The sequence below is a fragment of the Lissotriton helveticus genome, chromosome 2_1, assembly GCF_964261635.1.
Source record: "Lissotriton helveticus chromosome 2_1, aLisHel1.1, whole genome shotgun sequence".
NCBI lineage: Eukaryota > Metazoa > Chordata > Amphibia > Caudata > Salamandridae > Lissotriton > Lissotriton helveticus.
Window position 1 is genome coordinate 978,870,263 of NC_136059.1, and position 144,179 is coordinate 979,014,441.

At 44.6% G+C, this 144,179-nt stretch overlaps 1 protein-coding gene across 1 annotated transcript; it reads right to left on the bottom strand.

Moving 5' to 3' along the window:
* Positions 1–37,250: 37,250 nt before the first annotated feature.
* DMRT3 (doublesex and mab-3 related transcription factor 3) lies at positions 37,251–102,400 on the bottom strand. The gene is made up of 2 exons (XM_078677403.1): positions 102,058–102,400; positions 37,251–38,831 (listed from the first exon to the last, which is right to left on the bottom strand). Exons 1-2 carry the CDS (start codon positions 102,398–102,400, stop codon positions 37,870–37,872), a joined length of 1,305 nt encoding a protein of 434 aa, XP_078533529.1. The 3' UTR covers positions 37,251–37,869.
* Between the last annotated feature and the right edge of the window lie 41,779 nt (positions 102,401–144,179).

A 144,179-nucleotide genomic window follows, 5' to 3' on the forward strand; every position in this document is an offset into this window, starting at 1 on the left:
ATGACTAACAATATCTAGAAGGGCTGATCTATTTTGGTCTTTTATGTTAGCTCATTGTGCTATACTTACATATCCTTCATGTAGACTGGAGGAGGTATCCAAGAAAGCATACAGACGCATTAAAAGCACACCAGCATACAGTTGCGATAGCTTCTTATATGTGTCTGAATACCAGGACCTGTATTTTACAGTTTTTTCTCACCATTTCAGAACTCAATCCCTGCAGTAATATCCCCCAAACAGTTCCGGCTTGTGGCATCTATGCTTGTTACAAATCAGAGTTGTTTCTGTCGAAAGGTGAGCTTCAGAGAAGCAGTCTGCTCCCAAGGAATGTGGTTCCCGTCATTAGCTATGCCTCTCTTTTCCTCTAATCTATCTTCCTAGATCATCTGCCACCTGCCATCTCCGCCCCCCACTCCTGTCACCTCACTCTTCTCACTCCTTTCAGTTCTGCTTGGGCTTCTAACACCTATATCCTGATTTCACATTCCACAATGTTTCTCCTTTTCACCCCTGATTCCACTGATTTTCTTTCTCTCTCCCTCTAGCAGCTCACATCCCCTCTTAACCCACAAGCTGCTCCCTGCCAAGACTTCCTACCCACACCCCACTCATCATTTCCTGAATGCACTATATCCCCTTCCACCTCCAAATAGTCAATGTACCCTCTGTCATCATCTAGCACCGACCCACTCCATTTCTTCCATTTCAGCTTTTGCTCTTTTCATCGCCCAGTCCCCGCCTCTGTTCCCATTCTTTCCCTGTCAACATCACCCACCCTTCTTTGCCCTGTCTAAAACCCCTTATTGATTCTGCCACTTCCCTAGACTTTGCTACGTTATTACTTCTACATCACCACCCATGCTCTCTCATCATTGCCTACGGAAAAATGCTTCTGGGCTATCCTCCACCCACAGAAAATACCGCTGAGCAATAAGTGTGCACCAGTGACATTGCCCCTCTCTTCTACCTTTGGATTGTAACCCTCCCAATCCAGAAGTGCACATTGAGATTCCAGAGAAAAGAAGAGACAAGCATTGGCATAGCCAATAGGTTTTGCTTTTTGGACCTTCCTTCCTCTCCGGCAGAACACAGAGGGTCTGCCTTCCCCCCTTCCACTCCGAAGCCACTGAGATCATCTGTGGCGTACCCCAGGGCTCATCCCTCAGCCCAACTCTGTTTCACATCTACATGGCACCGCTCGCCCACCTCGCCTGTTGGCACGACCTCAACATCATCTCCTACGCCAATGACACCCAGCTGATCCTCTCCCTCACCAAGGACCCCCACACCGCCAAAACCAACCTTCACGAAGGAATGAAGGCCATCGCTGAATGGATGAGGAACAGCCGACTGAAGCTGAACTCGGACAACACGGAGGTCCTCATCCTCGGATCCACCTCTTCCGCCTGGAATGACTCCTGGTGGCCGACCGCACTGTGAACCGCCCCAACACCCACCGACCATGCACACAACCTAGGGGTCATCCTCGCCTCCACCCTCTCCATGAATAAACAGGACAACGCCATCTCCTCCTCCTGCTTCAACACCCTCCGCATGCTCTACAGGATCTACAAGTGGATCCCCACTGAAACAAGAAGAACGGTCACCCAGGCCCTTGTAAGCAGCAGGTTGGACTACGGAAACGCCCTCTACGCAGGAGCCTCGGCCAAACTCCTGAGACGGCTCCAACGCATCCGGAACGCCTCTGCACGCCTGATCCTCGACATCCCTTGCCGCAGCCACATCACACCCCACCCGAGAGACCTGCACTGGCTCACGGTCAACAAGAGAATAACCTTCAAGCTCCTCACCCACGCACACAAGGCACCGGACCAAAGTACCTCAACAGACGACTCAGCTTCTACACCCCACCCGCCAGCTCTGCTCCGCCGACCTCGCCCTCGCCACAGTCCCCTGCTTCCGAAGAGCGACCTCCGGCGGCACATCGTTCTCCCACCTCGCTGCCAAGACCTGGAACACCCTCCCCATCCACCTACGGCAGACCCAAGACCTGCTGACCTTCAGAAAACTCCTCAAGACCTGGCGTTTCGAGCAGTAGAAGCATTCCCCACCCCAGCACCTTGAGACCCTCATGAGTGAGTAGAGCGCTTTACAATGATATGATTGATTGGTTGATTGATTTATTGATTGATTGATATTCTGTTAGTTTCGATGGTAAGAGGCACAAAAGGGAACATGCCTTTTCAGGTTGCCACCTATTGAGTATTTTACCAGCCTGGCCTGATTTTTATCTAAATGAAATGGCAGTGAAAAAATGTACTTTTCCATTTTTAAATATAAACAAAAGAAATGCAAGCACATGAAAAAATCACCTAAAGGAATTAGAAGATTGTCTGATTTATTCTTAAATGATTATTAAAGAAAAAATAGGGAGAAATGCCTCGTTGCTAATGAACACTGAGAATTTTACACACATTATTTTTCACCTACCAGTTCTTGGCCCTTCCAGAATAGCAGAACATAATTTGGTACTTGTTCTTATGAAATATGGCAACCTAACCTCAACATGCTGATGAATTAAGTGACAACAAGCAACAAGATCCATGCCATTTAGCATGAGTAGGCACATCTTGGCAAAGGTAAGGGTGTGTTATTTGACTCCAATATGAGCTGTAAACCCCTAATCACTGTGAAGAAAGAGGAGTTTAGGAGGACTATTGGGGTCGTATTTAGCTACGCAACAAGATTAGGGAGCAGACCACTCAAGTACTAGTGAGGATCTATCAGGTCAAGGGTATATCAAAGGTCCTGTATGTAGCTTCCAATTAACCTCAGACTGAAGAAAACGAATTCCTGAGGCACTTATTGTGTGCTCCCCAGAGCACCTCGACTTATTGTGTGCACCAGGAGCTGAGAGTTAAGTATCACTGTGATCAGATAGCCCTTATCCATTGCTTAGTTGCGTTAGGATATGGAACAAAGAGGAACTCGGGCTGAATCGTCCCATTTTTAGAGACTGTTTGTCACTTGACTATGCTTTGAAAACAACCCTGGTTTAAGCATATACGGGAATGGTTTTCCAGGCTAGGAAGGGAGGAGGTCATCTTCAATTCTGAAGAAATCGTATGGGCGCATAATAAATAGGTAAATGAGCTCTTCCTTGAAAAGAATACCCTGTAAAGGGAGGAGTCAGAATTGTTGAAACCCTCTATCAGAAAGTATGTAATGTTAACCACTACCCAAGACATAGAACCTTATTTAGTTCTTTGAAAAACAATAGGGACAGATAGATGTATGACGTTACAATGCATACTTTTACATCGCATGCCTTTACAACGCGGTATTTTCAACGAATACCATTACAACGCATAGTGCTTTTGGGTGTTGGATAGTGATTTATTTAATTTACTATTCCAACTCCAGTCCCCGTGGATAGTAGGGAAGGTGTTGGATAGTAAATTAAATATATTCCCTATCCTAGAGCGCCCCCCAGCGCAATGCGTTGTAATGGTTTGCGTTGTAAAAGTTGCGTCGTAAAGGCACTGCGTGGTAAAAGTTGCGTTGTAAAGGTTGTACACCGGGACAGACATTTGCCTGTAAAATTTAGGCTTAACATACTGCACCTGTTTTTAGCTCATCCTAGAGGTTGCTATGATTTTAAATACGTGGGTCCCTGCGGCTGAACCAATAGGTCTCCGCAGGACACGATGCATTTTATCATGTTTTGTAAATTATATAGTGTGCCCAGGAAAACTTTTATTCTCCCACTACTTAAAGAGAGAGGCTATTCACATGTTCAACCTGCCCTCCTGTCTTGACAGATGCTTACCGATTAATTTACCCTCACCAATGGCACTTGCTTTTTAAGAGCCTCAATTACCTATAGGAGCACACAGGAAGATTAATCATTTTGCAACTTCTTAAAGTATCTTCCTCTCTATAATGAACTGTTTTTACGTATGTATTTATGATTGTTTGTATGCTTTTATGGTTTTAAATGTACCCGAATAAAGATATATATTGATTGATTGATTGATCGATTGATTAAGTGATAAATGTACTTACCAAGAACCCTTTGCAGCAAATGGAAAATAATACCGTTCTAAGGGTTGGAACCTATCAGAACCGGTTCATCCCTTTCAATTCCTCTCACACTGAGCACTGGGGCCCAGCAGAGGGTACTATGGATGCTGCTTAGGATAGCTGTCAGCTATCACAATCACTGAGGTGTAGAGGTGCTCACTTTAATGGAAGTGTTCTAACTCTGGGAACTTCAGCCCTTTACTGGACTGTCTGATATATGTAATACCAGCCCTGACTAAGCGAAGAAAAGAGTGCCCACCTCCATTTCTATTTCCAAATGTCAAGATCTCTCCACTGGTTCATTGCACCCTTGCACCATTGTCTAGATTAGCGTGGTGGCCCTCCTTTGCGTCTACCCTGTGTGTACGGGCTCCCGCTCCATAAGAAAGAACCAGACCTCAAACAGAGCTCATAAGTGTGCCTGAACAGAAGCGAGAAGTATTGGGAACACCTAAATATCTGTGGAACGACCTCCATCAACAACAACAACCTGCCTAGAACCAAGGAAGCGTGAAGACCCTCAACTCGGAGCTGTAGCAGTGACCAAGAGCCTCATGAGTTGTGTTGGGTGTGGCGTTGGCCCTCCCTTCCTTAACCTTTCTGAAGCAGGGAGGTAAAGAATCTGGATTGTTGACTTGACTCTAAAGGCCAGGAAGCGGAAGATCTTTGCCAGCTTCCGACTATCCCTACTGTACAAGGGGGCGACACAGGTTCGGTTACTTTTGCGAGTTTCTGGATGAGAGTGAACTGGTTCAGGAGATCTTGTTGACTGGTTTAATGTTGTAGAACAACAAAACTTCTTCCTAAGTAAAATGCTCTTCAGAGGTCAACATAAAGAATCTATTGGTCTTTTAAGGACTTGACTGGAATCGCAGTGTGACAGGAGTGCAAATACATGTCCGATGACACCCATTTGTGGTTTGCGATCAGGAGGCAAATGCAGCTAGAGAGTTTCAAAGGCAATCATAAATAATACTGGCTAGTAAAAGAGCTAGGCCCTCAAGAAGACGACAATGTTGACAACATGACAGTCCTGAGACATTTGAGAATTAAGATCATCTCACTCTTGAAATATGTAAGAATAAATTACCTACACTTGGACAATCTTGAAATCTATTCAAAAAAGACAGGTGAGGGTGCCACTATTCAGACATCTCTTCTACGGATAATCAATAAAAACACGCCACATCAAGAAAACAAGTTGATATGCATAATGAATACTTGAGAACATCTTTATATATGTTTAAATACATCTATCAATCATGTATTCTAACCGTGTCTTTTTATCTCTGCATTCCATTCTTCCACCAGAACCTTCCTCACTCATACCCCACCCTCATCCAGTTCTTTCAAACTCGAATTCCTACCCTAGTCAGGGTTTCAGAAGGAGGGATTCAATGTGATATCATCTCGAACTGCTTCATAAACTTCTGTGTCCTTACAGACGCCCAGTGGTGTGTGGGTGCCCACTCAAGCATTTTCATATTGCACATACAGTAGCTGCCTTCAGGCTAATAATTCACTCTCACTCACACTATTAATGAGTAATCTAGAGTTTATTGGGAAAATACATGTACATACAGACAAATGTAACAAATTTACATTTGAGTCTTAATTTAAGAGAACCTCTCAGTTGTTTCATTCACAGCTTTATACCTCAAACGGAATTAGGTAGGAAGCATGACCTCTTCTGTCTCACCCCCTCCCTCTTGGGAACAACACAATCACTAGACACGTTGGAGTAATTCTGAGTCTTTTCAAACTAACTACAACCCGTCAGGAGTCACAACCTGTGAGAACAGTGAAAGACCACTGCTGTTAATGCAGCACCTACCCACCACTCTGAAAACCTTCACCCAGCCTTTGCTTGTACAGTCCACCCATTTCATGCATCATTGCTAACTGGGCGGCGCTATCAGGATGTTAATTGTCCAGCTCTGTCATGGAATCCGTTGGCAATTCCAATGCAGTGACCAGTTCGCATCTTATAAATTACGTAGCATCGGACCAGTAAATGAGGCATTTGGGTTTTTGTGCATTACAGACTAACCATTCCGCCCATGTAGTATACACTTACAAATTATACTTGCAGCCACTTTGCCAGCAATTATTCTAGATGGCAGGACATACAACATCATACAATATACACGGGATGCATATACAATCTGGATCCTATAAGAGTGTAAGGGAATCCCACGCAGTATCATCACAGGCTCTGTTGTTCTAATGGTTCCCTATTGTCAGCTGGCAGCACATGCTCCCTGTGTAACCTTCCTGGGACTTTTATCTTTCAGTTTCTAGGTTTCATTCTTGACTACGTTTTCCATGTTTCTGTTTGGTCTGTTTCCTGTGCTTCTCTGCAGACATCCCATGGTAAGCAGAGAAGCCAATCAAAGGGTGAGGCTTGCTGGTTTTCTTGTGGCAGGGTGCCTTGGATAGGAGCATCTGGTAGATAGTCATTCAGTGGATTCTATGAGCAGCTCTTTCTCCGTTAGGCGTAAGACTGGTCCTGATGGACCCTTTGTTTGATCAGAGGTGATTGATTTCACTTTACAGGATATCTACAACTGCTCTACATAGAGAGGTAACACATGTTTCTTGAATTGCATGAGTTCAGTAACAGAACTTCCAAAAACAGTGGACGTCCAGTCGACCCTACTCAATGTACGACCTCCTCATTAGCTCCACCACTGGGATTTAAATACATCAATGCTGATGGTGCCAAAATGATGGTGGATTGGCTTTCCAGTTTAAGATGCTTGGTCTGCTATCAGTTTTGAGAGCATGTTCACTGAGACAGATTGCCATGTAATCCATGGCTGTCTTTCTCAGACAGGCACACAAGTACCTTTGGCGTGCTGGTAGACAAGTCCCAGAATGTCAGCGAGCCTTATAATCTGGGCAATGACTATGAACCCCTCTTTGAGTGTCCAACATATGATGGTGGCAAGTCCCTCATTCCATCTCGACATGATGAAATTGATTTTCGGTTTTCCCCTATTGGCTCTTCCTGGGGCAGAGCCTCCATCTGAAGAGAAAAAGCCCTCAGTCATAATGTGCATTTTTCAAAAGGATAACCTTACACCACCGAGAGGTACGCGGGATCTCACTAAATTGGTGGATGGAGCATCTGCCTGCAAACTTGAAATCAATCACCTAGACAGTGAATTAGCGCTCTTCAAAATAGTAAAATCCACAAACTTATGCAGGAAGTCCTAGATACAGAAGGCACCCCTTTTGTGGAACAGCCTGATCACAGAGACATTATTGGGAAAAGAAAATGCACTGGTGGACGTAACCATTCGCTAGAGATATCAGACGAATATTCATTCGCTCCGAAATAAGACCAATTTCCCTTACCCCCAGCGCAAATTCAGGTCATTGGCTTCCTTCAGGATGACTAACATAAGTGTCAGCGTGTGGTCAAGTAAGTGCAGGCATGTTGTTTGAGGTGTTTTTGTAGCACAAACCTCGCCAAAAGACAGTGCAATCATCATTACTTTCATGGGTACACTATCTGAACACATGTGTACTCCTGGCTCCCAATATAATATTGCCTGAATCAGACAATTTGCTCAAGCTGCGGGCCTCCTTTGGGATGCAAAGCACAAGTGCTACCATGCACCAATCTCCATATGGTAAAGCTGAAGAAAGGTATCTCAGGAGAGCTCATCTTCAGATACGCTTGGGACGGAGATGCATGAACAGCCTTTTTCAGTGGAATCTACATAGGTCTGATGTCTCTCTTTCAGAGCAGAAAGTTCTGCTTTGAGTTTCACTCTCACTGACTAGTGATTTTGAAAATCACACAGTGGATACCCACAAGTCTTCTTCTGCCTCCATCGTCTTTGCCAGTCTGGTGCATTGTACGTGGATTGTGCCACTGAAACCCAAGTTTCTCGTGTAAACATCCTACTCAACCACATGTCTACTCCGTTCACCACCACGATGGCTATCTTCCTCATTCACAATGCTCACCTTACTTCAGCCCCAGACACTGTTGCTCGCCCTGACCTTCTAGTCTGCTTTTCCTCCAGTTACCATAGACAGCTCAAGTTCACTCCCCTTTGCATCATTGCATCAGGCTCTCACGTCTGTATCACCTGGATCTCGCTCACAATGGACGGTCGGGCAGTATGTAGGGGCCCAACAATGGTTGTGTGTTTGATGGTTTCAATACAACAGAGTCTACGTCTAAAGATTATTGTTAACACCAGTACTCACCTTACAGCACCAACACACTTGCAGGACAGAACTCTAGGACAGACTTGTAGGTGCATTCAAAGTAATTAAATGTTGACAGGACCAGCAGGGTATCAATCAGGAATGATGTATACCAGGGTCTCCTTGAGCCGGATATCACTGCCACAGATTCATGCCCGAAGCAGTTTGGTGATTTGTGAGTTTGTAGCTTTCTGTCTGTCACATCCCTTTCCATTCCCTTTTTGTCTCTTTCTTCCTAGTGTTGTGAATGGTTTTGTGGCTTGGATAAGAGCCGGTTAAATACGAGGGCATATAAAACAACATCTTAGGAGGCACTCCTTTAAGAGGACCCTATGATCCTTTGATAACAGAAGGCAGCAAATTCAACCTAAACCTCGGAGGATATGAGGCATGAAGATGTGTGTTTTGTACAACTTAAGAAGTGAGAGAGCACAATACAAGGCGAGAGATGCTGGAAGCCCGAGAAAAAGCTGTGCCCGTGCGAGGGGTTTACAGTTTCTGCCCACGAGGACCTATTTGGAGCATAGACTTGTCACTTAGTAGTTACAGGATAGTTTGTTTACCCTTACTATAGATTTTTTTTCACTGCCTGTGTGGACAAAGTAACACTTTTTGATGGTAACGTGGAAACGTCTCTGGCAGTAGTCAAGGAATAGATTTCAGGAGGTCTCTTTTACTATTGTGTGAAAAGTGGGAGAAGCAGTGTTCCTGTAAGTGTCACAAGGCACAGAAAACCAGGCTTATTCATATTTTATGCAAGGAAGCGTCGCAACTAATATAGCAGGATTTTTGTAAATAAAACCTGTTCGGATTAAACCTCCGTAGGTGTGAAAACATTAACACGAGTTGTGAAAATAACAGAGAAAATATTAACATTGGGTATTTGGGAAGAGAATCGAGAAACGTGCAGGAAAATGACAAATGGTTTCTGTAGGCTGCAAATTATTTCTGTATGAGAGACAGCAGAGAAATAATGTTAAAGAGTTTTTGTTTTTCATGTGCAACGTGAATGAAACGCATTGGCAAAAAGAGTTTAAAACGAGTAACATTAATTACATAGAATAATCTCTTAAAATGTCTGCGTTAATATCAGAATAATATGAAGACTAAAATGAATTTATGAAATGGAGCTCTACATGTGAGCAAAAAACGGAATCTGTTTATTTCTCCTAGAGAAACTGCACGCATTACAGAGAAGGCCTCAAACCACTGTTATGATTTAATATTGTTTTTAACGTAGGCTGCTGCAGAGAAATGTATATATCCTTCAATATGAATTTTGTGTTCTTTTCTTGTCGACGGCTATGTGGTTGGGTATCGTACAGAACTTCCTACTGTCCAGGGAAATGTTTAGTTTTATGGATAACTGCTCTAGTAAATGTTGCAACTTGTCTAAAAATGTCCTCGAGTCAAGGAAGAGGAATGTCATGGTTTCCTCTGCTGGTGGACGAAGATGCATAACAAAGAACTTTTGAAAGTGAGGTGTGACAGAAGTGGTGTGACTGAACGCCCCATGCTCCTGAACCAATGAGAACTGTGAATTGCTTGGACATCACTACTAATTTCAGGGATGGACTTTAACATTTAGGGTATCATTATTTGTGTTAGAATTCTCTCTGGGGCTCGTAGTGTGGCTTAGGGAGACGTGTGAGCTGTGAGCTGTTTGCTTAAGCGCTATTGGCTGCAGCTGGCTGAACCTGACTCTTAAACTTTGCTCCTCATACCTTTGTGAGGCTGCCCCAGCTTTCCCTTCTGGCCGGAGGGTTAGCTCTTCAGACTATTAGCATGCTGTGCTATAATGTTTACTTAGGTTCGTATAATAATCTGTTTGCATTGATTTGCTACAATGCTCTTTTGACACTCTTCCTATCCACTCACTCATGTTCATCTAAAAGAGATGTTATTATGAATTACTTTATTGTATGATGGTCTATATTTCGAAACTGTGACTTTGTATGACCATTTAATTTGCTTACAAAAGAATTAGATAAAGCTAAGTGAATAGTAAAATGGAGTCTGTCATTTACTAATGATCAAGATTATAGTGATTGGTACATATAATGTATAGTTTGTTTTAGAATATTTCCTTTGTTGTAGGTCCTCATAAGGGGGGTATAATCAGTCTTAACAGTTGTCAGTCCCTGTCAACTCTCAAAAGGTTCATCGGAGGACCAGTTATTGCTATGGGCATAATCTTAATTACATAGGTGAAATGACTAGCAGTTATTAATTTGGTTACGTGGGGTGACTTTATGATTTCCCCACGTTTCTGCTGAATCAGTTTTTGGTAGCAGAGCTAGGACGGTTAGTCAGATTGATTATACTGCCAATTGTTATATGACTGAGATTATTATTTGCTATTAATATTGTTTACGTACCTTGTTTATGTTGTGGTCAGGCCGGTTGACCTCAAAGGAATTGAGTTAGCAGGTCCGAAGTAGGCCTAAGATCCCGGAACAAGCCCAAGGGCTTGTCTTAGTGTGACATACACTAAGTACAATTGCGTTGTCTGCTGTTGATGCAGTGCTGAGCAATGGTCGTATTGTCGGTATTGTAAAGGGAACTTTGAAGTTTGTATAGTGGATATTTATTTGGGTACCTTTAGAAAGCGCTTCTGGAGAAGTCCTGTAAGTTTTCACTTGATTGAGAGTAGAAACGCACTAGTTGAGGTTTTACTAGTAGCGGAAGAATTCTTAGAGTAAATTGTATCTCTCTTTCTTTTAGTGGAGCAGACAAGCTGAATTGTTTTATTTATTCTAATCTTGTTTGTTTTAAAAGTTCTTTTCTATTGTTGCCGAAAGGGTGGGTCAGTTGCAGGAGTTATACTGATGTCATAGAGAGCTGCGCTGATATTAGTTAACTGGTGTGAATCATCATAAGAGTGGTGTGCTGCTATTGGTTGGTTGGTGTGAGTCGCGCTGGTATTGGTCAGTGTGAACGAATCAGATTTGTTAGAAGTACGGAAGGAGTTCTTGAATAGGGGTTTAGCGATGGAGACAAAATGTAGTTGTTAAAATATTTGAAAACTTTGTTTAGAATGGATTAGCCTATACCCATTAGAGAAGGAATACCTGTAGCTCCTGAGGGTACACCTGCTTCTTTTATGTCATTCGAAAAGGGTTACCACACCTGTACATGGTTGGAAAATTGGGTGAAGTATACAGAAAGAGATGGTAATTTGGCGTTCCAGAGTATGGTACTTTTAATATCAGGATTTTAGAGAATTTGAGATATCAGATGAACGAGTTGAGACCAAGTCCTAGACCTATGCCGTAAGAAGCGCTTGAGGAATGGAAACATGAGGCATACAAAAGAGATAGAGATTGGACTGAGAGTAAATATGGAGACACTGTGAGTAGGTACTCAGAGGCAAAATGGGATGCACAGATGAAGAAATGGAGAAGAGATGTAATAGCTATGGGGAAGGAATGTATCCAGTTGTTTTGGTGGAGAATCAAGAGAGAGGAAAGTGTAGGGAGAAGAAGAATATAACAGAAACAGATCCAAATGAGGTTGATGATGAGTTGTTAGATGAATTATAGTTGAACAGACTGCCACCATATGTGAAGGAACAAGAGAGACCTTCATCAAGTGATCCATCCATTGATTCAGATAGAAGTACCTCAAGAGAAGAAGTTTAGCGTAGTGAGTCAGGCGATAGGAGACTTAACAGAAATAATAAATCAGCTGAATTTGAATGCAGATGCTTTGTCAGTTCCAGTGACTATTGATCCTATAGTTCCATTATATAGTGATGGACAGAGCCTTTCACAAGTACAGGCTCTAACAGTTCCTACAGTTCTAGATAAGACTTTTATTCCCGTAGCAAATGAAAGGATTAGTAATGGTGCGAGTGAATCAGAGTCATTGATTGACATTCCAGAGAGGTCGGTGGAAACTCCAAAATGTGGTGTACAAATTGATCCAAGGAGATTGTTACAGAACACAAAAGGAGTGACACCTACTTCAGGGGGTCATTAGGGCCCTCACCGAAGGAATTGGATGAGTTGATTAGAGGAATGTTATCTAATAAAGTTGACAAGAGCATGGATGTGAGTAAATTGAAAGCGGATTTGGAAGACATGATTTTAGGTGCAATTAGCCCAGAGAGATTGAGTAGGTATCTGAAAGAAGAGTTGTTATTCTTGTGTAAGAATATTACGAAGAAAAGAGGAATCTACATGAGAAGTTTGCTGAAGTTGCACAGACATATGATGTGGATATAGAAAAGTCAAAAGCTTTACGAAAAACATTCTGAGACAAGGATCTGGAGAGTTTGAATGCTTCAGAGAAATGATTGCAAATTAAGGAGTTAATTAGCACATTGAAATAATGGGGTGAGTTGGATCGTTGGAAAGGCAGATAGGCTAAGAAGAAGGAAGAAACTGTTGTGAATACAGGGGCTTTGTCATTGTATCCGGTGACAGAATCAAATACAGAGGCGACTGAAATGATATATCCAATTAAATAAGTACCAGGAGGTGGACATGTTCATGTCCGATGGTCAAGACAGGATATATTGTCATTTACAAATGAATTTCCCAGATTGAGAGAAAAACCAGGGGAGTTGCACAAACAGGTAGAGAGGTTTGTGAAAGTCTCTAAAGTCTCATGGAAAGACTTAGACGGTTTGTTTGATATTGAAGTTCCAGCAGATTTGTGGATTGAGTGTAAAATTGCTGTAGATTGGCTGAAAGAAGAATATCCAAGAGATGCAAACACTGGAGCACCATCAGATGAAGTGATGAAAAAATATAATCAGGTTATTACTTCTCTGAAGGGGAAGATTTCACCTAAGGAGACAGACTGGGTCAAGATAGATAGAAATACTCAAGAGATGAAAGAGACAGTGCATGCATACCCTGGAAGACTTTTTCAAATGTTTCAACAGTATAGTGGCATTGAGAATATCACTGACAAAGATATTGGTCATTTTGTATATAGGTTTGTGTTTGGATTGAGACCAGAGATTAGCATGATGATTAAACAGCATTTAATTTGTTGGCAGAGTAAAACAATTGATGAGATACTGCGTTATGCGAAGTACTGTAGTGATGAAATTGAAACGAGACATAAAAAGTTGAACGAGAAATTAATGTGGGCTCAGATGAAAGCGGCTCAAAAAGGTGGTTTCGTAGATTTCCCTCAGACTCAGACAGGTTTTCAGTGAAAAGGTAAGAATGTTCAGGATGCTCAGAATACTGCTACTACTGTTACGAAAGGTGGTGGAATAGGTAGAGCAAACAAAGAGGATATGAAAAAGAAATATCCGTGTCATGCTTGCGGTAATTTGGGACATTGGAGACGCAAGTGTAGGAGTTTGTTGGCAAACACAGGTGATACAGGTGTAAATTAGATGAATCAGATGCAAAATCAGAATTCTCAAGTACAGGATGGTAGAGGACAAGGTACACAAATTCCTCAAGCTCCTATGCCACATCAGAATGGGAATGGTCAAATACAGAGATACAGTGCAAATATGGGTTTTCATACACAATGAATCAGTAAAGCCAAATGTACAAGTGGCTTCACAATATTGGTGGCAGTGCCAAGGGAGTGATTCAGATACATCTCAATGATGGAGCCTGAGGGGGAGAAGGAGTGTGTGCTTGTTGCATCCCTAGAGGTAAATCAGTGTGGTCCTTTTGTGGATGGTGAAGTAGAAGGCAGATTTCCAAATTTATGACCTGTTCCACGACCCATGTAGTATACTGTCTGGAATGCCCCTACGGCTACCACTACATAGGGAGCACAGTTAATGCGGTTAAAAAACACATATTGGAATATCAAAGGGCCATCGCAAATAAAGATGACAACTATTCGGTGGCCCGACATTTTGCCAGCCATCACAGTAGTGACAGAAATCTTTTAACTTTCTTCTGTCTAGACTGTATCCCATTTGACATCAGGGGGGGTGACAAGGAGAAAAGATTGCGACGTCTGGAGTCCAGATACATTATTGAACTTCAGACGAAGTCACCAAAGGGTTTAAACGCAGGGGAAGAGCTCATAACTCACTTGTAGTCCCAGTATCAACTGTTAGGAACAGTACTTATATATGGGTCAATACTGATTAACAACTGAGAATAAACCCATCTTAACTAAAACATATAACAATAAAACCTGTACTCATAAACATATGAAGAAAATAGGTATATAGAGAGGCCTCATTTGGATACAGAAAGTATTTACTACGAGAAGGTTCCTCACTGTAAAATCCAAAGCCAGCCCATCCAGGGCTTGATTAATGAACCTATGTAAATATGTAGATATTGAATCAGGGATATAATTGAAACAGGATTAGCACTTGGCTATCTATTTAGTTTTTAATGGATATTTAGACAGCATTATATATGGAATGAAATATATATGATCTGTATCGACATTGGTTTAACATTGATTTAACCCATACAGGGTTTAATAACAGAAACATCGAATGGAAGAGTTTGCTAAACGCTGCATATTGTTTTGCTAATCAGCAATACTATGTATATATTGAATCATATGAACATAAGCCGATTGCATTTATATCCTTATGATTTAGCCACTCTAAGATGGCGACTGAAAGGGAATCACTAGTCCTTTGTTTAATTTATGTAAATAATTGCCAATATCAACTTCCGCCTCTGAGATGCAAAGCTGACACTGACAAAGGCGAAGGCTGGAATGCGTTTGTTTATTTTTGCGCAATAAATCTACGAAAGATTTAACCTGACGTGAGTGCTGGTCCAGTCATTTATTGAATTAAACAACAACAAGTCACGTATTGGAGCAAGAGACAAGTGGCACTTTGTATCATACACCATTATCCACCATTTAAGACAGCCATTACTATCAGGGTGCATTATAATGACTCCTTTCTGTCTGCTCTCTGAATGTAAAATAATGATTATATTCATTCATGCAGATCTCTGCAGCACACAGCTTTGTGATGTGCATCCTCCAGTGAAACTGATTGCTCACAAAGAAATGTACCTACATTAATTCCAGCAACATATTGATAACATTCTTTCTATTCTGTGTCACAACTAAGGGACATATTTAAATTCATCGTAATAACATTTGTGCTATCTTTGTAACATTTGTAGGTTTTTGTTGTAAATTAGAACTCTGGCTTGCGCACAGGCGATCTCTGTAATAACAGAGTAGTCATATCAGTGCTGTGGTCCTTAATAGGTCCTTACTGAAGGCGGGAGATAATTTATTAATGCTTATTATAATGGTACAGATCTAAATGTCTAAGTTGACTATTTTGTTATCTCTTATGTATATAATATTTTGTTTTTTCTTTAATTTTTAACTCATAGAGTCGGTTTAAAAGCATTCGCCAGAACGATATCGTTTAAACTGGTTTTCGTAGCAGTTAATGTGCGTTCAGTTAGGTAATTTAACTTTTATCTGTCAGGTTTTATTAGGTAAAAACCTGAACAGGAAAGTGACTGATCTTCATTAACAGAAATTTGTTCCCTGCCGGATATATCTTAAAGCAGCTTCAAGAGGAGCTATTGACACAAATACCTACTAATCGTACTTCGTCGTTTTCATTATGCCATTTCCATGAAGGGAGTAGAGTGATGCATATGCTTTAAAAAAAAGAGATTCCTTAATAACATTGTGTTTATTGTGTTTTGTGTTCAATAAACTATCTTCTGTAAAGGTTTAGAAATGTAACTATTTCAATTCTTCATACAAATCTTCCCTAAGGGCCTAGGTATTGTTCTGGGATTATGCCACTGATTTTATATGTGATTTTCCATAGTGGTCCCCCCCCCCCCCAAGTTGTTTTACTTCCCTGGGACAACATTTAATTTTAATTTTTAATTTAAAATATTTATATAGCGCTACATTCACCATACGGTTTCTTGGCGCTTGTGGAAACTAATTTAGCAGTAGGAACAAGGAAACCAGTGAGGGGAAAAATTAAAATCAGATTACATTAGGAAAAGCCTGGGTGAACAAAAAAGTCTTAAGGTCTTTTCGGAAAAGGGAATAATGTCTGGCCAGACGTAGGTGATCGGGGAGGGAGTTCCAGAAGGATGGTGCCAAGAATGAAAAATTGGCTCCGCCCCATTTCTTACGTCTGTAGCGGGGTACATGGAGAAGAGATTGGGTGGATGAGCGGAGCTCACGGGCTGGGGTATACTCTTTTAGCAAGGAAGAAATGAAGGCAGGAGCCGTGCCCTGGCGCGCCTGGAAAACCAGGCAGCCAGTTTTAAAAAGGGATCGCTCCCTAACAGGTAGCCAATGTAATGCCTTCAGTAAGGGGGTGGAATGATGGGAACGGGAGAGACCATACACCAATCTGGCCGCCTGGTTTTGAACCAGCTGGAGCTTCCGCAAACTATACGCCAGAATGCCGTTGTATAGAGCGTTGGCGTAGTCCAGCCGGGAGATCACCAGAGCGGACATGATTAGTTTAAGTGCAGAAGGAGAAAAGAAACGAGAGACAGAGCGGATAGTTCGAAGAGCAAGAAAACAAGAAGAAACAACAGAGTTAATTTGTGAATGAAGATTACGTTGGTTATTGATTTTAATGCCCAAGGTTTTAACTGAGGGAGAAGAGGTGGGAGGGGATCCTAGAGAAGAAGGCCAGAATAAAGAGTTCCAGGGACTGGAGGGACCACCCGTAAGGACCAGTTCTGTTTTATCAGGGTTCAACTTCAGATGGTTGTGGTCCATCCAGTCCCTGATGAAAATCATAGTAGTCTGAAAGTTAGAAATAGAGTGGGAAGAAGGGGAAAGAGAAAAGATAAGCTGGAGGTCATCCGCATAATTGTAAACGGTGACCTCCAGTTGTTGAAGTGCAAAGATCAGAGGATAGATATAGAGATTGAACAAAAGAGGGGATAAAGAAGAACCCTGGGGAACACCACATGTGACCTTGAGTTGGGTGGCTGAAAAGCCCCCCAGCCGAACCGCCTGGGTGCGGTCCCTCAGGAAGGATGATAGCCAAACCAGGGCTGAGCCTCCGACCCCCGCCGCTCCGACACGGGAAAGTAAGATGGAATGGTCCACCGTGTCGAAGGCGGCGGAGAGATCGAGTAGTACCAGGGCCTGGTAGTTGTTTTGGTCCATACCCTCCCTGAGGTTGTTCAGGACCGACACCACAACGGACTCGGTGGAGTGCCTAGGTCGAAAGCCTGCCTGGCGAGACGCTAGGCCTCCATTGGCTTCTACATGGGCACTGAGGACCGATGTTACATGTCGCTCCAGCACCATGCCCAAATAGGGCAAAAGGGAGATGGGGCGATAGTTAACTGGCGCAGAAGGATCCACGCCAGGCTTCTTCAAGATGGGCACTATGGTGGCAGATTTGAGAGCTGGGATTACCACACCCTGAGCCAGCGAGCTATTGAGGAAGGAAATTGGCGGTTTGGGGCAAGTAGAATACATTTTTTGCAGGATGTGAGCGGGGCAGATGTCTGCCGGGGATCCAGACTTTACTTTTGGAAGTATTGCGAGGAACACTTCTTCGGTAAGCGGGGGAATAGAAGAAAGACAACCGTGAACAACCGGGGGGTGGGGCTCAACAAAAGTAGGGGAAGGAAGTGGGATATTGGCTTTAATGTTACTAATTTTTTCCAGAAAATAGAAATTCAAAGAATCACAGAGGGACTGGGTAGGGGGAGGCTTAAGTGTAGCCCTGTCAGAATAGGCCAAGTCATGAATGATGGAGAAAATCTCTCTAGGTTTGTTTTCCGCCACAAAAATTTTGGCTGAAAAATATGCAGTTTTGGCACCTAATATGGCCCTTTTATAGTCACTCAGTAAAGTCATGTAGTGTGTTTTTAATAGAGGGCAGTAATCCTTTCTCCATTGTCTCTCGGCCCGCCTGAGGGTCAGCTTTTTTATCTTTAAGTCATCGCCGAACCACCGATTTGACTCCTTGGATCTTCGGATTGAGATCCAACGTAATGGGGCTACCGTGTCGCAGCCTCCAGCAAGCCAAGTATCGATGGCAGCGGCTTGAGAGTAACCCTGGGCGTAGTGTGCGGAGTGGGGCTCCGCGGAGCTACGCGAAGTGGGCGCACAACTACACCCACCCGCGCACTCCGCGTAGCCCCACTCCGCGCCGCCCGCCTCCCTCCCGCCCTCCCTAAATACATAAATAAAAGTATAAAAAGCTTTTAAAAACACTTACCTTGTCTGCCGCGTCCCCGGGGCTCCCTCTCGCCGTCCCGCGATTCGCGCCACCACCGATTCGGATCCTAATGCGCATGCGCAGGCGGCCGCGCATGCGCATTCCTCATGAGAAATGCGCATGCGCGGCCGCCCGCGCATGCGCATTAGGATCCGAAATGGCGGCGCGAATCGTGGGACGGCGAGAGGGAGCCCCGGGGACGCGGCAGACAAGGTAAGTGTTTTTAAAAGCTTTTTATACTTTTATTTATGTATTTAGGGAGGGCGGGAGGGAGGCGGGTGGCGGCCAGCTACGCACCGTCTGCGGAGCGCGCGTAGTGCCGCCTGGCTACGTCCGCTACGCAAAATGCGTAGGAGACGGCACTCCGTGCACTCCGTGCACGGAGCGTAGCTGGCCGCCCACCCTTACTTGAGAGACAGAAGGTAAACCCTCTAGGTTAGGCGCAGAGTTCAAAAGGGAAGAAGACAATGCAGGGAGGTCTACCCTGTTCCAGTTCCGCGCCCAGGTGTTTTTGGCAAGCGGAATTTTTGCTGCCGGCTTAAGGCAAAGGGAGAAGGAGATCAAAGCATGATCTGACCAGGGGCATGGGGACACGGACATGGATGAGACCGAGATATTAAGAGACCAGACCTGGTCTAGTACATGACCGTGAATGTGTGTAGGGATCTGCGAGTGAGGGACAAAGTTCAGGGATGCAAGTGAATCAGAAAATTGCTTAGAAGCAGAACATTCATGAGGGTCTAAGGGCCAATAATTAAAATCCCCTAATACTAGAACTGAGGCATGATTAATCGCTAAAGTGGCCAATAAGTCCTGAAATGCTGGTAAAAACAAGTGGGATGGCTGGGGAGGGCGATACATTAATAAGCAGGTAAGCGGGGGAGAAAAAGCAAGAGAGCGTGCCACAAGGTGCTCAGTGGGAGTAATGGGAGTGGAGGAAAGGAGTTGAAAATTGTGCTCCGTCCGAGCTATAAAGGCCACACCACCCCCTGCCTTACCCCCTGACCGATCAGCACGGAGGGCCACATAAGATGAGGGAAGAGCGGCCAAAAGGGAAGGCAGGGAGGACTCACAGAACCATGTTTCTGTTAAAAGTAACATGTCAGGCTGGTGGGTATCGAGCAGCACAAATAACTCCTGGTGATGCTTTACAGCCGACCTGGTGTTAAGTAAAATAACAGACAGGGCGGGGGGAAGGGATGAGGAACCTGGGTCGGGAGCAGTGGACAATGGAGAAGTTATGTGGGAAGGGATGGTGTGATAAGGGATAGAATTAAGGCCGAGAGCAGAAATGTGCCGAAAAATAGGCACAGGCAGAGGCCAGTCACCCTGAATAGAGCGTAGTACCTCAGATGAATAAAAAAGGGCATTAGGATGCGCCCCGGGCCCCAGTCGGCCGCGGACGGGCGCAGACGGGCTTGACTTAGGCGCCACTTCGGCGCGCCTTCGTCGCGCCCGCTGCGCTCGTCCGCTGCGCTTCCTCATTGGGTACGTTTAAGTAGGGGCGGAGCGCGGTGGGTGTGGCGCCGAGCTGGGTCGCCTGACGAGCCCAAAGGAAGATGGCGCCCACACTCCACCGAGCCCTGACAAGGTAAAGTTAAAAGTTGCACTCCTGTTGACTGGGAGATATTTTAAAAACAATGATGCAGTCCAGCGCCACAGCTCTCGTTCAGCAGGGCGTAGCGATCAAATTCCACCAACACAGTCTCGTTCCTGACTGCAGGCGCGAACCCTCTGCCACCGGGGTCGCCTGCTTCCAATAGCGAGTGAAGGGGGAAGCCACTCCTAAGTAGGGGCGGAGCGCGGTGGGTGTGGCGCCGAGCTGGGTCGCCTGACGAGCCCAAAGGAAGATGGCGCCCACACTCCACCGAGCCCTGACAAGGTAAAGTTAAAAGTTGCACTCCTGTTGACTGGGAGATATTTTAAAAACAATGATGCAGTCCAGCGCCACAGCTCTCGTTCAGCAGGGCGTAGCGATCAAATTCCACCAACACAGTCTCGTTCCTGACTGCAGGCGCGAACCCTCTGCCACCGGGGTCGCCTGCTTCCAATCAAGACATTTGGACATTGACCAGACCTTGAACCTATCCCCTAACCTGCTTACACATCAGGACTTGGAACCTGCGGAACTTACCCCATACTGTAGAGACCAAGCGATTTGGCTGATGCCCGGTGGAGCTACCATATAGCTAAAGAGGATATGGGTTGTGAACTCCCTCCCCCACCATCACCTACCCAGCCGGACCTTGGGCAGATTTTCCCCTTGTCTCTATGTCCTATCTTCCTCCTAACCCTTTACCCTATTCCCTTACCCTTCCTTGTGCCATTCACCCTGTCCCCTATGTTTGTAAAATGCTTAAAATATTCTTGATACTTATGTAACTTTTAACTGATGTAAATTGCAACATTATTGTTCCTCATGTGAAGCGCTCTGTTTCCTTCGGGTCTAGCTAGCGCTATATAATAACTCATTAATTAAATATGTTCCCATTTAGTACTCTTCCCCTCTTTGTCTACTTCCCTAGCTCCTATCCCCTCTCCCCTGAATGTCTCACCTTGCTTGCTAGTCTGCCTAGCCCCCTGTCCTTTGTGCCCTTTGACTAAGCACTCCTTCTCCCCTTGTTGGGGAAAGATCCAATATTTATACTCTGGAGTCTCAGCAAACCCGCTGAGACAGTCCACTGCGCCAAGGGAACCACTAACAGCTGAGGTATGGTATGGCACCCCTTGCCAAAGCTCTCCCTCTCCCCTTTTTGGGGAAGGATCTAGTATGTAGGCCTTGGAGTCTCAGAGACCCCTCTGAGAGAGTCCACTGCATAAAGGGAGCCTCCCGCAACAGAGATAGAGAAGTGATACCACTTCCCCTTGGATCACAGCTGACTGGACTTTGGACGTTGCTTTGACTCGTCTACCGGTTTGTGTCCCCGTCGCCCTTCCCCTCCTCTTTCCATGCTGTGTCCTTCACCCTCCCCTTCTCTTTCCCGCCTTCATTACCTGTCTACTTCCCCAGCTGCTACCCCCTCCCCTGAATCTTTCCCTTTGCCTGCTTTTCCCTTTACGTATTTGTGCTTATTGTTTTATCTCGACCTAACAAGTAACTATGTTGCCATGCTCTAATAATTGTGTAACCTTTGTAACAATGTAACCTGTAACTATGATCTGATGCTCATGTAAAGCGCTCTGATACCTCAGGATCTAGCCAGCGCTATATAAAACCTTTAAAAATAAAACAATTCTGTCGTTGGGGACACACATATTTCTCGTTGATGAGCATTCCACTTGCCCCACTTTCTATCCCATTTTTTGGGGCACCCCCTTGCTTTAAACACCTCTTTTTCCGCAATCATACACTTTTCATATTCCCTGACCCACATCCGGAGAGAATACCGATCTGCCACTCCCCACTTCCTTGCTATCTCCCTCTTGATCAATGTGTAGCCTAGTGTCATAAACTGTTGCTCTATTTCTGTGAGGTCTGTCGGCTCCCATATATTAGTGAGACCAAGCCGAGGTGTAAGGGTGTGTTGTTTCCCCAATGCCTCTAGGATGTGCTCCGTGGCTCCCTCCCATATGGGTCGCACCCTTGGGCAGTCCCATAGCATGTGGTAGAAAGAAGCGTTTTGCTGGCACCCCCGAAGACAATGTGCACTTGTCCTCGAGCCTATCTTCGCAAGGGTTATACCAGTTAAGTAAGCTCTATGTAAGATTTTTAATAGAATTAGTCTGTACCGAAGTGTTATGGCTGCCTAACGAGGGTACATCAAGGCAGCCTGCCAGTCATCTTCATCAATTGGTCCAATGTCCAGCTGCCATCTCTCCCTAATTTTGTGAAAGGTATCTGTTAGATTATAACATAGTTTTTTATACGTAAGGGAAATGGCCTTGGTGAGCAATGGTCCGTCAAGAAGCCTGTCTTCTAGCGGGGATCAATCTGGGATGTCCGTCATGTCCAGGATAGCTATGCTGAGGGTATGTCTAATTTGTAGGTATCTAAACACCTCCCCTTGGGCCAGATCGTACGTCTTCTGTAGGTCGTCAAATTTGAGGAGAGCACCCTTTTTAACCAAGTCCCCTATCATCGAGATTCCTATTACGTCCCATTTGTCGAACCCGGAATACCTGCCAAAAATCCCTAATCTCTGGGTATACCACTGGGGCGTGGCCTTAGTGAGGGTCTGAGCCCAACCCAGGCGGGAGTTCGTCAGGTGCCATATCGTCACTGTGTGAGCTGTGGGGCCAACATAGCGACCCATTCGCACCTTAGAATACAGTGCCTCCAAGTACCCCACCCTCCCCATCTGATATCTGTCCAGCATGTATGCTGGGTCCAACGGGGATCTGTAGATCCAGTGGTTTACCATCACCAACTGTGATGCCCAGTGATACAGACGGAGATCTGGAAGGGCAATGCTGCCATCATACCACCCTTTAGTTAACTTTTTCATGGCTATTCGAGGGGCTCCACCATCCCATAGCAATGTTCAAATTTCACTCTTCACCCAGGAAGAATAGGCGTCCGGAACCCTCTGGGGGCAGTTTTGAATAATATACAGAAATCTAGGAAGGGCCAGCATCTTAAAGAGTGCCGCTCTCCCGATCAGGGACAGAGGCAGGGAACGCCAGTGTTTAACATCGCCCGCAATCTAGTCAGAGGGGGCCGCGAGATTATGGTCGTAGAAAATATGGGGGTCTGGAGTTACAAAGCTGGTGCAATATATTGATGATCTGCTTGTTGCATCAAAGACGAGAGAGGCTTGTGTGACAGATACTATTGCTCTACAGAATCATTTGGCAGTAGGTGGGCATAGGGTGTCACCAGTGAAAATAAAATGTTGCCATAAAAAGAAGTTCTTTATTTGGGTCATAACATTGAAAAAGGAGTCAGGAAAGTGTCACAGGATCGAATAAATAATATCTTGCAAATTAAACCTCCCGAGACGCAGAAAGAAATTTGCGATGATTTTGGGTATGGTCGGTTACTTTAGATGGTGGATCAATGGGTCTTCTGATAGCCAAACCATTACAAAGATTGACTCACAAAGTTGTGTCAGATCCAATTCATTCAATTGAATGTGGAGGATATGAAGGCATTAGTTGAGTTGTGGAACAGCTTTTGTCGAGCATCAGCATTGGGAATGCCAGATTTCAAGAAGGACATTGTGTTGTTCTGTTGTGAGAGAGACGGTTGTGCACTTTCAGTTCAACGCAAATGCATGGAACAGCACGTCGTCCAGTGGCATATTTTTCTGCCATTCTTAATTCTGTAGCTGCAGCATTACCAGGTTGTTAGAAAGCAGTTGCTGCTACTTGTGTGAGCTTGGAACAAAGTGAAGCAATTGTGATGGGACATCCATTGAGGGTGTATGTACCTCATTCTGTTAAGATTTTGTTAACACGAACTTGAACACAGCATCTTACGAGTAGTAGTTGACAAATTATGAAGAAGTGATTTTGGGAGCTGAAAATGTGATTGTAACAAGATGCACAAATTTAAATGTAGCTACGTTGTTGCCCAATCCAAATTGTGAAGTGGTGATGGATGTAGTGGATCATGATTGTATAGATGTGACTGAGTTGTGTACAAAACAAAGACCTGACATACAAGATACTCCATTACCGGAATCTGGTTGTGTGATGTTTGTGGATGGATCTTGCTTGAGAGATGAAAAGGGTACTTTGCGAGCTTCCTATGCAGTTTGTAGTGTGGCTACTGTCATTGAAGCTTCATGCTTAAAGGAGTAAAATATGCACAAATTTCAAAACTAGTGGCATTGCCAAAACCGTGTTGCTTTGGGAAGAGTTTGAGGATAACCATATCTATTGATAGTCAATATGGTTTTAGAGTGGTCCATGATTTTGGACAATTGTGGTCCCATCGTGGATTCTAGGCCTCATCCGGTTCACCAATTAGAAATGGAGAATATGTAAAAGACTTGTTGTTGGCACTACAATTGCCCAAAGAAATTGGTGTTGTGAAATGTTCCGCACACAAATCTGGCAGTGATTATATCACTGCTGGAAATATGGTATGCTGATGAAGTTGCGCATTATTGTGCGCTAAATTCAATTTCGATCAACAAAAAGATACTGAAATCTGATTTAAAAAAGTGTGCAATCTGATGTCTTATCTGTTGAAACTTGGAAAGAAATTAGGCAGTTGCAGGAAGAAGCAAGTGTTGAAAAAAAGGAAAACTGGCTCAAGGCAGGATATTCACACAGGGAAGAAGATGAAGTGTGGATCTACAACGATGGAAGACCAATAATGCCAGAATGCTTGTTGTCCCAAATGGCGAGGTTATATCATGGTCCTACACACATAGGTAGAGATGCTATGATTAGGTTGTTTAAACATTCATGGTTTAACCCTAAATTTAGAGTCATTGCAAAACATCTTTGCCAGAGGTGTGTGACTTGTCAGCAGCAAAATTCAGGGAGAAAGACAGTTGTTAGTTGGGGCGAATTGGAAAAGCAGCTGGTCCATTTACACGATTGCAAGCTGATTTCATAGAACTACCACCATGTAATAGACTAAAATATGTACTTGGGATTGTCTGTCTGCTTTCTCGTTGGGTGGAAGATTATCCAACAAGATGCAATGCTAGCTTAACTATTGCTAAATTGTTACAGAGAGATCATCCCAAGATTTGGATTTTCAGTCTCTTTAGAGCAGAGGTCTTCAATCTGTGGGGCGCGACCCCCAGGGGGGTCGTGGAGTCCCGGGAAGGGGGTCGCAGAATCTGTCCGAGCGTGGCTTGCCTTAACCCACAAGTTCACCGAGGGGTGAAAAACATCAAAGCCTCATTAACACGTCGAAGGTCTTTCAAAGACCTGTGAAGTACTTTGGTGCGGTTGTGTGTGTCCCCGGGAAGCTGTCTCAGCCCGGGCTGACACACAGGAGGCTTGGGGAGGGGGAGGGAGGCCGAAACCCTTTGAGTTCGATATATACAATACATTTTAAATTTAGGATTCCTGAAATGAAAAGCTGAATGTTCTGTTTTTGTACAGCGTTAAAATGAGGGGAATACATTTGAGAGTTTACAGAAATCAAGGAAGGAGACGCGTTGAACTCTTTGAGTATACAAATGTATTCCCCTCATTTTCACGCTGTAATTTTAAATGCATTATATATATCGAGTGTATGTTGATCCTTGTAATTTTTCATAAAAAAGGAAATTAATTACTTTTGAAAACACGTTTACCTATATACATTATGTTCATTGATGTTTAAAGAAACTTTTCAAGTTTAGTGGTTTGAATGAGATTTCTATGGTATTTTTAGATTAGTTTCAATTACCAGTGGTGCTAGAAGATTATAATTAATGTCTGATGTAAGGTGTAGTTTGTAATACATTGATTCCACACCAAGCCAAGTTATTTCACAACAGCGTGCAACTGCAAGCACCTTTTCTTTTGATGCACCTCTCACTGGGCTACAAAAAAATTCAGTGCCTTAAACAGGAAAGAGCAGCAGTTTGCTCAATAGACGAATGAACATTATTGTCGTCGTTATAATCCGGTTTTCTCAATTCTGGATTACAATTAAATATAAAGGCAATCTTATCTATAAAATATAGAATGTATTTGTTTCTGTCATAGTTGTGAAAATAAATGCAGCCCAATAACAGGTTATTTAGAACAACTGTACTAATAAATGCGTATTCACAAGTATATTACTAGAGTGCAGAGGTCAAAATTAAGTTTATGGTAAAACCTTCATGATAAAAGCATTTCATACCCCGTCACAGATTGCTTGTAACATTTACTTTGCACAGGGAAACATCTCTCCTATAGTCAATACATCTCTTCAGTTTTCTTTTACCTACTTTAGAAATGTACCCCTTGCATCCTGGTTTTGGTAAGATAAGCAGGGCTTTAAGTGGGCCAGTTCTCACGGGATCTGCGGACCGGCAGTTTTTTAAAGGGGGCCACGAAACGGGCCTCTATCGGGCTCTGTTTTGTGCCCTGGCACAGGCGGTTAGTTTTTTCCCAGACTGCAGTGACAGCAGGCACATGATGTGCTCTGCTCACACTGCTCACTTCTCACTAGTGCATCGATGTGCGCTGCTCACACTGTTCACTTCTCACTATTGGAGAAGTTACGGCATGACGTCATGCCAGGTGAGCACATCGATGTGCGCTGCTCACACTACTCACTTCTCACTATTGGAGAAGTTATGGCATGACGTCATGCCAGGTGAGCACATCGTGTACGCTGCTCACACTGTTCACTTCTCACTATTGAAGAAGTTACGACATGACGTCATGCCAGGTAAGTACATCGATGTGCGCTGCTCACACTACTCACTTCTCACTAGTGGAGAAGTTACGGCATGACGTCATAACAGGTGAGCGTTGTAGGGGAAGGGAAATCCTTTAAAGAGAGTAATGTTCTCTCTGGATTTCCCTTCTCTTTTCGAGACTCAGGAGCAGCAACATTGTTGTGGTGTTAACAGGGCTTTAAGTGGAAGCTTTTTCAATATTAAATACAAAAAGCCAGAGTTGCTGCTTATTTATCTTATGCAACTAACAACCATTGACAAAGCCAATAGTCCTAACTTGTTGTAGGTATGATGTTACTTGTTGTATTATATATCTGGATGCAATGACAGAAACAGCAAAATACATGTTGGGTGGCACACTATGTTAAGCACAGATTTTTAGCTTGTGTTTTTAAGCCACGCCCTTAATTACATTGGCCACACCCCTTTGAGAGACCCCCCCCTTCAGTTTTTTCATCCCACTTAAAGCCCTGGAAAGTTTTGTTAAAACCAGCACACATGATTAAAATACCATTGCATAAAACGTGTAAGCAGATTCTCTGTCTCTCGCTCTTCCCCCATTGAACGCAATGAAGTGTGTAATTACTATTCTAACCCCACACGTTTTGATAGTAGGGTAGGTTACTTCTACTTTTGGTGGAGGAGGTTGATAAACCATTTGCTATAGTTTGTAACTTGCATTACCATAAGACAGAGGTCTTCAATCTGTGGGGCGCGACCCCCAGCGGGGTCGTGGAGTCCTTGGAAGGGGGTCGCAGATTCCCCAGCTTCACTTGTCCCTGAAAAAAGACAGACCTCCGACCCTGGGAAGGCTAATTTAGATCATTATCAGCTGCTTTGCCTGCCTGAATGAAAAAGGCAAATGTGCCTTATCAGGTGATATGCAAGTGTTAAGGATGCTTGGGAGCAGTCTGGCTCTTTGTGATGACAAAGATTTGTTCGGCTCAGTGACGGTCATCCAGTGACATCGGTGAGACCAGAGCTGAGGTGCAAAATGAAGACGGTGCTCTTTGCTGTGCTGACAGATCATGGTGCAGGTGATAGTGCCAGTTGTGGGGAGCTGGTGTTGGTTGGTCCAGACTGTGGTGTGGGATGGGACGGTGTGTCGAAGACTTGCGCGCAGTGTCCCCAAAGCCAGGGTTGCAGTGTGAGATGCAACAGTGTCCTCTGCGGTGTCTTCAGGACACGGAGCCAGCGACAGAGCCAACCTCAGAGTCGGTGGCAGAGTCGGTTGCTTTCACCCCTCTGTGGCAACTGAATCCACGGTTCCAGAGGTAGGTGAAGTCTTTGCAGTCCCTATGACTTCAGAGCAGGAGGCAAGCTCTACTTCAAGCCCTTGGAGATACTCAGCAACAAGTAAAGAAAGTTTAGTCCAGTCCTTTCACTGCCCAAGGCAGAAGCAGCAACTGCAGGCCAACCCAAGAAAGCAACAACACAGCAAAGGGGCAGTACTCCTCTTGGCAGTTCTTCCAGCTCTTCTTCTTGGCAGGTTCCTTGATTCCAGCGAGTTCTAAAGTTCTGGGGTATGGGCCCCAATATTTATACTCCGTTTCTCTTTGTGCTTTTGAGCAAATAATGTCTGTGCCAAACCCAAATCAGTTCCATCCTCTCTGGCCCAGCTTCCTGGCAGGAGGTGGTGACAGTATTGTCCAAGGCAGACCAGGCCCATTCAGGTGCCAGGAAATATCCTCATGCTACTATAAATACAGCCCAGTTCTATTTAGCACAGCCCTGACTCATCCAGGAAAGGCTGGACACACCGTCACCCCCCAGTGGCTGTCTGATGAAAATGCATATCCCCAACCCCTGTCACTCCAAAGCCAGACAGTCAATCCAGAAACCCAGCAGAGAGACACAGGATGGCTAAGCAACAAAATACCTACTTTCTAAAAGTGGTATTTCCAAACACAGAACATAAAAATCATCTTTACTAAAAGATTCATTTTTATATTCTGAGTTCAGGCATACTAAACACATTTCTCTATCTTGTCCCAATGGGAAGATATGCTTGTAAGATGTTATAAGTAAACTCCCATTCTATCCTATGGGACAAATAGTCTTTCCATAGTGAAACATGAAACACACTGTAATTCACTGCCAGGACATGTCACACACACCAGTTCATGCCCTACCTTTAATATACATCGCACCCTGCCCACAGGGGTACCTTGGGCCTACCTTAGGGGTGACTTACATGTAAGAAAAGTGAAGAATAGGGCCTGGCAAGTGGGTGCACTTGCCAGATCAACATGGCAGTTACAAACTGCATGCACACACTGCAGTAGCAGGTCTGGAAACCCTTTACAGGGCTCCTTTAATGAATGGCACAATCAGTGCTACAGGCCCAACAGCAGCATTTGATTTACAGGCCCTGGCACCCTCAGTGCACTTTACTAGGGACTTACTAGTAAGTCAAACATGCCAATCATGGAAACACCATTCCTTAATACAATTTACAATAGGAGCACTTTCACTTTAACACTGAACAGCAGTGAGTAAGAGCACAGAGACACTAAACCATAAGAAAAAGAGTCAAAACTTGGACGTCAGAAAGGAAAAAAACAGGGGAAACATGCTAAAAGATGCCGGGTTTAACAGGCACATTTATGGTTGTCGATAGTTGTTGATGAGGAGTACCAGTTTCTAGAAACTTTTGTCAGAAGGGGGTCCTTACGCCTAAAAAGGTTTAACAAGGGGGTCCCAGCATCAAAAAGTTTGAAGACCTCTGCTTTAGAGGGACTCATTTTAATAATGAAATAATTCGAATGATTTGCGCTGCATTGCAAATTTAACAAAAATTACACTGTGCCTATCGACCAGAAGCATCAGGCATGGTTGAGCAATCGAATGGCACAATTAAGTCTTGCAAAAGTGTGTGGGTCCACTACACTGAAATGGCCAAATGCATTGCCATTAGTCCTGATGAGTCTGAGAAGTATTCCTGATAGAAAAACTGGATTGTCTCCACGTGAAATAGTCATGGGCAGAGCTATGAGACAGCCAATAGTTCCAGCAAATCAACTCATGAATATTACTGATGATTTAGTGCTCTATTTTTGCAAAGGATTAGCTGATGTGGTGCGTTCTGTGTTTCATCAGGTTGGAGAAGTTCCAACCACAACACAGCAAGAATAGGCACACGACTTGAGCTAAGGAGAGTGGGTTCTTGTCAAGGAGCACTTGAGAAAGTTGTGTTTGAAACCTCATTGGCATGGGCCAAATCAAGTGATACTGGCGACGACGATAGCAGTGTAGTGTGGTGACTTGCCGAACTGGATTCATGTCAGTCACAATCGAAGAGAGAAAAGAAACTGACCAAAGAGAACCTCAACAGACTGAGAATCAAGTTAAGTGGGCACCAGCTACTGGGTCTCGTGAGACTGTCAAAGTCGATACAGTGAAGAAATTGATTCCAGAACAAAATGGTGAAGAAAAAAAAAGGAATCAACTAAAAGAAATATTGAATTAGATGAAACTGAAATCGTTGAAAAGAAAAGAGCAAGAAAAGGAGATAAATTACCAAAAGGAGTCAAAAGACTGAAATATACCTTGAATAAGAGTGTTCCAAATACAATAATCGAAATATTAGAACAAAGTGATCCAGAAGAAGATACAGTTCAGAGAACGAAAAGATCAAGAGTTTCGAACAGAAAATATTTGCCACCTGAATGGACGTATTTGGTTGCTGAAACAGTTGATCCAACAGAAGATTGTGGAGAAGTTGAAGAGATTGCTTTGAACCACCCTAAAATGAACTGTGTTGAAATTGGGGTGCAGAAGGTTGAATTGTTCCGAAAATACAAATAACTGGAATAAAGCCTGAGGACATTTGAAAGAAAAAAAGAGGGTAGTGGATTAAGGGCTTGGAAAGTTCTGAGAAGACTTGTTGTGAACACCTGAAGCTTAAAAGTGCTTGGTCACACATACTTTTCCAAAAATTTGTTTGATTATTTTTTTAGTTTTTTTTCCATGTATTAGTTTTATTTTAGTTTAGGGTTTTTGATTATGGATTTTTGAAAATGGCTAGGGTTCAGGAGACAGTTAATCAGAATCAGGGATCAACTAGGCACAAGTGTATTAATACTTGCGTTATATGCGTCTTATTAATAATGTTTGTTTGCTTAATACCAATAGTTGTTCTGCAAGATTTTATGTATCATACCAAGAGTAATACTACTAATAATTTTGTGGATATTCAGAGTAATGTGGGAGGTGACCTTAAGGAAGACCCACTGACTAACATTAAGACATTAACTGGGAATGACTTACATCAAGATAACTCTATTAATGATTTTCGTTGAATGTCTTTACTAAACTTCTATATGAGTATGTCAATACTATGGATGCGAGAGATTGTTATGTGTGCATGCAATTACCGTCTTCTGTGTCAGAAGGGGTGACCGATCACCACCTTGCTTTAACATATGGTATTTCATGTAGTGTACTAACAAGTTTGTTCTATAAAAATGGGTAATTACAGTATTGCTATTCGAACTTAGATTTAGTTTTTTCTAAACTTGCTATTAGAAAGAATATGAATATGGTTAGTAGTGCAAGGAATGCTGAATACTTTGGAGACTTTTTCCATACTACTAAGATTATAGATACCACATATGCCCCATAGAAATTACCTAACTTGTAGTTTACGAAGTGAGGAAATTGAATTCATTAATGATGTAGAAGCTAGAAGAGAAAATTGTAAGCGAAAAGCTGCCCAGAAAAAGAGTCACAATCCTCCTTGGGCTCATAGAAAGGGGGATCACAAGAAAGGTGGGGCATATGCTGAAATGACTCAGGGTTGGCATCATAGGGGAAAGCTTTGCTTACTAAGACAGAAAACACAATATAATAACTATTTCATTGGTTCTAGTGAATGTGATCATACTTTTCTGGTAACAGGTGGTTGGGGATTAAGAGGTGGTATGGTTCCTGTTTTCCCTGGAATTTATTATGTGTGTGGTAAGAATGCCTACTATAGGTTACCAGCATAGGTCTATCATGTAGACAAGAGTCATGGAAGCAATGAAAAGGGTAATAACGGACTAATACGTTGTAAAAGGGAATTAGTGCTGCGGAAATTGTGGGAGATATTTTTGGAGCATTGATATCTTCAGTTGGGGTAATTTTAAATTCACACAAAATTAGAAAACTTTCCACAGGGTTTGATCAATTATCAACATATACTGCTGGTGGGTTTAGGATGATTGATACGGAAATGGTGGCTATGAGGTCAATGGTTTTACAAAATAGACTTGCTCTTGATGTATTATTGGCTAAAGAGGGCGGAGTCTGTCGCATGTTGAAAATTCAACAATGCTCTACATATATCCCTGACAAAAGTAAGAATCTAGAGGGATATATTTCTAATATTACACATTTACGGGAAGATTTAACTGAACTGAAGGTTGACGGTGCTTGGGAGAAACTTGATATGGGTTTTTCCTCTGCAGGAGATTGTTTTTTAACATTTGGTAATAGCTTGTTAGGGAGAATACTAACACCTATTATTGCTACTGTTACTGGAATACTAATGCTTTTTCTGAAATATAAATGCTGCAAGTGTAAGGGTAAAACAGTAGAGACAAAACGTGGAGCCAAGAAGAGAAAAAGAGATAAAATATAGAAATGGAGGACAGAAAAAGAAACTATAATGAGGTAATGAAAATATAGATGGGGTACAGTTGAAACAGATCAGGACGACTATGCTGTAGTCGACTCAGATTGTAATCAGATTTTTGGATTTATGATGGCTTAAGTAGCCATCAAAGGGGGGATTGATGGAGCACGATTTTCATAAATAAAACCTACTCTGATTAAACCTCAGTTTATGTGAAAACATTAACACGAGTTGTGAAATTAACAGAGAAAATATGAACATTGGGTATTTGGGAAGAGAATCAAGAAAAGTGCAGGAAAATGACAAATGGTTTCTGTAGGCCACAAATAATTTCTGCATTAGAGACAGCAGAGAAATAATGTTAAAGAGGTTTTGTTTTTCATGTGCAACATGAATGAAACGCATTGGCAAAAAGAGTTTAAAGCGAGTAACATTAATTACATAGAATAATCATTGAAAATGTTTGCATTAATTTCAGAATATTATGAAGACTAAAATGAATTTAAGAAATGGAGCTTTACATGTGAACAAATACCTGAATCTGTTTATGTCTTCTGGGGAAACTGCACGCTTTACAGCGAAGGCCTCAAAACACTGTTAGGATTTAATTTGCTTTTTAACATAGGCTGCAGCAGAGAAATCTATTCGTCCTTCATTATGATTATTGTGTTCTTTTCTTGTCGACGGCTACGTGGTTGAGGTATCGTACAGAACTTCCTACTGTCCGGGGAAGTGTTTAGTTTTATGGATAACTGCTCTAGTAAATGTTGCAACTTGTCTAAAAATGTGCGCAAGTCAAGGAAGAGTAATATCGTGGTTTCCTCTACTGAAGGACGAAGATGACCGTATAGCTCATAACAAAGAACTTGTTAAAGTGAGGTGCGACGGAAGTGGTGTGACTGAACACCCCATGCTACTGAACCAATGAGAACTGTGAATTGCTTAGACATCGCTACTAATTTAGGGATGGACTTTAACATGTAGGAAATAATTATTTGTGTTAGAATTCTCTCTGGCATGTGAGGTGTAGCTTAGGCAGACGTGAGAACTATTTCCTTAAGCTCTATTGGCTGAAACTGACTGAACCTGACTCTTAAACTTTGCTCCTTATATCCTTGTGAGGCTGCCCCAGCTTTCCCTTCCGGCTGGAGAGTTAGCTCTTCAGGTTATTAGCACACTGTGCTATAGTGTTTCCTTAGGTTCATATGATAATCTGTTTGCATTGATTTGCTACAATGCTCTTTTGTCACTCTTCCTATCCACTCCCTCATGCTCATCTAAATGAGATGTTAGTGTGAATTACTTTCTTGTATGATGGTCTATATTTTGAAACTCTGACTTTGTATGACCATTTCATTTGCTTACAAAAGAATTTGATAAAGCTAATGGAATAGTAAAACTGAGTCTGTCATTTATTAATCATCAAGATTAATGTGATTTGTACATATAATGTATAGTTTGTTTTATAATATCCCCTTTGTTGTAGGTCTTCATAAGGGGGGTATAATCCATCTTAACAGTTGTCAGTCCCTGTCAACTCTCAAAAGGTTCATCGGAGAACCAGTTATTGGTATGGGCAAAATCTTAGTTACATCAGTGAAATGACTAGCAGTTATTAATTTGGTTATGTGGGATGAATATATAATTTCCCCACATTTCCGCTGCTTCACAACTAAAGTTGCTGCATTGTGTTGTGTGAAAGAGAGAGCAGAAAAGCACAAAATGAACTAAGATATGGTGCTGCTAATCTCTTCCCAAGCCCTGGCACAATCTCAGGTTGTCTAGGTCCACATAAACAGCCTTGCAGTACAGAGGAAGGGTGTGTGCATAATGACTCGCATAGGTTTTGTACTGGAGACTACCCTTTCTGTACAACCTACTGGAGTAAATTTACAAAAACTTAACGCAACTCAGCGCAGTTGCTATGCTGTGGAGGGTGAAAGGAAGAGAGCAGAACAGCACCATATTTACTAAGGTGGAGCACTTTAGGCTGCCTTGTGTGTACAATACAGTCATTCTGGCAGTCCTGACCCAATTTTAGAAGTCTGACTGCCTTCTCACCTGCTCCAATATACCTTGTCTGAATCAATCTTCCAAGTTTGCACTTCACCAGCCCTGTGTGAGTGTACACAATCTGTATTTTTAGGAGCCCTATTGGTATGGGACAGGGAGGGGCTCAGCAAGAAGGACACAATTTCTATAACGTGAGAGCATGTTCACAGCACAATAATGTGGGCGAATTCTGGTGTAATTGTCAATACTTCATGCTCCTACTAACATGAGAAGATTCTCTCGGTCAATCCAGACCGGTTCTTTGGACAGATAGCTGAAGGAACATGTGTACAGAGCCAAGAACATGTAGTTGGGGTGATCTAGGGTGGGTCAAGCCTGAAAATGCTAGTTTTGGATTGGGAGACAACAATGTACTACTAGAGGAGATAACGGATGTCTGCAGCTTTGGTTAAGTCCATCAACAAACATGATGGGGAGCTTACAATGGGAAACCATGGACAGTGACTGTTTGATGCATGGGAAGCCAGAAAAGTGCACTGCATTGTGATTCCTTCGTGTTTCTTATTTAAGAGGTACTATGTGTGCCACATTACCGTTCTTGTCAAGCATCCTGCTGTCATCCATTACTCCTGCTGTTGTGCGATGCTTTAAAGAATTAGTCATTCTGCATTCCCCGGCAACTTATGAGACTTATGCAGACCTAACTAGCTCCCACTAGATTCATCTCAAGTGGTGGTGGAAGGGTGAAAGGGACAGGCTGGCATAGATAGATGCAAAAAAGACAATCAGCAGTTTTGTGGTGTCTATGCTCTTTTCGCAAGGACTGGCGCTCTTTCAGGCTACTTAGAGCAACACCCGCACCACAGTACAAAGGTGAATGTGTGATGTCCAGAGTAGGTTTTGTACTATAAGGCTATCCTTTCAGTACACAATACTATGTATGAGCATACTTAACCCCTTGCATGCTCATGACGGCACCACGTCGTCATGAGTCACGGTAGCCCTGTGCTGATGACGGCGTGGTGCCGTCATGCCTCTGCCTCTCCGCCCACGTGGCACTAATTCCCCACCTGTCTGGGCAAATTAATGAGCGGGCACAGTCATAACAGCACTACGCCGTCATAAGCACACACCACCCGTGACGCCCGCCACGCCGTCATGAGCACCGAAGCGCCGCGGCGGAATTCGCGCAGCGGCGAAGGGCTTAAAACGTTTCCCATATTAGAGGAGTGCGATAAATGCAGCACACATGTAATGTGGGAAAGGTTTGGAGAAATTAAAAGATTTTGCAAATGCCTACCTTGAGGATGTGTTATTTTTTGGCACAAAACCCTATCATTGTTCGTAGATAGGGCTTTGTGTCAAAAACGATGGGTGGACGTGTGGGAACGCCCATTTACCCCCATGGGATGCCACCTCGACACAAAGTAGAATGAAGTAGCAAAAAGCACAGTTTTTGTTATTTCAAGGCTTCTTTTTAAAAATGTTTTGCAGTGGAAAGAAAATACTTCACCAACACTTTCCGCCCACTTGCGTCACCTTTCGTGACTTAGCACTATCGAACAATGCTCTTTGTACACTTTCACATGCTTTCCCATGAATCCGCCATCTTGTACCATAGCAGAAGCGTGCATTCTGTGTAGGGGCCACTCTCCCATTCTAACAATGCTAAGTATTTACAAATGCAGGATTGCGGCAATATAAATACAATTTTATGTTATTTATGTGTTTATTAGTGACTTCCCTGCTAGATTTTTTCACGCTGGATGTGACCAAGGATTATGCAAGCAGGAATATTGAATTGTGTCAATTATGCATTGTGTGTTATGTTAACGTACCTCCTGCAACCATACTTAAAAATGTGTTTTAACAATTTAATTATATGTTGGTTTTACAGACTTGCCATCCAAGACTGATAAAATGATTGGCCTTACTAGTAGAAGCAGTGGTTAAAGGCCATAGGTTTACCACTAGAGGCCTGATTACAAATGGAGCACAGAAATATACCGGAGCAGCCATCAAAATTTCAACCCAGGACGTTGTAATCAACAGTACAGCAGGTGCAGTGACAGTGGGGCCCAGGGGTATTAGAGGCCCATTGCACCCATATGGCTGTCTTTAACTACCCAACCTTTGGAGCGGGAACCCAATTTACCATGCTTGCACCAGGGCCCATGGTACCATTGCTATGCCACTGTTTCTATCCAGTATTCCTGCACCTGCAGCATGCAATTTTTGTCGTTTTTTGGAACCAGAATGGGGAATGACATTTGGGTCCTGAAATAGCAATTCTGGGTCAGTTCCTGCCCGGAAATGCTCCCTGCTTTCAGCAGAGGGAATCTTAGTGTGTCAACAGAGTTGGAGTTACCAGGTATGAGTCGACAATCGGTCAACTCGAAATGAGTCTGAGGGGTTACCCCTGCAGAGATACCACTCTGCCTGACTTAAAATCGGCCCCTAATATATATAACTGTGTGGAAGAACCATCATGAATGACTGCATATACCCCACACAGTCCTCACGTGTTCCTGCTCCGTATGTTCCTGTTCTAATGTATGGATCTGGTTATTGTGTCTTGAGTTACAACAATTCTTACCTGCTTCTCAGAGCTGTTGGCACCCATTGTTGACATGGGCGCCCAGAGGTCAGCCAATGAAATATGAATAAAGTTCAGGTGGGAGTACTGGAGCTCTTATTGCACTTATCTCAGACATCTCTCTGTTTTATGGGCATCTCCCTTTCAGTGAAGCCCACAGCCCTACAAGAGAACCCAGCACTACACAGCGGCCCTGCGTCCATGGCACAGAGCAAGAGGTACCGCTCAGATATGTAAATACACAAAGCTGGTTTCTACGGTTATCATTGGCATGACTCGAGCACATCCTTGTTTATTTCTTCTACAGTCCTTGGCATGCTACATTAACCCGGCAATGTTTAATCGTGTGTTCATTTCACAATACATTACATGCAATTCACAAGTGCCATTCATTTTACACTGACAATATTTATAAGTATGTCCCAGCTACTTGACAAGAAGCGCCCTCTGAAGTAGTTATCTTTAAAAGGCCAGGCTTCAGTAACACAAGCGCAGTTCTTGTACCTTGTACTGTTAGAGTCAAGTTCAGGAAGACTTTAAAGCAGTGGTTTTTATGGTGTGATATGTATCTCTTGAACCTTCCTTCTAGGATAGTCCTGAGAAGTCTGCAACGCTGAACCTACATTCAAGTGTTTACTCTAATCGAACGTTCCAGCTAATACTACTTCAGGAGAAAATCCAGACTTTTAACACTTGATCCCAATGCCTGTTTTGATTTCTGATTGTTTCACATTTCATTTTTCTTCTGGCATATTCATGTTGGCATAAATTTACTGCAAACAGGAATTTCCCATTAAAGTGTAAGAAAAAAATAAGTTAAGTAGTATTGCTACAGTAAAGTTTCAAGCTGAATGATACCATGTTTGCTTAAATAGTTTTGTGTGAATTTAGTTCTAGTTCTCAAAAACAAAGTCAAGTGTCAGCTGTTCTCAAGAATGGGTCGCTGGCCATTCTACGAGGACGTATTGAGTATTCTGGAGTCTGAAGAATCCGAGCGGTCATCATAGTCGTCTTCTGTGTAAATGGGCTGCTTGGACCCAATGGGGCATCCATCATCTGGAACGGAGATCCTTGGATCTTCAGAAGGGCGCGTGGGAAGGACAGGGGAACTTCTGAAGACGCTTGCTGTGTTGCCCGAGAAAGGGCTGACATACTGAGATCTCAGTTGGTACTGCTGCTGCAAAGTCATTGTGTTCCACAAGGTCACATCATTGGGAAGAAATGGACTTGCCTGATTTCTTGCTAAAGTATTCCTTAGCATCAGAGGATACCGTGGTGGTTGTGGGAAGGGATGCTGCAGAGGAACTGCCAAAGGATTCGGAACAACACTACTGGAATCCGCAGAGAACCTCAACGTGTCCGGCACTCTGAAGGCTGATCCTACAGACCATTTAGAGGAAGAGATTGGGTAGGAGCCAAGAGCATGTTCAAATATATGGCTGTTGGTCGGTAGTACCAGGCCATCCTGTTCTGCAGAAGTTCTGTCACCAGTGATTGAAGATCGGCTGGAGAGAAGGATCTCCACAGCGCTCACCAGGTCCCCCCCACAGCCTTTCAGGATCAACTCCAGAACTGTTGGCTTTTGGTTCGGGAATATTTTTTTTAACACTTCAAGTGGTGGTCTATTGGCTTTCAAGTTGAAGGGTAGGGACACTGTCCCTGATGGGCCTTCAATCAGGAGGTGGTTTGGCTCAGGTTGGTACTTGGGGCTCTCTGCGCTGCTTTCTGCACTCCCGCCATTCTTCGGCAGAGAGTAACCACTTTCATCCACTGAAACTTCGTCCGGACTGTCGGGGCTGAAGCACGTCTTAGCTTTGGGCACGTCAGGCGAGCTCCTTTGGTCAGCTTCTTTGTCACTGTAGGCATCAACGTTCTCGGTCCCGCTGCTGTCAGCCATTCGCTCTTCAGATAAATCTGCAAAGAAAGAAGCACGGGTTTAATTTTCTGGTTATACCAAGAGTAGAAGGTTTAACATGAATTCTTTAATTCTTGCTATTGGTTTAGAAATACTTTGCAGGAAGGATTGTGAGGCGTTACACAACAACCTGATTAGCTTTACAATTTCCCTCTTCTCTAATTCGAATCAAAAGTAGCTGTCCAAATTTTACATTTAAAACATTGACCTTTGAGTAAACCTTTCATTGATTCAATTGCAAAAACGAGAATAACTGTGCGTATCTTTGTTTGAATACTCATTGTCAGAATAGTAACATCCTTGTTCAAAACAATATTTGCATTAGCCAGAGTTTCATTCCTTTGCTTCCTCCTATCAAAATAATGGTGTGGGTGCAAGTATAGCTTTACAGGAGCAAAGATGTACATATCCTTCTGAATTCGTTTTAATAAAATATAACATTAAAAATACAGCAGGTCTCCATCCGTTTGGGGCACTTTCCACAGGTGTACTGATGATGCAAAATTTGGGGAAAGGTTAGAAAGAACCCAACATAATCTAGGGCCAGATGTAGGTAATTCATATTTACCGACTCTTAAATACCGAATTTTACCGATTCGGTATTTAAGAGTCGGTAAATATGAAGGGGGGAGATGTAGGTATTACAGATTCTGTAAATACCGAATCGTTAAGATTCGGTATTTACCGAATCTGTAAATACCGAATCGGTATTATTTGTATTGCCCATTGATTCCTATGGGCCTTGAAGCCCATAGGAATCAATGGGCAATACCGATTCTGTAATTACAGAATCGATAAATACCGAATTTGGCAAGGGTGCAGGGGGTGTCACTTTGACACCCTCTGGCACCCCAAAAATAGGCATGTGCGCCATGTGGCACACAGACATGCCCTAAGGGCATGTCTGTCTGTCACGTGGCTAGGTGTGCATGCACACATGTGCATGGACACCTGAATTCGGTATTTTAACACCCAATTGGATTGGGTGGTAAAATACCGAATTTGTAGGGCCTTTGGGACTCAGAAGAGTCCCACCTACATCTGGAAGGTACCGAATCGGTAAAAATACCGATTCGGTATTTTACAGATTCTGTAAATTTACCGATTCGGTAAATTTACAGAATCTGTAAAATCTGGCCCCCTACATCTCAAGATGCCAAATACCGGTCGGAAACGGCCGAATTCGGCCGTTTCCGACCGGTATTTGCCACCTACATCGGGCCCCTAGTGCTCCTCTATTTAAAATGTTCACAAATTTCACCCACTAAAAGTAGAACAGTATGATCATTCTTAACACTACTGATCGAGAGGAAATCGCCTTCAAAAGTATAAACCGAATTACGACATCTTTTGAGAGAAAAATAATAAACGTGCACCAACCACAAATTCGAGAAAAATTTGCAAAATGAGAGAATTTTAGTTACTGCATCGTAAAAGCATGCATTCAAAGAATTTGACTAGATGATATAATTTGTACAAGTAACCTAGACAGTGATTTATTAATTTAGAAAGTACTTTTTTATTAACGTGCATTAGAAACGTGTAAATGATGATTAATTATACTAAATATCTCCATATCGTCTCCACTATCTTCATTATTTCTGTCCAAATAAATGTGCATTCTTAATCCTGTTAAGCGATGATCAGAAAGGATCCTATTAGAGATATTACTGAGCATTAAAATCTAATGATTTTATTCTCCATTACCTCATCTGAGCTTTTAGTGTGTATGATTTTTGGCTCGCCTACATTTCTTCAGGGGATTTGGGTTTGCTATAGTAATGCTTTATCTTTATAGCATTTTATAAGAGTAATTTACATGAGCTTAATTTCTAGTTTGTAGTTCAGTTATCCAATTCCTGGTCTTCATTGGATGACTGCTGGCTCCCTTACATCCAACCCCTCTCGGCACAAAGCAAGGTCCATCGGAGGACCAAGGGAGAGTGGTATGCTCATTTGATAATCAAAAAACCATAGTTCATTGACTTTGGGCCCAGTAAATGCTACAGCACTGCTAAACTTTTGTTACTTCTCAATGGAGCAAAAGCTGACAACGTAGAACTTTTCACCATGTATAATTCCATTAGTAGCTAATGCAGTACACTCACTCATTCTTGTGGGGTCATTTATACCATGGAAGGCCTCCCGGGTATAAATGGCCTCTGCTCCCCGGTATCACGGCAGAGATCTCTATGCTTTCAGCACAATTTCTGGCACTGTAGTTGTTCTGAAGGCAGAGCACTTTGCAGAACAAGCATCATGTTGTTTTTGTGGGAGTTGGTTTTTAAGGGAAAAAAAACAATGGCCAAAACTCTCTTGTGAGTTTTGTCCCTGCACGTCGAGGTTATAGTTTGATTTCCCTGCCTCGGATAGGCAGGACTTGGATGGCAGACCAGGATAGAAAAATTCAGTGATGGTCAGCCCACCCTATGTAGGGTGGATCAACTGCCAATATGACCTGCATGCCTATGAAAGACTTTTAAATGGGGTGAGGGAACTGTGAATTTCAAGAAGCGTGAGATCCACCAATTTATAGCTGTTCACCCACTCTGCAAAAGCCTAAATGACCCCATTGGTCCGTTAAAAAAGTTCATTAAGGGTTTTCAGTTATAGCTGTCTACAAAGTGGACATTTTTACCACATAATTTTTTTGCTAACTCAATTTTTTCCTACGTTAATTCTTTGCACGTCCGACTGTCTGGAAACAAATTTCCATGTTCCAGAAAATTCAAAATAATCTGCACTCATCATTGTAGTTGTCAACACTCGAGCAACACGATCTTCAATTTTAAAACAACCTCGCTGGCTCCCTGTGACCAAGTAGACACAATTAATTCAAAAAATGAAATGATACAAATCTTCTGAAAAATTTAAATATTTTTATTTTGACTTTTTGGTAAGCTTCCCGCTTGCGCCTCTGCTTTCATGCAGTTGGCCACTTGTGCTAGCACTCACAACTTGCTCAAACATGGAATGTCTGTTTTTATACGAGAATACCACAAAGTCTACCTCTGTCTCATGATTAACCAAATAAGATATCTTACAGACCGCTGTAGACTGTTAAGCTTCCAGAAGGAGCTATTTCATAAGGTTTTCACAAATTCTTTGATTTTGGGACATGTTCATGCAATACTATTGGCCCGATTATGATGTTGAACGGATCGCCACCAACAGGCCATCGGTGGCAGCTTGTCCGACAATGGAGGTTGCGGCCCATCTGCCGCATAATGATGTGGTTGGGTTTTGTCCCCCCAAACATCAATGCACTGTGTGCCAGGCACAGGTGCCTGGCACACAGTGCATGGGTGATTCAAAACATAGCTTTTTCAATTGTGGCTTGTGCTGCGGCCCTTTTTCAGCCCGCAGCATAAGCCGAAATTGTGAAAGACATGTGTCCGACCGTCTTCACCCTGGTTGGATCGTAATAAGGCAGGTGGCACCACCGACTACATGTCGGGCGGTCGAGCGGTCTCCATCCCGATACGATGACAGCCAGGCGCTTGTACGACCGTCATTGTAATGAGGGCAAATGTGTCATGTGCAATGTTAACATATAAATGAAGAAAATTTTCCCCAACTGGAGTCCCCTTCAGCACTGCAAAATGTCCCTCGTTTCTGAGGGATCCTTGTTCACAATAAATCAAAAAGTCATCCAATTTTTGAGCTTTAAACTTTTTAATTCATCAAATAGGTTGTATTCTTATTTGTCATGCCACTTTTTCCAGAAAAATGATTCATTCTTTTCTTTCCTTTCAGTTTTCAATAGTAACATTCAATCTCATGTCATCCCAACCCAATGCATTTCAGACTACGGAAGCCCTTCATTAGGGAACAAAAGTTCTGAAAATCAATTACATATATGTGAGGAAATAACGAATACTTAAGCCAAAATCAGCCATTTCTCAGACAAAGTACCAGAAGCTCAATATAGGCCTCCTAACGGGACTGTACAAGAACATGCACATTCTAGACACCTTCTAGAAACATCATACATCTTATTTTCATGTTATCAATCAATGCAGAGTGTAAAACATGTCAGCATGGAAAGAGGTCAAAACAGTGTTCGAACATCCTCATCTCCCAAGTGATCCAAGATATCTGTTTGTCCATTCTACTAAAGTTTGCGATGATCACACTGGACATAAGTAAATATTGGGTGCTCTAAGTGTAAACTATACACACACAGTGAGAAAAACGTGAAACAGCTCCATGCAAAGTGACCCGTGTGATCAAATTTATCTCCATGAAAGATAGTCTGTTTAAGCGCAGCATGAATTTAGAACCCGTAGACGGGGTGATCAAAAATAACCAAGGTGAAACACAATAACTCAATGAAAAACCTCCAAAGGTTAAGTAGCAGTACTTACTTTCGGGGCCACTCATGTGCGCACAGACGTGCTTTACAAAAGTGAACACGTAAATAGGAAATGTGGGTTTAGATAACGCTCAGAGTGCTTACGGTTCTCGAACGTAGACCGACTGGAACACAAGGTTCGGCGGCAGCCATCCTAAAGTGTTCACTATAAGGATACTTGCAAGTTAAAAGTGTAAAGAAAACACCAAAACTGGTGTAAAAAGTAACTACGTGGACAGCAACCAAGTATGCTGTCAAGTATAGGGCAGTCAAATAGAGAACCAGCTTTTCAGAAGAAAAGATAAAAACGGATGGAAACGGCTTAAATAACACAAGAGCTCAAATCGAAGTGAGAACCACCGAGTGAAATGAATAGATTTTGAGACTAATGAAATTACCCATGAACCATATCTTCATAAAGTGCTCAACCTATATAAAAACTGTCGAACGGGATGCAAGACATATCAACTTAAGATGTATTCTCATACAATCGCTTTGGAGGTCCTCCACACATATTTCATAGATAACAACTGAACTACATTCTGTCATTCAACCCATTGGGATTGAGTGTGTCAAGTCTTTTTATCCCAAAATTCTCTCTTTGAACTAAGAATTTGTGCATGTCTCTCCATTCTCATTTCTCAACCTTTTCCAAAATCATAAATTGCGCTATCAGGAAACCGCAAACACTTGTAAATCCATGAGAGACAGGCCCAATTGTAAGACTGGTGCTACTGTAAACCACAACCAGTTTACAAAGGACGTTACTATGTAAACTTGATTGTTCAAAATTATCCTTTGATTTCTCTGCCTATATATCCGTTCTATTTCACAAGCACTCTTCTTCCTCACACTCCACTTGGAGCAACGCCTTTTTTCTGTTTTGAAGCATTGTTTACAGTGATCTGTTATAATAACGTAGAAATTAAACAGTCACTATTAGAGCTATTTATGGTGCTTCTGTGTCATTTTGAGGATATGTTTAATTGAATTGAGATAGAATTGGGGTACAGATATGATGCAATTGGATTTTTATGTGTTCCATTTATATAATTCTTGAATTAAATAATACCTTTCAGAACTAAAAATCAACTAGAAGTAGTCTAGGACCATTGTTTTCTATACCAATACCTACGTTGTTGGCATCTGAGAATTCTTGCCCTTGGTTTTCTTGGTCGCTACTTGCACTGATTTCATTTCTGTATTTTCTTTATCCCCTCCAGGTTCGTCTTTCGACACACTCAAGGATCAGAGAGTGTACCCTTCTGCACGCTTCAATCTGAGTAAATATTGGGTACTAGATTTGGATATTTTGGAGAGCGTGACCCCAACACATTAGCAATGTTAATGTATTACATCTAAGAAGAGGGGAAGCTCAGTCTTCTTTGGCTCCCACACATTTTTCACACAGTGTATTTCAGTGAGATGTTATGCTCTTGAGTTACCTCTTCTTTCCCACCCTTTCCATGTCTCGGCAAGCACACTTGTAAGTCAGTATAAGGCGCACTGGATGGTGTAATGGAGGTGGCGTTTCTGTGGAGAACAAACCATGGAGTTTTTCCTTCATGCCTGTAGTAGGTGCTAGTCTGTTTGAAGAACTAATTTGAAGTGCTAGCGCCTCTATGTTCTTGATTCTGAACTATACCATATTCCTGTTAGTACCAAAATGTCCCTAATGTCTACAAAAACAGGACCTGTGGAATATTCTTAAAAATATGTGGGATGACTTAATGCACCCCCCTGAGTGTCATGCTTCATCATCGGTCCTCCTGCACTCGCTAAAGAATCCTCTAATGGCAGACGGGCCCTCAGATGTGTTGAGGGTACTTGCAAGGATAAGGGGTAAAGGATCCAGACAAAGAACAAACATAAAAATCTCGCTCACCTACCCGACGAAACTAACATCTGTAATAACAGGTGGTGATGACGTGGCTAAAACTTAAATGTGGATGCAATTGGAGAGTATTATTGCTACTACATCTGACAGGTCAACATATTCCAGCCCTATCTGAAGCCTATGAAGGTCTGAGGCTTTCTTCAGGAACGGGATCCTTATATTTTGGTATGTTTAGTCCCTGACTTCATGCGTACACATCAAGCAATCACACATTCAATACCAATATGATGTTAATTCTGGTGAGCGAAGGGTTGGTCTTTCGAATGGCGTTTGTGAGCCTCTGTACAAATACAAAAAGGAAAATAAATAGTAAATGAAATTTGGTGATGTATGGACATAAAATCATAACGACCAATTACAAAGACACAAGGGACAGACACATTTATGCAGCGAGGAAAGCCTCCTAAAAGTCACATGCTGGACTGTTGCGGAATAACCCACAATGTAGCCCTTAGCTAAGCTACATGGTAAGTGTAGTCCTGCTCAGATATACACAAGACCAGCGTCGACCAGTGCAAGAGTGCCTTAAAAAACGCTATAATACACCCGTTTATTTAGGGCTCCTACATTTTAGCAAAAAATGTTTAATTGTTTATTTCATTAGAAATACAAAAGCTGGTGAATTTCCAAGATTGTACAAAGGCCCTCATACACAGTTTAATTAAACTCCATCGGGTGCTGCGGGATCTCTCTAGAATGCTACTTGCATGTCCTTGTTGTAGCTTCTTACTGCGACCCAGGTCTAGAGAGCTCCCACGGCACCCGATGGAGTTCAATTACACACCCATAAAGTTATAGGTAGAACAATAACCTATAAAACCGTTGAATACATGAAATCATGGCGAAGATGAGTAAGTGACATTAGCTTACCCAATGTGTCAAAGCAATCTATCACGTTATCGCTGTGACTAAGGTCCTGACGAAAGTCCACCAATCTTTAGAGACACCCATGGACTGAAACATGTCAACCACTGAAAACATCATTATATAGGTGCGGTGGACCATTCACACATCCACCAGAGCACCACACATTGTTTTTAATCGTACCCCATCCTGACGAATAAAACAAGACTACAGGATAGGAGGTATTTTTAATTTATCACTTTTTTCCGCTAACACTATCGAAATCACGATCGTCAAAGAACCAGATCGTCTCCCTCCAAGTGGAGGAAGGTTGACTGCCTGGAGAACGGTAAACTCAGGTAGAAATGGACCGAATGAGAAAACCAATCACCTAACCTTCTCAAGCGTAGAACCAAGATATACTGCTGCCCACGGGTTAGAGTGTTGAGGGCCTTTGTACAACACTTACAGACCCCGGCTTTTTCAAGATAAGTGGTTCATTCTCTTTTGATTATAAACTATTAAGCATGAAAGCAGAATTAATCACTGTTTCTTCCTCCCTTCTCTTGATATTTTGGAATTTCCAAACTAGCATAGACTGGTGCAGGGCGGCCTTACATAAGCTGCAATACACCCGTTTTTTTGGGACTCCTACATTTTACTCAAAAAACAGAGGCTGGTGTATTTCCACATGGCCTGGGGAATAAAAAGTACCCAAAGGTATTGTGTTAATACTGCAATTACCGTATATATGACGTTATATTTCACGGGCTAAATACAAATCCAGCCTAAAGTTATTTAAGGAAAGAAGAAAAATGCTGTAACAATTAACGTGTCTCTGTTTTCTTCCTTCCCTCCTGATATCCAGAGGTTGCCAGTGAAGCCAACTGCATAATACAAAACCAAGGCAGGAAGCTGGCCTTCCTTGTTCACCTTTCAAACCTCAGTGAATGGATTATCCACTTACATTAGGTGACAGGACTCTTATAAAGGTACAGAGTGACCATTCCCTAAACCAAAGTGACAAAGCGAGGATGTTACGGTCTTCCCAAACCCATGACTCCGTAATGTATCATGACTTGACACTGACATGTAGCCAAACGCGTTAGGCAGCCCCAAAAGCTGTAGTATGCAATATTGAGTAAGTAATATTGTGATACCAGCATATGGAAACCAACATATTGATTAAGGACCAAATTATCAAGGAGGCAATTATATATAGGTAAGCATAGATTTACTATACTGAACTCCACATCTATGCACCTATAAATATAGATATAAATATACTTATCTGCTGATATTTCGGTGCTCTGTATTTTGTCTACAATGTTCTGGAATCTCGATATTTCCTACTTGATATTCCATACCCCCACTGCCCCAAAGCAGTCACAATGTCATCACAGAGGACCTGATGGCATCCTCAGGTAACTTCCCCATTTGTTCCATTCTCTTGCCCACTGATCTCTCTATAGACCTCTCAGGTCAGTTTGAAGATCTTGGCATATCTGGTTGACCTTTGGGGACACATTACAAGAGCTCCTGTAATTTTAATGGTGCTGGTAAAATACCGTCCCAATTTGGAATTCCAAGATGCTGCAGATCTGCTGCATTTCGCTCTGAGATTTCAGGTGAAATACTGTAGAGAAATGTGTAGTAACTGGGAGCATTGGTTGTGGTAATCCTGATTCCCCTAGAAATTTCTTATTTCAAAGAGAACGCTCAGGTTCCCACTCATAATCTGAGTAATTCAAACTCCACACTTCTCCCAATTACAGGTGCCTCCAGTTTTAGTAGTACTAGAGGTACAGGACTGAATATCGAGCCATTTTGCATTTTAAAGACTCTTTGTATTTTGTTAAACTGCCTAGCACATGGTTATTGGATTTTTTCATTCCTGGAGTAGTCTTTTGTGGTTGATTTGAAAATTTCTGACTCTTACCCACTTGTAGATAGGTGGTTTAAGGGCGTGATATCAATTTAAAACAGTGTTTATCCCTTTCAAGTGTTTTCCAGAAATCACTAATCTTTTACTTAGAAGCATGTGTAGTTAGTAATTAAAAGAGAAAAACAATAATCTTCTGAACATTAGTTTCTCAGCTTTTAAGTGATGGATTATTGTGTCACAATGTATTTTTCAACCCTAATACCATCTGACATAGATGGTTCCAAGTTCCAACTCATTACTAAATGTTAACCAATCCAAATCCAAAAGACTTTATTCGGATAACACAGTATCCATAAAAGTAGAGCATAAACAAGGATTAAAATCACAATAAACAATTAAATACCATAATCAAAATTCATAGTATAGTGAGCAGTAAACAGATGAACTACCTAGTAAAACAATTAGCAGCCATTGTGCATATTTCATGTAATATTTACAAAAGAATAGGAAATGTAAAAGTGTTTGTCTGCTCTGTCCATCACATGGGCATGGCAGGTAATCAAGTTTTGCATTGTACCCAAGGGGAAAACAAAGCAAGTATCTTACAGTCCCAGCTCTTAGACGAAAGAGAAGTCCTCTCTCCCAACGCGACATCGGTAATGTAATGTAGCTAGGCAAGCAGTGTTTGGTTTGCTCTATGGGTCTGAATTTGGCAACAGTTTGTTTATTTGATTCTCTCTCTAGTCTTTCCACACATAAAGTGCATACCGTGCTGACCTAATGACTTTTATATCTACAGTCTCAGCTGTCTTTGGGCTTAAAAACAATCTTTCAAAGTTGACACTTTTCAGGCTCCTATTGAACCCAGTGAGCCATGGGATATCCATTCCTTACTCACTGCTAATACAATCGTCTATTATCTCACTAGTGAGAGATGCTGCAGTGTTTTTCATTATAGCTAACCAAAACAAAGAAGGGCGTGCCCTTATAAAATCTTTGATATAACTTAATTTTAATTCACTGTGACATATATACTGAGGAGTAGAGATTGGTGCACCCAAAAGCTTTCTGCAAAATCTATTTTACTCTAATTGAACACTAGAGCTTTTAGCAATGCCCCAAGTCTCTGAGCCGTAGGTGGCTATTGTTATGCACTGTGATTTAAAAACCTTTAAGACCGCTGGGATTGCCCCGATCTTTTTGGGCGGGGGAGACTGAGGATAGAGTTAGAGGCCTTTGAGAACTTATTCTTACACTGCACCATATGTTCAGACCAGGTGCCGTTCGCAGCAAAGACCATCCCAGATAGGGAAAAGTGGCAGTACAAGTTTTTTTTTTTTCACAAACTTTATTCGACAATTAAGTCATAAAAGTATACATACATATATTTACACAAATGTTAATTAAAAAGTCATAAAAAATCCATACAATAAATATTTTAAAAAGTATTAAACTAGAATAGACTATGCCGAATTACAGTTTAAAAAGAGGATAAAAACAAGTTCATCAACATACATTTATCCAGAGGAGTATTGCACAAAAATTCACAAGGGTTAGCCCCAGTATACATGGGCAAATACAGCTTAATCTTCACATAGTTACCGCTGTATATTTTGTGCGGATTACCCAAGCCCATTTCAAGAATTTAGCCACAGCAACAGCGATTCTGGGCGTCGGGTCTGTAGTTAAAATTCTCAAAGCCTCAGCATGTCTGTGTATCCCAAGCAGTTTACATATTTGGCTTGATCCACATAGTTCTGGGGGCAGTGTACAGGGGACAAAAAAATAAAAAGTGACTAATTGACTCTTGGTCCTCCCCAAAATTGGGACAACTGTCGTTTCCACTTTTATCTGCCCATTTAACCGTAAAGGATCTTACTGGGAGTGATCCTACCCTAAGCTGGAAATAGAGCTTGCGATCCTGTTGTTTACAAATAATATCCCAGTATTGTTCCAGTTTTGGTTGGGCTTTAATGTCCATGAAACGACCAGTTAAATGAGCGGAGAGACCCTCTGACCTTACTTCTGTGATCACCATCTCCCAATACTTTTCTTTTAGCAATTTTTTAGAGGGAAACTGAGCGTTTTCCGGGTCCTCCCATAAGTCACTCATTCCTAATTTAAGGAGTATCGACCTGATGTTCTTAAGCCAATGTATTCTTTGGCCCGTGTCCTTAGCCATTATCTCCCTTAAACCCTGGGCATAATGCTGTAATTCTTCTGTTGTCCATAAACGGCGCCAGTAAAGGACTGGACGCAAAAGGGCAAGATCCTGGACCGCCTTTTTTCCAAGATCCCACATTAGCGGTATTAACGGGGTACTTGTAGGAACGCTAGTAGCTTTTCAGAGGAATTCATTTTCAGCTAGCGTTAGCTTTCTAAGATCTTCAAAACCCCAGAGTTCGGCTCCATATAGGGCCGAACCTAAGACCTTCATCCCGTATACTTCCAATAAGGGGCTAATGGGCTTAGTTGTTGAGGAGGTAAATTTTTTCAAAAGGATGCCTGCCTGCTGGCGGAGATTTAGGACCGCAATGTCCAATTGGCTAGACCACCCCAAGGGTAACCCCCAGGTAGGTGAAAGCATCTACACGCTCCAGCGGGGAGCCATTGATATTAATCAGCCCTCTAAAAGGTCTATTTGACCCGCACGTTTTACGGCCAGTCAGAACCATATACTTAGTTTTTGTCGTATTTATTTCTAGGCCCCTATTCAAACAGAAATCTTCAAACCGCTTCAGTGCTTGCTGGAGTCCACTCAGGGTCTTTGAGATGATGAGAGTGTCGTCCGCGAAAATGAGGATCGGGACCCGCTCACCGGACATCGCAGGGGCATCGGTCGGGACCAGGGAGAATAAATCCGCAACCCCATTCACGAAGAGCGAGAATAAGGTGGGCGCCATAACGCAACCCTGCCTCACTCCACGCTCCACCCGAAAGGGCACGGTAACCTCCCCCTGGGAACCCCACCGTACCCGAGTGAAGGTATCCTCATGCAAGCGGACAATCAAACTCAGCAATTCAGGTGCCATCCCCAGATCCGCTAAAACTTTCCATAGAGTATTACGAGGGACCAGGTCAAAAGCCGCTTTTAAGTCAACAAAAACGGCATACAAAGTGCCCTTTTCCAGGACCACGGTACGCCAGTATAACATGATGAACCGGAAAACCTGGTCTATGGTACCTGTTTTTGGGCGGAAACCAGCCTGGAGGTGACTTAAAATATTGTCATTATTCATCCAGGTCTGAATTCTGCCCAAAACCCATGATTTTTTGTAAGCAGTCAATTAGACTTATTGGTCTATAATTGGCCGTAAGTGACTTATCACCCTTTTAATACACCGGCACAATTTCTGCCCCTTTCCATGAGATGGGCACTTCCATCCCTTGGGCTATGGCGTTTGCCACATACAAGATATAAAATCGCCAGCGCCCTCTGTTGTTCAGAAATAAATCTGCGGGGACACAATCCATGCCGGTAGCACGACCCTCAGTGACTTGGTCCAACACCCTATCCACATCATTCAAGGAAAAAATAGGTTCCTTGTACACAATATGGAGATAGGCTCCATCGCTATTACCAGTGGCACTAGCAGCATATTGGGGCTTGAAATAGTCGGCCCAGGAATTGCGGTCAACATTATTATGAGGGCTCTCTCGATGTCCTCCCCTGTCCCATTTAAAGATTTCCCAAAAAAGTTTGGGACTCTTTGCAGAGCACGCCACTTTCAGATCCTGCCACAGGCCCTCTTCCCAGTCCCTTTTAGCAACAAGTTGCTTGAGCCTGTAGTTCGCACGAGCCAGTCTTACTGCACCCATGTCTTTAGACTTTAAGGCTAGACCCAAATCCCTCCTAGCTTGGCGACAGGAGCTATTATACCAGCTATCTGGTTTTTTAGCTGCAGTTCTTCTTTTTCCTAAACTAGGTTTACAGAAATATGTCTTCAGTTTAGTAAAGAGCCTATTGTGTACCTCTAGTAAAAGGTAAGGGGGAGAACCGTTCAGTATAACATCCTCCATAGCCTTTAAGGCCCCTTCCAGGTCTCCCTCGATGAAACTAATTATTTCCTGATGCTCAGCTAATTGACACCATTTAAGGTGTCGCTAATCGTTTGGCAGTGCAAGTTAGTTTTTGTTCTCCCATGGAAATGAAGCTTAGGGGATATTTCCTTGGCCCACAGGACATTATAAATAATTTCCTAAAGTTGGTACATAGATTTAAACCAGTCATGAAATCCGTAAATCCCTGTACTAAAATGCGTGGTGCGTTGGGTGTACGTCCAATTACAACCGCATCATCTGCATTTAAAAGCACCGGAAGGGTTTTACCTTTGATTCTGGGCACTTCGTCAGTGAGTATGGTCAATGATCTATGCAAATCTATACTACTATTATAAAGAGAGAACTTGCACCTTTTGGCCAAGTAAACTCGGGCACCACAGCGCCAATCTACACACCCGATACATCTATGTAAATGTCAGGGTGTGTAGATGGACATAGGCTATATAAATTAAAAAAAAAAAGTAATTAAAAAAAATTACGTTTCTAAACAAAGTAGTCCCCTGAAAGTAGCGCCGGCCGGGACCTAGCGCTGGCCACGACGCGACGTGCGTCATGACGACAAGGAGGAGGGCGGTGCAGTAATGCCTCGATTTCAGACTCTCAGGGCCGTGTCTCTCTTCTATGTCTACGGCTCTGAGAGTCCAAGCGACGAGTGCGGTGGAGCGGAGGGTCCGCGCATGAGCGCACTGCCCGGAGAGTTGCTGGAACGCAGGACTTACTGCCCCAGGACTTACTGCCGCTGACGCGCGGCTCGGAGCTGCCGAAGGTTGCGGGATCTTTGCAGGGCCCGAGGAAAGGTGTGGAGGCAGCAGTTTCGGAGGAGGTACTGGGGCGCAAAGGGTTTAGGATTAGAGTCTGGGCGGGAGGGGGGCGCGAGTGAGTCTGGGCGGGAGGGGGGCGCGAGTGAGTCTGGGCGGGAGGGGGGCGCGAGTGAGTCTGGGCGGGAGGGGGGCGCGAGTGAGTCGGGGCGGGAGGGAGTCGGTGCGGGAGGGGGTCAGGGCGGGAGCGGGTGTACTGCCCCCAGCCCCTTTCTGCCCCAGGCAACGCTGGGGCGGGCTGCTAGTTGTTAATATATAGATGATGAAGAGGAGGGGGGCTAGGCCGCACCCTTGCCTAACCCCTCTACCAACAATAATATCATTGGACACCTCCTCCCGCCACCAATCCTGACCCGTGATTTCAGGTGCGTATGTAGGTAGGCCAGAAAGTGAACAAGGGCCTCATCCAAGCTTTTACTTTTAAAATTACTAAATGTTAACCTCTTGATGTGTTGGAGACCCTCTCAACCCACTTATACTCCCACTTATACTTGTGTCCAGTCACTTCCTAGCATCAAGCAACAAGCAAAAGAGCAATATAGGCGACCAAGCAAAACACAATTCCACATTCTTTCCACCACGACCACTGAGATATCTGCGGAATATAACTCATAGAGTTCATTTATAGCAATGTCCCAACAGCACACCTCTCCCAAGACGAGAGACCAGCAGCATACCAGATCCAAATGACAGAATGAAAATGAGGAGCGGCGGGAAAGCATGCACACAAGTAACAGATGCATGAAATCTAGAGGAATTCAACAAAAGGAACTCAACATAATCAGTGCAAAAGTAAGTTATAGGCGAAGATGGATAAAACCATATCAATACAGGAAACAACAATGAATCAAAACAGAATATTATTTTGGGAAATTGTGGAAGTCAAGCAATAACAAGAGCAAACTATTGACGGCTCAGAATGGGGGACCCTAAAAGTAAATAAAAACTGCTCATAGAATTAAAATATCCACCTTGTGCAACCCACAATTGCATAATTTGTCTCCTAAATCATTTAAAATCAGAAAATATATGTATCACAATGGTATCACCAAAGGGATGCTAAAGAGGGGCAACTCAGGTGGTCCCCCTAGCCCAATGTCAATGCAGTAATCAAAATATTGCTGGTGAGTGGATGTTCACCGCCTAGATGAAGGAACATTATAGTTCTAGGTAAAATAAGGGGCATAAAGGAGCATAGCTCCTGTCTTACCCAGGAGCCTTTTAGATGCCTGGCAGGCTCTATGTGTAAAACATACACAGCCACCTGGACTGGGCAAAAGGGCAGAGGCTAGTACCAAAGCCACACTCACCGTTCAGCAAAAATTGTTTCAGCCTATCCCACTGCCTTGTCCTACAACAAATGTCTATGATGACATCCACCCTCGTTGAACACTTTTAAATTATACTGATGTTATCAAGATGGTCGCTCCACCGCCCTTCTCTGTTTGTCCCACATCTCCCAAACAGCTGGCCCACTGTATTGTCTATTTTGTGGTCAAATTAAACAGGGGAGGAAAGAAATGCATCCGACAACTGTTATGTCCGCAAACTTTGCTCGTTAAACTTGGGACTGTAACCGTTGTATGTTTGATTAAAAGATCTGAAAACCTGCAAATCAATAAATAATCATTACAAAAAAAAGGATATGACATTTTGCGCTCCTGATATTGACTCTTGACTGGCTTAATAGGACTTGACTGTGAGTCAAAGTTCAAGGTAAGGCCTTAATGAATGTGCTTCTAGGAATGATATAATCTTTCTTCAATCAAACTACAGAGTCAATCAGATGCGTTCAGAGTAGGAAAACAACAGTGACCAATTACAGGACTCAAACTTTGCTCCATGTTACTTTGCATGTTGTTCAACCTATGCACAGCAGGCATAGATCACTGAAGACAGGGCACAGTCCCATCAAGAGCCATAGGCAAACCACAACGAAATCTGAGCTATACAGTTCGCTAAATGGTCATGGGACATCGACAGAGAGGACTGCAGGTCAAACGAGATGATCTGACATGTACAAGTCAACATAATAAATCAATCGGCAACGTCAATAGGTCCCACATTTTAAAGGTATAATCCGAACTTTAGGCTTTGCCAAGGATTGTTGTACCAAAAAGAAAATGGTAACTTTCTTGCAAATGCGGAACAGCATTGGCAGAAACAGAAAAAAGGCAAATTACCTAACCCCAATTTGAGGATGAATGTGCGATCATATATCAAGACAGTGTGGGGGTGTTTTACTTTTCTTGTAAGTTATTGTTCCAAAATGATAGAGTACCATCTTAGAGTAACAAATAAAAAATAAATAAAACGTGTGTGAACGCAAATTATATAGAAAGGAGGAGACTACTAGAAAAAAGAAATAAAATAAAATAAAATAAAAGTGAAACTATTGGATAGGGAAGGGTGGTGAGCAACGGAGAAGCTGAGTGACCAACTCAATGCTGCCAAGCAATGAGGAGCAGCAGTGACGCACAGAGGGTGCAGAGCAACAGAGCAATGAGCAGAGAGTGGCTCGGGAGCACCGAAGAAGCTGGGAGGTGGAAAGTTTTTAAAAACAGTAAAAAAAAAGCTGAGCAGGGCGTGGAGAGGTGGCAGAAGCAATGGATGAGCTGAAGTGAAGAGCAACATGACAAGCACAGGCTCTGGGGTGTCAGTAGGAAGCAACAAAAGAAAGAAAGAGTATGAAAACACGTTTTCCGATGGAGAGATGAAAGAAGAAGACAAAAATAGTTCCATTTATGTAAGGAGTGGAAGGATACAACTTCTCTAGTCAAAAACACTGTGAAACAGCTATGCTCGGGGGTGGGTAGCAAACATAAGAAAATGAAAGAAAGACAATAATTAAGAAGCAAGCAAACGAGACAGACAGGGAAGACAACCAATCATGAGCAATGGGCTGACCCAAAGTCAACTCAAAATATTTGCATTATACACAATACATTTTTGAACAACTAACAGCTAAAGTTGTATGTAGGCGAGACCTAAACCAGACCTACTGCTGGTAACAAAGGAAAACCAATATCAATAAAAGGTCAAACACACAACTCTGGAAAGAAAAGGATCATTCAGATTCCAGTCTGTAACATTTGACAGAAAAGAAACCCGAACAGCCCAGAAAGCAGCGCTTGACAAATACAATTCAATTTTCTGCAACAGTAGCCAATAGACTACAACGCAGGAGAAAAGGCCGCACAAACCATTCTCTGGGTCTTAGAAGCAAAAGTTCAAAACGGGTGCCACCCTGATGTACGCAAAAAGCCATACTATTCCTTGGAACAGAACCCCAGTTCATAAGAAAAGCGCTCAATGTACATCTTGGCACTCTATGAGCAATATTATGAATAGGATTCGGCTACAAAACAGGGTCAAAGCGGTCCCATTAAAACAGCTATACAAAATGAGAAAACCCTTGCGAAAGAGGCTAGCAAAATATTATCATTACATCTTGCTTTCAGAAATGAGACAATCCGCACAAGATAGAGGAGGAAGGACTGAGGCCTCATATAACAGTGCAGTTCCATCCAGCACTTGAGCAACTCATGATACACCTGGAATAAACCAACACAAGGGTTACACTGCTTGAGTCAGGAACTGGTATCACCAAGCATTATCTTCTTCACCTATTGGGTATCCCTTGCTCTCAGAGCATGCAGAGAGGCTCCAGTAGTGTGATGCCTGGCATTGAAGAAAATGGGAATACTGAACAATTAGTCCAGAACAGACAAATCAAACCACCCTGAAGTAACTAAATTTCATTATCCGCAGTTATTACCGAATACAAGGAAGTGTAACCGAGAAGTATGGTGACTGTGTGATATTGGATTACGGCTGTCCCTTCACTGATTGAACTTCAATGTCCGGCTCTTCAAAACATACAGAGCCCTGAAGTGACATAAACAGATGTGTAGTGCTCTGTACGATTTTTTTAATTAATAAGCAAATAGGGACCGGGTGCAATTTTTATTCATAGAACTCATACAATATTGGCAAAGCATTGTGCTGTTACATCTTAGCTACATGAATTTCAGGGCAGCAAAGCAATTCCAGAGTCTATGCAGTGATGATAGATTAATTTTGGATTTAAACAGGACTCCTATATCAATAACTCAAAACGTGTCTCCTTCGTATTTCAAATCTGCCAGCCCAAACGTATTTTATTCAAGAGTTTACTGTCATATTTCACTGTTATGTCTTAGGAATCTATCTGTAGGTGACGCAAACAGTGATGTTCCTAATTGAAAGAATGTGGTAGGCTATAACTCCGTTTAATAAGAACTCTCTGATCAATAATGCATTTATTAGAGGTTAGAATGTAATTGTGGATTATCTATAAAACTTTGGTCATCGATTTATTTATACTGCCCTAAAGAACTGGAATGTTCTAACCACAATTGTTTTCCGGAAGCCCTTTATCTGTTAGAAACGATGTTATACCCCCAAATGTCTGGAAAATTAAGGAGAAATTTTTTGCAACAACTCTTTAGATACAAATCTACAAACAGATTCAGAGTTCTGAATGGAGGTTCCTGACGATCACTGTACATATATCTTTCTACTTTTGACATTTATGTATAGAACTAATTCTCAAATGTAATGTTGATACAAGAGTGTCAATTACAGAAACGAGAAATTAAAAGGTAATGTATACAGGCTTCTTACTACCAATAGGGTATTCAAGAGTGGCTATAATGCTTGCAATTGGAACTGTGTTTTGAATTGTTTCACCATTTTACACCTTTTTTAAAGAAAATGAATTGTAAGAACTCTAACTTTTACATATTATCAGCATTCAAAACGTATTGAGTTGTTTTGCGTGATGAAAGCCCTTAACCTTATTTTAAATAAACTTTGAATTTAGTGCAATTGATAATGGAATGACATTGATATTCTTGGAGTGATATGAAAACACTTCTTGTAAAGTGCACTCGATATGGTGCGTGAAGTAGTGCTCATTATAAACTGTGTTCATTCAATTTCAATTGTATCATTACCATTCCACTATCAAAGTATACAAAATCCTTTACCATTATAGTCTTTACATTACATGCCTTGGCACACCATCACATTAACAACACATTATCATCATTATTTTGTTGCTTCCTGTCACCTCAAAGAAAGAAGATGATGGCTAGATGCCCTGGTTACGCATTTACATATTTCGGCGTCTGCTGTAAACAAAGCCTCTTTGTCCAGGCCCCTTTCACCTAGGAAAGGAGCTTGAAAGACAGTAAACGACCAACTAAAGACAAAGAACCTGAATTCTTTCCTTAGTTCAGCCTATCTGACAACGCAAGTGTGGGGTCAACAAAGCACAGGCCATGTCTTCAGAGATGGGCGGCTAACCAAGCATTGTGGCACTTATCTAGGTGGTTTTAGGCAGGGAGGATTTTCCACAGCGGGAAGGCACCCAGTCCACCTACATACCCGTTCAACCAGCCAAGTGACCCTCCAGCCGGGTCACTAAAATAGCAATACGGTTTGTTGTTCTGCACAGCAATAGCAAATATCAAGTTGTGTAACAAACTGATACAGTGATACTATTGCAATGGGCATCTCAACCCCCTTTCTACCTTACTTGCAATGGAAGCCAGGTACTACCTGTAGGTTACACACATGTTTTGTGCAATAGGTGCATTTAACTATCAAGCTGTCTTACCAGGATCAGAACCTGTAACCTTTAGGGTACATAAAAATGTAAAAAGAGCATGGTGGAAATCAGGATAGATAGAGGCATGTAGAGGTCTCAGTACTTGTCTGCTAATTTACGAAAAAGGTCAGGATTGGGGTGAATTGTCAGAGCTCCTTCGTTGGACAGCTGTGGGTGTTGAAGGTCAGAATAAGTGAGCATTAGGAGAGCTTTGCAAATGTCTATGCTGGTATATCAGTGCATGGTGCAAGGCCTAATGGTGGTTGTAGGACTGATATAGATGTCTCAGTTGTGAGAATGTGGTGCATTGTGCAGGGCAGCATAGAGGTACACCAGGAGAGCCTCGTTAATGTCTTGGTACTGGGCACCTATGCATGTTGCAGGTCAGGCTAGATTTATATTATAAGAGCTCTGTGAAAGCCCTCAATACTTGGGTATCCTTGTGAAGAAAGCTATTGTAAATCTATCAAATGATTTAAAGTTCTGAACAGAAAATCGATGAGTTAACCTATCTTAAATTCCAATGCTCTTCTTTTAAAGTGCACAAAAATACAACGATTAAACTGCACCTTGTAAATGTATAACAGGCAATCTGAATACCGAAATGTATATGTGTTCTGACTTATTTTCCTATATGTTGCAGCTACCAAGAAAGTTATTTTTCGGAATATCATCCCTACTCCCCCTGTTACCTTGCTCACACCCCACCTTCTCGACTGCCTTTGCGCTGTAATATTCATTTTAGATGGGTGTTGCATTTTTTAAAATTCGAATAACAGGAATCATCCACTGCCTCAGTAAATTCATTAATGAACATGCACTGCCATCCTCCTCTACCAATATGATTCCACCGACTTGCAATGGTCCAGGCTTCGCACACTCATGGAGGAGGACATACGCTGTCGAGAAGATCCCATGACCAGGGTAGATCCAGTGAAGCCATAAGGTAGGTACTGAACTGGCTTATGGATTACACTGGCGTAATTAGCAGATATAACTACAAGCCAGTGTGTAGATTGTCATTAGAACAAGGGGTGCAAAAATCAACATTCAGATGATATACCATTCTCATGCAATTATTTTCAATGTAATATCACCTGGGGATGCTAAGGGAAAACGTTGTAAATAAGAATGTGGACATTTACTATTGAGAAATGGTGCATTTCAGAATATTGTGGAAATTACTATTGTCGTAGAATATCGTAGCCAAAATATTGAGTACCAAAACATCCTTAAGGCAAGCATTAAAGGTAAGCATTGATATCATTCTTTTTAACTCTGCATCTATGTATCTTGAAGATACATATCCTCTAGTTATATATGTGGAAAATTAAGTATAGAAACCTCTACTAACGTATATACTTTCCTAGATGTTGTTTTGGCAGTTCGTGTTTTGGCTGCGATAGTTTTGGGATCATATTAAATCCAAAATATTCTGATAGCATATCTCGAAAAATTTACCCTTTTCAGACCAATGTGGAACATTGACAACTCTAAAATGGCAGTGTTAGATATAGCTTGAATATAAGAAGGGAGGCACATACAAAGTAAAATAGTAGATTCACCCTTTTGCATATTTGCAGTAATCATTCTTTGAATCGTTTTGGGAATTTCCTACAGGCTCAAGCTTGTGTATTGAATTTTACAGTTCCTTGACCGGTATCAATGATTCCTATGGAGAGGAGAAGTGGTCAAGCAGATAATTTGTAGATTATGAAACTAAACTAGTATACCTGGTTTAGGAATTTAGGGGCATATTACCAAGCTATAGCGATAATTATCGCTATAGCTTGGTTAGCGGCCAAAATTATATCGCCGAGCTTCGCCTATTTTTATCGCTTAGGAGCCTTGATATTATCAAGGTTTATCTACTAAGCGATAAAAATCGGCCAAAATGCATGAATATCGCTGAAAAGTCAGCGATATTCATTCATTACCGAGCTAATGCTCTTAGCCATGTTATCCACCTACCATTGGATAACATGGCTAAGCACTGCTCTGGGCAGGCGTTAGCTTTTGGAGATAATCGCGCTTAGCGCGATTATTTCCAAAAGTTGGTAATAGGGGATAGCGATGTTAGCGACTGTTTCCAGTCGCTAACATCTTGGCACGCCCACTTTGCATGTCATTAGCGATAATTATCGCTGACATGCAAAGTGGGCCCCTAAATGCCCGCTATCGTCTATTAGCTGTCGCTAACTGGTGTTAGCGACAGCTAGGTAATAGGGCGATAAAATTATCGCCGCTTTAGCGGGAAAAATTCCCGCTAAAGCGGCGATAAGGCCCTTGGTAATATGCCCCGTAGATGTGTATTCTTTCAACTGAGGCACTGCTTTTCCCACAGGCACAGCTTCTTCTGTAAGACAAATAAATGTGCTTGATTCGTACCCAGCATTCTCTTGTAAAGGGCATTATTTTCTCTCAGTTACATGTGTGATTCTCTGCTCTTGAAGAGTAGTGTTATGAGTACTGCGGTAAACTTCTAAGTATTTGTAGATTCAACGTTCCCTTCAGAGATGCCTTTAAACCCTGTCTTTTTTACCGATATAGTTGAAGAACTGTGCTGCAAAATTTACCATTTAGTCTCGATTTTTGTGAACATTTATTGAGAGAGGCTCCATCATTGCTGCCCCAAAAAGTATCAGGGGTGTTCGCTGTACTCGCTTGTTCAGTGCAGTGTTGGTCTAACTGCAGTGTTAGGGTCTCCAGAGTAGCTGTATGTTTAACTGAATGCTCAGACGTGAGTCCCTTGCTCACTTTGCCACTGGATTCAAGCAAGCCGGGCTGAAGACGGCTGGAATGCCAGAAACCGGTCCTCGGAAGCTTTTTTCTGGTCCAGGGAAGGCATGGCTTGGCAGTTCAGGCTGGACTGTTCCCATGAGGCACAGGGTCAGACTGATTTGCATATAGCCATGTCTGAACTGGGGTGGCAGAGTGGGCTAAAGAACGGTTATGGGTCAAACCCAGATCTTTTGACTGCGTGTGAGTGTTTGATTGATTCAGATGCTCCGTCCATCACCACCCCCTTTTGTACCGCTTTTGGCCACCATAAGTGTGGCAGGGTATGCTCAGACGTGAGTCCCTTGCTCACTTTGCCACTGGATTCAAGCAAGCCGGGCTGAAGACGGCTGGAATGCCAGAAACCGGTCCTCGGAAGCTTGTTTCCGGTCCAGGGAAGGCATGGCTTGGCAGTTCGGGCTGGACTGTTCCCATGAGGCACAGGGTAAGACTGATTTGCGTATAGCCATGTCTGAACTGGGGTGGCAGAGTGGGCTAAAGAACGGTGATGGATCAAACCCAGATCTTTTGACTGGGTGTGAGTGTTTGATTGATTCAGATGCTCCGTCCATCACCACCCCCTTTTGTACTGTTTAACTGAAAAAAGCCATGATCATAAAAGTTGATGCAAAGTTTTATTTCTCAAGCACAGCTCATTAATTCCCTCATGTATGCAGGTTGTTGAATCCAGTTGTTTTGGGTCATTACCGACCTGCCCTTCATAAGATACTTTTTTATGTATTTTTTTGCAATTTTATATAGTGCTCACTGTTCCTGAGCAGCTGATAGCATTACACATGGTCAGATTTTTATTTAGTTTTTTTTGTCATGAAGAGATAAAATAATTTGCAGAGGATGACTGAATGTTCAGCCGACGCCAGGATTGGAACCTAGTTCAACAGTTCTAAAGTCGTTCAACAAGAGAGGGTTTTGGCCCTTAATCAGTAAGGCTAGGCCAATAAATATACCAAGGCCAAATGCCAATACTGATGTTCTGTCAAAAAATCACTTTATTAGATCACATGTGAAACTCATTGTGATCTGATCATCAATTTTCTTTTATTCAAGTTTTTGGAACCTGAGCTTGTTTATTTGTCTAAACGTGTATTAATTGTTGTCCAAATGTTGACTTTTGTTGTAGAGTAAGTGTGTTATCTAAATATGTTTAAATAATTTTATTAGATGTGGTTTAGTGTGGTTCATGTAAATATTTGAAGAATCATGTTTTGTGATGACCATTGAAAAATTGTGAAAAATAACGAATTGACAGTTTTTCCAATGAAATGAGAAAATAAAAGAAAATTGATGATCAGATCACGAGTTTCACATGTGATCTAACAAAGTGATTTTTTTGACAGAACATCAGCATTGGCATCTTTTCTGCTTTGTTACAATTCTAAAGTCGGCAACTCTGACATTAGGGCACATCTCCTTGCAAGGTACGAGTCGGCCATCTTGTTGCTGCTGGTCTACTGTGCCTGTGCCAGCCCCTTGAGTAAATGATTAAACAGCAACATTCTGTGAGCTGCCTGTGACTGATGAAGATTTAAACATCCATTCGCTTGCCCCATATCTGGCTGTCGCTGAAAGTGCTGACTAGCTGGCAGTGAGAGATACCTTGTCGATGGGAGATGATTGTGTTTCTTCCAGAGTGATGCCTCCTTTGGCCACGGAATGGTAACATTTCACTAGGGTCAGGCCTTGTGCACAAATTATTGCCATCAGAATTCATTACACCATCCCTGCAGATTGCTGCAGTCTGTTACCGCCAGGGTAGCCCGTCTATCAGAGGAAACTTTGCTGACACAGACTTGCAAGTGGCTGAGCCATCGTGCTGTTTCCAGGAACCTGCACACTTGCAGAAAGTATTCTAACAGTGGTGACAGGGGCGGTGGGTGACATTTGAAAGTGGTGGGGCGCCAAGTGATTTGCATACAGCACCGTAGCGAGCGAGCGCAGCGAGCGAGCCCGAACCCCAAAAGGGTGGTTTGGGGGGATTACCCCCCCCCCCCCAAGAAAATTTTGAAAAAAAAGAAGAAAAATCGTGCATTTTCAAGCAAATTTGAGAAAGCAGGAAGGTTAATAAAGCAATTGTGAAAGTGCAGTTATTACATTAATAGATGGCATAACATAGGTAGCTGCTTATTCAGTATAACCACAGAGCTTCATTCATTCCGTCCTATTATGCTCTTACGCTCAGGTGCTGAATTCAGACTATAAGACTTTCATGAAAATCTCAGCTCTAAGAGTAGAAGAAGTTGCACAGCAGTTGGGAAACAGCCTTCACAAAGCATTAGGAAAATGAGAGGCAATTACTTGAAAGCAAACTGAAAGCAATGCATCAAGTAGTAACTTAAAGCAATGCATCCAGCAAAACAGTGCATGCAGTCAACCATACAAAAGTAAACTAAAGCAAGTGTGAACCTGTGAACCTTCACTTTGAAAGCAGGGTGCTAGTCAACAGGCCAGTCACATACATTTAAACTGAAGAAGAGTACACTTCAGCATGCAGGCACCAACATAAAAGCACCAAGCAAGTCAAACAGTTTAATGAAAGAAAAATGACTGGTCTGGGTCTGGATCTGACTTGGTACGAGCAGGATACAAAAAGTAAACGAGTAGGTGGTAACCCACTTCAAGTGAAGGAGCTGTAAGGAACCTAAGCGCACTGGTGTTGATACCAATAACAGGGCAGCTCTGGCTTTCTCAGGGTGGGTGTCAGCTGTGTGATGAAACCAGCATGTGAAGCAGTTACCTCAAACAAACTAAAACCAATGCACTCATCAAGACAAGGAGTTACATGAAATCAAATAGAAAACCACCATCAAGCCAGGTAGTCACCTAAAGGCAAATTGAAGTGACTGCACACTATGGGAAGTGCACTTCACCAGCCAGCCTATTACACTAAAGGAAAATAAAAGCAATGCTCTCAGTAAACAAGACAACATAAATTGAAAATGTTTCCCAGCAGGACCAACAGTCACAAAAAGTAAAGAAACAGAACGAAGTCAGAGGCACTCCAGGAATCCAGGAGGGTGGTCTGGTGGACTGTTCATGAAGGCTGAACCTGGTTCCCCAGAACGAAATTCGGCAGCTCTGGCGTAGTGCCACATCCCCCAATGAACACCATACTATCCCACTAAGACACCCACACTGTCTTCAGCTACAACCCAGTTGTGCCCTGCTACATATACCTGGATGCGGCTCAATTTAAATTATGCACAAGAGTGATATGCTGCCTGGAAAAAAGTACCTTCCTGGAAAAAGCAAACCCTCATATGAATGCAAGATTAAGTAAAGCATATGAAATGTAAGTAGAACAACATGGCTACCTTAACACTTTTATACGTATTATTCAGTAATCAAGAGTGTTTTTTACTGAAACTTTAAGCACCACTACAGATCCCTGGGGGGACCAGTATCACGGTGTATTGCTTATATCCTGTGAACCGTGAGCAGTATGGTTTAAAAAGACTACATTACTCAGCACAGAGCCACTGCTTGTTTTTCTTTTTTTTTTTCCTGTTTCATTATTTTTCATCCTTCCACTCCCTTATTGTTTCGAGGTCTCAGTTACTTTTCTTTTGTCCTCCACATGATAAATGCGCCTTCCTTCCCATGATTTCCAATCTTTCCCATCCCCTCCTGTGATTTAACCTCTCAGTTCCCCGGTCACCCAATACCTGAAAAGTGGAACTGGACCCCAGGACATGTATTAAATAGCCCCACATCCTCCACTGTCTCTCATACTCAGGTACTTATGAAGTATTTGGTGACCTAAACATGGCCACCGAGATGGATATTAGCCATGTTGAAGTACATGGCTTTGAAATCAGGCACAAGTCAAGGGTGCACATGGGTCAACAACAGACCAATTCGGTAGGCTGAAAGCCCCAATAGGTAAGTATATTGTATACAATTTTAGGAAAATCAAAATGTCTTGGCTACCACAAGACCTAAAAACATCCTTGTCAAAGTCAAATTGTGGACCGCTGTTCCTGAGTCTCTGAGAAAGTGTACCTCATTTTTTTAATTTCAGAAAAAACTGAAGACATGGTTATTTTAAACAGCGGCTATGTCACCTTAGCTTATTGACGCGCGTATTAATAACGCTCATATACTTAAAAACGGTCATATACTTAATGCCAGTTGACTGAATTGTTTGTAATGCATTCATTAATACTGCAAACGCTCAACAAAGCTACAAATAACGTAAATCGTGCGCAATGTCAATATCATCATTCCTTTGTTAATGCGATGGGTGGATTGATGGGGAGAGGGTGGGTGGATGGATGAAGGGTGTATGGTAGGACTGGTGAAAGGCTGGCTGGATGGATGAAAGGGTGGGTGGATGACGGATGGCTTGCTGGCTGAATGAAAGGGTGGCTGGATGCATGGACGGATGAAAGGGTGGGTGCGTGAAGGATTGGTGGATGGCTAGATGAAATGGTGCATGGATGAATGGATGTTTCAAAGGGTGGATGGGTGAAGGATGGCTGGATGGGTATGTGGATGGATCAAAGGGTGGGTGGATGGATGAATGGGTGGATAGTTCGCAAACAAATACTTGATAATTGCTTCATGTAAGTCTGTACAGGGAGGATGGATGGAATTGCAGGCATAATCATTTCAGGGCCTTTTGTAGACGGGAGGAGCGAGCTGGACAATAGTGTTTAGTTCTCGGATTTCATAGATTTGGATTGCCTCAAAAGGTCAAATTATTATCAAAACGGGTACATTTGGTCATGAACAGAAAGCAATTAGTTCTGCAACTCTTCGAAAATGATAAATGTGATAAAGATAAAAAACGAGTCACGCAGACGGTTAACACCATACGTGACACATTTATCAGTACTGCAGACAATCATTTCAGGGCCTTTTGTAGACGGGAGGAGCGAGCTGCAATAAATGTATTCACAAATACCTCTGTCCTTCCATTACGTACATGAACTAGGTTTAAAAAGAAAAACTAGCCATGTTTAAAGAATCAGGTCGTAAATCATGTACAGTCAGTGCCAGTTTGCGTTCCCATAGAAAACACTGTGCCTCAAAAATGTACACAGCAGAAAAGAAAAATGCACGTTAGAAATCAGATTATAAAGCTGATCACATTTTATGCACAGCGAACCAGACTATCCCGAACACTAATGGTATTTACATAGCACTTCGTACCGCTTTGGGTGGCATACAGGTGCCTTATCGAACGGGTAGCAAGCGCAATAAATTGCACTTTAGGGAACAGATTTTAAAGCCAATCACAATTCATGCACAGAGGACCAGACTATCCCCAACAGTAATGATATTTACATAGCGCTTCATAACGCTTTGGGTGGCGTCCAGGTGCCTTATAGGACGGGCAGCAAGCACACTCTGGGAAATGCGTGGCTGGCTAAATACGGACCGATATGGGATATGTATTCTTGTCTTTTTTACAACAATTTCATTTCAGTAGGATAAAAGAGCAGTTCACACATGAAACAGAGGGGTACAAAAAACAAAACGCGTTGTCGGGGCGTGCGATTTCGTGGTCTGCGAAGTTAAGTACTGCCCAATAGCAATCAACGTATTGGCGTTGCAACAACTGCCTCTCCCTCCCTCTGTGTCACTCCATCCCTCACTCCCTCCCTCTGTGTCACTCCATCCCTGTGTGTCACCCCCTCCCTCTGTGTCACCCCCTCCTTCTGTGTCACACCCTCCCTCTGTGTCACTCCCTCCCACGTTCTGTCCCCTCTTCCCTCACTTCCTCCTACTGTCCTTCACCTCACACGTTTCTCTTCCACCCAGCTATCTCTTCTCCCTTGCTTGGGTCACTCTTTCCCTCAACCCTCCCCCCCTATGTTTCACATGCTCTTCCTCTTCCTTCGTGCCTGCCCTCCCCTCTCAGCCGTGACCTAGCTTCTCTCCTCACCCCCTCTCTCTCCCTCTCTCTTACATTCTCTTATCTTCTCTCTTCTCTTCCCCTTCTCTGCACGTCGCCCCCGTCTCCCTTTCTGCGTCTCGTTCTCTCCGTCCACGCTCTTATCTCGTTTTCCTCCCTCGGCCCCCTCCACTTCACTCCCGCCTCTCGCTCTCTCTCTCTTGAGCCCCACTCTATTCGATGTGAAAGAGATGAGAACAGCTTTGCGAATTGCGATGTAAATAAATGGACAGGACACCTCACTCCTTACAAACTTAAGACAGACTTAAGACAGATTTCAGTTAGGATTTTGTCTTAAGTCTGTCTTAAGTCTGTTTTAAGTTTGTCTTAAGACAAACTTAAGACAAAATCCTAACTTCTGTGAATACCAAAAGTAGTAAGTTAAGGATTTTGTCTTAAGTTAGTTCTGTGAATCGGCCCCTTTATGTTTTAAACAAGACAATGGTTCAATGTTGGTCACAGTGGGTCCAGGGCAAGAGGTGAGACCCCCAGGGGGATACTGAGATTTAAGCAAAAAAATAAAGCCATTAGTCATACTGGGGAAGAAAGGGAGGGTAACATATTTAGTGTAAAATCAATAGTTTATTTCACACAGGTTTTTCCTCCAGCCCCTTGGACCGGTCGTCAAAGGCTCTGGCCTCCCTCTATTCTTTTCGTGGTTTGCGTAAAGGCCGGGCCCTGGGCAAAGCTCAGAGAGGCCGCTGTCCAGGCATTGTTTAATGCATGCATCTGACTGGGTCGCCCTGACCCTGCTCGGCCTAGGGAGGGATGGAAGTGGGTGGCAGAGTTTGGGTGCAGGTGGGAGGGGGCCGCAGAGAGCACCCATTGTCCCGCGTGCCATCAAAGCTGCCCGCCGTGGCCACCGTGCCAAGCCAGTGCCGCCCACCCCGCACCTGAGAGCCCCCGCATGAGGGGCTGACCCGTGCCATCCGCTGGGGGCATGGCAGTGTGCGGGGGTGTGAAGGTGCGTCCATAAAGGCGCAGCAGGTACAGACCGATGGACCTTTGAGGGGCAGAGACAGGCGAGCAGAGGCAGCAGAAGGTGACAGCAGCTCCCAGCCCTGCCGCTCCCAGAGACACGTCCATCCTCGCCCCTGGCACCATGCGGGCCCTCCGCCATCGGCGTCCTCCTGCTGGCCTCGGCAGTCTCGAATGCACAGATGTGAGTGAGACATGGCACCAGCGCCTTTACTGTACTGGGTACTGCTGCTGCCTGTGGGGAGGGGGGCGTCGTGGGTGGGCAGCGCCAGGCTGTGTATTCAGAGAGGCCATGGAAGGAATGGGCATGCTGTGCCCCTGAGGTAGCAGCCACCGTACCCGTGCGTTACCATCTGCCCCCTGAGCCAGGGATACTCCCGCACCTGTGTAGAGCTGGCATTAATGACCCTGTACCCCCTCAGTCAGAGGCGTCAAGCACCTGTGTAAGGGCTGGCATTACTCTGTGGCCCCTCAGTCACAGGGGCCCCGCACCTGTAGGTGTTGGAATTACCCAATGCCCACCGAGACACTGACATAGCGCCCCTGTGTATGAGCTGGCAATAATTACCCCATCCCTGTGACGTCCCCGCACCTGTGTGATGTGGTTATGTATCGTGCACCCCCGGGCAGTAATATGCCATACTTGTATAAGGCATAGCATTACCCTGCGCCCCCTGATGGGATGATGTCCCGCACCTGTGTCGGAGCTGCCAATAATTACCCTGTCCCTGTGACGTCCCCGCACCTGTGTGATGTGGTTATGTATCGGGCACCCCCGGGCAGTAATATGCCATACTTGTATAATAAGGCATGGCGTTACCCTGCGCCTACTGATGCGGTGACGTCCCGCGCCTGAATAGAAGCTGGCTTTACCCAGTGTCCCTGATGCGGTGACGTCCCGCACCTGTGTCGGAGCTGGCAATAATTACCCTCTGACTTCCCGCACCTGTGTGAGGTGGTTATGAATCGTGCAACCCCGGGCAGTAATATGCCATACTTGTATAATAAGGTATTGGCATTACCCTGCGCCCCCTGATGCGGTGACGTCCCGCACCTGTGTCGGAGCTGGCAATAATGACTCTGTCCCTGTGACGTCCCCGCACCTGTGTGATGTGGTTATCTATCGTGCACCCCTGGGCAGTAGATGGGCAGCGTGCGTCTGCGGCCCGTACAGGACCTGGCATTCCAACCCCGGTCACTCTAGCATGCCTGCTCGCATGGGATGGCTGCTACTTAAAAAAAACACTGCACCAGAGCTAAAATTAATTGAAAAAGTCACTCACTGTGCTGTGGAAAACCAGAATCGGGCACCGCCGGCGCCAACGACCAGTCCTCCTTGGCTTACGAGACGAATGCTGCCGCCGGGCCAACCCCACGCGCGGCATCCAATGGGATGCCGCGCAGGTGGACCAGCCAATCCTGGCGCTGCAGCAGCGCCAGGATTGGCTAGGGGGTCACATTTGCTGCTCGCCCTTTCGCCCTTAGGAAACCCGGGCTACAGCAGCACTGTGAAGCACCCCAGGGTCCCACTGGGGAACTTACAGAGCGCATGCTTGAAAAAGTTGAAAACTTTCTCAAGCATGCGTACTGTAAGTTCCCCAGCGGGACTGCGCACTACGGTCTGCTGCAGCCTGAGTGTGTGGACTGTCACTCAAGCTGCAGCAGGCCACCCCCCCTGCGCAATTTTTAAGATACGGCCGGCGGCCGCGATGTGTCCATGGTGGCTGGTGGGGCTCCGCCCCTACGCCCCAATGGACGCACCGCTGCTGAGTGGTGATGGTTAGCCATTATATGTCAAGTGCATGTCATAGAGAATTATATTATCAGTGATAACCAAATATCTATAACTTGCTCTGGAAGCTGATGATAAAAAATATGGAAGATAGTATGCTGTTTTAGGCTTCTGGGCCAGTATCATGATGGAATCAATTAACACTTTCGTTGATAATATGTTATATATTGGTGAACCGTTCCAAAGTTCTTATAACTATATGTTTTTTTTTGTTTTTAACTTTCAGGATTGTTTCTATGTTGAACAGTATGTTGTGTTATTAGCCCGAGGCCCTGGGTTTACACTGCATTGTGCTGAATTGGCGTTTTCATGGAGGACTGTGTATTACATATTTAATTTAATTTGATACCCATTTCGTTTCTAAATATATATGCACTTTTCATGTTAGGGTGCTTTTAATGCAAAAAATGCAATGGTTTCAAAACCAATACTTCACAAATAAAGAATATGATTTTGCGGATATGACATAATTTCTGTGGAATAGTGGTTTTATCCAATAGGAGGCATAGTCTCTGTGTCATTTCCTTCCATCCACCTCATTAGTCTCCAAGCATCAAAGAGAATTTAGATAATATCAAACTACTCTACAGAGATTTCTCTAGCCCCATTGTTTAATCAAAACCCTGTTTGTGACAGCTAAGAAAATCTTGATCATTCTAATTGCAATAATTAGAATCAGAACCCATTGTTAGGTTAGTTCAACATTCCAGAAACAGCTTCAATCATCTCAGACTTCTATAGACAGAATGTGTTTTTTACAAAGTAGTTTTTTATAAAAACCCTTCGTTCTTAAGTACATAATTATTCAGTTTGCTCTTCTTTTTACTACAACAACCAAACTGTATCCTCCAGTAATTAACTTACAGTTTTCAATAAAAAATTCCTTCCAAGAAACATCACATTTTCACATTAGTTACATCAAACTAAATATGAAAAATAAGTATATAAAACTAGTAACATGTAATATGGTTCTTTTTGCCATATCCAGGTTTTGGCGTGATTAGCCAACCACTCATTCTTCGACATCACACTTTATGTCACCAAAACCCCTCAACAGCTGTATAGGACCATATTGTGTGGGTGCGATTTATGTAACCTGTATATATATTTTGAGACATTTATGTGCTCACAGCTTTGACTGAATATTCTCATCTATATTACACCAGAGACTATTGTTTAGTATTGTACCTAGAATGACTTCACTCCACCACTCAAACTTGGTGGTAACAGCTCTTTCTAGAACAGGGTCTCCAATCTTTTCTGCAGTGAGAGCTACTTCTGATCAGTGAAAATCATCATGAGCTACTGAAGGCCAAGTAACTTGTAACCAGACATCACCGCGACTAGCTTTATTGACTTTAAATCTAATGTCCATGGAGCCAGATACTCTGATTTAAAAAAAATACTGGGACTAGGCGTACTATGATATGGCTGCCATGTGTGTCAGTGAGTACATAGTCTGTGGGGATGTATGAACTTGTGTGTAAATGAATGGGATATATGTATATGGGTGACTGAGTTTCTTGCCGTATGTACTTGCTGCACTGGACATAACTTTCATCATATGTGGTACAACTGCATGTACAACACAAACATACAACGATTTTTTTCAATAGGAGAAATTTAAAGTGCAGAAAAATTTTCAGCAAAAATGATCTAGAGAATGAAGGTGGCTTAGGAGGCCTATTTTCTCTCACAGTACGTAGATCCCTAGTTAGTTGGAAGCAACAGTACTCTCACCTTTAATACTGTTGGCTGTCCCTACAACAGTAAATGTCAGAAACAAAACCCCTCATTCAATTTCACAGAAATCCATCAGTCTAAGCCAAACTAACCACACATGATGCAAAGAGCTCACACTTGGTGTGAATGATCTTTACAATCTAAGTCACTACTTTCAATGCTCCAGGGACGATTCTCCAATGCAGGACAGGCTCTCCACAGAGATTTCAGGGCACTGCTCTTGTGTACTGTGTAAGGAAGCAGGTATCCACAATACACAGCAACTGCAAAGCAACTCAGGCCAGCGGGCAGACTTTGTTCCTCGTCAAATTTCTAAATGTTCTCTCTAGACAGTCTATTCTTACTTAATCAGCTCAATCAGCACAAGTAGTTTGGCTATTCTACTCTTTGTTCTTCAAAAGTGATGGATGGGTATTCATCCATGTTTATCACTTCTAGGCAAGTGGTAGCAGTTCTCCAATCACTCACAGCCTTACTATGTGGAGTTCCCTATGAATTGAGATTAGACATATGTTTAACCCCTTCGATGCTCATGACGGAACGGTTCCGTCATGAGCGTCGGTTGGCCTGTGCTCATGACGGAACCGTTCCGTCATGAGCCCGTTGGCTCATTAGAACGCTCAGCACAGCGCGAAAATTCGCGCCGCGCTGAAGCGGTTAAGAGGAAGTCATCTGCATAAGTTGGTTAAGTTCTGCTCTCCAGTGTAAAGGTGGAAAACTCAAGATATCCTTGTTACTGTAGTTAAAGATGTTTATTTTCTTCTCCTAATATTTGACTATCTTGATATATTTTATTTCAATTTCTAGATTTGGGTATTTTGTCACCAGATCTGAGAAAGCATTTGCAACAATTACATCCAACATTGCCACCACTATTCCAGTTAAAATATATGAAAAATGTGTTTCATAGTGCAGCAGCGGCCAAGTAGTAACAGAGGTCCTTCGTAACCTGTTAGGCAGAGGAGAAAGGGGTAATTATCTTTTCCAGTGCCTCCTACTACAGCACACACAGTGACAAACCTCAGTATACCAGAACACCTACAGCAAACACAGTGTTAACTTTACAATAAAAATACACTCTCCATCATCAGCATCAGTCACCTGATGTTGTACTGTTCTAGACAACAGGGATGCAGTCTTCACAAGGACACATAAAGGTGAGGGTTCAGCATTAGGTCTCAACTTAAGCACAATCCAACAACACCAGACATTAAAAAGCATCAATTTTGAGACATTACCACAGGCAGATGCAGTTCACACTCTTAACCATAACACACAAAACTGCTTGTCAGTCACTACGCTGTCAAATAATGCAGGTTCAGTCATGTTATTCCAGCGAGAAAAAGCCTGCTTATTATGTGGGGATGTAATCTTGGAGCCATTTCTTGCAATAAGCAATCATATGATACCAACAGATGATAGATTTATCAGCCTTACACTCACAACTAGCCATAGAGACTAATGTAGAGCAGAGTTTATAAAACTTACTTGACATAAGTGTTAATTCTGGCTATGTATTCGAAACGGGTAGGGGTCATTGTGAAAATGCAAGACATTAGTCTGGAAATCCCGCCTGGGATTGCATAAGTGCTGATTAATGCATGGATCCATGGGTTACATTTATTGGTAACGCAGAGTACCAAAAAAGTTATCTCATGGCGCTGTATTACGGAGTTGCCTAGACCAAGGATGGATATGGTAAACAGTTTGATAAGTGACTTAAATGGGTAATGTATTTCATTACCAGTGTCACAAAAAGGAGAAACTTCTTTCCCCATCTTCTATCTTAGGTATGTTTTAGTGATCTACAGATTTTTCCAGAATTCATTAAAAAAACAGTCTTTTCTAGGGGTCGAATTTAAGAAATCAAATATCTAGGCACTTTACGATGTATAGATTGAAATACTGAACATGGGATTTTAATCTGATGCAGTCTTTTATTTTATGCTCTACCTCAAACCTTGTGTAATATGGTCATATTTACAAAGACCAATCGCCAACCTAACTGCGTTTTTTGCCAGTTGAGGTTAATTATTTTTAAAAGCAGGCATAACACCATTAAAAACATCACACGGGTAACTGACACAGTCCAATCTACAGTTAACTATTACTTCCACTACAGTGTGGCACTGAGGCTAAGGAATAAGGTAATTGGTCTTCTGTATCATCACGTTTTGGAAAAAGATGATATTTCACAACAACTTGTCTTATTGACAGTTGATAATCCAGCCATGATGATCTCAGCTCTGGACACATTGATCTGGGTCTAACTAGGACTCATCAACCGCTGCAAGAAGTGAAAAGTAATATCATATACTGCCACGCTCAGTTGGTTTGAAGTGCCACCATGAGATTGGCAGTCGAGTCATCAAGAAGAAAGCTGTGATAGATCTGTGTAAGAAAGTTTGCGCCAGGATTGGAGGAAAGAACCAAAAACATTGAAAATCTGAATTAGATCACTGTACATTTATTGTTGAATTATTGCCACGATAAAATGTTTTAAAACTCTTAGAGATTTGAAGAGAGGTGATGTGAGAGTCCCATCTCCGAAGGGAGAGGAGGCACCACCAGAAGGCATGCCAGGTCATTATATGGCAACAAATGTAGGGCTCCGTACATATTTGTGGCTCTTTCAACTGTGCAAGATCACTGAAAATGAAAGACCATTTAAATTTCCACCATATAGTACCTTTGATTTAAAAATTATTGAAAACTTACAAGAAAAATTTTATGAAATGAAATGAAGCCACATCATACACCTACACAATATAAATCATTAAATGCTTGGAAGAGAGCGACTCATCCTAAACAGAGAGGAAGGTGTCAGAATAAAGCAAGGAGAGCAATGCTAAATTACGCAGATTCTCAGTGGTACGAAGATCAGCAAAGGTGGAGGAAGTGTGTAGTGCTGGCAGCTAGAATGTATCCAGCTATAACCACAGAAAAGACTAAAAAGAATCGGAGACAGGGAAATGATTATGAGGAAGCTGCAAAGAAAACAGACACTGATAAAATTCGGGGGTGACATTTTAGTAACTTTGTTATTGTCATGTCCACCTCCATATGTGGTTCCCATAATGAATACAGATAGTGTTACAACCACTGGTGCTACTGTGGCTACAGCCCCTGTTGATCCAAGCATGATTCAGATTGAGAGACCACTTACAGCACTTCCAATTGTTTCTACACCTATTGAAACAGCCCTACTGTAATTACTCTGTGTGCTACTGCCTCAATTGTGATTTTTTTCTATCGCAGTATCACAAGTTGTGCCAGAACAGACATTGGCAGTGCCAGTTGCTACTGCACCAATAAATATTGTTTTAAACGCTGTCGTTCAAGGTGCTGTAGAAGGAGTAGCTGCATCTGGGTTTATCCCAACATCACAGAATTCACAGATTGTGGCCTGGACACCACCACACAATGTTCAATTATTGAGAGAAGGGAAGAGAATTGTTTTTATGACACCAATTGTACAGGGAGAAATAGAATCATTTGATGGTGGGATTTTTCGCATATTGTTTGAAGAGACTTTAGAGAACAAGGGGGTGGAAGAATCAGAGAGACCATCTTCTAGCCAGGAAAAGGTAAGACCATGAGATGTGCCGCAATTAAAGGTTGAATTAGAGGAAATTATCAGAGGATACTTAGACATTTCACATCTGAATCAATATCAGAAATATGAAGTGAAATATTTAAGTAAAGAAATTACAAGATGTGAGGCTTCCACCCGAGATAAATTGACTGAATTGGCCAGAAAATATGAGGTGGATCTATCTGAGAGTCTTCTTTTACAGAAAAGCTTTAGGGCGCAATGAGGTCATCAGGAACGAGATTACAGATTGCAGAATTAGTCAAATACATCCGCAAATGGAGTGATTTTGACAGATTAGAGAGTAAATGGGTGAAGAAACAGGGAAAGAAAAAGAAACAACCAGATACCACCAAAACGAATTGTAAATCACCACCAGCACCTCCAGATGAAGAGGATGCTTTAGCTTTCCCTATGAGGGAAGTACCAGGAGGCGGGCATGTTCATGTACCATGGAGTAGAGGTGATCTCACAGCATTTCCGAACAATTTTCCAAAATTGAGAGAAAAACCTTCACAGTGGTATACACAAGTTGACAGATTTCTGAGAATCTAAGGTTTTGTGGACAGATTTGAATACTTTCTTTGATATTGTGATGCCAAATGAACTGTGGGCTAAATGCAAGATTAGCCGTGCAATGGCCACGTAATGAACCTCCAAGGGATACGCATACCACGCACCTTCCCCTATGGTAATGACTAAATACAATGAGGAGATTACCTTTTTGAAAAAAAAGGTTCCAGCAAGAGACATTCTTTGGTTAATGATTAAGAGAACTATGCAAAAAGCCAAATAATCTGTGCATGCTTGTTATGCACAATTGCACAACGGATTTGGGAACATACAGTGCAACACTGAAGAAAACAACTCCTTGTCATTATTGTACAGGCTCTGGCACTGGAAGAGAGAGCGTAGACAGAATCCAAACTGAGTGAGTGGTGAAGGTCAAATACGGAGTGTAAATCAAGTACAGATGCAAAATGTTCCAGTTCAAATACTTGCCCAAAGAATGCAGATCCCAGGGCAATCACAAGGTCTCATGATGCAAGTCACACGCTGCAATGGCCCCACAGAATATGGGCAATCTCAGATTCAATATGAATCAGGAACCGAGAGCAAACCCATTCCAAATTCAGAACCCATTTGCCATTTTGTAAGACGAGAGTTTTGATTCTGACTACTCCGATTGAAGTGCCTAAGGACGGAGGAAGATTGTGTACTTGGTGCAGCCTTAGAGGTAGACCAAAGTGGATCATTTGTAGAAAGAGAGATTTATGATCAGCAAGTATCATTTCTTATCAACACAGGTTCACCTGTTTCGCTGTTAGAACAGTGGAAGTCCCAGACCTACTCCTCTCGAGAAAGAAGAAACAAGTTGTAGGTGTCACAAGTAAGCAAATAACAAATCGTGTTTCAAAGAAAGTGCCAGTAAAAATAGGTTACTTTAAGGAAGACCATCAGTTTGTGATATGTGATTCAAGTCCTGCAAATCTGTTAGGGAGGGGTTTATTGTGCAAGTTAAATTGCACCATCTACTGCACATTGGATGGTGTTGAATTTCAAACGCATGATGAGAATGTTGAATTTAAAATGGCCAGACAAGAAACAGCTGTAGGATTATATCCTGTTTGTTTTTGTATTTATTTATTTTATTTAAGGAGTTTTATATAGCGCTGGTAAGACCTGCAGGTATCAGAGCGCTGCCTAACATTGTCTAAGGCAAAATCAGTCAACAGTTAGTTTAAGTAGATATCTGTGTCGAGAATCGAACCAGAGATTGACCTAAGAGAAACATAACATAAATACATATATCAGGGTATGACTCCTTTTAGCACTATGCGTTGGTGCCCAGAGGGTGAAGATGCTGATTGAGGAGGAGATCATTTAACTGTCTCTCAAAGCACATTAATGAGGAGTTAGTCCTGATTTATACTGGAGATCGAGATTTTAGAGGCATTGCCCGAGAAAAAGTGTGCCAGGGTTTTTTGTTTGTGCTTCTTGGGTGGGATGAGAATCAAGGTGCTGGTGCTTCTTAGATTTCTCATCTGGACTGCCTTTGTGAGTATGGATGCAAGGTAGGCTGGATTACCAGTGTGAAGGACTTTGTGAGTAAGACAGGCAGTTTTGAAGTTGCAATGAGCTTCAATAGAGAGTCTTGTTATATCTTTGAGAGAGGAGGAGATGTGATTGTATCTTTTGATTCCAATGACCATCCTAGGTGCTGCTTTTATGATGTCTCTCAGGGTGGCTAAGTGAGATTTTGTAGTGCCTGTGAGGGTGGCATTCCCCTAATCCAGTCTGGACAGAACCAGAGCTTGTGTAGCGGATTTAAGATCATACGGAGGGAAGAAAAGCTTGCTTTTGTTCAGGAGTTTTACGTTGCAGAAGGCACTCTTCACTGTGTTGTTTGTGTGTGAGCTCATGTTCAGGCTTCGGTCCAGTGTGATCCCCAGATATTTGCCTATAACCAGATTGCAGTTTAGAGTATCAATGGAATGTATCCACTGTTGGATCTGGGTAGTATGTCCATTGATGGATAGGAGAAGAATTCCCGTCTTGTCTTGGTTGAGTTTCAGGTGGTTGTGTGATAACTAGTTTTGGACTTCTACGAGAGTGGCATTTAACTAGCATATGTCATCTAGTGAGGATATTTTCAAGTATAGCTGGGTATCCTCTGATCTGCATAGAGGTGGTAAGGGATATTTTGTTGGGGTATGAGTATTTTTTAAGTATTCCTATGAGAACAGTGGAGGATTTACCTGTCGATTTGAGAGATACAGTAAAAACAGAGGAATGGGATTTTTCAGGAAAAGACATCGGACTAATCAAGTGTGTAGAACCAGTCTGAATCACAATAAAACCAAATGTAGTGTTCTAGAGGCAGGACAGCACCATATAATCTAACACCAGAGAGGGTGGCTAGAATAACGCCAGTGATTGAAAATATGTTGAAACAAGGGATTTTAAAGGAAATTGTCAGAAGTCCTTGCAGTTCTCCCATTATGGGTTTACAGAAACCCAATGGGAAATTCAGGACTGTACAGGACCTTATAATCTAACACCAGAGAGGGTGGCTAGAATAACGCCAGTGATTGAAAATATGTTAAAACAAGGGATTTTAAAGGAAATTGTCAGAAGTCCTTGCAGTTCTACCATTATGGGTTTACAGAAACCCAATGGGAAATTCAGGACTGTACAGGACCTTCGAAAGATTAACATACTTGTTCCATGTTGTCCCGTGGTAGCGAATCCAGCAACAATATTATTTTAGATTCCTTGCACTGCTGACTGGTTTACCATTGTGGATCTCTGTCAGGCCTTCTTTTCTATTCCATTGCGTGAGGACAGTCAATTTCTGGCCTCATTTATGTTCAGAGATAGAGTTTTGGCATGGTGCTGAGTTCCACAAGGTTATACAGAAAGTCCATCAATCTTCAATCAGATCTTGAAAACGAATCTTGAGACTCTAAAGATGCTTTGCAATTCACTTCCATGTTCAATACATTGATGACCTACTTGTGGCATCAAGTAAGCAAGAAGTTTGTAAACAGGACACAATTGCTTTTTAAACCACTTACCAGGGAATGGCCACAAGTTTCCCCCATGCAAATTGCAATAACATCAAAAATAAGCCCTTTATTTGGGACATATCATTGAGAAACAATTGCAAAAGGTGTTGCAGCAAAGAGTTGAGATGACTGTAAAGATGAATCCACCAAGAACTCAGAAAGAGGTCAAAATGTTCCTGGGAATGGTTGACTACTGCAGACAGTCGATACCCAACTTTACCCTAGGGGCCAACCCTTTGCTGAGGCTGACACACAAGGATGAACGATTGCTTGAAAGTTTTCCTAGAGCCAAAAGAAAATTTCTGTCGTACTCTGGTGCTAGGAATGCCTGATTATAGTACAATGTTCATAATGTTTTGCAGTGAGAGGAAGGGAAGTGCTCTCTCAGTGCTGAAACAGATGCATAGAGACTCTCGAAGACCTGTGACATATTTTCAACAACACTGGCTGACTGCCTTAAAACGGTTGCAGCAGTTGATGTCAGTACTGAGAGATGTAAGAGCATAGGGATGGGGCATTGTCTTACAGTCATGGTCTCGCACCCACTATCTGCCCTTTATTCAATCTTTCAATGAGCTCAGGTTGCCTTCCACTAGACTGGAAGGCCACACAGGTTATTCCCATTCGTGCGAAGGTTACTGTCCCTGCCTCAGACCTGTCAAATTACCGTCCAATTTCGCTTCTCCCCCTGATGAGCAAACTTTTTGAAGGGAACATCAATAAACAACTCATGCAGCACTTAGAATCCAATAGGTTCCTGAACCCTTACCAATCTGACTTTAGACCCTTGTATAGCACTGAAACTGCTCTCCTAGTGGTACCTGATTATATTTGATGCTCTCCGGATGCAAATCAGCCTGCTCTGCTTGTGCTGGCTGATTTATCTGCTCCAGAGATTAGAAGAGACAGATATTCAGGGAGTAGCTCTACAATGGTTCTTGAGTTTTCGAACTCATTGAACGCAGACCATCAATCTAGACCCTTTCAGATCCCGCACTATAGAGCTCAACATGGGGGTGCCCCGGGCTCTTGTCTGAGCACCACATTGTTTAACATCTATGTGGCCCTCCTTGCCAGAACCATCAGAGGGTATGGATTGACCCCTCTTTTTTATATGCGACACCCAACTCCTCATCTCCTTTAATGATGATCCACATACTACTAAAGCACACTTCTCTGAGGGTATGAAAGCCATTTCAGCATGGATGACTGAGAACTTTCTCCAGCTAAACACTAACAAGACGGAGATTATGCTATTTGGTAAAGCCCAACTGCTCTGGTCCCTGGATTGGTGGCCAGTTGACTTGGGTACCGCACCTTCCCCCAAGTCGTCAGTTAAAAATGTGGGTGGACGCATGGGCCAGACTCTCACTGTGAATGATCAGTTAGTGGCTACCACTGGCACCTGCTTTCATATGATGAGTCTTTCCTTTACTCCCATTTCAGAGTGGATACCCTAGAACAAGCAGTAGTGATCAGTCACCTAGACTATTGTAATGCTCTTTTAGCCGCCTAGTGAGTCCTTACTCAACAAACTCCAAGTTGTCCAAAACACAGTGGCCTGCCTTTTTCAGAATAGGACGGCCAGAACAACTGCCCTCCCCCTCTTACGCTCACTCCACTGGCTTCCTATATGCAAAATAATTACATTCAAAATCTGTTGCTTAGTTCACAAATCACTGAACTGCAGGGGACCCAGATAACTGACAGAGAAACATATTCCACACCATCCGAACAGAACTTTGCGGTCCAGGGTGAAATCTCTTCTCACTATGTTTCGTATTAGAAAAACACGCTACGGGGAAAAGCCTTCTCTTATCTGGCCCCCTTATATTGGAATCAGACACCCTTCCATCTACAGAAGTGTATGTACCACCTTCATTTTAGAAAGGTTCTCAAAAAAGAGATTTTCAGATAATAACGCTGCTAGCCTAAGGTTCACGGCCGGGGTGATTCATATGCATTATAAATTATATTAACAATAACAAATTATATTGACAAATCTAAAAATTAATGCTGAGGAATAAATAGATAAAAAGCTAAGAAATTCGAAAATAAAACCCTTTAACTCCAATGAACTCTCTTTATTGACTGAATTTAAAGTATGTTAATGAAGGATTGTTTATGTAGATGATTGCTCGTTATTTCTCTTAATCGACCAGCAAATGTCCATATGACCAGTGGCAAGGTTATTTAACGAATACATCCAAAGGTTAAGATACAGAAAACCCTGCTCCATCAAGGATTTCCAGTGGAGCATTTAATGTTGTATAGAAATGACAAGCATAAAAATGTGCTTTTTTTCTGTGAAATCAAGTGCAAGCATTCCTGCACTGGCAATACAGAACCATGGCAATAATAATGTGGAGATGGGCATTTTTAAGCAAATTGTGCCTGCAAGGATATATCTGAAAGTATGCCTCCCCAAAAGACTTGGGAAAGAACCTCCAACTATCAGGGCTGATCTGTGGTGACAGCCAATTTACCCCCTACCATCTCCTCTAGACTGTAATACATGTTGCCAAGATGATGGTTAAGTGCAAACAAACAAACTTTGCAGTCAGTAACACTGAGCTAAATGGTCCTTTTTATCATGTGCTTTGCCCCAGAATGTCAAGCACCAACAGATTAGTGGTGCCGTACTGTTCGGAGTTATCAGTTGACCTCTATTTATGAACCCATATGTTCTCCACACTGTGATTTTGCTCCCACCTGTGTTTTGTGCTTTAGTGTGATGGTGCTCCATGCTATGATTTGACGCCCACAAGTGTTTTTGAATGTTTATGTGGTGGTGCTTCACACAATGCTTCTGCGCCACACTTGCACGTTTACTCCTACATGTGTTTTCACACGTTAATGCAGAGGTCTTCAAACTTTTGTAGGTTGAGCCCCCCCAGCTCACTTTTTTCAACTGTTGGGCCCCCCCCAAAACTTGACAGAAATTTCTGGAATCTGGTACACTACATAATTTACCGCCGCGCCAAATCCGGGGCCATATCCAGCATATAATGTCCAACATAATAAGAGTGTTTAGTTAAGTGCAGGTTTGTGAGTGGGTGTGCTGAAATGACAGATTATTACGTAGCTCAAACCACCATTTTCCTAGATAAAATGTGCGCAAATTGTTTTTACTAGGATGCTTTGTTTTACACATGACATTGATTGATAACACCACCAACATAAATGTGACGGGTGTGCCCGTTTTTCGTCACAGACGCTCAATCTGTGGATGGATTTTTGAGAATGAGAAGCAAGTTGTCTGAATGCAAGGTGCATTCCAAGACACTTGAAGTAACTCAGAATGTTATTGAGGGCAGAGTACTGTTTCAAATGTGTTAAACCATGGGTAGTCACAAACTTTCTCTCGGGGGCCAAATTTACAGTGTGGTTTGTGTCCGAGGGCCGCACCGGTGGGGGCAGGGTAAGTGGGGGAGGGGGCAGTGCTAGAGCAAACAAAAAAAAACTGAGGTTGAACAGAGGTCCCTGCAGCAGACGCCTTTGTCCACTGAGCCACCAGACCAGGCATACCCACATCTCTCTCTCTCTCTCTCTCTCTCTCTCTCTCTCCATCTCTCTCCCTCTCTCCCACTCAGACTGTCTCACTCCCTCTCTCTCTCTGTGTCTCCCTCTCTCTCTGTCTCCCTCTCTCTCCGTCTCCCTCTCTCTCCGTCTCCCTCTCTCTCCGTCTCCCTCTCTCTCCGTCTCCCTCTCTCTCCGTCTCCCTCTCTCCTTCCCTATCCGTCTCCCTCTCTCTCCTACCCTCCTCACTCTGTCGCCCTATTCACTCTGTCGCCCTCCCCCCTCCCTCCCTCTGTCATCCTCTGTCTCCCTCTCTCTCCCTTTCTCCGTCTCCCTCTCCCTTTCTCTGTCTCCCTCCCTCTCCTTGTCTCCCTCTGTCTGTCTCCCTTTCTCTGTCTCCCTCCCTCTCCCTCTCTTTGTCTCCCTCTGTCTGTTTCCCTGTTTCCCTCCCTCTCCCTCTCTTCGTCTCCCTCTTTCTGTCTCACTTTCTCTGTCTCACTTTCTCTGTCTCCCTCTCTCTGTCTCCCTCTCTCTGTCTCCCTTTCCCTCCCTCCCTCGCTCTCCCTCTGTCTGCCTCCCTCTCCCTCCCCCTTTCCCACCCTCCCTCTCACTCTGTCTGCCTCCCATTCCCTCCCTCCTTTCCTTCCCTCCCTCGCTCTCCCTCTGTCTGCCTTCCTTTCCCTCCTTCCTTTCCCTCCCTCGCTCTCCCTCCCTTTCCATCCCTCCCTCGCTCTCCCTCTGTTGCCTCATTTTCCCTCCATCCCTCTCCCTCCCTCCCTCTCTGTCTGCCTCCCTTTCCCGCTCCTCTACTTAAGCACACACAAGCAAGCATTTGCAAACATTTGTTCCAACGGAGACACTTCGGTGAATTGGAAAGCTGAAAGCCTTGCTATATTTAGTACGTAAATATACGGTAAGGTACTTTTCATATTATAATTTAAGAACGCATTCTTGTTAGCTTCCTTAACGTTTTTAAAAATATATTTGTATATTTATCAAAAGTACACTAAAAAGTACATCTATCATTTGTTCTTTACGATTTTGTGCTCTTGGTATGGATTCACTTCATTTCAAAGGGGGGCCGGGCTCCGTGTCAACTTTAAATGCTTCCTGTTTGCAATTGGCGCTGTTCTCATTTTTTCACGAACCATAATTTGCATTTGGGCTCAGTCACCTAAAGCAGCGCCTCCCACGTCACCATGGCTTCTGTGAATATCATCAGAAACCATCACAGACCTCTTTTCCTAAATTAAATGTCCTCGAAAGGCAGTTTTCGGTTTAGCAGAGGAGACCTCCTGCTCCTTGCTGAAGCTGAATGAATTAACCCCCTCCTGGGAGGGTAAACAGAATAAAAGCATGGGCACTTCGTGCCTCGTCGATTTCCCCTCCCTCCTCCCTCGACTTGCCACAGGGAACAAAGGTGAAAATAGAGAGTAGGTGTGAAATTAGAGAGGAGGGCGCGCCCCCCCAAGGATGGTGTTGCGCCCCCCTAGGGGGGCCCGCCCCACAGTTTGAAGAACTCTGCGTTAATGTCACTGTAATTTTTCTCCCACATTTTATCATTTTAATATGATTGTGCTGCTTTTTTGATGTTGCCCCAGACAGTGATTTTACTACTACGTGTGTTGTGCACCTTGTTGTGATTCTACTCAACATTCTTGTTTCTGCCCTTATAATGGTATGGCCACCAGACCTGAAACAAAGTGCTGTGAATACCAGATCAGATTTCAGGTTGCAGGTAATCCACTTTCAGAGATCCACTTTCCACCAGCCATCTCCAAAAACTCTAATGTCACAAACATTGAGCCTGACTGCAAAAACAAAAACTCTTATCGGTGACAAATACCAGAGTCTCATATTGAGAACATAAAACAGAGCTACTCAGTTTCAACGACGACAGACCTGCCAGCAGGATACAGGCTGCTCTTTCTTCACTAAGATCCCATACTGAAATAAACCATCATTGGCTAGAAATGTGATCTTCGCAAAAACTATGTGAACATGAGAAGCCCATAATCTGACATTAATCTTCTACACACCTACAACACAGTGGTTGATGCTTGCAAGACCTGGAAAGCCTCTACTGTGGCTACAGAAAGAACAACAAAACAATGTAGACCAACAAAACCAATGACAACACCAACAGCTCATCGTCCTCCAAAACCCCTAACTCTCCCCTATCACTAACTCACGAGGGTGGGTCTGAAACTAGTCAGGATGCTACATGTATGAATCACTTTTGGCAGGTGCACAACCTACTTCAGTGTTACTCCCTCTCTGACACAGACAGCACTACTGCCCTAGATGCAAACATCCACACTCCAACCAGTCATGAGAGATCTGGCTGATGTCTCAAATGACTGTCCTTAACCAGCAGCACAGATACTGACATATCTGGCACACACCCTCTCACTAGGACTGATGGTCATCATGAGAGGTGCAACTCCATGACAGCTTCTCCATCACCGTTTCGCAAACAAAATGCATTACATGAATCACTTTCATGGAATAGTATAAAACCTTCACAAAAAACTCTTGATGGCTCTTCCCCACACTTACTCCCATCTCAGATATTGCCCTGCTGACCCCCACCTCCATTGGACACTCGACAAACCCACTCGCAGAGCTTAACTACACCACCTTTGACAACTCAGATGAGCCTCCACACAAACCTCCATCCCACTCCTTACTCACTCAAGAGTGCACTCGAATCTGGAAAGTCGCCGGAATCACGCTAAATCCACAATTGGAAGCCCCAAACAGAATAGGAGACCAATTAGTCCATTTAAATCACAGAATTATCACTTCCTCACACATTACGGACCTAGTGCATTAATCCTCAAATCAAAGTTGTCCTCCTAAACTGTAGGTCGCAGTTTCCAATGCTACAACCATAGCTGCTCTCACTCATACTTATGACCTTAATACAATCGCGCTGACAGAAACCAAGTTCACACATCCCTCAAACCACTATTTGATGTCAGCCTATTACCAGATCCATCATTTTCTACCTTGATAGAACTGAGAAACCGTGTAGAGGGATTGCTGTTATACACAAGCAGTCGCAGAACCGAGAAAATGGGTGGAGGGACTGCCCTAACACACAAGCAGTCCCCTAAATGCAAAGTGATCACCTCGTGTAACTCCTCTATCTTTCTATGTCTCACAGTAGCAATTAGCAACCCAGCACCTATACTGTTGAAAATAAACAGACCAGTAGGCCTTAGATTTATGACCCAAGTATTTATTACCAATAGAGTGATGACCCCTCAAATTAATAGAGACGTATGAAGAAAATATTTCCACCATCATAAACAAAGCAGCTTCCACCATCCATAAACTGAAAAGACCTACAAAAATCTCTAACACAGTGCTTCCCAAGCTGTGGGTCCTCGCGCCAATTGTTCCTGGGTCGCGAAAGTCCAAGCAATCAATAAAGATGCCTTTAAATTCTTTATTTAGCTTGTCACATTTACTGAGCTTCAAAGACATTGGCCAAATGTCAGCCTATGTATTCTGACAAATTGCGGCTTACTTTTTAACATGGGGATTGCTGTTTACAAACTCTTCTCACTTTGCAGACACAGAAAGAATAGTAGGTAAATCAAGTGACAATCTTTCTGAGGTATAAGGAGTGTGAAAGGAAAGTCTGGAACGTCATTTTTGTAACACTCAATCGAATGTAAATATCTGTAAATGAACTGCACACATTTACCAGTTAGAAAACCAAAAATGAAGCATATTCTTTTTGTAATTCTGAAGTGTGATGGAAACAAAGATTTTAAGAGGATCAAAACAAATGAGAACACTTTGCTTGGTGATGCACAAATGATAAATATTCACTGAAACCTGATTTCCACGCATTATCATATTTGTGCAATATAGTTTTATCGGTAAAACTGTAAGTCTGTGTTTAAGTAGAGGTCATTTCAATGGAAAATGTGCTGTCTGCAAAGTACATTACGCTACCAAACAATGCTTTGATAACATTAAAAAATCGCCCTCCTCATGTCCATTAAAGTAAGGTGGGTTGTGAAAGTCTGTTATAAAAATTAGGTTGTGGCTCTAAAAAGTTTGGAAAGCATTGCTCTAATGGGTACAAGGATGACACTAACACGATGCGTAAAAAGCTAGGAGAATGAAAAGAAGAAGGAGAAAATCGCCCACATCCACCCACCTCCTGAAACTCAATCCTGTCAGAAAAACTTACTACTTACTGTAGCAAATCCTCCTTCGTTAAATTGAGACATGACATATACATGTGCACTTCATTCCAGATAACTCTTCCAGATCTAACAGAATTCATCTACTTATCCAGCCCCATTTTCCCTCACAGAATCTAAGCGTAATAACCAAGCACCCCACTTTTCCAACAAAAATCATGACAATCAGGGAAGACATTACCAAACGCACACCCCTTTCTGCCATAGAAGATATGCACTTTGTATAGAAAATTCTTATGTAGGGCATCTTCATCCCTTTTTACTAGTGGAATGTAAACGGACATAAAAAAAAACACTAGCCCATCAGGTTTCTTTCCAAACTCAATCCCACCCACTGTGGCTAGGAAACATTCAAGTGCACGCCCCCCTCGGTGGCTACAAACCATCCTCTCCTCCCTGAAGAAGGGATTGATCCAAGATTCCCTCAAGGTGAACCATGTTCACCCTCTTCTTCAGAAAAATAATATTGACAATGATCTGCTTAACAACCAGAGGCCCTGCACAATATCTATCCTCTCCAAGGTCCTAGAAAGAAGTCTACCCAACTAGTAAAGGGCACGAGTAGAGAGCATCTTTTAGGAGATTTCTAGTCTGTTTGGCACACTTTGTACGTGAAACCTGCAGATCGAGGTGAAACTGTCTCCTTGATTTTGAAGATTGCTTATATTACCTTCCCTGCACAATGTCTACATTTCATCCAATAGGAAGGATAAGAACTTGGGTTTTTACGCTGAATCCGGCTTTCAAATCTAGAGCCTGTATGGGATTGCACAGCTTGCAGTGCTGTGATAAAGTACCTTCTTATATTCTCGTTGTTTCTTCTTCCACTAAAGTGGGCTTTTGCCAGTTCAGCAGCATGACAGTATCCCTACCCAATGGCGTAACATTAGCGCTGCAGACCAAGCGGACAGGAGGGCTCGAGCTCCATGGGGACTTCTCTGGCACTGTGCACAGTAGGCGGGCCCCAGGCCTGAAAGCTCTTGACTAGGTCCGAGAGGGTCTCCCTGTACTTTGCAGAAGGGGGGGGGGCTCAACTTTCATTACGCCACGGTCCCTATCCAACTCTTTACCAACCTATTTATGTCAACCTCCTTCACTCTCTTCTAGTATTCAGGTAAGCATACCAGGCCCAGCTCACAGACCTATACTGTTACTTTTATTTGTTACCTCTGTTTCCTCTTGTAAGATATTTCAGCATTAGTTGAAGGGGATGAGGAACCACCTAAAACAATAATCACAATGCTTGTCAGGACGCCTTACATAGGTCACTAATTAAACCTGTGCCCCCCCCCCCCCCTCCCCCTGGCATCTTTGGCACAGAGTAGCCAGGCTTAACTTAGAGGCAATGTGTAAAATATTTATCCAGTACTCGAACAGTAATACATGGAAAATACAACAGAAGAAGAATCTCAAAGCAATTTAGAAAAATAAGGCATATTTTAATAAAATGACACAACAAAGACAAAAAATCCAATTAGTAAAACCAGAGCTATGAATTTTAAAGTTTGTATTTTAAGATAGCGCAAAAAACTCAAATCACCAACCGCGAAATAGAAAGACTTTAGAGGGGCCAGTAAGCTGAATAGATAAGAGGAAGGGCTTGACAATGACATGGCGATGCTGTGCGATGTCTCTGAGTCAATCGGAGGCTGATAGACATCAAGACTGGTGGAGCCGTCGCTGATGGTTGTCAGTGTTGCTCAGATGCTGCTTGGCATCTAGTTGTCAGTATTGCACAAATGCTGCTCTGCATCGAGTTTGGGCAAGTCATCAGTCGGTGCTGCTCTGAGTCAGATTTGGTGAAGCTGTCAATGAAGCTCTGTTTCAAGTCCAGTAAAGCTTTCAGTTAGGCAAGGAGGAGTATTTTCTGACCACATCAAGGGTCCAGGACCCAGGGAACAGTGCTTGTGGTTTCAGGACTCACTCTCACAGAGGCCAGCAGAGGGGACCAGTTCAGGTCTGGTTTGGAATTGTTAGATGAAAAGCGGGGTACGGCCTCTGGAAGCTTGTTGATACCCTGTAGCTCAAACAGGAGGTCATCCAAATGATCCTTAAAATCACTTCTGAGATCCTGGGTTGAGGGCAAGCTGGTCATGTCTTCCTTCAGACAGCAGTGCAGTCCTTCTTCTGATTCTTCTTAGGTCCAGGAGTATTCTGAGGAGTGTACTGGGGAAACCACATTAATGCCCAGTGCCAGCTTGTGGGTGGGGGCAACCGCTGGTCACACCCTAGGCAGTGAGGTGGGTGTTCCCAGAGGTAACCTACCCACTTTTATAGCACTTCTTGTGTGTTTTGCCATAAACTATGCCCCAGTGCCCCCTCGACCTAAATCCTCCATATCAGGACCGTTCCTCCCTTAGTCAGAGCTTCCTGGGCACTACCCGATGTGAGATTAAGATATTAGGCAAAGTCTTCCTTATGGTCACTCTAAATATGTTCTGGGCCAGCTCTCACTCCCACTGGGTGTGGAGACAAGCTGACTAGGGGGGACGAAGGAAGGGGGTACGGCTGGTGTTGGGTTCATCAGCATGTGGCAGGGTAGGCATCTTTGAAATGTAACTAGTCCTTAGGCACAGGTCCCTAGCCATGCGTTCAAGGGAATGCCAATTTCTCCCCACACCCAAGCCCTTTGACCTCTGTCTAGGAGCAAATCAAATCTCACCATAGGGGAGCCACCATCAGCCAGGAGACAGTTGTATACTGGCAGAAATGCCTCCAGAGGTTTAAGCAGAAAGAAGTAACTTTTCTAAGAGCACCTTCTCGAACATAGTCAAAATGTAACTTTAGTATTAAATTGGATTTTAATAACTATTAAAATGAATCTATGAATTAGATTACTATCTGTTACCAATCCGAAACGATCATTATACGGTATTATAATACAATCCAGTGTTTTACTACGGGCAGTGCTCAATTTGTTGAAGAATAAGTGCCAGTACCCAAAGCTCTGTTCAGCAGCCTGCTGACGACACCTGGCACACAGAATACCAAGGATGCATAGTCTGAACACTCCCTGTCGCTTTATCCATCTCTTGCAAGTTCCGTCGTTCTCCACACTTTTTTTTCCATCTTTCTCTCTCTTTCTCTGTTGTGTGTTTTTTCCTCTCAGGAAATGTTGGATGAGAAAAAATTAATTCCAGTCCCAAACAATGAGTGCTGGTGGGCCCCACTGGCCCTAAAAGTGAGTACCGGTGGCCCCAACCAGCAACCACCGGCTCAAATTAAGCACTGCCTATGGGGCAGCTAACTTTTCTGCAGCAAAAAAGGCTTTTGTGGCCTTTTCACTGTCAGGAAGTGTCACATTAATGTCATGTTTGCGTGTCCTATTTTTAAATACCATGCAACCTGGCTTATTGGACACAAAGCCCTACTTAGGGGGGACTCAAAATGATTTAAAAGGAAGGTTCGGGCCTGTCAAAAGATTGATTTTGAAATGTTGAACTGGTAGCTTAAAAACTGCACGGCCAGACTGCTGTGGCAGCGCTGGAACATGAATTACAGTGCTACTGTAGTGGGTGGCACGAGTGCTGCAGCTAATTACTAACAATTAATTTCCAGTCCCTGGGTACATGTAGTACCATATACTAGGGACTTATAAGTAAATTAAATGTGCCAATCAGTGTATGTCAATTTCAACATGTTTCAAAGGAGAGCACATAATGTTACTTCTGGTTAACAGGAGTAAAGTGTGCAAAGTCCTAATGCCAACAAAAACAGTTCCTGCTAAAAATCTGAGGAAATACCACACAAGAGATGGTCATTTCCAACACATATGCATTGTAAGGTCAGGTGTTCCCACACTAGATGATCAAAATGGTATAATCTGTCATAGTATGTAAGGCTGGGAATTGTTTTCAGAAAACAACTAATCATATTGTTGGACTCAATGTGGGACTGTTATCCTGTGGAACTCTAATGTACTTTTGTCCAAATGTTAATACACCTGCTGTATCGTACTAAAAAAAACTGTGCATTTGTACAAGACATATAACTTGCTCTTGTTTACCTAGCTCGTTCACCTTTTCCCTGTTTACTAAATTGTTATTATTTGGTACATCTCTTAGCGGAACGATCCCACTGGGTGCATACATATATTAAGTGATAATTTAATTAATATGGACTAGCGTGGCGCATAGGGTTTGTGTGACCCCATGGAACGGGGGGCTCGTGAGGATGGCGTTTAAGTCTGGCCGCCGTGGGCATCCTTCGTGTTAGTCTCGGAAGTTAGTGATAGCTGGTGGTCAGAGAGTCATGAAGTCTGGCCAGAGAGCATTCCCTGATTGAGACATCCCGCTTCAGTAAACAGACGCCATGTTGCGCTCTTCCAATGGGACAGCCTCGCCGGCGCCCTCTCCGTGAAAGGCAAGACAGCAAGAGCGCGTGTTCTCTCTATATGTACACGGACAATGCTTGTGATGTTTACTTGTTCTGTCACGTATTATGTGCTATGTTTTTTATGTTGTGAATATCTCACCTGCTGCTGTTAGTCCAGAACTTCAAATAAGTAAACAAATACATGGATTTAAGTTTGGCTTTCAGCATACACCGTGATACGTGCATACTGGTTGTGAGTTATTCGGTGTTACACACCAAAATTACTTCTCGCTTACCAAGTCCCACCCACCCTTTGTGCCCAGTCTGCTTGTATCTCACCCTCCCACTTCCGGGTCCCTGGCTGTCGGCTGCTCGTCCCAATGCGAACCCGAAGCATAAAGTTGTACGGAATGTTCGAATTTAATTCTTGTCTTGGAATGACAACTTTTGAGAATATCACAGCATCTGGTACCCCGTTGTAGACGCTCAGTCTGATGAATATCATTTTAAGAGAACTTTCTATTCGTGACTGATGACGACAAATCATATATAAACAATACAAACAATATACACCTTTGTGTGTGTATAGATCTATATATGCGATAAAGAAAGAGAGTTTTCAAGTATGAGCACTTCGGCGAATGAGGAAATGTTAGGTGTGCTTTTGTCTCAGTAAAAAAATAGGTTTTACTGTATTGATGTGCCGCTTCCTTACCCCTTACTCAAAGCGCTTAACATCGTGTCACTAATCGCGGACTATATGTCTTTAAGAGCTTCTCACAGGCCGGGCAATACTAAAGAACGAATGTGTATGTTTCAGGCGCGAGCCGTGCATTACAAACCCGTGATTATTTGCTAAGGGAGTGCACCTTGGATGCAGTCGAGATTTACATAAGTTAGGAGGTCTTCACGGGGCCTTAGCACAAACGTTCTTTTACAAGCATGGAAAAACGCTCTTTAAGTTTATAAGCACGTGTCAATCCAAAAAAGAAAATGATATCTGAGAACGTATTTAGGCTTATAAACTCATCCAGTTCCAATCCCGTTTTAGTCCAATGAATACTCTAATATCCCGATTGAGACTCGGTCTTTAGTTCCCTCTTAAGCGCGAGCTGTCTCGAAAAAAAGAGGCGTCACTACTCGCCAGTGATGAAGATTTTCTATGATGCCCTTATGAGTTTTAGGGAGAAAAACACTATAGGGCAGATTTACAATCCCCTTGCGCCACTTTTGCGTCACTTTTAACATGGGAATAGTGACGCAAAAGTTGTGCAAGGGGCTTGTAAATACGCCCCTATATCCCTCAAGAGTAGCGCCTCCCCCCTAGCAGACCTTCTTCCAACTTTATTTCGCTTTTCTTCTGCAAAAGACGCCAAGGTGCCAGAACGTGACATGTAGAACTGCATAAAACACCTAAATAAAAATATATGAAAAACGTAAACTTTGTGGCTTAGTTAAGAGCGTGGATGTAGGCGTGTTTCTGTAAAACGCAGTTGAAGTTCTCCTGCACCAGGTCCACTTTGAAGTGATGCGCATGTGTAGCCCGCGCGACGGTGGTCGGTTTACTGGGTACGGGGCTCGAGCCGCTGCCCGAGACGCAGCGCGGCGGCCATCTTGCTCACCTATGGCCCCCCACCCATGCATGATGTTCACGCATAAGTCTAGCGTCTAGTAAGTTTCAACTAGTCACAACCATGGCACAGTGCTTTGTGTGCACGACCGCTTTTTTGTGCACTCATTAAAATCCAGAAAAACATATTACCTTGCGATATCAACAGCTACAATTGGAAATGAATTTACGAGCCCAAATCAAAAACACACACCCATAGTGCGAAATATAAAATAGTTATAAACTCGGGTGGTGCCGGCCTAGATGATACTATTATACAAGCAGAGAAAGGAGGGTGGTGCCACGTCAGAGAGCCCCTCCATCACTTCCACTATCCAGAAGAATGATAAAAGCAACACAAATTAAACAAGTTAGTAATAGTATAATTAATATAATTATTAGAAGTAGTATTATCATTGTTAATACTAATATCGTTGATTATTTGTTGTAAATATTTTGGTTGTTATTATATCGTTAACAGTACTGATACTACATTAATAATCATTATAGTCAACATAATAAAACAGTGAGAATAAGTAATAGCCATAATAATGTTCGTAATAAACATAAGGACCCTACATAAAACACTCACCACAAATTAATGTGTCTCATTTTGCTTAAATCGACGGCGTTTCCTGGGATCAAAATAGCCGAGGCCCGCCTCTATTTCAAGTGAGAATAGACACAACTGTTTCGTTACTTCTAAGTTAAATGTCTTTACTTGAATTTATAAATAATTTCAAAACCAATATGTGTGTTTTTATTGCGTTGAATTGAATTATTCCAAACTGATTTAAATGCTAGTTTCGATTGGGCTCGTGTATTGTTTCTCTTCGTATACAGAGGAACTAAAAAATGATTACATAAAATGTTTTGAAACAAGTGTAAAGTGAATGAACACACACGAATTGCAGTTTGCTCATTCTGAACTCACAAAGCGCGTTAAAATTAATAAAAGTGATACCTGGAACTTAGTGGTTGATTTTCGGTTGGGGGGGGGGGGGGCGTAAAAGCGTATACAATACTCATTTGTATAAACATAACGATAATTAATAAAGACGTACTTCAAAGTATCGTATGATTTTCGCAGATGCGCCTGGGACCGTAATGCGATGTATCCACGTACTATTAAAATTCTTTAAAAACGAATGCAGCGAGTTCGAGTAGCGCTTGGACGCTCTCAGGCAGGTTGCGCTCCACCTTTCATCATGCTCGCTTGCGGTTCCTTGGACTGCGCGGTCGTAGCCAGTACATCAGTCTTCCAGTGGGAAGGCACTCACACCCCTCAGGTAAAAACTTCTAGGGGGCTTATTTACAAGCCCCTTGCGCCACTTTTGCGTCATTTGTAACATGGGGAAAGTGACGCAAGGGGCTTGTAAATCTTTTGTGCTGGCGCAGGCATGGCGCAACTTGTCGCAAAAGTTACAGGCATTTAGGATACTTTATTAAAGCCCATGAACGTCCAGCACCAGTTTGCGGACCCCGATAGGATATATGTTTCATGTGCACATTGTGGAAATGATGCGCACTGGGGTGTTTGGACTCTTCATCCTGCAGTCCCGGGTGGGGCACCACGACACGAGAAACATGAGGGCTACAGGCATGGGGCGTGGGTCGTGCCTCCTGGACTAGGGTCTGGCGCCCGTTAGACCCCTCGTTCTTGTCGGTTCCCCAAATAACTTCCCCATGACCTTATGCAGCGTTTATAATTGAAGACCACGCGCCTTCATGCGGTTGGCACAGATGTGATTGTACGATAAAAGGAGGCGCACTGTACAGCGCCGAGGAGACGGTTTTCAGCGGGAGCTGCGCTCTTAAAAATGGAACAGTAAATCTCGGCCCCACTGCACCTTCCGCTGTGATCTGCGTTCCACAGACTAAAACTGGGGGTTTGTGAATTTTAAAAAGGATGAAACGGAGGGAAGCAGGGAGCGTTAGAGACCCTGTCTGAGGGTTAATGGGTTCCGAGCAGATTCTGGGGGGGGGGGGGGCGCAGCTGACCCTGGAGGGGTCGTAAACCGGCTGCCGAGCACACTGAGCCCTTCTGGGAGGCGTTTGGCTGTGCCTCTGTGAAGGGACACACCTGCCCGAGGGGCGTGTGTGGAGAGTAAAGGGTGCCACCGCTCTTACTTCAGGGCGCCCCTGGCCCCCTCTGCCAGGTGAATACAGGCACGTACCCTTCCCTTAAAGAGTCTGTATGGTGGTTTAAACTACACAAGAATCCTCAGACACACACTTATAAAAATCCATGCAGCGCGTCTCAGTTTGGCATCAAGAACAAGCGCTAGGAGATGGCCAGGAGCGCGCCAAAAGTTAGGAAAACAATATTTTTGAATGTTCACCGTTTTTTTTAAAAGATAAAAGCATAAGAGTGGAAAGGGCAAACTACCCACCCTGGGCAGTCCAGCCACACAGGTCCTCCTCCAGAAACACCTGGATTGGGAAGCGGAGAGCGGTTGGAGGTGAGGTCACGCCGCCGCCTGCTCGCTTCCGGTGATGGGCCTAGTCCGTACCCCAACTGCGAGGCCTCTGGGCGCCCCTGACAGGGGGGACGAGCTGCTGCGCCGGTTCCGAGGGGACGGGCCACCCCGGCGGGGGCTGCGGCGCGCACCCCCTCTCTGGGGTGCCTCCTCTCCTGCCGCTGGGCCTCACGTACCTCAGCATGAGAGGAAGAGGAGGGCCACGGGAGGCTGCGGCGTGAGAAGAGCCACTTCTGAGGAAGCCGGAGCAATGCAGACATGATAAGCACCCTTCATACACTGCACGACAAGTTGGCCAAAATTGCAGGCGATCATGATTGTGGTGACTCAGTCAACAGAAACCCTCGCATCCAGGAGGCAGCGGCGCAGTTAATATCCATGGGCCCAGACTTTGAAAACGCATTTAACTCTTCAAGCAACGGATTTGAAATATCTAATGGTGATCCGGGCATAAAGTGTATTGGCAGCGTGAGTGCCGGGCGAGCAAGGAAGAAATGCACCCGACAGCAAAAACCTGGAACCTGCGAGACCTCTGATGACGTGGGTGCCGCTTTCGACGGACTTTCATTACCGTAACACGCAGGCTGTTGGGAATTGTGATACTCTGGTGTATCATTCACTATGTGAAATATGATTGGACAAAAGAAGAGGAAGAGACCAGGAAAATGTATGACATCGTGGCGAATGTAGCTGAACGCAGAGAGGACCTCGCAGCGCTTTACAGAATCGACGTAAAATGCATAATCCGAAGAGCAGCACGCTCATAGTAAATCAGCTGATTCTGGGGAGAAAGGATGCTCCTGTATTTTGTAAAATACTCAAAAGTACTACCATGCGTGTTCTTTATTTTCAGACCCCCTATAAACCCGAAGGCACGTTACACAACATAGCCAGATATTTGTGATTTAAAATAATCCGAATAGTCAAAATATGCAATATGTTAGGGGGAGTTCCACCCAGCCACGACAGGAGATAGTAATGCCATTGGCGCACAGGAGGCGCTATTACAATATGTTGCAGACCAGCTTTCCGTTTCAGTCCGGTATAAACACCCCTTCCATGCCTTTAAATGTTTTGCATTCCCTGTTTGTAAGACTGGGACCTTGCCACCCCCGCAAATACTTATCTATATAGGGGGAGGTGTAAAAAGTGATTACACGAGTGTCTAGAAGTGATTAAGTGTGCATTGTGTAACATACAAACGGGGATATGGCCTAAGGGCTACATCTGTCGGACTCGAAACTAGGTACGGGGTTCGAGAATGAATGTGTCTGTCTGTGAGGCAACTGGTGTTCATGTAAAGCGCTTTGATTCCCTCGGGTCGAGTTCGCGCTATATAAAACTCCCTAAAATATAATAAACATTGACATTATTGGGTACCGAAGGATACTTGTACACCTGTCATCGTAAGAAGCAGCCCACCCACCCATGGCCGCAAGTTCAACAGTCATACCACCACCGCCAACAACACGGCTTCATTATTATGTATATAATGTTAAGATACAGGCAACAAATTAATAGGTAGAGAGTGAAGGCAAATCTAAATCAACATAGTTGCACCACGCATTTCTGCAACAAAGTACCGAAAGGCAACTTACAGCAATAAATGGTAATGCATCACATTGCTATACTCTACATAAAGCGCTTGGACATCCTCTCGAGTTATGTCAGCCCTGCATAAAGTGCGTAATAAATGAACAGCGAAGGGTTGTGCATTTACTGGTTTTCGTGAATTAACTCGCAGGTACAAGGCTGCAACGGGTGCTATGAGGTCGGCACAGCGGAGACACGGATTGAAATCGAACGCATTTATAAGATTCTTTCGTTGGTATTCAGTTGCTGATTTTTTTCGATTATAAGGGTCCTCTCTGAATTTATCTCTTGATGGTGTGGGGCCACCGGCACTCATTTTTGTGGCCCAACGGTGTTCAGTATGAAACAGCAACAACATGATTTTTTGTCTATATAATATTACAATCCATTAGGTTACCTGCCCGTCAGATTTTATATATATATATATATATATATATATATATATATATATATATATATATATGTGTGTGTGTATGTGTATGTGTATATATATTTATTTATTTTTTTGTTCTAATTAGCAACAACAAACCGCTGTTTTGCACCATGTGACACTTTGTAGGGCGGCCCTATTTTGCGCTGTCGCTTCATGCAGCCGCCAATGATGTTACGTGACTGCACAATATTTGAGGCAGCAAAATAAAATAAAAATGTGCCGTTTACTGTGGAATACAAAAATCTGACACTATTTTTTAGCTGCCTCAGCTGCAAGAAGACGACTCGTTGGTACCAACCCGCTATCCTCGATCTAGACGGATCTACATGACATATTTTCGGCAAATGAAGACACGTTGAATGCCTGTCTCTCGTCCTCCACCAAGCCAGCTCGTTCACCTGCATACCCCCCGTTTATCGAGGGGGTCATCCCACAGTGTAGTCACAGGCCTTCCTTTCCCAGTGAAGGTTCCGGTGACAGGCAGGAGGGAGGCATCGTGGTTACCTAATGTAAAACACACGCAGATGGCCAGGTGGTTGCTGCTGTCCTGCACCCTACACTTCAAGGGCTCTGGTAGGAGACAGGAGTGAGTCCCCTGTGGTCATTTAATGTAAAACACGCGGGGATGCAGAGATGGCAGCTGTCCTGCACCCCAAGCCTCAAGGAGCTCTCGCAACAGGTAGGTGTGAGGCCTCTCAGCGGTCGTTTAATGTAAACATTCGCGAATACACAGTTGACCAGGTGCTGCTGCCGCCCTGCACCCCACGCTCCAGGGGGTAGAAGAGTGTACCCCTTGTCCCTGCAGCTCTGGCCCTGACCAAAGGGCGCCCCCCTCTCCTGGCAAGTGATACAGAACAGGGCCGGGCTCCTAGCGAAAGCTGTGGCCCACAAGGTGCACTGACGTCACTGCCGGTTCCAGTCATTGCTCCAGGTTTTACGTTTTAAGCCGACCCTGCTTGTAACCCCTCCCCCCTCCCCCCCCCCATCCTTCAGAAGCGAGGCCCGCAGGGGTGTGTCCTTTCAGGCCTTATTACTCGTCCATCCTACACTCACGCGGCACCCGCAAACTCTTCACCCTTTTTAAAAGAAATGAAAACGCCAATTTCCGAAAGGGGAGAAACTTGTCTGTATAGTTCTGCTGAGCACCAATACATTATAATGCAGCATACTAGATTATATTGTAATTCATATCGTTATCACTGTTGCATGCTTTACTAAAGCACTTTCGACTTTGATGCGATTAACGTCTGAGTTAGTCCTGCTAGGATTCTACGCCGTGACTGGCAGGGAGGTTGACAGGTCTGAACCGGTCACAGCTTCGAATTCTCACAGGGCCATCAGAGCCTTTTATGTCTCGGAAGTGGATTCCATGAGGATCATGGTGTTGAATAGCTGTGTTGTAGCTGCGTTGCCTCTGTTACGAGACGGATTTTTAAAAATAAAAAATATAATAATGATATATTTTTTCACCACTCTATCATTATTATTAATATTATTGCATTAAATGTTACATTTCGCATGATGCACCTTGATTGGTCCGGACGTCGCCATATCTGCTGTGGGCGCCAGGGTGGCATCTGCATTTCTTCTGCCTACGGTGGGCTCCTCTGCATTCGATTAGCGCCCATTATTAGCGCTACCCCATCAATGAATAAGAAATAAAGAGTCTCACAGCAGAGGCACAGGGCGGTCTGAGCTTCACAACTGCCCACTTTCGGATTCAAAATGTGCCCCTCTGAGGCAAACCAGTCTGTGAAAAGGACCCAGTGCCCTTCCTCTGCCAGCCGTCGCTGCTAGTGCCGAGGGAGGGGCACCATGAGAAGTGGAGTGCATATTTGGCACGTGCCTCGCTTGCACTTCATTTCCTCGTCTGTGTAAAGCTTGGAGCTCTTAGAAACAGGAAACGCACGTTTTAGCGCTTCACAGAGCACCACTCGGCCATCCTGTTCAGTGTGGAAGCGTTCAGGGGCTTAAGTTCAGGGAAGTGCGAGTACTCAGTGTTTAGAGTATCTGTTTGCCTTTGAGAAGTGCGGTTACTCTCCCAATAAATGCATTACAGGAATGCCGAGAAGAGCAGGTTCTGTCTCTTTCAAAATAAAGAAGTGCAGGTACTCAGTACCGGACAGTGCCTGCCCATTTAAAGCACTGGATAATGGTTTGTTGCTAACGGTGGTATTAACGGCCAGTGCAGGGAATTAACGCCTGGCGCTAACCACCAACAGGGGTCGTAAAAACACACACATAAGACACAGATAATCAACAGTACAGGGTTCAGATGAAAGAAATGCCACGCCTCTCACTATGAGTCTCGCTAGGCTGTGGTTACTACAGCGCCCCACAGTCCCTTCTCTTCCTCCTACGGGATGTTCAAATCTGGGATCATTCACCAAAGCCCCCCCAACCCAGTTTTACAACCTTCTTTTGCTTTTCCCGGATGTTCACAAACTGGCATGTTGGCCCTTCATGAAGTGCAGAGGTAACCACTGTAACTCTGAGCAACCCCAGGGCAGAGCAGCTGACGCAAACACCGCCCCCAGGGTCCTTGGACTGGGCACATCCGGTATGAGCCATGTGTCACCCAACGGCAGCCACCTGCGCAACCCACTCAGCTAACTCAGGACCCCCCCCCTCCCCCTCCATAATTACTAACTCTCCCCAAAGGGCAATAAGCTTTACGCAAAGCGTCTTCCAGCGTCTCCCCGGCTCTCATTAAGACATCAAATTGAATGCGCAGCCTGGGATATGCTGTTCCGTTGTCAGGGACTCTGCTTTTTATTAAACACCCCTTGTCTTATGCTTTATATTACATCACATTGTTAGGCGGTGTGAAGTGGGCACCCTACCTCTTAAATGCATGCATGTGTTTTTTCATAACTGACTGTGGGGTACAAAGAACAAAACTTGACTCGGGAAACGCTGCAACACACATGTCATGTTGTTATTAAAAAGCTAGAATAGTTTCAATACTTTCTTTCCTATGCCCATCAATGCAGACGTTGTTAGTGTTCACCAACATGCTATTGGCAATATGTTAAAGAAAAGAGGAGCCGTCCTTCGCACGCTGAGGCATGTTGGGGCGCCCCCACCATATGAATCAGGGGCGCGCATGGAGGCAAGCTAAACGTGTCCAAACGATGAGGTTCGTCGCCTTGAGAGGCACCGGAAGTGTGGCGTGGAGGTGTGTGTGTGTGTGGGGCGGGGGTGGTTTAGAGAAATACATGGAGTGCGCCAATTATGGGGACCCTTCAAGACCCCGACTGACAAGCGGGAAGGATGTAAATAAACAAGCATTGGAGGAGCTAACCGCCGCAGGACGGACAATTACAATATAGCGCCACCTCATTCATAGCGCTGCTAACTCTGACTGCATCTTTGGTGCTGTGGCTGAGATGTCGCCCCCCCCCTCTTGCAACATTTCCGTTCCGCCCTCATTAAACACCTATATTATTATAGCTGGTTGGAAATGGCAGGCAGGTGAACACAGGGCTTTGCTGCAGCTCAGTGGGTTGTGCGGCACTGCCCCCACCTATGTCTCGCTGATATTTCTATTGTGCAGAACGTCTCACGTGCCTGTGGCTTATTGTGTACATTTCAACACCGCGTTTTTAAGAAAAATTGCCACAATCGAGTTATTTAAATAATGCAACAACCCTCACCCACAAGGTATACTTAAACAATGCTGACTCCAACGATAGCGCCACTTGTAATTCTATCAGTGCCAAGGGGCAGCGCTATTTGTAGAGCAGCAGGTGCAGAAGCACCAGGCCCGGGAGTATGAGGAGCCAATATACCTAAATGTTGGCTGTCTTTTATTACTCAATCAAAGGGGATGTGCATTTCCTGTGTTTGCATTTAGCCTCACCGGACCTTTGCTGCTTCACTCGAGTCACTTCCGGGCTGTACAACCTGCCTGTTCCCCATATGTGCGCGGACTCTGCTCCCAGGCTGAGCTTCCTTCCCCGCTGTGCCAGCCTGGCAGCGCTCTGCTGGGGGTCTGCCCCCTCTAGCCTTTTCCTGTGCTCAGTGCACCATCCTCAAATCTCTTTCCCTCCCAAGTGCACCCAGGGGCCTATTCACAGAGTCTCGCCACTCAGCCAGGACCTGCAGCAATCACAAATGCTTACAGTCTCCCAGACTCCGCATAACATCTTTATACATACATGTTCAGTGCATCTTTACAAGTTCAAAACGCACTAAATTTGCAAATGTGGAACACTTGTTCTTAGCTACTTCATTCACTCATGGGGGCACTTTTATTTTGGTTCTCCGGACTATTTTCTGTCCTGGTCCGACCCTGTTCTCAGCTACGCCTACCCTGGGTCCTACTTCCATAAAATGCCCTCCCCAGCTTCACCCAGAGCTGCCCCCTTCTCGCCTGTGCCCAATTGACCCGTCGGTGTCGTGCCCCCGGTAGTGTGTAGCACTCTTCTTCACAAAACCGTGCCACTCCTATCGATGTATATGGCCCTACTCCCAGAGCTGCGCCCTCGCCATTTGTACCAGTAGGCAATATCCCAAGTCTGCCCCCCTCCGCCCCTTCCCAGCAGTTCTCTGTTCTCTAGTTATACTCCATTAATTATCTCCGCAGCTGAGCCGATGTGTCCTCACAGGGCTGCGCCTTTACCCCCACGGGTATGCTCAGACATGGGTCCTGTGCTCTCCATGCCACTGGAGTCCAGCTATCCTGGCTGATGAGGGGTGAAACCCCAAAACCAGTCCTAGGATGCTTGTTTCCAGTCCAGGGAGGACCTGTCTTGGCAGTTTGGGCTGGACTGTTCCCATGGGTCACAGGGTCAAGGCTGAATTGCATATGGCTGGGTTCAAACTGGAATGGCATGGTGAGCAAAAAATGATGGATTTAGGCCCAGATCTCTGTACTGGGGTGAATGTATGACATTGTTCTGCATTCTGTACATCAACTGTTGTTTTTGCAATGCCCTGCTCGAAGCACTGTGTCGCTCTCTCCTGCCCCTAGTGACAATACCACCCGTTCCTATCCAGCAGCGGTGCCCAGTAATGGGCTCTTGGGTTGCGTCCTGTTTCTACCCCCTCCGGGTGGCCCCTGCTGACTCCCCGTGTGCGCTCCTGTTTCCCGTCTTCTTCCTCCCTCTGTACCCCAGGCTCGGTGCTCCCTGCGCCCTCATCACCCCCTAGATACCCCAGCGTGGCTTACCTGCCGGCGGGGCCTTGGGCGGCGAGGCCTCGGCGGGCCCTCCCCAGCGCACGGGCCCCAGCTCGTGGTGCGGGCCCCCGGGGGGCAGCAGGCTGTCCAGGCTCTCGGTGGCCTGCTGCCGCCGTAGCGCCACCTGCGCGGCCATGACCCGTTGGCGCTCGATGATCAGGATGCACTTGTCGCAGGTGCAGTCCTTGAAACGACAGTAGCGCTTGTGGCCCTTCAGCCACGACAGCACCCCGTGGTTCCGGCAGCGCGCGCACTTGGGGGTCCGCTGCAGGGGGGGCCTCGGCGGCGCCACGGGCCCCCCCATGTACAAGTAAGGGGGTCCATAGCCGTTCATGGCGGCGGCGCCCCGGGGTGAGAGGGCGCCCTGGGCGGCGGCCGGTCCGAGGAGTCCGACAGCAGAGGGAGTGAGAGGGGCCCAGGTGAGGAGCACTGGAGGGGTCCCCGCCTCCTCTTCAGGCGGGCTGCTTCTGCCCGTCTCTCCCGGCGCTGCCTGTCAGTGCGGGAGGTGCTGGTGCCTGCTGCCTCCTCCTCCTGGTGCCGCCTGTGCTCTGAGCCCTCCCGGCCAATCCGCTCCTACCTGCCCTCTCCTCTCTCTGCCCCTCCTCTGCCCCCTTGCTTCTCGCTCTGCCAACCTGCCCTGCTGTGTCTCCCCCTCCCTTACTGCCCTCCCACTCTCCCCTCCCCTTCCAGCCTGCCTGCTTTGTGTCTGCTGCCCTCTGACACCCTGCACACCCGGCTTTCTCTACTCCCCATCCCTTGTTCAGTTGACCCCCCCCCTCAAGAAACAACCTGAGATCGCCCCCCCACACACACACACACTGTGTCCCCGTACCTCTCGCCAGGGCACGTGCCCTCTCAGCTCGCCCCCCTTCATGCAATACATGAACATTTCACCCAGGCAGGCCCGGGCGCTGGACTCTTCAGACGCCCCCATCCCTGACCCCCGGAGCAGGCTCTTCGCGTGCCCAGGGCATGCCTATAGAGCCTCGAGGTGGTCCACTCTCCGAAAGGCGCCTCCTCGTTCTACAACACCCCATCTCCAGACGCTATAGGTGAATGGAGCGAGGAAAGGAGAGGATAGCGCCTCACCTCGATATTAAGTAAACCTCACTGAGGAGAACTCAACCATCCATCTAACCACTTATATCTGCCCAAGCACCATTAAAGTGCATACGTACATCCGTTTACCCAATACTCAACCTTGACGTACATACGTGTACTCACTCACATCTGCATATTCATCCTATTACATCTATACATCCGTTTGCCCACTTACATCTAACATACGCATCCTTTACATACAGGCATCACTGCAGCACACCCCTGCAGTGATGCATGTATGTAAAGGATGAGTGTGTTAGATGTAAGTGGGTAAACGGATGTATGGGTGAATGCCCTCGATTATCACGGTCAAACATTAATGTGAACGCTCTCTTGCTCTCCCTCGCTGGGCTTCACTTCTTGGCGCTGGATGGGGCCACATTCACTTGATAACAGGCGCGCACGAGCGCTCGTGAACCGCACAGTGTAGTTACAACCCTCGTGCCCACGGGAGCCACCACAGCAGAGCCCACTCCGCCCTTGTGACCCGCATTCCAGTAGCTTCCTTCCCTGCCCCGTGACACTAATATTTCTGAGGTGTAACTCCACATACAGTTACATACTGCGAAATGCTGTCCGCAGTGTGATTTAATTTCTTTGAGTTTCCTCAGATAAAGCGTCCTATAGTTTCCAAGCAAATACCAAATAATTGCATTTTTTTTAACAACACGATTTTATTAGTTTTACAAATTCCGTTCGTAACGAAAATGTAGTTGATCGTCTCATATTCCATCAGAGGCATACTATTACCATAGCTATAGAAACTGATTTCACCTTTGAGAGTTTCCTCAAATGTTTCCTTTTCCGCGGAGGGTAAACAGCCCGAGCGCTCCTCGCTCCGCCGAGCCCTGAACACTGCCGGGGGAAAAAAACTTTAATTTCTTCCGGTGATGCAACCCCGTGTTTGCAGTTAGATGCTCCCAACAACAGCCTTCGCACGTTGGCATTTTTCACCAACCAAAGTTTACAGAATCCCTCCCTGACGGAAGTTCAAATCGAACTTTTTTACTTTGAAAGATCCGTCTTCATATTTCAAGGTCTGTGAGAGGACACGTCACCCTTGTGGACAAGGAAGTCACGCGTTTCCATTTGGGTAAGCAGCGTGCGTTATATTGTCTAGTTCTTTTTTTTTGTATTAACAAAATATACACATTTCATTTTCTTTACACCTTTTTTGTCAGTGTTTGGGTGCAATAAATATCCCGATGTTTCCCAGAGTAATATCCAGTTGACCAGTTACAATCGGTCGGCTCCAGTGAGTGCGAGGTTTTCTAAGATTAATGTTTCGCAATGCATGCAACCGTTCTAGTTGCACATTTGGCGCCGCGAGGCAACACACCATGACAAAGTGCGAATTATACACCTGTAATATCAAATAACAATCGGTTTCACTTTACCAAATGCGACTATCCCTTTTCAACCCCCACACACCTGTCCCAAGGCCGTGCAACAAAGCAGCGTATAACTAACCCATCACTAAACGCCAACATTAGAAAAAAGTGACCTGTTCACCTCTCAGAGAGGAGAGTACCTCTTCATGACAGTTCCATTTACAGAATTGTTATTTTTTTATTCTTTTTGTTTTGGCACAGCAGTGTCCTTTATAGACCGGCACCATCTCTCCTAACTTCACTTCGGTGCCCTGGTGAAGCCTCTGGAAGTTGTGAGGACCCGCTCACCTGAGTACAGCGCAACTCCCAGAGGCGCTACAGGGCGCCGAGAAGCCTGTGCTGCGCAGTCAGAGCGTCATATGTGCAGGGAAGTGCAGAGAAAACCGCGTGCAGGCGCCCGTCCAGCACTCCTGACCGTATGTACCTCGAGGCCGACATTTTATTCTTATAGCACCCTGGCATGGCGCCATATTTAAGGTATCGCTTCTGAGCAATTATATAATACACTTTGCCAGCCAGCAGCGGAGGTGGGTCCTGAGAAGACGAGGCGGCAGCAGTGGGCTGACCCGAGAAGGCGCCGTGTGCTAACCCCACACTGGACCAGGGCGTCACACAGCGCGGGAGAGGATGGCAGGGGGTTGAGGGGACCCCCCCTTGAAGGGCACATATCCCTTGGGGGGCCCCATTCAACCAAAAGCAAATGCATGTCAGTGAGATGTGGCAGTCTCAGGGGCCCCCCTCTTCACGTTCTGGAAGGGGTGGCGGTGGGGGGGGGGGGGCATGTCGTATTACGCCACTGGCTGCGCCTGCCTCCTTTCATCTGATCACACTTTTATATTCAATTTGTTTCCATAGTGCTCCGAAGCAAGTACTCTCTGCGCCCCAAGATACTCCAAAGAAGACCAACAACAGTCGGACCCGTCCCAACACCGCGCAGACCCCGAAACCCTGCAGCGTTTTGCACTCGCATCGCACGTAAAGTCGCAGATTGTTATCCTGTGCCAGAATATTCAGTCAAAGAAATTATAGGATGTTTTGTGTTGTATGTTGCTGGACAAGTTCAACTAAGACTCGTACATTTCTAATTGTTTCAATTCACACATAGTTTTCCAAGGTGGAATGTTCCGAATTCATTATTTGTGTGTAGATATTCATCCACCCATACATCCACTAATTTCCTCCTAACCACCAAATCCCCCCCATGATGTAATTCATTCATTCATTCGTCCATTCACGTTCTGTCTGTCAACTGGCTGGTAGAATGACCTTTCTTCCTGTTTGCCTCTCTGTGGGTCCCATTCACAAATGTATGCAAAGTAGTACCCCAGGGGGACTATTTTTACCCTCTCTTGCATGCCTTTGCGAACTGGCCACAACATATGTGCAAAGGTAGTATTTAGGGAAAATTCATGTGCAATAAGTACTTACAGAAAGGGTTGTGTTTGCACTTTTAGTAACAGGGGATTGGACATTTGTAAGGCCAATATACATAGGCATGCAAGAGTACCTAAAGAGTACTCCTGTATCACACAGGCATGTAAGTGTACGTAAAAGAGTACCTCTGCATCACAAAGGCATGTAAGAGTATGAAAAAATACTCCTGTATCACAAGGCATGTAAGAGTATGTAAAAGTACTCGTGTATCACATAGACATGCAAGATTACTTAAAAGTGTTCTCGTGTATCACAAAGGCATGTAAGAGTATGCAAGAGTACTCTTGTCCAAGGGAGTAAGTCGAAAATAAATTGAAGCCCACTTTGAACTATATGGCTGTAGTGAGTGAGTGAAGCATGTGATTGAATCCTTTCAAGAAAGGTCCACAGGAATTTTTTCCCCAAGGAAAATGTCCTTCCTTCTTCTTTCTCCTTTCTCCTTTCATTTTCTCTTTCCTTCTGTCTAGTTTTATTTACTAGAACTTGCTTTCTCTGGCTTTATTTTTTTCTTCCATCTTTCTTTTCTCCAGGCTTTTTTCCCTCTCTCTCTATTTCCCCACATTTTCTTTGAGGTTTTCATCATTTCTCTTTCTACCTGCTTGGTTCTTTTGCCCCCCTTTGGCCACCACCCCACACCCATGCCCTGGTCACAGTTCAAAGTTAAGAAGAGCTACACAAGCCAATTTAACCAGCCCACTGACCCCTCACCCCCACAAAAGCTAGACTATGGCTGTTTTACTTCCCATATTCATAAATGTGTTTGCGAATCGAGGTCTTTGTCTCTATTTATCACTCTAGGTGTCTCTTTAGTTATCCCCCCGTTCCATTACGCTGCAACCCCCCCCAACCCTTCAACTCCTCTGGCTAAGCTCCAGACCCCTGTGCCTACAACTCCCTACTGGCTGCAAATAGTACATTCATCAGCCACCAGTCACCATTACTTCAATGAAATCAGCACCTGGACTTCAATCACCATATTGTAAAATTGCAGCAACAATTATTTTTCTTGGGGCCTAGACGCAGTTCATTAGAGGTGCTGACAACTCCCTAAACAGTTTCATGATAAATACTCCCCGAAAAAAAGCATTGGGAGTGATTACACAAATATGTATCTGACCGTATCCCCCTGAAAGCTAACTTCCTCTTCCAGACCCTGCCGAATTTAGACTTCATAACGATCCCCAGTGGGTCACTCTAAGTACTGCCTAGATGCCACCCCACCCCTCCCCAACCCCTCTTCTCTCTATCCCCCACCTGACCCTCAGTCTCCTACCACTTCACTCTTTCCTACCCCCTCAGCTCCCTCTTCTATCTTTTATCTCATCTCTTTTCTCATCTCCTGATCTGCTTTTTGTTCTTTTCTTTTTGATACTTTAGTAACCAATGGTATATTTTATGACTGCCGTTTTGTGTTCTATGATTACCCAGAGACCACTCATTTGTTTGCCATTTTCCAACTTTAGACCGCGCATCTTTATACATGTGCTTTTTTTAAAAAATCATAACATTATAATAAAATTGCTTTAAAATAAAACAATACTTTTTACTTTGTCTGAAACTTCAGCACATACTTAATACATATACCTGCTATCTGATATACAAAATAAGCACAATGACCATAAACAAAAAGCTTCTAATGCAAGTACACACGTATATTTTGATCACATTGACACCTTCCTACAACTAAGCATATTAATAATTAAATAACACAATAATAAATCATAATTATGATACATCAGTACCACCTAATGTAGTTCCACTAATGTTTTTTTCAGTGAGGAATTGGACATGTTCGCTTGAAGCAAGGGTCATATTATGTAATTTATGATACATGCCAACGTGTTTCAACCTCGAAAATACTGGGCAGTATTCACAGGCGTCTTCTTTGGGGTTGTGAAAACAGTGCCCTATGCAGGCTCGCCTGATATTATTCACTATTGGCAATTCTGCTCTATCACTATTGTAGGAGACATTCATGGTTTAAAAAGGGGTTTTATTTATACAGTTGCATACTGGGCTTTTTGAAGTAACTGGCGCGTGCTGGGGTTTCCTACTGTGGACGAAACCTCCTGCGCGGGGGTGGACACTGCGCAGTGGGCCTGTGTCTCTCGGGGCTTGTCAGACTGTTGCTTAAGTCAGTATTTATTTTATTAAAGTAAATGTGACTGATGGCATGGGAGGGCACTATATGCAGCCGACAGTGAAAGGGGTCTCTCCCTCGTGAACCTAAACGGGACTCCCCCCCCCCCCCCCATTACACCCCCCTGCTGGTCATTTCCATCTTCATCTCCATCAGTCTCTCTCAAAGCTCTCCCTCACCGTGAGCCTCTCACCCACCCGCCACTCACCCTACACTCCCCTCTCAATATCTCTATCAATCTCTGATGGAGGCCTCCCCCTCACAGATCCCCCCCCACTCCCTCTCGGTCGGTTGCACCACCTCCCCAGGCCTTTCAACCTTCCATTTTGTCTCTCTCTCCCTTTCCTCACTCCCTATTCCCACTACACACTTCCTACTATTTGTATATATATGAATATAGAGATAACTAACCACTAGTATATGTAGTAGTCCTTTGCACTCACTACCATTCCTATGTGCTTCTCAGAGTTTATCGATTTGTATCTCTTCCTTGAGTGACTTTACAACTTGTCCATTTGCATTTTTTTCTATTTGTATCTTCCCTGTGTGACTTTACAACTTGTACATTTGCATTTTTTCCCCCTCTTTGTATCTTTTATATAACTCATGTAATCCGCAATCCTTATGTATCGTAATTGGTTATTTTGTAAAGAGCTCGGACACCTTCCTTCGGGTAATGTTTGCGCTATAGAAAATCGCATAAAAAAAAGTAAATGGCTGTAATATGTGCACATGTGTTACACGCGCTCTCACACGAGCGCAAGTCAGTATTAGACTACACGCGCATTTGCATGCGCGCATGTTTTCCTTCAAAGTCTAATGTTATGTTATGTATTTATGTTTGAATATGCATTCTCGTGAGGGCGATCTAACTCTCTGGCATGGACAGTTTCCTTTGTCAGTTGCTGTTCATAGCCCGGAGAGGAAGGACGCACTCCCGTGGTCTCACCATTACAATGGCTAAGGCACAACCGCGGGGTCCACCTGCAGAATATGGCGAGGCTCCTCTGAGATACAGACTTTTTGGACTTTAGAATGAAGTGGGCCGGGGGGTGGAGGCGGGGTCGGTAGTGGTACTGCAGGGACCGGCGTTACGCCCTCCCCTGCATCCTGCGGTACACCCACCCCCTCCACCCACCCCTAGTAAGCACCGCCCTCCACAGGCCTCTCCCGTTCCCTTCCATCTCTCTTTCCTTCTCGCTGTCTCCCCCGTGCCTCGGGCTCCAGGCCCGCGCCTCGCAGCCCCCTCCCCCCCCCCCCCCCCCCCCACCCCGCCTGCCCGGGCTCTCTTTTTCCCACACATTAGGTCGGTGGAGGGGCCCGGGCCCCTCTCGCTCGAGTGCACATCGGAGTGCAGCTCGAAGCGCTCGTTTGATGGGGAGCACTAATCCCTTTCTCAGATAAGTGATGGGAACGTTTTACACGTCCCACTATTTGACAACATGGCCCTGTTGGGCCCGCTCTGTATTTATGTTGGTGAAACGTCCCCCGCCTGGGAGCCCATTGTAACCCAGCACCTGACGAGCCCCGGCCCGGTTTCTGCGCCCAGAAAGGGTTTATTCAAGCACGTAATGGGATCGCAGCAGAAAGCCTTTCAGGAGCAGGGGCTGCGGTAAACTTCACCACACGGACTCCGTTTCCAGGGCTATTAAGCTTTTAATTGGAAAATAGCAGAGGAAATTTCAAGGTGACTACAGCGTGTTAACAGTTAGTGCCTAGAAGAATGGCCTGAAAGGGACTGAATGTCGGAAGCACAAGGGGTCAAACAAACTTCGGGCGAGTGTCTGGTTCCAAGGAGCCGGCGCTCTGGGAACACACGGCCCGCGGAGGGGGGTGGGGGAGGGGCTGTGGTGGATCTGAGGCAGATCGTTCAATTAATTAGACCCCGCTCGTCATTCGTTTTTCGCGGCAGTCTTACCCCCTGAAGATTGCATGGCGACCTTTATACACATATGCTGATATTTACACCTGTTTAAGGAGATGGCACATAAATAAAGACTTGTTCATTCAAAACTCTTCTATTGTAAAATCTAAAACATTGGTTTTTATACATTGTGTTTGTATGTCTGTGTACTGCTCTGTCCACCTGCCCACGTATGCCCCACTGGCACTCTGTCCGCCTGCCCACGTATGCCCCACTGGCACTCTGTCCACCTGCCCACTTGTCTGTCCGCCTACCCACGACTGTCTGTCAGCACACATCTGTTTGTCTGTCTGTCTGCCTGCCCATGTGTGTCTCTCTGCCTGTAAATGTAAATGTAAATGTAGTGCTTATATAGCGCACGTATCACCCCCGAAGGGGTCTCAAGGAGCTGTACACATACCGCTGTGGAACCCTTCCTGGCTTTCCCTGTGAAGTGCCCACTCCTGGGCACCCCAAGGTGAAGCCAGGCATCCTAGCTCTGTTGGGGCCGTGTGGAGATTAAGCAATGTGTCTGTACTCCTGCCCACGCCTGTCTGTCCATGTGTCCTGCTGCTCAAGTATGTCTGTCTGTCCGTCTCCCTGTGCGGGTGTCTATCTGCTTGCCCATGTGTCTCTATCTACCTGTCCGCATGTCTATATGTGAGTCCACTTTTCGCCAGTAGGTAATTATAGTTAGGACCTAGTTTCCATAGGAAAAGCGCTTTTTTGTTTTGCCAATATCTTTGGCTTTGTTGGACGAAACTTCGCAAATTTTTCAAATTTAGTACGACGCTCAGTTCAGCTGCTGTGCTGAACGTTTTGGGGTGATCCATCAAGCGGGGGCAAAGAAAGGGGGTTTGTAAAACTCTTTTTCACAACCCCTCACAGACCCATTCAGACACTCATGCACCCACTCACAGCCCCCCTCAGACATGTACACTCACCACAGACCCACTCAGACACTCATGCATCCACTTCCAGAACCCCTCAGACTCTCACACACCTACTCACAGACCTATGCAGAGACCCACGTATTGACTCACAGACCCACTCAGAGACTCACTCATCCACTCACAAATGTACTCAGAGACTCAGACATCCACTCTCAGACCCATTCAGACACTCATCCACTCACTCATAGACTGATTCACACACTCTAGGAGGCACTCCGAAGCCCAGTCAGACAATCTCACAATCACTAACAGACCCACTCAGATACCCACTCCGACACTCATACACCCACTCACAGACCAACTCAGACACTCATGCACTCACTCACACACCCAGTGAGACACTCATGCACTCAATCACACACTCACTCTCAAAAGTTACAGGGTATAGTTAGGAAATAAAACTAAAAAAAACCTTAGAAATTCACTTAAAAAAACAAATGTTACAGGGATGTTATAAAACAAAGGTTTCAGGGACCTTACAGTAAGGTTTAGATTTCACTTGCACAAAACCATTAAAATTCAACAGTTACAGTTACCTGAGATAACTCTAACTTACGCCCACCATGCACTGCTTATAACCACACATATTACATTACTCATGACATGCTCAGTGACATCACTGATGCCATCTCAAGTGACATCATTCACAGAACCATTCATGCACTGACTCACATACCCACACAATCTCTCATATACCCACTCACACACCAAAACAGCCACTCACATACCCACACATTCACACATAGAAAAACTCACACAGCCACTCACTTACCCATTCACTTACTCACACAGCTGCTTATTCACCTATACCACTACCACCACTCACTCACTCACTCACTCACTCACTCACTCACCCACTCACTCACTCACTCATATAGCTACTCACACACCCAGTCACCTATACAGCCTCTCAACAAAGCCACCTCCGGCCTGATCGCCCCCCTGCTCCTCGCCGCGCCTGCCACAGAGCCCCTGCTCACCTGCTGACCCGAGTCCCTCTTCTCCGACGCCGTCAGCAGCGCCCCAGCCGCCGCTGGGCCGCCCGCTCTGCCGGTCCCGTTCCCGCGCCTCCTGCCTGCGGCCCCGCCCCCTCGCCAGACGATTGGGCACCCCTTCCCGCCTCCCAGCTGACCCGCCCTCCCTGCTCCCCTCTTAAGGGGACCCCGCCTGCATCTGGGGAGCGACCACTGCGCCTCCGGCCTGGTCGCCCCCCTGCTCCTCGCCGCGCCTGCCACAGAGCCCCTGCTCACCTGCTGACCGAGTCCCTCTTCTCCGACGCCGTCAGCAGCGCCCCAGCCGCCGCTGGGCCGCCCGCTCTGCCGGTCCCGTTCCCGCGCCTCCTGCCTGCGGCCCCGCCCCCTCGCCAGACGATTGGGCACCCCTTCCCGCCTTCCCGCCTCCCAGCTGACCCGCCCTCGCTGCTCCCCTCTTATGACGCCCCCAGAGCGACCGCGCAGCGGACGCGCGCAGCGGGAGCACCGAATGAGCGCCGAAGGTGCGCCAAAGGTAAGCCCGTCTGCGCCCGTCCGCGCCTGGACCGCGCCCAGTGCCAGGACCCCTGGCCCCCACCGCCGGAAGCCGACCAGACGGACCTACGACGCCACCGAACTCAACGCACTCAACAACGGCCGAACCCCGAGCTGCTACCGAGCCACACCGAGACGCACCCACGGACCCTTCAGCTGCCACTCCTGCAAGTTCACCTGCAACCGGACCCACGCCACACCAGCTCCCACCAAGCCGAACTCCAGCAGCACCCACCTGAAGTGCATCCTGCTCAACACCCGCTCGGTCCACAGACACGCCGTCGAGCTCTGGAACCTGCTCGACACCACAGACCCAGACGTCGCCTTCCTCACGGAAACCTGGATGAACGCCTCCTCAGCGCCCGACATCGCCATCGCCATCCCAGAGGGCTACAAGATCACCCGGAGAGACCGCGCCAACCAGATAGGAGGAGGCATCGCCATCATCCACAGGAACACCATCCGCATCACGACCAACACCGACGACACCCTCGCACCCGCCGAACACCTGCACTTCCAGATCCACGTCAACCCGAAGACCACCCTCAGAGGCACCCTCATCTACAGACCCCTGGGACCACGCACACAATTCAGCGAGGACATCGCCGACTTCGTCAGCCCGCACGCCCTCCCCTCCGCTGACTACATCCTCCTCGGGGACCTCAACTTCCACCTGGAGAACAACAACGACCGCAACACCACCACCCTGCTGAACAACCTCGCCAACCTCGGACTCAAGCAACTGGTGACCACCCCCACCCACTACGCCGGACACACACTCGACCCAGTCTTCTCTTCCAGCAAGAACATCGCCTTCAGCCACGCCACGGGACTCCACTGGACGGACCACAGCTGCGTCCACTTCAGCTTCAGAAGGACCACGCTCCACCATCACCAGCAACAGGCTCCCCGCAGAAGCTGGAACAAGATCACTGCAGACCAGCTCGCTACTTCCCTGAGCAAGAACCCTCCCACCAGCACAACAAACCCCAGCCAAGCAGCCACCAACCTCACGAAATGGATCAGCGACTGCGCAGACGACCTTGCCCCGCTGAAGACCCCGCCGAGCAGACCCGGCAGCAAGAAAGCCCCATGGTTTAACGACGAACTCAAGAGCTCCAAGAAGAACTGCAGAGCACTCGAGAAAACCTGGCGCAGAGACCCAACACCGGACAACATGACTGCCCTCAAGCTCGCCACCCGAAAACACCACCAGCTGATCCACGCCACCAAGAAAACCGCATTCAAGGAACGACTGGACAACAACGCACACAACAGCAAGGAACTCTTCAACATCGTGAAAGAGCTCTCCAACCCCAACGCCGGAAACAACGACAACCCCCCTTCGCAAGACCTCTGCAACTCCCTCGCCTTCTACTTCCACAACAAGATCGCGGACATACACAACAGCTTCAGCACTCAACCGACGCACGCCACGACCGAACCACCGCCCCCCACCACCACCCTCCGCGCCTGGACCCCGATCAGCACCGAAGACACCATCCGCACGATGAACTCCATCCACTCCGGATCTCCGACAGACCCCTGCCCTCACCATGTCTTCAACAAGGCCGACGCTGTCATCGCACCCCACCTGCGGGACATCATCAACACCTCCTTCGACATCGCCACCTTCCCGGAGAGCTGGAAGCACGCCGAACTCAGCGCTCTACTCAAGAAACCATCAGCAGATCCAACCGACCTCAAGAACTACCGCCCCATCTCGCTGCTCCCGTTTCCGGCCAAAGTCATCGAGAAGACCGTCAACAAGCAACTGGCCGCCTTCCTCGAGACAAACGGCTCCCTCGACCTCTCGCAGTCTGGCTTCCGGGCCAACCACAGCACCGAGACCGCCCTGATCGCAGCTACCGATGACATCCGAGCCCTGCTCAACAACGGAGAAACAGCGGCCCTCATCCTCCTGGACCTCTCCGCGGCCTTCGACACTGTCTGCCACCGTACCCTATTACAGCGCCTCAGCAACGTCGGAATCCAGGAGAAGGCACTGGAATGGATCACCTCCTTCCTCGCCGGAAGGACACAGAGAGTCCGCCTCCCCCCGTTCAGATCGGAGGCCACCGAAGTCATCTGCGGCGTTCCTCAAGGCTCCTCGCTCAGCCCAACACTCTTCAACGTCTACATGAGCCCCTTCGCAGCCATCGCACGCCAGCACAACCTGAACATCATCTCCTACGCCGACGACACCCAGCTAATCCTCTCCCTCACTAACGACCCCGCCACCGCCAGAGCCAACCTGCACGAAGGGATGACAGACGTAGCCAACTGGATGTCGAACAGCCGCCTGAAACTGAACTCGGACAAGACGGAAGTCCTCATCCTGGGATCCTCACCCTCCGCCTGGGACGACTCCTGGTGGCCCCCCGCCCTGGGCAGCGCACCCAAACCAACTGACCACGCACGCAACCTGGGCTTCATCCTGGACTCCTCCCTCTCCATGACCAGACTAGTCAACGCCGTCTCCTCGTCGTGCTTCAACATCCTGCGCATGCTACCAAGATCTTCCGATGGATCCCCACCGAGACCAGGAAGACGGTCACCCAGGCCCTCGTCACCAGCCGTCTGGACTACGGCAACTCCCTCTACGCCGGAACCACCGCCAAACTCCAGAAAAGACTCCGGCGGATCCAGAACACCTCAGCACGACTCATCCTGGACATCCCCCGCCGCAGCCACATCTCCGGACACCTGAGAGACCTGCACTGGCTCCCGGTCAACAAGAGAATCACCTTCCGGCTCCTCACCCACGCACACAAAGCCCTACACAACCAAGGACCAGGATACCTCAACAGCCGCCTCAACTTCTACGCTCCCAAACGCCAGCTTCGATCGACCAGCCACGCCCTCGCCGCCGTCCCCCGCATCCGAAGAGCCACCACAGGAGGAAGGTCCTTCTCCTACCTGACCGCCAAGACTTGGAACTCCCTTCCGACCCACCTCCGCCTGACCCAGGACCACCTCGCCTTCAGGAAGCAGCTCAAGACCTGGCTGTTCGAGCAGTAGCGGACCCCCTCCCCCCAGCGCCTTGAGACCCTCCGGGTGAGTAGTGCGCCATATAAATGATCTGATTGATTGACTTACACAACCACTCACATACCCACTAACACATGTACTCACTCACCCATACAGCCACTCATCAGTTATTCTCCAATAGTGCCAATCCCACACTCACTCAATTATTAACCAAATACCCACTCAAACAGCCACCCACACACTCATACAGCCACTTTAACACCCAGTTACTCACCCATACAGTCACTCACACAGGTACTTAGTCACCCACATAGCCACTCACACAGGTACTTAGTCACCCACATTGTCACTCACCCACTCACTCACCCACCCATGCAGCCACTCACATACCCACCCATATAGTCACTCACACAGCCAGTAACTCACCCTTACAGCCACTCATGTACCAATACATGTACTCACACACCCATAAAACCTCACATACACCCACTCACACACCCATCTAACCACTCACATACCTACTCACTCATCCATAGAGTCACTCACACCCCCACTCACTCACCCAAAACAGCCACTCACTTACCTATACAACCACCCACACATCCACTCACACACCTATGAAACCATTCACACAGCTACTCACAGATACAACCACTCACTCACTCAAACACTCACACACATCCATAGACACTCACACACCTACTTACCCACCCATTCAGCCTCTCACGCAGCAACTCACTCACCCATACATCTACTCACACACCCACTTATTCACCCATACAGTCACCCACAAACCCACTCACACACTGATACAGTCTGTCACACAGTCACTAAGATGAGATATGTTAGAAATAGTATAAGTTATTAGTAGAGAAAGAATAGTAATTTAACTTATGCAGTAGCTTAGTATATATACAGAAACATTTACAGTAAACATCCACTCACTGGACAGAGGTCATTTGAGATGTCATGAGTGATGTCACGGACCATGTCATGAGTGAAGTAATACGTGAGGTCATAAGCAAATCACTACAGGCATAAGGTATAGGGGCATATGTATGAAAGTTTGGTTTTGCAATTCTCAAATAGCGAATTTTAGAGAATCGCTATTTGAGAATCGCAAAACGAGATGTATGTAGGATTTGCAAAAAGATTTGCGAATCCTACATATTCCTTAATTGCGAATTGCAAAGTGCGATTAGCAATAAAGGAGACCCTCATGATTCATTCCTATGGACCTAGAGGCTCATAGGATTGAATGGGTCGACATTCTCAATTTGCGATTAGCAATTAGAGAATCGCAAATTGAGAATGCAATTTCAAGGTTGCAAGGGTGTCAAAAGGACACCCTATTGCACCTCTGAAATAAGCATGGGTGCACATGTGGCGCACATACATACCCTAAGGGCATGTATGTGCGCCACATTGCACTTTGAAAAATGCAAAAAAATGCATTTTTCAAAGACATCGCAAATTACCACCAATTTCAAGTTGGTGGTAATTTGCGATTCCTTAAGGCCAAATTGCACTTTTCCTGTTCTTCTTACATTGCATTTAAGAAATCGCAATTTGCGATTCCTTAAATGTAATCGCAAAAAAGGGAATCACACATTTTGCGATTCCTTATTTTGCGATGCAGTTTTTCATTAATACATACCACTAAGCCCAATTGCTATCGCAAACACCGAAGTTCTGCAAATTTCGGCGTTTGCGATCGCAATTTGGAATGATACATAAGGCCCAAAGTTAGCTCAGGTGACTATAAATGCTGAATTTCAATGGTTTTGTAAAAGTGAAACCCGAGTCCAACTATAACATCCCTGTACCCTTTGGTTCTTTCAGTGAATTATAAATATAGATAGATATATATATACATGTATAATTCTTTACTTTTTGAATGCTTCAAAGTCGCTGGATATGAACATATGTTCACAATATAACACAAACATTCACCCCTTTCTTCAAAGAGTCTTTTAGACATAAAAATGTTTTCACAATATACCACAACCGTCTGCTATGAGCAGGGTAATACAATATCCATCTCTTCCTTGTCCCTCACTGGCTTTACATACATAATAGATACTTATATGATAGTTTCAGTTCATAGTCCACCTGGAAGTAGTCCCAATAGCAAGCAATCAATTTGAGAACACTCTGTTTGTTTGAGCCCCAAATAACTTTAATTAATGAATACCTTTTTGACAATACAAAGGTAAATGGGGTCTTTTTTGTTAATTATAATAACTTGATACTCCAACAGGGCGAAGATCCTGACCTTTGAAAGAATTTCCAAATTACTATGCATATAAATGGAAAGATAGACAATTATTTTCGATATATAGTATTATATTGGGCTATTTGTCAGTTTTTCTTTAAATTCAACACATAAAACACCCTCACTCCAAGTGCAACATAGCTGAATGGATTTGGAGGGACATGTGGAGGGACTGAAATCTAAAGGTAAGCTTAAGTCTCCCTGGACCATGGACCATTGACTTTATCTACATTTATTAGAATTGGCAGTATGCACAACTGGGAGAGCATAGTCTTATAACTATTTGGAGCGCTCTAAACCTTTCAACAATTATTCATTATTTGTAGCGACCCAGATCTACACTCCGGGGTCTACCATTGCTTGTGCTGTTAAGCTTCAGGGTATGTGTCCCCAATTTTCTTCTTCAGGAACTACTTTCATGAGACATCATATAGGGCAAGCTGTACGACAGATTTTTGCATGCAAAAAACCTAAGGCCCATGTACTAACCCTATTGTGCGAGTCGGTAGTTAAATAGCGACTCTCAAAATAGGGTTAGCGACTCGCTAATAGCAAGGGCGTCTCTTCCTAATAATGAGTATGTACCCTATGTAAGAATGTTTTACGACAAAAATTGCAGTAGCAAAACAGTCGCAGTTTACCACCCTCTGCAAGAGGATGGTAAACCATTTGCAAACGGGAAGGGGTCCCAAGGGGACCCCTTCCCCTTTGTGAATGGATGCGCACACATTTTTTAAGAGCAGGCAGTGGTCTTAGGGACCACTACCTGCCCTCAAAAAATTTAACAAAAACGTTTCATTTAAAAAAAAGTATCCTGTTTACCTTTAAGGAAAACGGGCTGCATTGAATAAAAAAACTGCTTTATTTAAAATCAGTCCCAGACATGGAGGTCTGCTGAGCCCAGCAGGCCACCATCCCTGGGAGTGCCAGCCATTCCCAATGGGGTTGCAAATTGCCACAGCCTCATTAATAATCATGAGGCATGCAGTTTGCGACCCCATAGGGAATCGCAAAGAGTGTAGTACATTGGGAATTGCAATTCATAAATTGTGACTTACAATTTGGCGCAATTTGCGAGTCGCTAGTACCAATGGTCGTACATCTTGCCCATAATCTCACACACACTAGCATGCCCACATGAATTGCATTACAGAGGATAATAATAATCTGAAATTATAAATTATCATGGCTGGTCTTAACAACCTCAGACACAATGTCCTAGTAACCACAGTCACAACATCCTAGATCTCTTAAAATCAGGCATTGTCTCCTAGTATTTCTTGCTTGAGAGAGCTGTGGACCATGCAAGTTTGAACCACCACAACTACTGAAATACCGACATAAAGACACCTTACCCAACTGCATGTAGAAACATTTCCGGCCCGGTTATTTAATGTGCACCGGGGCGCAAATGTGCCGCTGGCGCGCCGAAGGCAAGCCTGTCTGTGTCCATCTTACCCACTTTCGAATTTTCCGATGAGCAATTTGCTAATATGGTAGGGAGTACATCAGGTTTTAATGGTCGACCACAAGTACCACCAGATAAAAATGAGGACGCCATCACACTATTGGCACTAAAAAAGAAGATGAGGCGTATTGAACTGCATGGTAAATTTATGTTGGATTATCTGAAGGCGGGAGTAATCCCAAAAGGGTTGAGAGTTAGAAATATCCCGGCCTATTCATCCAAATAAAAGAGTTTTTAGAGAAATGGGCTTTGATCTCTAATCGATGTTCGCAAGACTATATGATGCTAATCGTGCAGACTGCTAAAGAAGTACTTGAACAACCAGCATCAGAAATCCTAGATTTAGAGAACAAGATCGAAGCATCAGGAATAATAGAAGAGTCTAAAAAGAAACTGGAAGATATTGAAAAGGATCTCAACTCCTATACTGATTATTTAACTAAGCGCAAGATCGACAAATTAAATAAAGATATCAGATTTTACAGCAAGGAAGGAGTGTATCCTTATCTAGGAGAACACTATTACAACCAGCAAGATACTCAAACAGGTCGTCTTGATCAATATACCAATAGGCAGTTCAATTATAATAAGAAGATTAACACTTTTTCCGACTCCTCCGATTCAGATGGAGAGGGCTATTTTGAAACCATTAGTGGAGCTCAAAGATTTGGCAACAGTCGGCAAAGGGGTCCCCCAGGTTTTTTAGGGAGGCGCCAAAATCGCAGAGTGAATTGGAGATCGCAGTATCCAACGCGGTTCCAACACAATCCACATCTGGATTACAATCAGTATCATTCGGAGCCACCAATTGGGTACAATCAGTACCTCGAGACAAGAAACAAGAGATATTGGAGGGAAGAATGACGATACCAATATTCAATCTAAGTGAGACAGTTTTATTACCTACAGTTACATCGGTACTCACTAAAGGTCTCACATTTGCACCTCATTCAGGGTTAAACAAATTTGGATTGTTCAGGGACCTGCAAACTTTTTTTTAGAAAAGTGAGATTAAAAATATTCTTGTCTGATGTAGAAAGTGAACACAACAATGAGAATAGATCAGGTCTATCTCTAAAATCAACCTTTACCCCCACCCTTGATCAACTCCCCCCGGAAGTGGCAATTTTTGAAAAAGTCTTCTATCATAAGTTTGTATACATAACTAAATATGTCCAGAAAAGACCATTTCATATGGACAAAGAAGAATATAAAGCTTTAGATATGCTGAAGAAATGTAAAGACAAAGTTATAAAAACTTGTGACAAAGGAGGAGGAATAGTTGTCTATGACACTTCCACCTACATAACCAAGATTGAAGAGATGCAAAGTGACACCAGGTTTTATTCACCTATTTCTAGAGACCCTACTAAACAAGTTATGAGTAAAATTCATAAATTGACTAATCGAGCTCTGTAGGAAGGAGATATATGCCAAAAAGAATGGGATAGAGACACCAAGAATGGCGAGCATTTATGGAATCCCCAAAGTACATAAAAACAGTACGAATCCTCCACTAAGACCGATAGTAACAACTATAGGGTCAGTTACAGAACCGTTAGCCGAATATTGTGGATACTATGCTCTGTTCCCACGTATCAAAAACACCAGCCTTTGTCCAAGACACAAGGTATATCATCAATTTAGTAGAACATATACAATTTCAGAATGATAGGCAGTTTATAGTAACTATGGATATTGAAGCACTGTACAGCAATATCCCCATTGAGGAAGCTATTGCAGCTGTACACTGGTTTATCCATACATACAAAATTCAGTGCCCAACACTATTTGATTTAGAGTGCCTTAAGATTGTCCTAACAGAGAACGTGTTCGAATTTAACGCACACCTATTTAATCAACAACAAGGTGTCAGTATGGGCGCATCATGTGCCCCAACCATTGCAAATATCTACATGACCCATTTTGAAAACTAATACATTTTCAATTAAATTTCCCCTTTTTACAAATCGGTGACCAATTGGTCACTATTCATTGATGACGTCTTTTTTATATGGAATGACAACCATGAGCATCTACTGCAGTTTATCGAATGGATTAATTTATGTGATGATAACATACACTTCACATACACAATGAGTACAGAAAAAGTGGAATGACTAGATGTGGTGATCAAGTGCACTGGGGGAGTTTTGGCTGTTGACTTATATGTTAAGCCAACGGCTAAGAATACCCTGCTGCGCTATGATAGTTATCACCTATTAGTACAAAAAAACAGTATCCCCTTTGGGGAATTTCTGCAGCTAAGGCGCAACTGTACAGAAATTAGTGACTACGAAAGCAAAGCAGAGAACATGAAGACTAAGTTCCTAGCTAGGGGTTACCCCAGAAAAATTGTTCGAGACTCTTACAAGAGGGCTCGATTTTATGATCGACAACATCTCCTGCATAAAACCAATATTAAAAAAAGACCCTGCTCTCATATTCATTACTCGGCATTCTATGTTAAATGAGAGGATAAGGCAATCAGTATACTCCGCCTGACAAATTCTGAATGCAGATGTCCCAAAAAGAGACACACTAGCTAAACCCATGTTTGCCTACAAATGAAACAGAAACATCAAAGATCATGTGGTGCGTTCACATATGAACCAGATAGGAACGCCCAAACAAATGAGCATCACTGGTCTTCAACCAGTGGAAGGTAACTTTAAATGTGCCAACTGCAAATCCTGTGAGGCAGCAATAGAGACACCCACACTCCTTTTCAATGGTCAAACAATAACACCCACTGACCTCAATAACTCCAAGACATCTAATGTCATTTACTTGATAATTTGCCCAATGCGATTTGGGCTATGTGGGTGAAACAGGGAGAGCCCTCAATGTAAGGCTAACTGAACACAGGTCCGCTATTAGGACAAAAAAAACAACAGCACCAATAGTAAGTCACTATTTAGAAAAGAACCATAAGCCAGATGAAATGCATTGGTACATAATGGAGAGGATCTCACATAAGGAAGGTAAATCCATGGAATCTATTCGAAAAACAAGAGAAGTTTACTGGATTTTCATCTTAAATACAGTAACTAATGGACTAAAACATGAAATACCATGGGATCAGGCAATTAAATAGGATGTTAATCCATTGTTCAATTGAGTCGGTACATGACACTTGATAATTTGCCCATAACATATGGTAGTGTAGATCCAACGCCAATATGGCCCATTTAGGTGCATCCTTTTTCTTGACAACATAATGACAAGCTATAATCCCGACTATTACATATAACACACATTAAAAAGATGCCCATTTAAAGGCGTTATAGTATTGTAACCATGTGAGGACAGTGTGACTAAGTGAGGACAGAGTAGTATCACCCATATGTAACCGGCATACTTATTAATTCTAGGCATAACTGAGCAGCAACCGTCATCCATACCATGCACGATAATGTGCTAATCCCTTTGATATTTGCAATGAATAGGCAATATAAGTAACTGCGATATTTCGAACATATCGTTTTTTGATTTACTATATATATGAATAAAGATCGACAATTATTAACATAAAAGACCTGGTTGCGCTTCTTACCCAAACATGAATTGTGGGATAACCATCGAACCAATTACTATCTGGTTATCAAGTTACCTATAATTGATTAGAACTAATCTGTAAAGTCTAAGATGGCCGCCACAATAAACGCGTCGCAGATAACAGTCAGTTATCTGCAATAGATAACGGACAGTATAATATCACTCACATGAAATCGGCATACTTACTATTTTCGTGCATAGCTGAGCAGCTACTATCATTAATATAATGCTTAGTAATGTACTAATCCCTTCCATAATTGAAATAAAATAGGGAACAGAAGTAACCATGATATTTAGCATATATTGTTTGTTGTTCAACTATATATATGAATAATTATCGATAATTGTTAATATACAGTTTTCGGACAACCATCAAACCAAGTACTATCTGGTATTCAAGTCATTAATACTTGATTAGAATCAATCCACAACCTCTAAGATGGCTGCCACAAACAACGCGTTGCAGATAACAGAGCAGTGGCAATATTACATCATTACGTAATGGGCGCCTACGTAATGCAAGCAATTAGCGAGTGGCCATTTTAAAAGCTGTGCTTAGACTCGCCGCGCTCTCGTTTGGTCCACCAGCAATCGCAATGGAGGTGAGATATCGATAAATATTGTCATATGGGGCAACAGAGGAAGCAAGTTTACAGTTAAATTTAACTCAACGAACAGAGCGATAAGAGATTGTCTTTGCTTCTAAGGGGACCTACTATATAACGGCACACCTTTGATACCGATAGTTTTTATTTAGGATGCTATACACGAGAATATAACTATGAACAAAATGCTGCAACCTATATAATTTAACAAGCGGGTTTATCTGTAGATTTTAGTAAACTGACCTAATACAAAGATAAGAGACATAGTCTCCCCTTCAAAGGAACTTAATACGTTACACCTTTTGAATAAAGTATGTGACTCATGTTGATACCCACATCTTTGATTAGATTGCAATATATGAGAATATCAAGACAATTATAATGCTGCAATCCAAGTAAGAGCTTAACTGTTTTAAAAGACCTGGTTGCGCTTCTTACCCAAAATGAATATGTTTAGACATACTCATACATAATAAGGAACCTATATTGATGAAGGACTTACGATAAGGAGAAACTCAGTAGTAGCATTAGTACAACTTAAGTAGTAAATCGTTTTCTCTCTATTTTTCTCTCTTTGGGCCCGGCAGGTGACATCATGAATCACCCCTCCATACCGAAATGTGTGCATATAAAAAATTTGAGATCATCGTTTAAAACGTGGAGACATCTATAAAACCTAGAGGTTAGTTTATCATAATAAAAAGTAAAATTTACACCCATAATAGGTTAGAATAAATACCGTTAAGAATGGAATTAAATCTAAAAGGTATGGGCAACTTTCTATACAAAGAATGTGAGAGGGATATTGACTTACAATAAGCCTAGAGAGACAAATCTTCGGGTAAGCTACAGTAACTGATTTTGGTCTATTTATATTTACAGAGTTGCCATATTAACCCCTTCGAGGCTGATGACGAGCTTGGCTTGTCATGGTGCACTCTGGTCGTGCGCTGATGACGAGCCCAGCTCGTCATGAGCCCCACCCTCGGGGGAAGCGCTGGCGCTCCCCCTGAGGGTCTTCGATCTCGCTTGCAAGTATGGGGATGGCAGCGGAAGAGTTTCCGCTGCCCCCCCGCCCCTCCCCATGGGAATCCCTGATGACGTCAGCGCGCACAGCACGCGCTGACATCATCAGGGATTCCCAGGCGCTCGGGAAGCCATTTGCTTCCTGCACGCCAAGGAGAAAGGTAGGTTTCTCGTGTCTGGGGGGAATTGGGGGATTGGGGCCGCAAAGAGGCATCAGGGGAGAGGAAAGAGATTTTCCTCTCCCCTGATGTCTCTTTGCAGGGCATTTCTGCCTCACGATCACTCACAGCGTCGCAATCGTGCGGCGGAAATGCCCCCACTAGCACCAGAGATTTTAAATTTAGGTAACAGGAAGCGACCCCTTGGGCAAGGGTCGCTTCCAGGTGGGCTCACATTGGCTTTTTGATTTTCTGCCCCCCCCCGGGGCCAAATCGGCCCGTTGTTTCAGACGTTTTGCCCCCAGGGGGGCAGAAATTCCCCACTAGCACCAGGGATTTTTGTTGGGGGCAATGTTTTTATTTTGGAAGCGACCCCTTGGGTAAGGGTCGCTTCCAGGCAGCCATAAATTATGTTCATGATTTTCTGTCCCCCCTGGGGGCAAATCGGCCTGTTTTATTGGCCGTTTTGCCCCCGGGGGGGGCAGAAAATCCCCACTAGCACCAGGGAATTTAAATTTAGTTTTTAGGAAGCGGCCCCTTGGGCAAGGGTCGCTTCCAGGTGGGCTGTGAATATTTTTTTGATTTTCTGCCCCCCCCCCCCCTAGGGGAAAATCGGCCCGTTTTTTTGGCCGTTTTGCCCCTGGGGGGGCAGAAATTCACCACTAGCACCAGGGATTTGTATTGGGGCAATGTTTATCTTTTGGAAGCGACCCCTTGGGCAAGGGTCGCTTCCTGGTGGCAAATAATTATGGTTTAGATTTTCTGCCCCCCCTTGGGGCAAATCGGGCAGTTTTTTTGGCGGTTTTGCCTCCAGGGGGGGGCAGAAAATCGCCACTAGCACCAGGGTTATTTTTTTTGCAAGGTTAGTATTGACCCCTTGTGCAATGGTCACTTCCTGGAGGAGGCTTAATTTTTTATGTGTATTTTGTGCCCCCCCGGGGACAAATAGGCCCGTTTTTTTGCCCTTTTCTGCCCCCAGGGGGGCAGAAAATGCCACTAGGCACCAGGGATTGTTTTTTTTGTAATGACGGCTACCCCTTGGGCAAGGTTTGCTTCTAAGAGGGAACTTGTTTTAGGATTGTTTTTCTGCTTCAACCCCACCCCCCTGGGGGCGAATTGGCCCTTTTTTTTTTGGCCCACTATGCCCTAGGAATTGAGTTTTGTAGGGTGTGGAAGTGAGCCCTTGGGCAAGGCTTGCTTCCAATGGTGGTTATATTTTTGGTTGTTTTTTACTGGCCGCCTCCCTTGGTGCCAGTTGGTCTTTTTTTGTTCTTACTGCCCCCGTGTGAGGGGGGTACTGTTAGGACCAAAAGACCGACTGGCACCAAAGGGGTCATGCAGTAAAAAACGTTCAAAAAATTAACCAGTGTCTTGATGGAAACCCTCACCTAATCCCAATTGGTCTAATCCCTATTTGATGGCCCATCTGGGCGAATGTAAATTTGGGGGGCAAATTTGTATGTTGTTTTTTTAATTGCTATATTGTTTGTGAAATGTGGTAGTAATTTTTTTTTCTTCTCTATTTTTGTCTTGTTCCAGGCTTTTTCTGTTTGGATTGTTGTCGGTTGCTGTTCTGTTACTGCTGGTTTTGCAGCTTGTGTAGTTGCATGTGCTTGGTAAGTGAATGTTTTTTGTACTACTTTCCCTAGATGATTGTCTTTTTGAAAAAGGTGTACTTATAGCAGTTTGTGTGGCTCTGTGTTTTTTGTTTGTTTATTTTTTTTCAGCATTAGTGCTTGATGTGCACTTTGTTTTCTAATGTGTAATTTTTTTTTCTTTCTAGTGGGATATAATTTCTTTTTGCTGTGTCTCCGCAGAGTAGGTGCTGGTGAGTGTAGCTATATTTTGTAAGAGTGAAATTGTTTTGGATTGTATAGATCTTTGTGTGAAAGCCTTACCGTGTTTACTTCTTACTTTGCACAGTGTAGGTTGTTGTTCACTTGTGTGTGCAGTCTTCTTGCTTTGTAAGGATAATGGCTAGTCGCAGGATTACTGCTCAGCAGGTTCTTGGTTTGCTTTTTGAGTCTTCCTCTGACCATGGTTCAGAGACTGACTCCGATTCGGACCCAGAGGTAGGGGCAGAAGATTCAGGCACTGAGTTTTCTCTTCGCATGGAATCATCGGATGATGAATCTTCTTCTAGTGCTGATGAAGTGCCTATGGTAGAGGAGGACATTGATGTGCCGGTAGTGGGCCAAGAGGCATCTGGGCTGCTGCCTAGGGCCGCAAGGTTTCCCTTTTTTTACGTCGGCAAGAGGCATGTGGGCTGCAGGCTGCGCCCAAAAGGCTTCACATTGCTGTGGTGCGGCAAGAGGCATCTGGTGCTGCTAGGCTTCCTGGTGGTGTAGTGCAGCAAGAGGCATCTGGGGCTGTTAGGCTTCCCATTGGTTTAGAGTGGCAAGAGGCATCTGGGGCTGCTTGGTTTCCTGGTGGTGTAGTGAAGCAAGAAGCATCTCAGGCTGCTAGGCCTCCCGTTGGTGTAGTGCAGCAAGAGCCCTCTGGGGATGCGATGTTTTTTGTTGGTGTTTTGCAGCCAGAAGTATATGTGGATGTTAGGCTTCCCGTTGGTGTACAGCAATAAGAGGCTTCTGGGCTGCAGGCTGGGGTGGCTGCTCCTCCCGTTGATAGGGATGACCCCTGGGTTCCCCCTGGCATGGTGCAGCTGTCATTGCCAGATTTCACTGGTGTTCCTGGGAGTAGAGTGAATACTGAGAATTTTCTGCCTATACATTTTTTTCAGTTGTTTTTTGATGATGAGTTTTTGCAAGAGATTGTTGAGCAAACTAATTTGTATGCAGAACAGTTTTTGAGGGACAACAGTGCCAACCTTAAGCCCCATTCTAGAGCTACCCGGTGGACTCCCACAAATGTTGAAGAGATGAAGAGGTTTTTGGGATTAACTTTTTTGATGGGCTTGCTAAGGAAGCCATCAATGTCTTCATATTGGTCCACTAGTCCCTTGATGGCAACAGCTATATTTCCAGCAGTCATGAGTCGTGATCGGTATATGCTTCTTCTTCGGATGATGCATTTTGTTGATAATGGTTTAGCGTTGCCACGCGATCACCCTGATTGTGACCGTCTATTTAAGATTCGGCCTGTCCTTGATCACTTTGTTGATCATTTTTCTGAGATCTTAGCTCCTGGTAAAGAAATTGCAGTGGATGAGTCTTTGCTATTGTTCAAGGGCCGCTTGGTTTTTAAGCAATACATTCCTAGTAAGAGGGCACGCTATGGAATCAAACTGTATATGCTGTGTGACAGTGAGACTGAATATGTCTACAATTTCAGGGTGTACACTGGTAAGGAGTCCAGCATTAACCCTCCTGGTTGTCCTTCCACTTTTCGAGTGACTGAGAAAATGGTGTGGGAACTAGGTAGAGGATTATTTTACAAAGGCCACCATTTATATGTAGATAACTTCTACACTGGTGTGCGGTTGTCCAAAGTGGGCACTGTTGCTTGTGGCACAATGCGCTGTAACCGTAAAGGTTTCCCAAAGGAACTTGTTTGCAAAAGGCTTGTGCGGGGACAGTCTAGTGCATTGCGATGTGGGGAGCTTCTAGCTGTGAAGTTTTCAGGCAGGAGAGATGTGTACATGCTGACCACTATCCATGATGAAAGCACTGTACCTGTGCCTGTTTGGGGTCAGGGTGCTGAAGTGCGCAAACCTGCGTGCATTTTAGCTTACAATAAGTACATGGGTGGTGTTGACAGAGTAGATCAGAGGTTGGAACCTTATGCTGCTCTTCGAAAGGCTTACATTTGGTACAAGATGTTGGCTATCCATCTTTTCCACTTGGCATTCTTTAATGCTTTTGTTGTGTTCCAGAAGTCTTGTCCTGAGTCGAATATGACTTTTGTTAAGTTTCAGGAGTCTATAATAGGCAGCCTTGTACTAGTGGAACAGGCAAGTGTTCCTAGATTTGGAGTGGTGGAGGATGTGGCTAGATTGAAAGATCGCCACTTTCCTGAATACATTCCTCCCATATCCGCAAGAGACTTTCCGACTAGAAGATGCAGAGTCTGTTGGCGAAGAGGCTTGCGGAAGGAATCTCGTATGTACTGCCCTGACTGTCCTTCTAAGCCTGGATTGTGTGTGTCTGCTTGTTTTAAATCGTACCACACGCAAAAGAAGTTTTGGGAGTTTTAATGAGCTGTATAGTGAATTGCCTGGTCTGTATTCTGTAAAAAATTGTAGTTTGTTTCAAGGATTGGCATTAGTGCAATGTGTTTAGTTTTAGAATTTGTGTTAGCTGATTTGTAGGTATTTCCATTTGTTTAGTGTTATTTTGAAAAAAAGAATTCTAAATGTAATTGTGGTGTGTGCAGGCTGGTGCTTGGCTGGCGGTGTGAGTGGATGGTGCTTGGCTGGTGGAGTGCAAGGATTGGTGCTTGGCTGGTGGTGTGCGTGCACTGGTGGTTGGCTGGTTGGCTGTGTGGACTGGCGCTTGGCTGGTTGTGTGCGTGGACTGGTGCTTGGCTAGTGGTGTGCGTGGACTGGCACTTGACTGGTGGTGTGTGTAGACTGGTGCTTGGCTGGCAGAGTGCAAGGATTGGTGTGTGGTTGGCGGTGTGTGTGGACTGGTGCTTGGCTGGCGGTGTGTGTGGAGTGGCGCTTGGCTGGCGGTGTGCGTGGAGTGGTGCTTGGTTGGTGGTGTGCGTGGAGTGGCGCTTGGCTGCTGGTGTCTGTGGAGTGGCGCTTGGCTGGTGGTGTGTGTGGAGTGGTGCTTGGCTGGTGGTGTGCGTGGAATGGCGCTTGGCTGGTGGTGTGTGTGGAGTGGTGCTTCGCTGGTGGTGTGTGTGGAGTGGCGCTTGGCTGGTGGTGTGCGTGGAGTGATACTTGGCTGTCTGTGCACGGAGTGGTGCTTGGCTGGCGGTGTGTGTGGAGTGGCGCTTGGCTGGATGGTGTGCGTGGAGTGGTACTTGGCTGTCTGTGCATGGAGTGGTGCTTGGCTGGCGGTGTGTGTGGAGTGGCGCTTGGCTTGCGGTGTGCGTGGAGTGGTGCTTGGCTGTTAGAGTGTGTGGAGTGGTACTTGGCTGTCGGTGTGCGCTGAGTGCTGTTTGGCTGGCGGTGTGCATGGTCTGGTGCTTGGATGGTGGTGTGGGTGGACTGGTGCTCGGCTGGCGGTGTGTGAGTAGTTACTTTCTGTTGGTCACTACACACACCGCTAGTTGAGGGACACTCCACGCAGTCCATCATTTTGTGTAGTTGCAGTGTCACAAATGTGGGCGTGTGAAAGTGATGGGCCCTTGAATGGCGCTGTCTGCTGGTGTGAGAGTTGTAATGTGATGGATCCGCGGCTGGCGGTGTGAATGTTTTGTATGTGTCACACGTACAAAAGGCGTATGAATGGCCTGTAAAGAGGTTGGTGCCTTGACGTGGCTTTACAGCTCACGAGCTGTGAGTCAGGGGTTCAGTTTATCATACTTTCAATTATACGCAGTGTATTTCATTTTTGTGAAATTACCTGCGAATACAATTGTATGTACTGAATCATCACTCACCCTCGTGCCAAATCCAACCAGTATGTGTGTGTTCTTGCGGATTAGATGGCTGTGCAGTAATACTTGTTTTTTTTCTCTTTCTGAAGTAGGGTGTACCTTGTCCCTTTTTGTGAATGTTGTAATGTGTTGCTTTTCCTTCCGGATGGTGTCAATGGTCTGGTGTGTATCAGGTATGAAAGGTGCATGAATGGCCTGTAAAACGGTTGGTGCCTTGTCGTGGCTTTACAGCTCACGAGTTGCGAGTCACTGGTTCGGTTTTTATGCATTTATTGACAGAGCATTTCATTTTGTTGAAATATCTTGTTAATAAAATGTTATGTACTCGCCCTCGTGCCAAATCCAACCTATATGTGTGTGTCTTTGAGGAATAGATAGCAGTGCTTGAATGTTTGACTTTTGAGTAACTCTGTTAAGGTGTGGGGGGCGTGGCTTGACGCGCGGCAAGATGGCAGAGTAGTAGAGCTGCTCTGCCGGCCGCCACAACGAAATCCTTCATGATCCTGCCCTTATAGCGCCATCTCAGTCGATGTGTGGTGGGCGCTGAGCTGCTGGTGCCTCCCTCTGCAGCCCGTGCAAGTTTTGGAGGTTTTGCTCGCCGGACGCCGCTGGAGTCAGCCTTTGCGGTCTCGGCCACGGTGCGGCCCGTGTTTGCGACCCATCTGGCGTGAGTGGCGCTCGCCTGCCTGGACCTTTCTCAGAGCCCGAAGCCGTGGTGTTTGATGTGGGGACCGACGTGCGAACGCCGGTAAGTCCCATCCCCCATTGCCGGCCCGCCGCCGGCTGAAGCGGAGCTCTGGGCGGCCCTCGAGTTTAGCGACGCCGGGGGGCTGAGCGGCGGCTGGGCAGCCTGGAAATCGAGCGGCCGGCTGAGGTGCGGCTGGTGGGCCGCGTGTGGGCCGCGAGACCAAGAGACCTCTATCCTGGCCTTGGCGGGCAAGTAATACAGCGGGAGCAACTGCTTTGAACTGTGGAGCGAGACTCACTGTGTGTGAGACATTTGTGTAGCCTACTTAGTGTGTCTCTGCATTGCACCCCTGTTCTCCCCATCCTGCTAATTGTTGTGGAGTGGCCGGAGCTGTGGGGGATACTGCGCGCCTGAGGCCCACGCTGCGGACTTCGCGACACCGGGGTGTCCTGCTGGGAATTGGGAGCACTCGCTTTGTGCCACGGCTGCTGTGTGCTTGGTTGGGCCCCTCCGCAGAGGTACTGCTGTTACTCACCTGGTGCGTGGGATAGTGAATTGCGCTCTGTGCTTCACCTCCTTGACTACCCTGCATACCGGTGTGTGCCTTCCTCCTAGCCAGTCTGCCGGACACTGCGCCAACCTTGCATGCTTGAGGCGCTAAGGAGGTGGTGAACTCTCATCCCACTGGCTGGAGTAAATCAGGACTACACCCTCCAGGACGACATAAAAACACGCTGTTTTCATTGCGCAGTGAGGCGCGACTTCTAGCCGGTACCTGGTGGATCCTGGGAGGCCGGATGTGCAGTACGGAGGGGCTCCACGTCTGCCCGGGAGTTGAGGCGGCACGCACGGCTCGTGTGTGGTGTTGAGGTTCTGTGAATTCTGAACACACTTTATAAATGTCATGGTTTTGTTACGAATTTGATAGTAGAGAACCGTAACTAGTGAGTGCGACAAGTATGAGTGATTTCGTCATGTTAGATCAATGGATTCACTATGTATTTGGGGATTTCGTTCTGAACCCTAGGTTCCATTTTGTGTATGGCAGCCATTTTGTGGTTGCCCTCACATAGGCCGTTGACTGCGGCCGAACGAGTCTTTTGTACACGTACACTTTAGCTGACTTCTGAATGACCTGAGTGAACTGACCCCGTTGCCTGAAGCTGACCTTGTTAGGCCAGTTCCTTGCCCAGTAGCTGATCAAGATTGAGGATCAAGGCACAGGACATTTTAGAGTTTGGTATGCACACACACACCCCTTATCCTGCTTCTTATCTGTTTTCTGTTCCTTCTTTTATGGTCTGTTTATGATATGGGTTGTGGTCCTTTTATTATGGGTTTGTCCGGCTTGTGTAAGACGGAATGTTAGGCATTTTGCATGCTTGCAAAAGCAAGGACTGTCCCTTACTTTTATGCTGAGTTTTGTAACCCTGAGCATATATAAGGCCTCTGTTCTCTGTACTCCTCAGACTACCTCATTCAGTTGCTACGGCTTCTGTTTGACGTGGCCTCACTTATTAAATTTAATAAAGATGTCTTTTCATATTTCAGCTTCTGTGCCAAGTTCTTTTTTCTATTAGTAAGTATTCCCCGAGAATGAAGATTACATTTCTTCAGTGTGTGGAGCACGGGATTCACAATGGGCAAGCCCGACAAGTCGCAGCCCAAGCTGTCCTTTGAGCTCCGCAGGAACAGCAAGCAGACGAACGTAGGAGCAGCTGGTAGTGATCACGACGCCTCATCGCAAGGTCCCTCCATGCTGGAAACCACACTGGTTGCGATACAGACGAGCCTTCAGGCGATAGACGGGAAAATCGAGGCCATAAACACACGCATGGATCAATTTTCTGCCAAACTTGATAAACAGGCCACAAGACTGGGGGAGGCGGAACAGAGGATCACGGACACTGAGGATGGCCTACAGCAGGTAGCGGATAAGACTACAGAGCTGGTTAAGCTTCTGGAAGTCATTCAGGCTAAGAATGAGGACATTGAAGCGCGGGTCCGGCGCAATAACATCCGCGTCCTGGGCCTGTCGGAATCGACCAAAGTGGGGAGACTAGAGGATTACATAGAGACCATGTTGAGGGAGATCTGTGGCACTGACGACTTGTCTCCCATGTTCGCGGTCGAGAGGGCCCATTGCTCACTAGCGGCCTGGCACACCACCGCGACCCATCATCATAAGGCTGTTGAACTACAGAGATCGGGACACCGTGCTTCGCATCACCAGACAGAAGGGCAAGATTACTTATCAGAATAACCAACTGTCCTTCTATCCTGATTTCACTGCTCAAGTACAGGCGGCGAGAAAAGAATTTCACTCAGTAAAGAAACTACTTCAGCGGGAAGAAATTCCATATGCCATGCTCTATCCTGCGAGACTCAGAATCGGCGACTTCGAGGGAGGGAAAATCTTTACCACCCCCAAGCAAGCGATGGCATATGCTAAGACACTTCAAAAATGTCGCAAATCCCCTGCTGACATGTCTGACGTGGATGACTGAACTCAGATGTATCCTGGGACCCCTCCTGATGGGGTGATTGGTGGTTATGAGCTTGGGAGTGAGGGAGAGTGGGGGGAAGGGGGATAATATCTCAGTGTCCTGGCTGGGTCGTAGCTTACCTGATGATCCTCCCTGTATGCTGCCCTCTTCAATGACTGGAGATGGGGCACACTGCCATTTCATGAACCAAGCTATACACTGTGGATTGTACGTCAGGTGCCTCACCAGGTGTACTCATTCTGTTTCCAATAGTTGGCACGCTCATGGGGCACGAGCTGTTCTATGCGGAGGCCCACTTCTGCCCTGAGCCAGAAGTGTGCATTGCCTCCACTGCCCCCGATGGGTGTTACCCGGTTAATGACTTGTTTTTTGTTCTGTGATGGGAGGGTGGGGGGGGGGGTCCTAAGATTCTTTGGCGGGTTGGGGTTGCCAAAGTGGGTGGGGGGCCTGGTCTCATTTTCTACATCAGAGTATACTCTGCAGCTGCTATTCACCCAGCTGCAATGATTATGTCACTATGTAAATGTGCTGTGATGTTAGAAGACGCTGGTTCGCGATTTACCGGGAGCCTCTGTGATGGTGGGTGAGAGCTATACTTGTGTCACCTGGAATGTACGCGGCCTCAACACACCCAGAAAGACTAGGCAGGTGCTCTCTCACCTAGATAGGCATGGGGTAAGCATCGCCTTATTGCAGGAGACGCATCTAACTGTACTAACTGAGGGATCCATAGCGCGCAGATGGGCTGGATACCGACTAGCCTCCTCTTATTCTAATTACGCCCGAGGGGTCCTCATCCTTGTTAAAAAAGGGATACATTTTACTCCACTGAACTCCTGCACAGATAGTGAGGGTCGCTGGGCAGCAGTGAGAGGCACACTGGGTAAGACCGTGGTGACTATAGCCAACATATATGGTCCTGTGGTTGACGAACCAGCGTCGCTGTCTTCTTTGTTTCAGGTACTGCGTGCATGGCCGGAATCGGCTCTAATGATTGGGGGTGACCTGAACACACACTTAGATCCTCAGCTTGACAAGTCCGACTTGGCGAGTAGCCGTATGTTGAAGACCGCTGCATGTGTCCGGCAGTTTATGGAGGAAATGGGGTTAGTTGATGCCTGGCGCCTGCGAAACGTAGGGGTTCGGGTAGGCACGCACATTACACCTTCCCACAACACGTGGTCCCGCCTGGACTACTGGCTGGTGGACGGTTAGACCAATGGGTGGGTAACTGAGATCCATACACTCTCCAGGACTCTTTCGGATCACAACCCTGTCATGCTTAAACTGCAGATTCCACACACAGTGCGGCCTCCCTTCACATGGCGGTTTCGTGCAGATGCTCTGCTGGATCCCGTCTTTGCTGATACAGTCCATAAAGCTATAGTACAGTATTTCGACCTAAACGTGGGTACGGTGGATAGTGCAGCCACCCTCTGGGAAGTGTTTAAGGCCAATATACGGGGTGTATGTATAGGCACGACGGCAGGCATATTACGTGACCTGAGGGGGCAAATACGTAGTGTCGAAACCCAGCTGCGTGACCTGGAAACCTCATATGACACTCTTCCTTCCCTGGACACACTAGCACGCATTAGAGAATACACTGAGGAACATAAATCTCTGGCGGAGGCAGAAATGAGGTATATCTCGAAACGGTTTGTGGCTAGAGCATACGGGGAGGGTGGCAGACCGAGCAGAGTACTGGCTAGTCGTTTGCGTGAGCGGGTAAATGCCCATCCTATAGAATGCATAATAGATGACCATGGCACTAGTCATTACTCATCCGACGCTATAGTGGGTCAGTTCCAAGAATTTTACGGACAGCTCTACACGTCTCGCGGCGACGTGTCTGACTCTGTTATAGACGATTACCTGCAAGATACTGCCTGTGCTTGGCTGTCGGACGCCCATAGGAAATATCTTAGCATCCCTATTGATGAGACCGACATCAAAGAGGCGATACTCTCTCTGCCGAACAAGAAAGCTCCAGGTCCGGATGGGCTGACAGCTGAATTTTATAAGCGTTACGCTGATCTCCTGGCGCCCCACATTCTGGCCATGTACGCTGAGGCACATGAGCTGGGCTATCTTCCTCCGTCTTTGCGTCAAGCGCTCATTATCACTTTACTGAAAAAAGATAAGCCCCCCACCAGGTGCGAGTCCTATCGGCCCCTGTCCCTGATAAATATTGATGCCAAGATTCTTGCTAAAATTCTTGCTACTAAACTACACCCATTGATGCCCATGCTCGTACTACCTGACCAATCGGGCTTTATTCCTGATCGTTCCACATCTTGGAACCTCCGCACGATTTTTGCGATGTTCCATGTTCTCAACCCAGATCTACAAGCTGTGGCCGTGTTACTTGATGCAGCCAAAGCCTTTGACTCGATCGAATGGCGGTATATCTTTTTCATTCTACGCCGGATGGGGTTCCCCCCTGTCTTTGTCCGAAGGATTCAGATTCTGTATACTGATGCCTCGGCAAGGGTGAGGGTCGGTGGTTTCACCTCTGATCCTTTGACGATACAACGTGGTACTAGGCAGGGGTGTCCTCTCTCCCCATTCCTCTTTGCCATTGTACTAGAACCACTGATGTGCAGAATACGGCAGCAGCACAGGGAAGCCGCGCTCAACTTTAATAACAGACCGGTGGGTATCTCTGCTTATGCAGATGATATGGTTGTTTATGTTCGCGAACCACATACCCACCTAACGCGACTCATCCAAGAATATATCCGCTTTGGCCTTCTCTCCGGATTGTGTATCAACTGGGATAAGTTGGTTGTAATCCCTCTCACACTGGCCACTACCGCTCCCACGCTGGAGTACCCGCTACTGTGGACTGTGGATCCCGTGAAATATCTTGGGGTCTGGGTTCATAGGGACCCAGAGACTGCCATTCGTGAGAATTATGGCAGGGCCTATGCTGACCTGGTACAGCAGGTGGAAAAATGGGTGGCTCTGCCTCTTCATTGGCGGATCGCATTGCGGTCATTAAAATTGTGATACTCCCCAAGTTTTTATATTTATTTTGTAACATCCCTATTCGTCTGAATAAACATTTTTTTCACTACATTGCAGACTCAGCTACTCCGCCTGGTGTGAGGGACGAAACCTCCGCGTATCAGCTGGGCAACCCTAGCATTGCCGTTTGACAAAGGGGGGTTCTGCGCTCCAGATTTTTACATTTATTATTTATGTGGACTAGCTCACTTCGCTTTCTTTTGGTACAGACCCCATGGCTTTGTCCCGCACGTAGCGGTGGAGGAAGGAGATGCGGGTGATATTCCATTGCAGAATGTACTAACGCACACGCAAAGACGCGTGCCTAGGACGGAGATCAATACGATTGCCGCCACATGCTCAGCCTGGCAAGCGATTGGTAGACTGACGGACCGATTACCTTTATATGCGCCAAACATGGGCATCGCGGGCCACGGCGCTAATTCCGTGGCACAAGAGCGTGGCTCAATGCGGCTGCTCTCTGAAGCTGGCATCTCTGTACTAGGTGACTTATTCAGTGACGGAACGTATATCTCCGGTGATGATCTTCAATATATTTCCAATGCTTCACCCCTGTTTGCAGTTGATAGCAAAAAATATATCCAGGCAACAACAATGTAGACAACTGGCACAAACTAAGTTAACACTGTAAACACAAGCAAAAGAAAAAGGTCTAACCAATAATCATGATATCATAACATTTAATAACAATAATAAAAATTGATGAACACGTTCAATCAGATACAAGAATGATAAAAAGATAATAAAAGAAGAGAATACAATATTCAATTGTCAATTGTAGTATTCTCTACAATATTAGGGAGAAGGAAACTGTGATGATTCCCCCAGCTGATTGTCGGAGTTGATGTCTGTCTGCCAACGCGTTTCGACACAACCAGTGTGTCTTCATCAGGACAACATCAGCGTATTTCTATAATTAAAAAAGTACCAATTTCAGAATATTTACTTGTGTTTTAACAGATACAATTTCTTTTCTACGAACTTTTTTTCATAGTTATATTCTAACAAATTGCCAGATATGTCTTACAACATGGACAGATTATACCACAATCATGAGTACACATAGAGAGAAACTCGACAATTAAAACATAAAAAACCTTTCAATGTCTTTCCCACTAATACAAAAAACATTTTCTAAAGACTCTCAATATGAAAGCTCATAATTACAAAAGCAACTTAAAGTATTATTAGTGACATTGATAGCGTTATAATCTTCAAAAAACACATTTTAATAACCATTCAAATTATAAACCTCCTAAAGAAAAGATGGAAGAACACAAAGGATGGAAAAACACAAAAATCATTGGTGCTAATGTCCTACCTAATAGTGAATATTCTGAGTAATACTGAGTGCTATAAGATATTATCTCTATTATTCTCCTACCGAGAAAGTCCTATTTGTAAAGGAATTAAACAAAATTACTAGCTTTTATGATGAGAACATACCAGCAATTATTTTTCATACGTTTCTTCATATGTTTTTTCAAGAATCGTTGAATAAAAATGGTGCAGTATATGATATACTGTTCTGTCGTTACCTCGCTGTCTATGAGAGAATTATATAGTAATTAAATAGTAATGATTCTTTTCTTAAACTGTCGGTTTTTGACACTATCGAATTTTACCTTTAATTTTTCATATAGATGAATGTAGCGATTCTATCGCACTCAATCATTATAAGGAAATCATCTTGCTATGGGCCATTCTCAAGTCACTTCTGCGGAGAAAAGATAATGATCTTTAATATAATAATTTGCCCTTGCACATATGTGTCCACACGGAAACTCAGTTCTTTAGGGCTAAACAATCTTACCTTGACGAATCAAAACATGATCATTCACAGTGACTTCCAAAAAATTCCGAAATTGGGTGGAGTAATACGTATCAGGCAGGCTCAGTGGCAAGTAGTATTTTCTGCGAATGGTAACGAAAAACAGAAAATAAATATCTTCTCAGCAATCGTTTTCTCAAACATAAATTGACATAAAATATGTCAATTTGGATAGATGTTTATCCTCTGACACATACGTAAAGTTCACGTGCCTTGCTTACTTGCGTTACGCTATCCAGAATACTTGGAGAGCGTTCGGTGGTTGGGGCGAGGACGCTGTGTAATATCACGGCAATCGGCTTCTGATGTAATAACCTTATGTGCAGAAAAAAACACAACTCGTGTGAGGTGTGACTATATGTCCCTGGCTATTTGCACAGATAAACTTATTTCGAGAGAACGAATATGCACATACTTTGTCCCGCACGTAGCGGTGGAGGAAGGAGATGCAGGTGATATTCCATTGCAGAATGTACTAACGCACACGCAAAGACACGTGCCTAGGACGGAGATCAATACGATTGCCGCCACATGCTCAGCCTGGCAAGCGATTGGTAGACTGACGGACCGATTACCTTTATATGCGCCAAACATGGGCATCGCGGGCCACGGCGCTAATTCCGTGGCACAAGGGCGTGGCTCAATGCGGCTACTATCTGAAGCTGGCATCTCTGTACTAGGTGACTTATTCAGTGACGGAACGTATATCTCCGGTGATGAGCTTCAATATATTTCCAATGCTTCACCCCTGTTTGCATACACATGTTATCGATTGCGTCGGGCTGTGAGGGACCACTATCCTACCTTCCATGCGAACCTCTTACCTCCAAGTCGCTGCAACTAGTGATAGGAAGCACCTGCTCACTAGATTATACAAAGTGGTGGTTTCGGAATTGGTCCTTCCGGAGGACCGTAGCTTAGCTAGATGGAACGCTGCTTTGGGCACACAACTTGAGGAGGACACATGGGTTCAAATTTGCTCGCTCACGGGTAGGCTATCACCCAATAGCAACTTACGCATTATACACCTGAAGTTCATACATCAGACGAATCATACTCCCACTAAGCTTCATCGAATCGGTTATAGGGATACTGACTGTTGCAGGAGATGTGGACAGGCTGGTGCCGATTTCATACATTTATCATGGCAATGCCATGCTGTTCATTCCTATTGGGTTGATGTCCTGCAGAAATTGGATACCATGACAGGCTTTACTCTGGATTGTACACCGCTTCTGTGTTTGCTGGGACACGTACCTGAGGCTAAAGGGTTGCTGGGCCGTTTTGTGAGAGTGGCTTTGCTGCTGGCGAAGAGGAGGGTCTTATTCACATGGGAGTGCAAGCGTTAGCCCAGGGTGTCCCAGTGGCTTAAAGACTTGGTATACTGCCAGGAGCAGCTAAACACATATTCAGAAGAACTCCCCAGGCGTTCGAGCCCTAAAGATATATGGGGTCCGCTCAGAGACTATCTGCTGGTGAATTGTGATCGAGAAGAGGACAATGTGGAGGAGGAGCCGGAAACTGAGACTCTGGCCCAGTAGGCTCTAGGCACCATGGTTATTGACTCTGGAGTTTCCACCTATGAACGTAACCTTGTACATCCTAAGTACTTTGCATGAGTGACATATGCTATTTTTCCAACATGTCTTACCTTGCAGAATGTGATGACCGGGATTTGGGGAGTTTGACTGTTCAGTTGCAGCTTCATGTTTTATAAAAATGACACTATATCTGGTATTATCCTTGCGATCTACTGCTTTCAATAAACAAAGTTAAAAAAAAAACTCTGTTAAGGTGTACATTATAGCTATAAATAACTTACTAAATTTAGATATTATTGTTATACCATGGGAGTATATGGTCATGTCTTTCTGGTGAATTCTATTGTTTTTTTTTATCCACAATCACCTGCAAACTTGAAAAAGTCTGTCACAATTTCCATGCAATATTGTCCCAAGAATCGCACGCTCTCAAATTGAAAACTTAATTCATTCAAAACAATTTGGTTTTGCAAGGGGGTTCCCATGAGTTTTTGGCCCGGGGCTCAGCGGGCATTTTTGGTAACTACCAAACCCAAACTGTTCTGAAAACTGGACACCCGGGGGAGTCCAGGGAGGTATGGCTTGCGTGGGTCCCCCAATGTTGTCCTACCACCCAGCGTTCCCCTTGTTCTCCGAGTAAAATGATACCTCACTTGTGTGGGTGCCCCAAAGCAGAACAGGCTAAAAATGAATTTTAAAAAATTGTAGTCTTTGGGATTGACAAATTAAGCACCTCACCTTAGTCACAGGCCTTTGGCCCATCCACACAAATGAGGTATCATTTTACTCCAGCTTTTGCAAGAGGGTTTACCTGGGTTTTTGGCCCCATGCTAGACGGCCATCTAGGGAAACCTACCAAACCTACACATTTCTGAAAACTAGACACCCGGGGGAGTCCAGGGAGGTATGGCTTGCGTGGATCCTCCAACGTTCCTTTACCCAGAATCCCTTGCAAATCTCGATTGTAGCTGAAAAAAATCTGATTTTTCACACATTTTTGTGTGGGAAAGCGTGGCATCACTGGGCTCACACAAATTTCCTCCCACCCAGCGTTCCCCCAGGTCTCCCGATAAAAATGGTAACTCACTTGCGTGGGTAGGCATAGTGGCTGCAACAGGAAAAGGTCCAAATCATACGGTGGAGAATTTAAAATAACCTATAGCAAAACTACCTTCTTTTTTTGGGGGGGCACCTGAGTTTTTGGCCCGGGGCTCGGCGGCCATCTTTGGAAACTACCAAACCCAAACAGTTCTGAAAACTAGACACCTGGGGGAGTCCAGGGAGGTATGGCATGCGTGGGTCCCCCAATGTTTTCCTATACAGAAATCCCTGCAAACCTCAATTTTAGGTTAAAAAAACACTTTTCCATATATTTTTGCGTGGGATCTCCATGCCGGCACAAATGTCCTACCACCCAGCGTTCCCCTTGATCTCCCGTGTAAAATGATACCTCACTTGTGTGGGTGGGCCAAAGGCCTGTGACAAAGGTGAGGTGCTTAATTTGTCAATCCAAAAGACTACAATTTTTTAAAATTCATTTTTAGCCTGTTCTGCTTTGGGGCACTCACACAAGTGAGGCATCATTTTACTCGGGAGAACAAGGGGAACACTGGGCTGTAGGACATTTGTGCCAGCACGGAGATCCCACGCAAAAATGTATGAAAAAGTGTTTTTTTAACCTAATTTTAAGGTCTGCAGGGAATTCTGGGTAGGTAAACCTTGGGGGACCCACGCATGCCATACCTCGCTGGACTCCCCCGGATGTCTAGTTTTCAGAAATGTGTGGGTTAGGTAGGTTTCCCTAAATGGCCGCCGAGCCCCGGGCCAAACACTAATGGGAACCCACTTGTAAAACCCGGTTGTTTAGTGATAGGTTATTTTGATGTCGCCTCCTTAGGTTTGGTGCCCTTGCCTATCACGGGTCCTTCAGCCACCCACGCAAGTGAGGTACCATTTGTTTTCGGGAGACCTGGCGGAACGCTGGGTGAGTGGAAATTTGTTGATCCACGCAGATTCCGGAACTTTCCACCTCAGAAACGTGAGGAAAATGCATTTGTTTTCACAATTTTTTAGCTTTGCAAGGGATTCTGGGTAACAGAACCCGGTGGGAGGCAGTCGAGTCACCCCATCCTGAATTCCACTGGGTGTCTAGTTTTCAAAAATGTATAGGTTTGCTAGGTTTCCCTAGGTGCCGGCAGAGCTAGGGTTCAAAAACAAAAGGTAGGCTCTTTGCCAAAAAAGGGCACGATTTCACTGCGAAATTGAGTTACGACCACGTTGCGTTTTGCGCTGTTTCCTGTCGCAGGCACTAGGCAGACCCAGGCAAGTTAGGTACCATTTTTTTCGGGAGACCTGGGGGAACGTTGGGTGGGTGGAAATTTGTTGATTCACGCAGATCCTGGAACTCTCCACCACAGAAACTTGAGGAAAATGCATTTCTTTTCTCAATTTATTAGCTTTGCAAGGGATTCTGGGTAACAGAACCTGGTGGGAGGCCGTCGAGTCACCCCATCCTGAATTCCACCGGGTGTCTAGTTTTAAAAAATGTATAGGTTTGCTAGGTTTCCCTAGGTGCCGGCAGAGCTAGGGTTCAAAAACAAAAGGTAGGCTCTTTGCCAAAAAAGGGCACGATTTCACAGCGAAATTGAGTTACGACCACGTTGCATTTTGTGCTGTTTCCTGTCGCAGGCACTAGGCAGACCCAGGCAAGTGAGGTACCATTTTTTTCGTGAGACCTGGGGGAACGCTGGGTGGGTAGAAATTTGTTGATCCACACAGATTCCAGAACTTTCCACCACAGAAATGTGAGGAAAATGCATTTTTTTAGTCAATATTTTAGATTTGCAAGGGATTCTGGGTAACAGAACCTGGTGATAGGCAGTCGAGTCACCACATCCTGAATTCCCCAGGGTGTCTACTTTTCAAAAATGTATAGGCTTGCTAGGTTTCCCTAGGTGCCGGCAGAGCTAGGGTTAAAAAATGAGAGGTAGGCTCTTTGCCAAGAAAGGGCACATTTTCACTGCGAAATTGCGGAGCGACCACGTTGCGTTTTGCGCTGTTTCCTGTCGCAGGCACTAGGCAGACCCAGGCAAGTGAGGTACCATTTTTTTTGGGAGACCCGGGGAAACACTGGGTGGGTGGAAATTTGTTGATCCACGCAGATTCCAGAACTTTCCACCACAGAAATGTGAGGAAAATGCATTTTTTTAGTCAATATTTTAGATTTGCAAGGGATTCTGGGTAACAGAACCTGGTGGGAGGCAGTCGAGTCACCCCATCCTGAATTCCCCTGGGTGTGTAGTTTTCAAAAATGTATAGGTTTGCTAGGTTTCCCTAGGTGCCGGCAGAGCTAGGGTGCAAAAACTACAGCTAGGCACTTTGCCATAACAGGGTCAATTTTTAACTGCAAAATTGAGGTGCCACTACGTTGCATTTTGCGCCGTTTCCTGTCGCAGGCACAAGGCCGACCCACACAAGTGAGGTACCGTTTATATTGGGAGACTTAGGGTAATTCAGATTTGTAAATCAACTGTTATTACCAATTGAGTTTTCATGGATTTCTCCCTTCCCAATGAAAGACATTGTGTAAAAAAAAAAATCTTTTTGAAAAATGACCAATAATTCTCATGCTAGTATGAGTATTCCCAATTTTGAATATGTGCAAATATATACTGTTTCTAAACTCTATAATTTGTACCCAATTCATAAATACATAGGTGTTTTTCATACAGATTTTTCCATGTATACATTTTCCAAGAATAAGTGCTCTATACCCAGTAAATAAAAAATTACCATTGCAAGTTGCTGCTCAGTTTTTGGATCTGGGTTCGTCGGGTTCTTGGTGAAACTACAAGTCCTATATGTCCCTACAACCAAGAAGGTCTAACGGATGTAACGGTATATTGCTTTCCAAGAGCTGTCAAAATTACAAGAAGTTATAGGTGAAAACGTTGAGACAAAAGGCTGTTTTTTTCAACAAATTTTCAAGTATTCCAATATTTAACTGTAAGTTTCTATAAAGAAACCTTCATGGATTTAGACAAATGACCCCTTTCTGAATTCAGTGTTTTGTCTACTTTTCGAAAATGTATAGCTTTCCAGGATAGATTATTGCTTTCAAACTCATTTCTACCATTAACTGGAAGGAGGTTGAAAGCACAAAAAATAGCAAAAATAGGCTATGTCCCAGAAAAAAGCCAAAACTATGTGAAAAATGTTGGTTCTCTGAAAAAAGACTGTCATTCCCTAAAAGCTGAGAAAATGGAGATTTCAGTCCCACAAATCCTTTTTTGATAACATTTGCAGGGAAAAACCCGGAGGCTTTCATTTGCAGCCCGTTTTTCCTATTTTTCTGAAAAAAAACTAAAATTTCACTGTGTTTTGCTTAATTTCTGGGACCCCTCCAAGGGAATCCACAAACCCTGGGCACCTTTAGAATCCACATGATGTAGGAAGAAAAGGACGCAAATTTGGCGTGGATAC

What these genes read in the sequence shown, in the direction of transcription:
- DMRT3 (XM_078677403.1), bottom strand. Translation starts at nt 102,400, where the DNA reads ATGAACGGCTATGGACCCCCTTACTTGTACATGGGGGGGCCCGTGGCG. An exon ending in GCCCAAGGCCCCGCCGGCAG is followed by an intron (nt 38,832 to 102,057) that starts GTAAGCCACGCT and finishes CTTTCTTTGCAG; the next exon opens with ATTTATCTGAAGAGCGAATG.